Below are 140,724 nucleotides of genomic sequence, written 5' to 3'. Positions count from 1 at the left end.
TCCGCTGGATATAAGGACTACGCTAATATTTAACTTTAGAAGTTAATTATTTTAGTAAAACTCACTTAGCTGTCATCTCCTTTGAACTTCCACTTCAATTCAGATTTTAGAGCCATGGCCTACCAAACAGGCCCTACATTTTCCAGATAGGTTCCATTGCTCAATGTTTTTTTGGCTCAAATTTCTTAATCTCATCGTTGGCAGGAGCCTTTGGCATGTTCTCAGATTTGGTTTGTTATCAACTGTGTATTGTAGGCAATTTTGGTCATAGCAACACTGGGTACAAACTTGTACTCAAGCAAGAGTTACAATTGACAACATGAGTACATTGACTAGGGCGTGCAGTTTTTTTAGATGGTTAGGGCATGCAGTTGCCACTGGTGCAACGTAATAGTTGGAGTCTCCTTTGTAAATAGAGGATACGAGATTCTGAATTTTTGTAGCAAATAGTCAATGATTTTTTCACCCTTGTGTAGATGAGTGGCATTCGCATGTTCTGTATTCTTGAGGATAAATTTCAACGGTTTTCTTCTGAAATGCAGAATATGTGGTCTTGTTGGTAAACTGTTGTCTTGGACTAGTCCATGCTATGCAATTTTGAGCAATTCGCATCTGGTTGTAAACCGATATATTCTATGGGTTGTGTTTACGAACGTGACTATTGTTGAGATAATATGATGTCATTATCTTTGTTTATCTTCTGTGGTTCGAACCAAACATTACTAACAGAACTACTCCGTGATATGTTATTTGTGAAAGCAATATTCATAGTTGCAAACATAAGCTAGTGAGATGCACAGTAACTAGTTATCAAAACGAAAAAGAGGCTAGCTGACTCTGCTCGTCATGCATGATATGTATGAATTTTTGTAGGTTACTACTGATATCAGTTCATCGATGCTGCATCATGCATGAACTGCAGGTTACTACTGATATTGTTTTGGGCATTAGCAGGTTTCAGAATTGAACTTTCGACTGTTGCTGCGCGCACACAAAATAACCTTCACTGCAAAAATTTAGTATGACGTATTTGCAACTACTGGTAAACTCATATTGTCACGTTAGCATTATCCGAGACAAATCTATGCTTTTCAGGTTAATAAGCTAAATATTTCAGAAAACGTATAATAATAACAGTTACTCCGGTGATTTTGGAAATTTGACTACGGTGACGACTTGTTATCTTGATCGAAATGAGCGCCGTATGAATCCCTTCTTCGGACTTTTGAGTTTACAGAGCAGCTGCTGATGGAAGCAAACCTGAGGTAAATACTGAGGAGCTTTGCTCTATTGGGGATTTGGGGGTGGGGTACATATCCAAGGAGGTCCAGACAACTGGATTTGATCTATTTCTCCTAAAATATACTCTCTCCGGTTCCATATTAATTGATGTTTTGGACAAGGTTGAGGTCAAATTTTTATAACTTAGACTATCAATAACTTTAGAAATATTTAGTTTAAAGAAACTATAACAACATATATAGATTTGTCTTTTAAAATATTATAATAAAAGTAAACATAGATTTATTTATTATATATATTATAATAGAAAAATAAGGTCAAAGATGTATCTTGTAGACCGTGTCATTGTCCAAAACGTCAATTAAAATGAAACCGGAGGGAGTAAGTTGTTTGTGCTTTTATTATTATTATTTTTAAGAAAAAGAAGAAAATTTATGCTAGCCATGGATTTCAGTCTCCTTGCTGGATAGGATAATTGCCAGTGGCTGAAATTACCCAGTCAGAAAGAAAATAACTTACCTTATCTTGTATTGTCACAGGCTCAGAATTTATCTATTTCCCCCCTTGATAGTAATAATAATACCATCTTTGGCAGAGAAACCCAGATTCTTACCTTCTGAAGTCCCCTCATTCCTGATTTGGAGTAAATATTTGAGTAGCATCTGAATGTGATGCCCTAGCTAGTGACCATATATTAACATTCAGTTCTTTTAGATAATGGATTAAAACCTGGCCTCTATATCCAAACTCGGATGTACATGGCCAAATTAACATCCAGTTCTTCATCCACCTTCATATCAGAACATTCCAGAATACAGATTGCAATGGCATCCATTGGCACCACATGTTTTGACTGATTCTTTCACTGTTTCTTGATATATTTGTTGATTTTTAATGGTAAATAGCTCATCTGTCCAATCCTGGCACCACATAATTTCCCCTGTTAAAACAGTGCCAACACAAATTTACTCATGTCCACTGAAAATCCCCAGAGGATAACGTTCTGGCACTGCCATATCAGGACCGGACCATACGCGGCGCGCCACGTGGCGCGCCGGCGGTCACACCTGTGCTGGTGCACCCTGGCATTATCCCCATCCACCATCCTGTGGGTGACTGGCCACCAAAGGTTTTTGGCGCCACAATTATATTGAGCTGCCATTGCTTCTCACCTCTGCTTTGCATCCATCCATCCATCAGAGATCAGGTAGAACAGTGAGAGTGAGGTGCAGAAAAATTTGAGCTGAAGCTGAGGATGGCAACATCCATGATCACCTCGCCGCTGGTGGCGCCGGCCCGGGCCAAGGGCCTTCCGTCCATCTCCCGCCGGGGATCCTCCTTCGCCATCGTCTGCAGCGGTGGGAAGAAGATCAAGACCGACAAGCCCTACGGTCTGAAACTGAAACTTTCTTCAGAATTCAGACTTCGGAATGTTTTGCTGATTATTGTTGAGTGGGTTTCAGTGGCTGAATTTGTGTGGTTTATCATTTTTCTTTTTTTTTTTTTATCTTTGCAGGGATTGGAGGTGGCATGTCAGTCGATATTGATGCATCTGGCAGGAAGAGCACGGTCAGGACTTGTCCCCAGCTCCTAAATTTCTCAATGTCAGTCGAAGTTTTTGCTAGTTATTCTTCATGGTGGTGGCTAGATTTTAAAAAGAAAGCACCATAGGTTTCAAACTTTAAAACTTGCAAGAATAATTGCCCCATATTTGTCCAAGTTTCAGTGACAATTTCGCAGGTTTTGTTCATTCAAAGATTCCATCTGTCAGACTATGCACTGAATAAACTGACAGATTTTTGTGATGGATGCAGGGGAAGGGTGTGTACCAATTCGTTGACAAGTACGGCGCAAACGTCGACGGCTACAGGTAACCAAGATGAGATATAAAATTAATATTAAAAGAGTACTTTTACGGTGGTATCTACTTGTTTTAGCAAAAATTGTTTGGCTCAATCTGACAAACTCCTCGACGATTTGCAGCCCAATCTACTCGCCGGAGGAATGGTCTCCCACCGGTGACACCTACGTTGGTGGTAAGTAAACCATTCTTTTACAGTCCATTTACTATATATATGAAATACTACTATCATACCAGCAAAGAAGTCTTGGAATAATTTTTAGAAAAAGGAGAGAAACAATAAGAGGTATGCTGTAAGTTAGAATAACCAAATCTAATAGATATATATATATATATATATATATATATATATATATATATATATATATATATATATATATATATATATATATATATATATATATATATATATATATATATATATATATATATATATATATATATATATATATGCATATGTTGAGTTAGTCCATCGTAGTTAACTACTTCATCTATTCTAAAATATAACGATTTCTAGCATCCAGAATTTGTCTCAAAATAAAACAACTCTTCACTAACATTATCTTTCCATCCAATCACAATCCTCCACCATTCACCACAACTTGCACCATTTAATTATATATACTTTCTTAATAATTGTGTCTTAACTCTAAAACTTCTTATATTCTGGGACGGAAATAGTAGTAGGTACAAAATCTGATAGGGTCTTGTCAGCAACCTGTGATGTGATGGAGAGTTCTTACACCCTAGAAATCATAAAGGCAAAATCTTATCTTGATCAATATTATTAAGAAACTTATAATTCTTTTGTATGGTCAATCTTATCTGCCTATATGCTTGTACGGTTAATTAATTATATATCTCTGTATTGTGGTAATTAATCTGCAGGAACCACCGGGCTTCTGATCTGGGCCGTGACCCTCGCCGGGCTCCTCGGCGGCGGCGCCCTCCTCGTCTACAACACCAGCGCCCTCGCCGGCTAAATTTCACCCAAATCCAGTCTATGTATGTAACACCAAGCTGGGTGTCTGCATATTCATCTGTAATCTAAGATAGCCTTCCTCTGAATGCGATGTGATGATGCCCACTGCTTAATCAAACTGCATTGTGATTAATCTATGTAACACTGTACTTGCATGATGATGATATACTACACTTGATACTTGAATTTGGAGATTAATTGTTGATACTAAATACATAGATTACATAAGGTTATCTTGCATTATTGGGCCTTCTCTCTAGTGCATATAGTTAGCTCAATGAACATGCAAATTAAAGTGAGAAGAGTAAAATATCCAATAGCTAGTTGACTCTCTTACTTATTACGGATCCCAATTTAAAGCTAAGGACTGAATTTATTTGGATTGGTTTATGTATGGTCCAGTCAAGTACTCCTACTTCACTCCAGATATGCCAAGGGACAATACAGGCATACAGTGTGTGGTTCAGTCTATGTCTAGCTATCTTAGGTGAAAACGATACTACTACCACATGAAATTCTACCAGCAGAGGCCGTAGTACAGAGCTGACGAAAATATGTGGACCTTCTTGTCCCGTGAATAGTTGGATATTTACGTGGACGGACAACCCCTGTCAAAACAGTTTTCACAGGCAAAGTGAGATAAAAGATTGCCTCCAAGTCTACATGTCGGTGAGAGATGAATATTTTTGAGACAACATATAGTTGAAATCATGGGCTATATTACATAAAAGTTAACCATAGATTTTCAGCACAAAAGATAACAACCAAAAGTAATAATTAACTAGTTGGGCCTACTACAACAAAAATTAGCAATTAGCTACCTATAAAAAACTACTTCCGATGAATCTAAGTGTTTTCATGGGGTCTTAAGATGCCCGACTAGGTAAATATTCATCCCCAGGCGCTGTTCTTAATTGCCTGCGTGTGACTTGTTTATTGTCTGCTCATTCCACTACTTCCACTACATGTAGTTCTATCATGATCATGCGGGCTCCTCTAAAGTCCAACCGCTGGACTCTAGTCACGTTCTCCATTACCACGCCGTGCCTCATCATATCTCACTCTCCATCTATTTTCCAGTAAAAAGAGGGCAATGTGGGTTTTCTTAGCACTCTTCCTCTCTCTGCATTCTCCTTTATCTCTGACCATGTTGGGCTCGCCACGCCAACCGCAGTACATGACCATTGGCGAAGAGGAAAAGGTCATGTTGAACACCGACGAGGAGCAAATCTCCTCAACGCCGCCACCGTCACTTAGTAATGTGTAGGATAGAGATGATGAGTGGTGGTAGAACGGGTCGTCGCTAAAGGTGGATTCTCCTTAGCTATCATGCTGGTAGCTGGCAAAGCTACAGAGAACACGCTAGTGGTGCCTCTTCTAGATCTCTGTCTTTGCCTCTAGCTCCGATGGTGCCTCCTCTGTGTTGTCCGCCAGCTCAACCTCCGCCAAGTCACTTGCCTCTCGTTTATCCATGCTAGGGGCCAGGTACCTTCTCCGTGTTAGCCATCGGCTCGGCCTCTGCTACAACCGCGCTAGCCACCACCACGACTACACCGACTACTATTGCTGCCACGCCGACCGCCTTTGATTCCCCCATTGTCGTCCTTGTCTTCAGCCTCATCACCACTATTCTCCCCCTCCTTCTCGGACGACGGGTCCTCATCAAAATCCACCTTCAATGATGACCCGTTCTACCACCACTCATTATCTCTACCCAACTCGTTGCCTGGTGATGATGGCGGTGTTAAGGAGAGTTGCTTCTTGTCGGTGTTCAATGGCCTTCTCCTCCTCTTCGACAGTGGTCATGTACTATGGTTGGCGCGGCGAGCCCAACATGGCCAAAGATAAAGCAGAACGCAAAGAGAGGAAGAGTGCAGTGATAAAACCCACATTACCTACTTTTTACTGGAAAATAGATGGAGAGTGAGAGGTGATGAGGCGCAGTGTGGCCAGAGGATGTAACCGGAGTCCGGCGCTTAGACTTCAGAGGAGCCCGCATGATCACCAAAGGAACTACAGGTAGTGGAAGTAGTGACACAATGAAGATGAAGAGATAAGTCATAGGCAAGCAATTAAGAGCTCTACCTCGGAGATGCACATTTACCCAGACGGGCTTAACGCCACCGAATGTGAAAATACTTCAATTTTCTTAGATGTTACCTTATGTGGTCCGCCTATATTGTTAGACATTAATGCGGGCAATTGCCTAAGACGAGTGCTTGTGTAAATCATTGTATTTATGTAGGCGGCCATCATATCCCGCCGCCTATGATAATTGGTTTACACAAACCCGTGACCCTCTCTCCCCTTGGTAGATATAATGCATAGAGAGAGAGATAGAGAGTGAGAGAGAGAGAGAGAGATCTACAATACTAAGCTTCAATCTTCTCCTATATCCTTACTTCAAACTTCCTCTATCCTTGTGCAGCAACAACCTTTAAATCGCTAGTCTAAGTAGAATCTTTTGATGTTAATTTTTTTTACCAGGAAATGGTTATATGCTGCTTTGACCTTATTTATTCTCCAGAATGCTAGCAAGTCTAATAGTCTCCATTTGTTCTTCTTAATTTAAGAATGATGACCACCATACTTCTTATTCAATAACCCTTTGTTTGAGGAGGGCATACATCCCTGAGGAGGGGAGTGTGGCCGAGCGGTCAAAAGCGACATGCCGTAAATCTGGTGAAGATTTTATACGCAGGTTCAAATCATGCCTATCCCACTTGTTGTAGACTTAAGAGTTAAGAGAAGAGAAATAGGAAGAAGCCCAGGAGGGCCAATCAAGCGAGGTTTTTTCTCCCTTTTTTTCCCGTGCCATGAAGTGTAATTTTATTATATGCGTTTTAGAGAGGTTTGTCAAAAAAGATGATCTATAAAGATTCCTCATCTATATTTGATCATGAATAGTCCACTTGTATTGTGTGAATCATTTACAAAGTTTTATGAGATCTGAACTAATAGAGAACTCCTTTCAATTGATAGAATTTATAAGAATTTTTTGGAGGATTCTCTATAACTCTTGAAATTAGTTTAATCTATTTTCATACTTCAAAAATAGGACAACACTTCAATGGATCTCCAGATATTAATAGGAAGCTTGTTTTAAATTTTTAAATATGACATTTATGATTAATTCTAGTAGTCTCATTCGTCACTTTTGCTCCCGATCATTTTTCATGCTAAGTTAGAAAGACAAGTAAAAAACGTACATAAAATTATTCTCAAAATTCAAAAATTTTTTGACTACACTGGTACAGAAAATATTTTATAGGCGGTATTAGCTTGTTTACAAAGGCATTTTTTGAACCACTTGCAACTAAGGCCCTGTAGAAATCTAGGTTTTGTGCATGCACATTTGCATAACCACCTGCAAAAATCAATTTTCACAGGTGGCTCTCTTAAGGAACTGCTTGTGAAAATGGATTTCCAATTTTTTGATTTTGTACCTGTAGAAAAACCCATAAAAAGTATTTTAGTAGGCAACTTAAAGAAAATCGTGCGCGAAAATCAATTTTTTAGACTTCCCCTTATTAGAACTGCCTATATTACCTAGCTAGCCATAATCTGTTACTACATCCGTACCAAAATATATCAACTTTTAGCTATAAATCTAGAGAGATATATACAAATCAGACGCTCAATTTTCTCAAAAAAAAACTAAGCAGTTAAATATTGTTAAAAAATATCAGTGATTGAAATATTTAAAAATTTTGTGAAATACACTAAAGGTATATGTTGAAATATGGCTATCACGTATAAAACATTGAGTTTTAAAGATTTTGAAACATATGTTTTTCTTTTTTTAAATATATAATCATGTGATATCTTGTTGGAAAGATTTAATTACAATGAATAAAACATTGTAATTGGATCGTACATCGGATAAATATTTTATAAAAATATTTAAAGTGATAAGAGATAAAGAAAGAAGCTAGCTTGCCGCATCCTTAACCGTACTATTATGCAGTAGTGGTAGTTGTCCGATTTTTTTTTTATCCCGAGAACTCGAGCCTAAGTATTCTCCTGAATCTGAATATATATTTGTACAGGTTTATGGCTAAAACTTTTTATAGTTTAGGATTAGGGAGTACGTAGAAACTTGTGTAGTTTCATTTATGGTACTCAACTAAGGTACGAGATCAGAAAAGGATACATATGCAGTATGGAGTATGAATAATGTGCATGTATGAGTATTAATTCCATACTTCTGCTAGCTGGTGAATGGTACAGTGTGTCCACGTACTCCAGTACACAACAGCACACGTCCTCGCGTACGTATAGTACAATAGCTCATGCCAGCACACGCCGGTGTAAATACTGTACAGGGCTACAGCCTATTGCGAGTTATTACCCCTCCTCATCACACGCTTGTATGTGTGCACCAGCTGCTTCTGAACGTACTACTACCTCCCCATCCAGAAGGATCTGTCTGCAATATATATATATATATATATATATATATATATATATATATATATATATATATATATATATATATATATATATATATATATATATATATATATATATATATATATATATATATATATATATATAGGACACTCATATGGGGCACCATGGTGTCCGGGCACCATGGTTTCAAATGCACAAAATCACTCAAATTTTTCAAATTTTTCAAATTGTGAGTATATACCTAGTTATAAGAATTCGATTCATACCTATACCTATCAACAAAACAACTCAAATTTAACTTTATTTCACAATCCATGATTACATACCTAACTAATTATATGTATGGATGCTATATACCTAGAATCAAAATATAACAAAAACAAGTTCAAATTCAGTTCAAACTTGCTTTCAACTAGTTAGTAAAGTAGTTAATATTAATACCTAAATAATTAAAAAAGTTTCATGCTCATTTGAATTGGGTATATACTCAATTTCAACAATGGTGCCCCGGCACCATGGAGCACCAAAAAAATTTACTATATATATATATATATATATATATATATATATATATATATATATATATATAGTATTGGTCTTATTATGTTCAGGGATGCAGATATGTTATTAATTTACTCCATTCGTTTCAAAATATAATCAGTTCTGAGAGTTCTGTAGAAATTAAAATTGAGATGAGAAAATGTGTTGTGATTAGTTGAGATCGATGAGGAAATAGGTAATTTAAAGAAATTAAATTAGAAATGGTTTTAATTGGTTGTGATGAGAAAGCAGACGGAGAGAAATGCTTATACATATTATGGTAAAAAATTATGTATAATACAAGAAATTATCTAATGTTTATACTTTGGAATGCTTATATTTTGGGACGGGCCAGGTGGGGTAATTAGATTTATGAATCATATCAGATATAACAAGCTTATTAAATTGAAAAACAGAACTTTCATGGCCAAAATTAGAATAATTAAGCTGTTGAAATTGTGATCAACACTTTAATTTGTCATGGTCAACTGGGAACCCTTACCAAGCCATTGCATCTATTTGGATAGATATTTCTTGCAAACAAGGAAATTAAGATGATTAATTAGGACCCTTACCAGGCCATTGCATCATCAAAATTTGGAGTGATAATTTTTGCAAAGTAGGAAATTAAGGTGATCATGACTTGGGGACATTGCTTTGCAATGAAGGATATTTTTTCCACTAATGCATGTATACATGGAGAATTGTCCAAGAAAAGAACAACCTTTTCCATCAGAATTCATTGTTTCGCCTTCCTATATTTCAAGGTTAAGCCATGCCCTTGTCAATTGCATTATGACAGTGCAACTTTTCAATTCTGATATCAAACCACAAAACCGGGGAGAAAAATTTCCATGAGAGCAGTTTCAGTATTCCACCTTAACTAGATTGATAGAGAGCAGCCTTACAGTACTCCGTACATCCTAAAATAAACCAACATTTAGTAGCAGATTGGTTTTTTTTTTTTTAGATGGAAGTAGTCTGAGTCACCTAGCTAGGTGGGGAAGAAAAGGTCTGGATGACAACAATGTTTTGACTTTGGATATGATCCACTTAGACCGTATATCTTGTGCTAATATTAGTACACACTTGGCACAAATACCTATCTTGATTTTTAAGTTCACAGATTTAACCCATACAGTATGTAATGCATTGCTTTCCCTCACTCTCTGCAGCACTGTTTAACTCAGTGACTTTGTTTTTGTTTCTCATTAGATGAGCCTAGCATGTTCGGGGTTATATAGATTATTATTAGTACGTTCGAGATCCTAGCTAAATAGTACTACTATTTCTGAAGAAACGTTTTTCACCGGCTATTTTTAGAAAACCATTTTAAATCATCTGGTTTACTTTCTAGTGTTCAATTCATTTGTTTATGTCATCTGATAATTGTTGTAAATTCATCCATAATACACATAATCCATATCAACTTTAGGGACAGTTTCTTTTTGTGGTTTTCACAAGCACCACCTAATCTAAAGAAGGTTTGGGTTGATTAATGCGATAAATTTATAGGAGTAAATGCCCCTTAGTGGGTACCAACTATATATATGATGAATAAGTAGCTTCTTTATCCAACGGTTGTTATCTTTGTACTAATATGATTTGATGGTTTAAAATTGTTGATGATGTGGTTTCTTGCATGTCTTACTTTATAGAAGTAAATGTCTTTTAGTGGGTACCAGCTATATAGGAAGATAAATTCAATAACTCGAATGCACAATATTATTTCGTGGTTTCATATGCTACACATATCATTTAATTATTGAATGGTCTTGTGAAAGTATTTGGTCACGGTGGGGTTTCATTCCCTTTTTGAGGCATATGATAAAAATGATTTAGTCACAGTTGGATTTCATTCTATTTTCAAGACATAGGTAAGTGTATAAACCAATTTTTTTCTAGATGTAACTTATTTCTTATATATTTATTAATATGTCATCAATTTAATGAAAATGAAACCTTTATAAAACTTATACCGGGAATGGCCTAAGATCAGTCAACAAAATAGGCTTGATTTTTTTTTCTCAGTTTTCTTCCTGTCATGATCTTTTGAATAGTTCAGGTTCCATGATACCAAACGATGTGCATTTATGATTTATGGGCAGTCATGGTATGATTCATGAGTATCATGAGTACCCATGACCCAAATCCTTAATCCTCTACAGTATAATCAATGCAAAGTTTTGTTCCACTGTACGGCACTGTTCCTATGCGTGATATTAATTGCTTCTCAACAGGAGAGCCGCCTGACAACGTTAGGCTTGAAAAATTTTGTCAGTTTTCTTCTATTTCTATAAAACATTTGTCAAATATGAGTACAACAAAATTACGGTGTATTTACATTATAGTCTGCATGCAGCAAGTGCAATATAACTTGTATGTAAATTTTACGTAATTTCGAAACGTTAGGTTAATTTGCTCCAAATTTGTACAATTGGGAAAGGAAAAAATCACAGCGTGTACATGGGTGAAAGTATTTGGTCCTGCGACCTGTGATTCACAAAAATAATGTGTTATAGCATGATTTTTAAAGTTTATTGTATTTTTTTTTCTAGAAACACGTATAGACGCAGATACCCACAACACGTGCACACAAAAAAAGTTATTGTATTGTAGTTACATATATAAGTGTAATTACACTATAATTTGTATAGTATTTATATCTGATATAGAGAAAAATTATCGATAAAAGTATAGATAATCCCTCTTTTCTATCTTATGCTACTCTATATGTTTATTTTGAACAATATACTTTAGTGGTATAGAAAAAAAAATACTATTATCACCTTCTCGTATGATGATCACTCCAATAAATACAATTGCTGATATTTCTGGATGAGCAGTAGGCTAGTAGGTTTCAGGCGGACCATAAATAGCTGCATCTGAAAAAACCGGTTCCCTAGGTGTCCAATATGACTAGATTTTATGTGTGGATGGTTTATTTATAATGAATTAAAGAGGAGACAAATATGGTAGTTAATTATATGTATGTATGTGCGTCTTATATTATAAAATAATAAAAATAGTGATTGTGACTTATCTTCTCTTACTTTAAAGTTAGAGCCTACTAAATTCTAAAGCTTAACATGTAAAGATACCACATTATCATCCACTAACAATTACTCCCTCTATTTCAGATTATAAGACGTTTTGACTTTAGTCAAAGTCAAACTACTCTAAATTTGACTAACTCTATAGAAAAATGTAGTAATATTTACAGCACCAGCATAATTTCATTAAATCTATAATTGAATAGATTTTTATAATATACTTTTCTTGAGTTAAAAATATTACTACTTTTTTTTCTATAAAATTGGTCAAACTTAGAGTAGTTTGACATTGACCAAAGTTAAAACGTCTTATAACTTAAAACGGATAGAGTATTACATTTAAACATCGTGCAAGCATGTTATATTATTTATAATAATTTTAAATTTACTAAATTTTATAGCTTTTCGAATGCAAGAATATTAAATCATCATCTCACATAATTCACATAATATTTCAATATGTCTCTTTATCATTTTTTATAATATCTTATGTATCTATATTGTTCATTCTAACTCCTAATTTAGTTAAAATGTGATCTCTCTTCTCTCATTAAGCCAAATCACATCAATTGTTTTGTTATTAGATAATTATCTATGATCCAAATTATCTCCCTCCTTTTTCTTATTAAGTCATATCACCTCCATTTTTTATCCCTTAGATGATTAATCTATGATCCAAACTATCTCTCTTATTTTCTTTTCTCATAAAGTCACGTCAACTTACTTTTACATTTCAATAATCATTTTATATACTATTTAAATTTAAATTATCATAAACCACATCAACTTACGTGAGTGTGTGTGTGTATACACATACATACAGGACACTCATATGAGGCACCATGGTGCCGGTGCCCGGGCACCATGGAATGAAATACACAAATTCGCCCAAATATTTTAAAATTTTTAAATTGTGAGCATATACCTAGTTATAAGTATTCGATTCATACCTATACCTAGCAACAAAACAACTCAAATTTAACTTTATTTCACAATCCAATATTACATACCTAACTAATTATATGTTTGGATGCTATATACCTAGAATTAAAATCTGACAAAAACATGTTTAAATTCAGTTCAAACTTGTTTTGAACTAGTTAGTAAATGTTATACCTAAACATTTAAAAAAATTTCATACTCATTTGAATTGAGTATATACTCAATTTAAATCATGGAGCCCGAGCACCATGAAACACCAAACAAATTTACCATACATACATACATACATACATACATACATACATACATACATACATACATACATACATACACATATATACATATATATATATATATATATATATATATATATATATATATATATGTATATATATATAATAATACATATATATATATATATATATATATATATATATATGTATATATATATAATAATACATATATATATATATATATATATATATATATATATATATATATATATATATATATATATATATATATATATATATATATATATATATTACTCATTATTTTTACTTAGTACTGCTAAATTTCTACGACAACGCGTGGAGTAGTATTTTTGGATGGAGGAGTATCGTAGTGGAGTACTATTTTTCATTGAAATCATTCAAGGTCCAATCAGGATCTCGAAATTAATTCTTCATGCCCATGAAGACATCAGCTGGCATCAATGTGACAACGTGCCCATTGCAGCTGGCGTACTACCCATGCTTGTACATTGGGATCGAAGATTAGGCTGCAGAATTGATGAATGTACAGGTCAAACAACTCAACTAGTGGCTGTACAAGTATTAATTAAAAATCTTATTCACACACACGAGCTAGCTTCACAACTTGTAACCACTTTATTTATTTATTTTTTTATTCACAATAATCACGATCCCACGTTTTAGACTGCATAATATATTACTTCTAACTCTCCCTCCATTTCATATTAATTTATTACCTCCGTAAATAAAAGGAATCCTTTGCATTTTGGATGTACGAAAAGTACTATCTAGTATTATTTTAGCAAATCTCACATAAAAAATAAGGAGCAGTGTCAAATTACATCGTTAATTAAGTACCCACATGAAGTACATCACTTTTTTTTTTCAAACTAGCCGTTAACTTTGATTAACACAGTTATACATGCACCGGTGGAGAAGTGTTTTTTAGTCCTGGTTCGTAACCCTTTGTATTCCCGGTTTTCCAACCGGGACTACGAATCCAAGATTAAAGATCGCTATCTTTAGTCCCGGTGAATTAACCGGGAGTAAAAATAGATTTTTAGTCCTAGTTGCTGTTACCAACCGGGACTAAAGATAGAGAATTTTTATTCCCGGTTGGTAACACAAACCGGGATTAAAGATAGAGCTAGTCTAGCTAGATCCGGTTGCTCCATTATTTTTTTTCTTCATTGTTTTTAATATATTGATTTCACTCAGTCCCCATCCCAAAATCCCAAATAAATTATCCCCAAATCCTCAAATCCCCAAATCGATCATATCCAAATACATCACAAAATCTTAAAAAAAATTGCATCACAACTTCTACAAAATTTATCACATATTCACATCACACACAAATCAAATATACAGATCCGAATCACAAATTCTCAAAAAAAAAGGAAAAAAAGCTCGCTGTGGCTACCGCTGCCGCGCCACCCGCCACGTGGCCGCCCGGCCCTCCGCCCTCCGCCCGCCGCCGCGCTGCCCGCCATCACGCTGCCGTGCCGCCGCGCCGCTGCGAGGCCGCGAGGCCGCCGGCCGCCCGGGCCTTCGCGCTGCAGATCATAAGTGGGGATGATGGGGGAGGGAGGAAGGAGGAGAGGAGTTAAAGGAGAGGAGGAGGAGGAAGAGGAAGAGATAAGGTCAGGGAGAAGGAGATAGAATTTATTAACTGATCCCGTCTCCTCCTCCTCGATCTCGTGCACGCCTCGTACTCTCCGCCGCGCATGCCGATCTTTTATTCCGGTTGGTGTTACCAACCGGGACTAGAAATAGATCTGGACTAAAGATAAAAAAGTAGCTCTAATCTTTTGAATCTTTAGTCCTGGTTTTTATTGCAACCGGGACTATTGTGGATTTTAGCCGACCGACCAAAGATGGTTTCTCCACCGGTGATGGCTACATTTGACAAAGTACAAAAATATTAGTGATTAATGCGCCCAAATCGTTTGTATTGCCATCTCTACTGGAAATTTGGAACAGTAACTAACAATACTTAATTTGCTAGACAACTAGACATCCTTGTTGGAGCCTTCTTGACCAATAGTTTATTCATAAACAACTCCATATGCATATCAGTCTGCAACTACTCAAATAATACACCTTTTCACACAAAGCAGTGTTTAAGTTAGTGTTGCTCCAACGTACTCCCTCCGTCCCATAAAAAATCAACATAGTATCCGATGTGACATATCCTAATACTACGAATCTAAACATATATTAGAATATGTTACATCCGGTACTAGATTCGTTTTTTATGGGATAGAGGGAGTAATAAACTAGTAGGCCCTCTCCCTTCCATCCAATATATAACCCTGTTTGTGAAGCTTAAGATTCTAAACATAGCTTGTAAGTATGTAGCTATAGTTATTAACAATTTGGAAAAACTGAGCTTCAACTTTTAGTTTCGAGTTTATTTTCTCAATAGTATAACTACAGTTCTTCAAATTTAGGCAATAATCTAAACTGTTTGCAGGAGCGGGCCCATAATTTAGTTGTGTATTAAAAAATGTGGTAGGGTAATTTAAAAAAACCCTAATATTTAGCAGTTATAATACCACAAAGTACTGATGGTATAATAATATATAGCATGCATATTATGTGTTGAATGTAGCATCTTTTTTATATTTTTCGTATACATACGCATTACACATTGTATATACATATTACTTTTACTAAAAATTATGGATATTCATATGGATACCTATGAACTGAGCCGGGCCTGCCACTGATTATTTGGGAAGATGAAAATTCTGAAATAAGTTGTACGACCCCAGCTTATTCGTGGAATAAGCCAAACAATATATTTGCAAATGAAAAATAATTTATAAATAAAAATTTTATATATGTGTTCTTAGTGATCTAAAATCAATGTTTGAAAAATAAATTTTGATGAAAAAACTCTAAATTTAAGGTTGAAAATTTAAATTTTAGCTGAAAAATATAATCATAAGCGAAAAGATAAGACCAGTAGTTTTCAGATACCTCCTGCAAACACAACCTAGGCAAAGCTTCTTGTTGTCTCCAACCATGCTAATGGTGCTTTCGGCGCTTTCCTTCACTCTCTCTCTCTCTCAAATCACGGGGTTCCACATCTTTAATGCCACATATTGTGGTCTTTGATCTGTACTGCCACGGCCATACTCAAGGACCCCCCCAGCTAGAATATCTGATCAATGAGGATCAGCATCAAAATAATATCACCTTCGCCTCCATAATGTGGGCACGGTTTCTGTAGCAATAATTTTATGCGACTAGATCTTCCTGTTTGTCATCTCTGTGCCAAGATTTGTTTGTCACAGGTAGATAAGTCATGGGGACTGAATAATAATTAGTTTTTTTTAAAAAAGATGGCATGCATGTTTTACGTTCTCAAGTCAACCTCTAGAGATTCTACTCACGTGATTATACCGTGAAAACATTATTAAACATCTGTCACGAAAGATTTAGCTCCTCTTTAAAAAAGATACAGACTTGTAAATTATATATACTATTTCTTTAGAAAGTAAATAATTTTATGAGTAAACAACATAAAAGGCAAACTACTAACTTTGTTCTTTTTCGTTATTTTTTCTAATAATATATTTATAGAAATCGTTGAAAATGTAACTATATGAAGCATTTTTAATGAAAAATCTACTCATATATCATTTTTACATATCAAACCATAATAATGGTTTGCATTATTCTCATTCATCCTACATGTATACATGAGAATATCTCTACCATCTTTAAATTCAGAGTTGTGCTCCTTCCATCTGCTCCTCCCACCGTGCGTAGCACTTTCGTACGTTTCGCACAAGTAACCACTGGATCCAATATTTTATCCTCGATCACGTACATCTCTTCTAATTATATGGTTCTGACCTATTAAAACATATAAACATATTACTATTCATATCTAAAAGAATGAAACCATACCCTTACGTACACTTAGGCATTGAATTCCAGAAAATAAGAACATTTATTTTTAATTTCTCCAAATATAGAAAGATTTTCATAAGACCCATTGTGTCCTGAATAAAAATCTGGTAAGAGAGCCACCATTCGATAAAATCTAGGGCTTACATTTTTTATGAAAACCAATAAAAAAACAATGAAATTTTGATATTTCGATCGATGCGGGACGAAATTAGATTCTAACTGAAATTTTCGAATAGTTTTCAATAGTTCAAATTTGAAATAGTAAAATTTAACCCAAATTTGTCAAATTGAAAAATATGGATAAATTTCTCCTCAGGCTCTCCATCCCATCCCTGCATCCCATTACTCCTCAGGGAAGAGCAGTAACATGGATAAATTTTTTTAAAGGAACACAGATATTTTTGAGATGCCATGTAAATGATCATAGCATTTCTTTTAGGACCCACACAAAATTCTGTTTCAGCATGCAGTTACTCCTCTATGACACCCTATCCACCTCTCTGCCATTTCTTCTTCAGCAGACCAATGAACATGTATCTCTCTTTCTCTCTCTCCCAATGTACACAGAAATGACTCAGAACAACATTAAACTGAACATGCATTGGCCGATATTTTTCATGAGATAGCATTGAACATGCAGTCGCCGATATTTTCACGAGCATTCAGGTGGCATGCATAGCTGCTCACACAACTGTTTCCCTAAAATTAAGCTGTGATTTTATTGCCCCTGCCTGCCTGCCTACTGCTGCTGCTGTGTTTCTGCAGCCCTGCGCCTGCGTATCAATGTACTCCCTTGGTTCCTAAATTGAGAAAAATCACGTCTAACAATGCTGCTACCAACAGTAGCGGATCCAGGAATAAAAAAAATTGAGGGGGCTCATTTACACAGTTTCTTCAATATCTAGCCATTTAGGGACCTTTAGTTTATCATTCATGGTGAAAAAATTGAAAGGGGTGTTTCGGGGGTATCCATAGGTCTTGTGGGTGTAGAGGGGACTTGAGTCTCCCTGCACCCACGTTGGATCCGCCCATGGCTACTAGTAAATACTAAATATATATAATGATTGAATGAATTGAAAATATAGTACTAGAGTCCATTTATTCATTTATATTTATGGACAGTGGGAGTCAGCAACTATACTCCATGCATTATATCCCGAAATAAACAAACCCAGGATGAGATGAGAGATAATCTAGTACAACGAGTGTTCAAATTTATTGTAATGATTATATAACATTATATTTTAGATTTGTTTATTTTGATTTATTTAGATTCGTTGTATTAGGTTATATCCTATGTTTGTTTTAGATTTATTTATTTTGGAGTACGTCTATGCGACATGTTCTACTGAAGCTACATCCACCGGTTGATTGCAAATTCATTGCCTTGCAGTAGCTGGCCGGGCCTGAATGACTGCTACATGCTGTATTGCTGTCAGAGAATTCATTGCGAAACAAACTCGTCAGATGTGTCTGTAGTAAACTTACGATGTGTTTGGTTAATTTTGTGGTAATGTTAGGGCACGTCTCGAGCAACTGGTCTAAATATCGTCACTTTTGACTGCACATGTAGCATTTATGACTGATTTTTTGGTAGTAACACATGGCTAAACAGAGATAGGCCGGGGAACCAATATCTCTGAAGGACCAAGATTCAGTTGGAACAGTGTCAATTATTCGGGAAAAAAAGGAAGATTTATTACGTTTAGCAGCTATACGATCATTCAGATATGGAAAATACAACTCAACAATTCATGTAAATTAACGCTAAATTTCGGCCACGAAAAATATATATGGCGTGCCACGCTTTCTAAGGAAAAAAAAAGTTTGTCATGTTTGCAACTCTCTACGAGCCTGCAAATTATGCTCATTGTGAAGCAAGCTCAGAATTTTGATGTGGTAACTCTTATAACCTCATCTCACATCCTATGGGGAAGGATTTATCTTCTGATCAATGAACTCTTTTGTCCCTTGCAAACAAAAAAAAAATTCTCTATCACTTATTTATGCTATCTTTAGAATTGCATTCCGAAAGTCAAGGATACTACAATGATATCTCTGACTTTAAAGGATTTTATCGATATATTGTCAAAATCCATTTTGAGACTGAGGTAGTATATGATTCTTTAATGTATCATTGATTTATACTTCCTTAAAAGGACTCTAATGATGTTGGCAGTGAATCTGCCAGCCCACATGTTACTATTACAGTTTTTAAATATTATCTCTTAAACTTATTAATATGACATACTCTCTTCATGCTAAAATATAAGGCACGACTAACGTGTTGAAAGTGGATGAATTGATTGGAGCGAGAGAGATTGAGCGAGAGAGAGAATTGAACACAATAGAGCGAATGGATGATTTTCTCATTGATCAACAGTACATTTATACAATGTGAAGCGGTGCCAACCGCAGGGGATGCGATGTTTGGGAACATCGCATCGGTTGTCGAGAGGGACGCCAAAGGGAGAGAGAGGGGCGATCTCCTCTTCTCTATCGGTTAGATTAGCAACCGTTGGTCCTATTTCCTTGGGTGGATGAGATCACCCGTAGTTTCTTAATAGTTTTATAATATAAGGCGTGTATACATGCATGGAATTAATTAGTACTTTCCTCTTTCTTAAATTCGGTTTTTAAATATCCTCCACCCTCAACATCTCCAATTCCATTGGATGCATACATTGTATCTATTGAGTGATTGAAACAAGTAAGTGGTAATAATTATTTCTTAATCCTTATGTTAATGATGTTTGTGCCTTATATTTTAGGATATATTGAATAATAATTAAATCCAAATGGACAACTACATATAAAATTAAACAAAAGTGAGTATTCTCTATAATAAAAAGGTAGGAAACATATTTTAGGAAAAGATATGATTTTATTTATTTTAGATAATAATATGATTTTTTTAGCCACAACAAAGCACAAGCATTTAGCTAGTTTCACTTAAAAGTCTTCTCAGTATCCATTATAAAAAAAGTATTGTTGGGTATCAGGGATGAATCACGAGTAACAACGTACATCAAAGAGTATCTCTTAATTAAATCTAAAAATCTACCGTACATTCAATTTTTTTTCAGTAATATTTAGGATGCAAATTTTTTTTGCACAAATATATCGTCGATCTCGCATAACCGTTGCACAAAAATGATGTGGGCGTGACATCGTGGGCGGTATCGCACTGGGAAAGTGCAAGACCGTGCGCTATCTCGTGGAACGGAAGAGCGAAACCGAATGGTCTCATTGAGCCAGAGAGCGATACTGGATTTCAAAATGGTTAATTAGTTATTAATTATTGATTAATTAATAATCGCTAATCAAGATAATTAATCACTATTTATTATTAGTTAATAGTTAATTAGGTAATTAATCACTAATCAAATGAAGCCGTTGGGACGGTGTCGCTGATTGGTTACCGTTCGGTCTCCCTCTTCCATTCCACGAGATCGCGTGGTCTCATGCCGTTGCCGCGCGGTCTCGCACTTTCTTCGCGCGATATCGCCCATGACATCATGTTTTTTTTGCGCAACGGTTACGCGAGATTGACAATATATTTCTTAAAAAAAATTTACATCCCGAATATTTCAAAAAAAATTGAATGAACAGTATATTTTTAAATTTAATTCGAGTATCTCTAAGGTACTACAATTAGACCTCAAGATATCATGCATGTAAGCTATTTCTATCCATCATCGATATCATATAAAAATGTAGGAGTATCATTGAGTATCATGGGCGAATCACGAGTATCAACATTATGTTTCTATATGGTGCTTGATTAATACAGCTTTTCAATTTTAAGCTGGGTGATAATCTATACCGTTTTGCACCTGGTTGGTTCAACGTGGCATGGTTTTTTTTCCCTAGCTAAAAGTTATTTTTGGTTGCTTAATTAATTGAGTCATGCACATGTCTCTTTAATTTGGCTTATAGTACACACTAAATAAAAAAAAAGCTCGAATAAGACGTACGCCAAGGATTTGACCCGGTTGATTAATTTGACGTCGATGCTACTAATAGTTAACCTTCTTGGAAAACCTTAATTTGGATGGTAACCTTAACCCCACGTTTCCAAATGTTAGCCGAGCATCCTAGCTCCCGAAACGGAAGAAAAATATAACCTGAACTTTCAACACTAGAATTCCCTACCTAAAAAATTGCAGCTTTACTTTAAAATTTCATTGCTAAAATAGTGTAGTTTTAGAGTAGTCGACGGTACGTATACTTTTCCAATATTATTGTATTTTTTCCTCATTTTTGGTAATTGAATAAATACTTTCTTCTGTTCCTTAAGGAAGGGCATAATATTCTTTTAACATATTTGTAATCTAAATTTGATTTAGTTAATACTATACTTATTTAAGGTACAGATTCTGCATGCAAAAACGGTCATCGCACGATACCGCGAGCCAGGCATGCAGTCAGCTAGCTAGCAGCCACCAACCAATTAAAACATTTTAATTAAGCAACAGTATATATAATTAATTAATTAATCAAATTAACACAAGCTCTACACACATCGATCGTAGCATATATATACCCACACGTACATCTGCAAGGGTAGCTCGCTAAGTAGTCGCATCCACTCATATTCCAAGCCTTCTCGCCGCCGCCGCCGCCGCCGCCGCCGTCGCCATCGCCGTCGTCTTCCTCCCTCCTCCGATCAGATCCACGTACTGCTCGATCATGGCGGCATCGGCAACGACCTCCACCTTAGCAGTAACCATGTTTGGGTATCCAAACCGCAACTGTCACCTCAAGCCGCCGGCAACTGCCACTCTCCGATTCTGGTAAGCTTTTAACCGCCACTGGTCGCTGAGCTCTCTGTACGTGTGCTGACGTGGCAGTGTCGGTGCAGGCGGAGCGCGGCGGCGGCGGCGGTGGCGACGTCACGGCGGGAGGCGGAGGCGGAGGAGGCGGACGAGGTGAGGAGGTGCCTGGCGCCGGCGAGGCTTGAGGTGCTGGAGCAGATGGAGCCGTGGGTGGAGGCGCACGTGCTGCCGCTGCTGAAGCCGGCGGAGGAGGCGTGGCAGCCGGCGGACCTGGTGCCCGACGCGGCGGCGCTCGGCGCCGACGGGTTCCACGCGGCGTGCGTCGAGCTCCGGGGGCGCGCCGCCGGCGTGCCCGACGCGCACCTGGTGTGCCTGGTGGGGAACATGGTGACGGAGGAGGCGCTCCCCACGTACCAGAGCATGGCGAACCGGTTCGAGTCGGCGCGCGACGTCACCGGCGCCGACGCGACGGCGTGGGCGCGGTGGATCCGCGGGTGGTCCGCCGAGGAGAACCGCCACGGCGACGTGCTCAACCGCTACATGTACCTCTCCGGCCGCCTCGACATGCGCCAGGTGGAGCGCACGGTGCACCGGCTGATCGGCTCCGGCATGGCGATGCACGCGCCGGCGAGCCCCTACCACGGCTTCATCTACGTCGCGTTCCAGGAGCGCGCCACCGCCATCTCCCACGGCAACACGGCGCGCAACGTCCGCGCCCACGGCGACGACGCGCTCGCCCGCATCTGCGGCGCCATCGCCTCCGACGAGAAGCGTCATGAGGCCGCCTACACCCGCGTCGTCGAGAGGCTCCTCGAGGCCGACCCGGACACCACCGTGCGCGCGCTGGCGTACATGATGCGCCGCCGGATCACCATGCCCGCCGCGCTCATGGACGACGGCCGCGACGCCGACCTGTTCGCCCACTACGCCGCGGCGGCGCAGCAGGCCGGGACGTACACCGCGTCGGACTACCGGGGAATCCTCGAGCACCTGATACGGCGGTGGCGCGTGGCGGAGCTGGAGGCGGGGCTCTCCGGCGAGGGGCGGCGCGCGCGGGACTACGTGTGCGCGCTGCCGCAGAAGATCCGGAGGATGGAGGAGAAGGCCCATGACAGAGCGGCCCAGATGAGGAAAAGGCCCACGGCCATTCCATTTAGCTGGATCTTTGATAAGCCCGTGGATCTCATGCTGCCCTAATTAATTACTTTGTTTTGTGCTAATTATATGGTGGGTATTGAGCTTCTGGTTGTAGTGGTTTGGTGTGTGTTACCCAAAGTTGTGTTCATTGTATTTATCTACCTCAAACTAAATAAAATCAAATGATGTAATGTTCCTAGTAAGGTTGTTCATCTACTGTTTTTTTTTTTAAAGTTTGATGAAATCGTGTTCCAAATGTTCACAACTGTATTTATCTATATGGATTGTTAGCAATCTTACATGGATGCTAACCATAGTACTTGTGTTGCTGTAGTTTTATTGGTGCCTTCGAGGACAGTTTAATTATTACCTTCGTCCCATAATATTAGTTTTTAAGTAGCATTCAACTATCAATAAATTGTATAGCGCTTCTGTAAGTACATGAATTACATACATACTAACTTAATATTTGAATGGCAAAATAGCCACAGTTGGAGCAAATGGTGAAGTCGTGGATGGGTGCATTACTTTACCCATCAGTATTTACTCAAAAACACTATATACACACGTAAATGGGTTTTCAATCGGAATTGTAAGCATGTGTTAGCGTACGTACTCACGGGTGAGTGAGTGTGGTGTGCATGTGTAGAAGTGTGCCCACGTATGTGCTTACCGTGTAATAAAAAAATCTCTTAAAATGTGAAATAATAAACAGTTCGGTGTGGAAGAAAATATATAGTAATGTTTAATTAATTTAAATTAAGCTCATGGTATACATGAACTAAGAGTGGATGCAAGTTGCTTATTCCGTACCTGGGCCCAAACTATCCATGCAAGCAGAAAAAAAAAAACTACCCGTGCAAGCAAAACCAATCTATAATGTTATCGAAGATTATACCTGACAACGATATTAGTAGAGTATTAGGATCAAATTGGTATTAAAGTATACACGAGGTTATAGTAAGAAGAAAAGGGACAAGGGATCATTCGTTGAGATTTTTTTTTAAAAAAAGCTATTTTTATAATAAGATATTTTAAACTGTATTGCTTTTTCTTTTGTCTATATCTCAGAAACATACTAAAAGTAATAATTACATATTTTGTCACTGAAAAATTTGATGGTTAATAATAATTATACATCAGTGTGTGCCATGCCATGTTAGATAATTTTTTCCTGCATGGAAGGTTTTGACAAAAGTTCGCACGTACTAGCCAAGTTATTGTACTAGTGTATGACTAGTAATTTATCCGTACTAACGTTACAGTAGTATTTAGTAATGATATTAAACAATAAGGACAATATGTATGTTTTGGCAACCAAAACAGGATATTAAAAAGAGAATGATCGAGTAAGTTATAATACTGTTAATTTCATAGCCACGTGAGTCTTTTGAAACATGTAAGACTCCAAATGTACAACTTCGCAATCAGCGAGTAGACATCCAAGCCATCCATCATCATCTAATGTTCGATGTATATCTTGTTTACATTAGAAGTCATTATCTGCTATCATAAGTTTCCTTTTTTTTTCTTATAAACCATAAAAGTTAGCTATTTCTGTATACCTGCTGCCAAACATAATTTTTCTTCTAATTTATCCCATTCACATGTCTCAGTCAACGTTGGGAGTAGCAACACTGTTATTCTTTTGGCGCCGTCCAGTGAGGAGCTGGGTGGTGCGCCGCCCTATGGCCTTGGACGGAGCAAGCTCATTTGTTGTAGTTCCCTCTCCTCCTTCCCTATGGCGCACGGCACCGCGAGCCTGTAGAGCTCGATGGATAGCACCGGCGTTTTCTTAGAGTCCAACTGGAGATCCACCTACGACGATGACAATGCGCGCCATGCGGTGGCTTGGAGCACGCGAGAGAGGGGCTTCTGCAGGGGGAGCGAATTGGAGAGGAGAAGGGGGAAGTGGGGGTGGTTCATGGCAGCAAGAGAGCAGATGCCGAGAGAAGCTCATCAAGAGCCCTAGCACTCGCCAACAGCAGTGCTAGTAGTGGTCAAGATGCTCTAAGCCCAGGCGCTGTCCCAAATTAAAGGTGTGGTCGAGTTACTTGAAGTTCTGCCGTAGAAGCTCGCCGGTGATGCCTCAGCGCTGCCTGCTCAGCTCGGGCCTATCTTGGCAGTTGCCAGCCACACGGTGTGTCACCGCTACCAACCACCTCAGCCCAAGACACTACCACCGCTAGCTCACCCTCGTCGCTTAGGTGCTAGCGAGGCCTTCTATTTTTTCTATGAGATTTACATGTGGGTCCCATGTTGGATAAATACTAGCCAAGTTATCATATAAGCCAAACCGCTTTCTAAATTACCGAGGCGTATAGTTTGCACCGGTTTTGATTGTTGTGGGAGTCAACATATCCAGTTTTACGTTAAAGTGTACGAATTAGATTTGATCAATAGTTGAGGAGTCAAAGTATACATTTTCCTAAATTCTATGGGGCCCCGTGTACAGTTAGGTATATACACGCCATGCCAACATGTTCAATTAGCTAGGTGAGCTTCATCGATATCACCCTGATAGATTTCGTGGATAGTGTTTGGTTTGTCGTCTCGATCGATCCAGTTGCCGCTTTATTAATTGCCCCCTATAATGCTAACACATTCTACATTCATGTCCACTGCTTGCTAAATAATCATCGCGTGTGCCAATGCGCTCTAATCCCTCTCGGACTTTGCCCCCCGAGGGTTATTGGTTTAGACTTTTAAGTCAATTTATTAGCTTGTATGATTTATAAGTCGGTGGATTTAATATTTTAAGTTTAGTGATGAAGTCATATATCTTCTTTACATAAGACAAAAAAAGCTTCTTTGATCTAGTTTTCGGCTTATTATTGTTATAGTGACTTATATATGACTTAAAAAAGAAAAGAAAAAGTTGTTTGGTTGTTTAGAATTAGACTTTTCGACTTATAAGTTGTGTCGCAATCCAGCACAGATCAAAGCATGGCACACCATACACGCCATTGCCCATCAAGCATTCTACCAAGCCCATCTTTTCAATAATTATTCTTGTCTACCAATTTTGTTTTGCAGTCCAATATCTACTGAATTAATTTTCAATTGAACATTTTGTCACATAAATTTAAGGCTCGCACATGGTCTCCGAATTTCTAGGGACAGAACATAACCAACGTAAAATGTACATGCATGCATCACTAGTACAGATCCTCTCATCTATGACGGCCCCTCACATGCCTGGGTTTTACAGTCCGTCACAACAAAGTCATCTCAAACGGATCTAAAAAGAGGCTGATAAAAATATACTCGCACAGACATATTAGATGTGCATAAAAATCGAGCTCATCACGAATGACACCTATCAGTAACGGGCCCTAACTTCAGGCCCAACAAAGATAACCGATGATATCTTGACCGAGCCCTAACAGAAACCTGTCACCGATGTCCATCATCCGTGACGAGCTCCAACTTGAGACCTGATTGAGATAACTATTAGGCCCGTCACCGATGAATGTTGTTGGTGGCGGGTTTTCACTTAGGCCCGACAAAGATAACGTCATCCCTATCAATCCGGAGCGGAGAGACGACCCATGGCATTGACTGAACGATAAACATCGGTGACGGTGTGTAGGCAACGACGGCATAGTAGGGAGGCCAGGTACAACAGGAGGCGCGGCTGCGGTGGTGGGCGTGTTGGCCAACAGGTGGGCGGCATAGCACGTGCTGCTGCTGGCAGCGAGCTGAGCGCATAGCCATGAGGCTAAGAAGCTCGCCGTTGAAGCCATTGCAGCTACAATCTATATCGTTCGATGATTTATACTGCTAGTATATACTTACAGTATATTGTACCAAAAAGTTCTCATTTTTTTCCTTCGCAATCGGTTCTCTCAATTTCTCAACAGGACACCACATCACTTCCTTTTCTTTCTTTCCATTCACTGTATGATTTCTTTCTGATTTTTTTAGAGTGAAATCAATTCTAGATTGGAGTGCAGTGAGCTTGATCCGATATATAGCCCAAAACATTTATTCTACTAAGGCTACTCTTTACAATATGAAAAATATAATTTTTTTATCAACATCAAGTACTAAAAAAATAAGAGAAAATCCCTTATATACCCCTAAAATTTTAGCTAATCCCTTATATGTCCCTGAATTTTACTTACTTCCTTGTATACCCCCTAAATATGATTCGGATCCCTTCCTTATCTCTCTCGTCAGTTGACCATCTAATTTCTATAAAAATGACCATTTTACTCCTTGGATGAACATATAAATTTATGAACTACATTATTAAAAATATAAAAGTTTATTGCATGAGACTATTATAGTTATGAGTTTGTTATGTGATGCATTATCTACCACAAAATTTATCTTTAGATAATGAAATAAAAAAATGTATTTATTTTTTAAAAAAATTCATAAAAAATTAGGAGCATCCATACAAAGATATGACTACCAATGCTGAAAATAATTTTTTTTGAATGCTCCCGATAAAAAAAATCCATTGTCCTATTAAAATTTCAAATAAATTTTTTTAATTTATTACATTTGTTTTATTTTCAAAATTTATGTCAAAATTTTCTGCACTAATTATTTAGTCTTATTAGTTTCATAAAATGCACATACTGTGCACTCAAACAAAATTTTCAATTATTTTTCAAGCTTATATTCAAACTTAAAGCATCAAAGGCAAAAAGACATTTGCAACCAAATGTAATAGTGAAATGAAAGAAAATATAACGGTAGGGGCATGGAATGAATCATGTTGAAATTTCAGGAGTATAGAAGGAATCGGGTAAATTTCGGGGGTATGAAAGAGTTGAGTGAGTTTTTAGGGGTACATAGGGAATTTACTCAAAAAATAACCATGCATTGCAATCGACTCTAATAATACATGACAAAAGTACATATTATGGTTTCAAACTTTAGTCTGTAATACATAATTTCATTTTAAGGTGGTATTAATAGTTTTCTTATAATCACCCATGCCAATGGATTTAGAGAAAAAATAATTACATCATGTGAGCGTCTTTCTTACACCGGGAAGATTCTATTTGCTTATAAGGAACTCAATTAAACTTGGTGGCTTTATACTCCCCACACACTCACTACTACTCTTTTTGGCTTCACTCAATGCAAGGCACATGCATTTTGGTAGTATACCTTTAAATTTGGATCACTTCTCTCTTTTGCAAAAGGGAAGAAAAAAAAACTCAAAGCGCAATTAACTGCCTGGGTTTCTAGGTGGGCCTTGTGGTACTGGGCTTAACGCATTCCCTCACGGCCCTCATTTTTCGATATATATGGTCCTCTCGTATTGGAAAAATCCCGTTCAGAGTGGCGTGTTTCTTTCCGTGGAAAAGAAAGTTGTCGCCCTTTTTTCCATGAAAAATAGAGAGATACTCCCTCCGTCTCATAATATAAGATTTTGAGTTTTTTACTTACACTGTTTGACCACTCGTCTTATTAAAAAAAATAGAATTATTATTTATTTATTTTGACTTACTTTATTATCCAAAATACTTTAAGCACAACTTTTCGTTTTTTATATATGTACAAATTTTTTGAATAAGACGAGTGATCAAACAATGTAAACAAAACTCAAAATCCTTATATTATGGAAGAGAGGGAGTAATAAAGGACGTATATAAAGAGATGTACTGATGTTTACTTCAAGTTTGATCAAGTAAAATAGTAATATTTTCGACCTAAGATAAATTTATAATAAAAATATATTTAATTATTAATTTAATTAAACTAATTTGGTAATATAAATATTATTATATTTGTCTATAAACTTAGTTAAATTTGAAGCAGTTTGACTTTGACCAAAAATTAAAACATCTTACGTGAAACGAAGGAAGTATATATTTGAGAGAGATCGAGTATGGTTGCTGGTGTGCAGCTAGCTGGCTGCTGCATTATCCAGCCATCCTGGGCTAAAAAAAGCAAAGCGAGCAACCAATCACAGTTGGCTCGCCTCTAGCTCTCTCCTCACTCACTGCAGGATGGTAGCAGAGGGCCAGAGGTGGAGCACTACTTGGTTGCGATCAAATAGGAGATGATTGGAACGGTAAAAATAGGTTCAGAAAAAGTAACATATGGGGCTTGGGCTGCAGTCACTGCGACATAATTGGTTTGTAGAGGCACTTTTTTTTTCTTGCGCTAGTTAGCTATAGAGACACTATCTAAATTGCCTCAATGATTATAATGGCAATATGTAAAATGTCTCTACAAGATATGTGGTATTATATTTCCATAGAGGCACTGCAATTTGTCTAAAGAAATGTAGGGGCACTATTTTGATGCAATTACAATATGTATCTATAGGTGTAGAGGCGTTTTATAATGAACTAGTAACATGTCTCTAGACATGTAGATAATAAATGTCTTAAGATTCTATTTATTTGATAGTTTATTAAATACCTCTAATGAATGCCGTTAGACTCCACTCAAGTGGTTTTTCGAGGCATAGTACATGATACCTAAACCAAAGTGTCTTTACAAGACACTTTTACACTTTTATTGTAGTGAGTTGGAATTTGGAAAGGAAAGGATAGCATGTGATTATGGGAACGGGAATATATGATATCTAGGAGACTCTGACAGTGGTGGTGGCTCGCGGGAGGCCATGGTGGCATCGGCGCCACTCGTAGTAGGAGGCCGCACGACAGCAGCGGTGCTCGCGAGAGGAGGAGGCCCCGGCGACAGTGGCGGCATCATCTCGCGGCCAGAATTAGCGACGCTCAATGCAGGTGCCCTCATTCCCTATCCATGCATCCATGGCGGCAAGCAACTACGTTGGAGAGAGAAATTAAGGAGAGTCGTCTATGGGAATAGAGATGAACACTGCATGTTTTGTTGCTTGTGTGGTTGGTCTTTATTGTTGATATATAGTAGCTCATCCAAAAGACATATATAATTAATTAAGGACCATCTTCATTCATAATGTATATGTATCTTAGAGGGCTTAAGAATCCATTGTGGGTGCCCTACCGAAGAGCACAAGCTAGCTAACAAGGACTGAAAAGCACACAGTTCAGTCCTTGCATTGTAATAAGTTGTATAACACACGATAGACATGGCTCGTTCAGCTGCAGTCTCGTCGTCTTCGCACTAGTAGATCAAGATGATGCTGGCCATCAGCTGCGCAGTGCGCACCAGTGGCATCGGCAGCGACAGGAGGTAAAAATACGGCAGCCTGTTGCTGCAGAAAGAATTGGCGTTACTTGATCCATCATCTTTGGGCCATCCCTAACAATTTAAGTCCATTTCCGAAATATAAAATAAAATCCTATCTTTTTGAAAATACTGACAATATGACAGATCAGGGTTATATATAATTTATATTGCATTAGGACGGGTCTCTAATACCACTACATTTTTCTTAATCTTTTTTGCCTTCCAACTATGCAATGGAAGTACGCAACAATCTAATACTTCTTTCTTTAGTTATGTTATGTTATCTAACAAGTAAAAACCCGTTCGCAACTAACGACAACTTAGAGCTATACTATTAAATAAGCTCACCAACATATGTAGTGACATTGTGAATAAGTAGAATAAGAATCATTGCAACAATTCATTTTCTTCTAACCAAATAAAAAAAATAGAATCATACCACCTAGATTGCATACTCGCTTCGTTATAACGTAATACAGATCTTGGATGTAGTTATAATTGCCATCGAACACTTGTCGGAGTTGAGAAAAAATAATTTGTTCAACCCGATTAAGTGAAGCAGAAATAGTAAATTTTTTTTTTGGGGAAGGGGGGATCTGATCTAGATATCATGTCTCGATAAAAGCCAACCTCGTACTAAGATGTCTCTATGTTTAAATTTATTGTAGTAGTGACACGTCCTAGTGCGAGTTTGGTTTTTTCTAGGATAGAGGGAGCAATTTCTAGGCTCCTAACTTCTTCTTCTTCCTTATTTTTCATAAGTCGCAGAGCTCACACATGGACGGTCCTGTTTCTGGTCCTGATCACCAAGCTAGATTGCCTGGTTGAAGCAGTCATGACCTGCTTTAAGGTAGCGTGCTGGTCTTTCTCCGGCCCTTACCAACTGCCTTGTGCTTCCTCACATAAGTGCTGGATAACATTGGCTTCTAACAGTGAATTGATATATAATTACTTCTACTTATCATATCTTAGTGTAAAGTTGACATCCACTAACTCTTAAAACTCAATATATAAGTGTGTTGCATCATCACTCCCTAGAAATTATTATCTAGAGTATTTTAAATCACATACAAGTGTGTCACATCATCACTCACTAACAACTATTATCTAGAGTATTTTTAAATATTATGCAAATATGCCATATCATTTATAATTTTGTTGTATTTTAAGAAATCAATATGCAAAAAGTGTCAAATCATTATCTCCATATTATTTTCACATTATTAAAATATATACATCTACCATTTCTATATTGTATAACATGCATTCATTCACATATCTTGCAACAAAGTGCGAGGTATCAACTAGTAGTTACTTATATATACAAACGAGCAGAAACAACGAGTAGAATGAGAGGTGGAGTAAGGGGTGTCTACTGCACAGGTACACTATGAAAGTGAAAAAGAAATGTAAGGGGTCTTTTGCCCCCCTTCGGTGTAGGGCCAAGGCCCCCATTCAGATCCACCCTTGTGTCCCTTGTAAGCCACACGGCGAGAGTGTAACAGCCCAATGTATCCCCCACGTTGTATCAAACTCCTCTACATTGATCGTTGCCGGTCGGCGTCCGTAGTTTTTTTCCGCAAGGGTTTTCCACGTAAAATTTGTGTTTCCGTTGTGCATCTATTTTCGTAACATTTTATAATATTTTTTCTTAGTGTAATTACTTGTAAATTAAGTTGGTCCCCTCATACTTAGATCTGACTTCACCATTGTCCGTCATTCCAAAACTTGATGCTAGATCTTCCTGGCACATCTCGGATGATAATAAACTAGGACCTATAATATATTATAGGTGTCGATTCTTTTAAAAAACTGATACTTGTCGAACCGGCACATGTGTCTTCAGCAAGGTGCCAGTTCAGGCCGATGGTGTCCCATGGATGCGCGTTTGGAGCGGGAAAAGCATTATAGGTACCGGTTTAGTATTTCCAACACCGATAGTGCCAAACTGTAGATATGTTTATTTTAGTAGTGGTGGAAACTGAAAGTTAACACTGATCATGTGAAGAAAACTCCTTTAAAGATCCGTATATATATAGATGACATTATTTAGATGCATATGCGTGCACATGTATATTCATGGAAGCTAAGTGAAGTGATTAATTTGCATGTAGGTACGTACAGCGCAGCTACACAGACATATTCACATATATTGATTAATTCTCTTACTTGCTGTGCAATTCTTTTATTGGTCACATGCATGCATGTGGATGCATGAGGAGGATAAAGTACCAGTTAACAACGGATGCATGCTATCTCCGAAAGAAAGAGAGAGACAGAGCGAGAGATTATTATTAATTAGATGCATATATATATATATATATATATATATATATATATATATATATATATATATAGACACACACATGCGCACACGCACAAGCATTATTCATGGAATCTATATATATAGCTAGCTAGGTGATTAATTAGTTAATTTGCATGTACGTAGGTACAGCTTGATATCGACCGGTTGATGGATCGATCAATAGTTAACGCGCACGATCGAGTCAGCTAGCTTATGCACGCAAGCATATGCATAATATCTCTATATACTATTGGCGGCCCGCGCGTTGCCACGGGCAAGAGAGTTAACTGGGTCAAAAAGTGACATTAGCTATCAGCAAATAAAATAGATGTATCATCAGCTTTAAAAAAAAACATAGTACAAATAAAAACAGAGCTTAAAAGTGGCATTCGCCGCCAGTGGCGGAGCCAAGATTTTAAAGTTGGGTATTTCTGTCTAAGTGCTAAACCGCTGGCCATCCCTGCCCCTCGTGGCCGCCGGCCACCCAACCAGCCTGACCGCCTGAGCTTGGCAGAGTGTCGGGTGCTGGCCTCCAGCGGCGGCGGCAATGGTCTCCCCCTCCATGGTAGCACGGTCTAGCTCCCGCCGCCGGTTGCCACCTAGCCTCGCCGCGCCGCCGCCTAGGGTTTGCAAATGGGGAGCGGCGCGAGGGAGCCGAGCCAGGGAGGGATAGGTCACGGAGGGAGAGCGAGAGGGCGTCGTCTGGAAGAGTGGTGGCTAAGTAGGTCAACTGATGTCTGATGGGTCATGACGGAGTGGATCAGGTTGGTAGGAGGCAATGCAAGAGGCCAGTTGGGCCGTGTTTGGATCGAAGAGTTGAGGATTTAGGTGCACTAATATGTGTACATGTGTATATATTAAAAGTATACTTATTTTTTGATAAAAAAATTTTAGGTATTCCCGGGAATACCCAGGAACCAAGGTACCTCCGCCCCTGTTCGCCGCCCCGCGAGTCACCGCCGCCGCATCTGCCGCCCCGCGAGTCGCCGTCGCCGGTGCTCCGCCCGTCGACCAAGCCACTGTGCGCCATGAGCTTCGTCGTCGCAGCTCCCAAGGCCTGGCCAGCGGCCGGATGGAGAGTCATAGAAAGGAGGGAGAACGGTGGGTGGAGGCGGAGAGAGGAGGGAGAGAGGCGGAGAAGCACGTGGAATATATTGGTGGGCGCGGATTTTAATAGGTGGGCGGTGGATTTTTCGCCGTGGTGCTCTTTAATCTGATTTTCGGTGGCGGCATCAGGGAAAATAGCAACATCTTCGCTAGTGGCCCGCTTAACTCGGCCGCCAGCAAAAATCTGTTTTCACTGGCGGTCCGTAGCCCTCCACCTCTTGTTACGTTTTTGCTAGCAGTTTTCTCGTATGACCGTCAGCGAAAATGATAGAATAACGCTATGAAAAATCTTTTTTCTAGTAGTAAATACCCAAATCTACATACCAGAACAGGCGAACAGCTCTTCAAATGAATTCTGTTCAAATTGAAGTCACGTACTCGGGCTTTGATAAACTCTTGAGCTACTCACACATGCGTGCACGTACATCATATCAAATCCTTAGTTTTTTAACCAGTCCGCCGATGAATCTCAGCGCGTCTTGGGTTGCTACAGGGCAACAGTTCCTGTTTGCTTCTGCGCCGCTCGATCTGCTCCTCTCGATTGGATCCATCCGTCCGTCGTCTCCTTGTGGCGGGCGAAGCCGCGATGCTTCCTTCCTCTATCGTATGCGTCGCTTCGCTGGCCCCACATCCCACCAAACAGATCGATGGATCCCATCCCGCACGGCTGCGCAATTCCCCCACGCATCGCTGCATTGGGGCGAGAGGGGAACCGAGCTAGGGTTTCACCTCCCCCGCCCGCCTCCTCCTCCTTACCGCGCGAACCGACCCGACCCCCGCTTCGCCGCTGCCGCAGCCGTGATGGGGACGGAGCGGAAGCGCATGGTGAGCCTCTTCGACGTGGTCGATGAGAGCTCCGTCTCTACCAAGCTCGGCCACGCCGGCACCACCAACAGCACCGCCACCGCCGCGGCCAACCCGTCCATCAATTGGTGGACGGGGAGGCCCTACTCGGCAAGGTACCTCGAGATCCTCTAGAAGCACCGCACGCTCCCCGTGTGGCAGCAGAAGGACGATTTCCTCGCCGTCCTCCGTGACAACCAGACCCTCATCCTCGTCGGAGAAACCGGAAGCAGCAAGACCACTCAGGTATTGAATTTGCACCACCTTTTCCTGTACATCTCCACGTTGAACTGTAAATGTATTTTAGGTTAGCCGTTATTGGTTGTTTGTTAGGGGATTTTTTTCTCTTCTAGATGGAATACCACCACAGTACATTGACCCCCAAATCCATCGATTCGCCGTGGTCAGTACAGGGGAGCGGTGCTCCGGTAGGCCTCTCATCGAGTTGTCTGAATTCCCGGGCCTCCGCTCATCCGCCACCACGCGTGTTCCATGGAGCATGAGCTCCTCTTTAGGGTTTCAGTACGGAGTAGAGTAAGTGTGTTCCGGCCACTGCCGTCATTGCCTTCCACGGGACAGTCAGCTCCAGCAAGCGGATATAGGTAAGCTTCTATGCCTCTGTTATCTTCTCTCTGGATTAGGCCATAAATGTTGATTCCGATGCGTGCCTGCACTATTCCAACTGCTCCCTGTCCAGGATAAAGTTTTGCCACTTCTCTGCTGCTGAAGCATCATTAATTTTAGGCATTAATATCTAATATTTGATTCTTTTCCTTGCAGATCTGCATTTTCATCCGCAACAGCGCTTTATCTGGTCTGACTCTATTCATTTTGTTGTCAATTGGTTGGTTTCGCCATCGTTTACTCTACAACAGATGATTTCCATGGCCATTGTTTCATCCACAGGAAAATTCATGGACGGTTTACAATGTAAATTTAATGTTGGGTGGTGTCTTATCTTGACCAAAGTATGTCAGATTCACTGGCCTGCTGCTGCGTTGTATAACTTGAAAGCTATTTTTCTTATAGCCATGCCATAAGCTTAGATGCACCTTCTACTCCATTGCAGCTGTGTTTTGATATATATGGTGCAGTGACTTTGTGAGCAGCTCAGTTTAATAGAACCAAGGTACGTTGTGCTCTTCTCCTTTTGTTTAATTATATTTGCAGATTTTCAGAATTCTTCAGTAGCTTCATTTGATTTTCTTTACAGTCTTATAGGTAAGATGGTTGATCTCAATCATTGTTTCAAATTGATTGCCTACAACTCTTTGAAATAGAAGGTAAATTAACCATACACTCGTCTACTATATATGTTTGTGTATGTCATATACTTGATGAAATGCTTGATGGACTTAGCCCGTCGGTATGCATTATTAGTTAAGTACTCAAAACTACACACTGCTGTCACTTAATTTTAGATTTCTCATCACGTTCAGTTACATAAGAGTCAGGCCTTAAAGGATATGGCAGCTATTAACTGTATAATATTTTGTCCCAAATGGTTCAGTTCTAGAGCACTTAAAGATGGCTATTGCAGGTATTATAGGCCAGCACAAAGTTTGTTGGTGTTATCTCTTTGTTGCTTGCAGTATACTCATATCACATTGAAGCCAAGTTATGCTATGTATTACGTTGATTTGGTCATGAAATTTTTCTCTCAATTCAGGAAGCATTTTTATCCAACGATGTATGCACCTTCTCTGCTAAACAACTATGCAGTGGATGTGTTCATGATTGTTTTCTTCTGATCCTAGCACATTCCCTGAGATATCCTTCAAGAATGATGACTTCAAATTCATCGCGTGCCTTTTTTCCTCTCTCATATTTACATTGTTATGCCTAGGACAATAGCTTCAGTTTAACAGTGTACCTCGCTGCTTGATAATTGCGATGGGTAAGATACTATCAGTAAAATGTGAATCTATTATGTCCTTGAGATTCTTCATATGGTTATCCTCAACTGCTAACTTCTACTCCCTCCGTCCCACAATATAAGGGATTTTGAGTTTTTGCTTGTAACATTTGATCACTCGTCTTATTCAATTTTTTTTTACAAATATAAAAAACGAAAAGTTGTGCTTATAGTACTGTAGATAATAAAGTAAGTCACAATTAAAATAAATAATAATTTCAAAAAATTTTAAATAAGACGAGTGGTTAAACATTATAAGAAAAACTCAAAATCCCTTATATTATGGGACGGAGGGAGTATGATTTAATCTGTGCGCTGCTGCTTTTCATGTCTCTGCAAATGCAGATGTATTGATGTGACCTTCAATCTCCATGCAGAGTATCATATCATGACACACAAGGATCTTTCGTTGGGTGCTGTGTACAATTATTGTTACCGAGGCCTTTGAAGGTATTACAGTAATATATTGTTACATCTCCTTCACCGGGCTTCTATACTAGAGATCCTCCTATTACTATTTTAGTTCTTTTTAAACCAGACAACCTGATTAGTTATTCTTACTTATCTTTTTATACAAGATTTTTTTTGACAAAATTATATTTGCACCATCAGATGTAAAATGCCAACTTTGTTCAAGCTCCCCTGAGCCATATACCATATATTCATGTTTTGCTTGATTTCTATTCTGTAGTTGAGCAAAATTCTGTGTATAATAATACTTATGCATCTTGCATTGCATTTGAGCTTAATTTTTTGTAGAGGCCACCCTGTGCAGCTTTCTCAATTTCATCCATAACAAAACAACTCTTAGTTAATTGCTTGGGTACATTGTATTTTGATAGCCTTCAGGTCTACTATTTGAACTCACCAATGCTTCGTTTGTATAAACAATTATAGGTCATGTACATGGAACAATTGATACATTTTTTTTAACTATATTATAATGATAAAGAATATTTCATTGATTAGCAAAAGAATCGTATAACTTTTGATTTGATTATTCAATATGTCCGCGGCAATGCGCGGGTCCCAGCTAGTTTTATATATGTTGGTTATGTTCTGTCCCGAGAAATTCGGAGACCATGTGCGCGCGAGCCTTAAATTTATGTGACAGAATGTTCGATTAATAGTTAATTCAGTAGATATTGGAATGCAAAACAAAATTGGGAGACAAGACAGACAACTAAGAATAATTGTTGGAAAGATCGGCTTGGTCGAATGCTTGATGGCCAATTGCGTGTATGGTGTGCCATGCTTGATCTGTGCTGGTTGCGACGCATCGTAATACTCCCTCCGTAATGTATGACGCCGTCGATTTTTTATCAATATTTCACCATTCATCTTATTCAAAACTTTTGTACAAATATAAAAATAGGGACTGTCTATATGACAAACGGCTGAAATTTTTTTGGGTTTTCAGCCTTTTTTATGCCGTGCGATCAATACACGTGTCGCTCATACCACCCCTCCCCCGTGCGCACAAAAATAACAACGCGCGTAGCATGCTCTCAGAAACAGAACCGACTATCCATTCGTTGGGTGATTTCTAGCAAAAAAAAAAAAATCACCCAGATTTTTTCTACCCTTAGATTTACATCTAACAGACTAGAAAAGAAAATAATAAATACATATTTACTTACATGGTATTTTTTTTTTATCAAAATTAAAGTGTACTTACATATCATATCAACTGAATTTACAAATATAATTTTAGCTATATAGGATTGTAATTTTATATTTTAAAGAAAATAACAAATACATATTTACTTACACAATATTTTTATCAAAATTACAGTGCATTTACATGTCATATCGACTAAATTTACAAAATATAATTTTAGTTATATAGGACTGTAATTTTATATTTTAATTAAAATAACAAATACATATTTACTTACACATCATTTTTATCAAAATTACAGTGTACTTACATGTCATATCAACTGAATTTGTATATGTAATTTTAGTTAAATAGTAATGTAATATTATATATTATATTTTATTTTAGATATATAGGATATTTACACATAGCTAGGATGTATCTTTCAAAAGCACTATTTCTCGTTATCAGCGGCAAACGTGGGACCCACGAGAGGCCTCATCTCCATCTCGCGGCAACATTGACGCAGAATCGTGCACTGATCTTGGCGCATGATCGTAGGGGCAAAAAACGGTCAAATAGCAACCAAAAAATATCACCCGTGTGATGTTTAGCAAATTTGTTCAGAAACAAATCCCACTCATTTTTTTTGTATGGGCTTAGGTTTGTCATCTGTATGAGCTTAAATTTATCTCTTCACAGCCCATAGAAAAAAATATAAGAGCCCATGACGATTTATCTTTGTGAAACAAGCCCAGACTTGCAAGGAGAGAAAGCAAGAAAAAAAAAGCCCATATACACGTGTTTTGTCCAAAAAAAAATACCAGGAAAAAGAAAGACACACAGATCACGCCTACCGTCTGCCAGCATCACCCACCATCATCACCCATCCACCACCTTGCGATCCAAGAAAGAAAAAAAAAGAGGAGGTCAGCTCAATCGGGAAAGAGAGAATAGTGTGTGCAAAGAAAAAAATCTGCATGCATGCATCGTTTTTTTTTTTTTGGAAACCCCACGGGGTAGTTGTATTATAGTAGAGGGAAACACTGTATAATAGCCATGCAGGCTAGGAGACTACAAAGAAAAAGAGAAAAAAAAAGAAAGCGGTAACGGAGGGTGTAACCACAAAAAGGAGGTGTACGGGTTGTTGGTTATGTTGATCTACACGCTGTCATTTGCACTTCCATAGTTGTTCGCCGTCAGGCACTGGATGCCCTTTGCCCCTCCCGCGCACCATAGCCAGATCTCGTCGGTCACTTTATCAATGATTCTGTGCGGCGGAGTCTCTAGGTTTCCGAAAACCCTGCTGTTTCTCTCCTTCCAAATCTCCCAGGAGAGTAGGATTAGAATCGATTTGACCCCCTTCCTTTTCTCCTTAGCCGTTGCCTGAACTGTTTGGACCCACCAGTCCTCCAGGATTGCCGTCAGGGGCCAATTCTGTGGCCATTGCTGAGGGATGCCTAGCCTTGTCACTATGGCGTCCCAGATTGTCCTTGTAATTGGGCATTCATAGAAGAGGTGTGTGTTGTCTCAAGGTTTCTGAAGCATAGCTGACAGAAGTAGTTGTTTGGCCACTCCCTCTGCAGTAGCCTATCAGCCGTCCAAATTCTGTTTTGGAGGAAAAGCCAAGTGAAGAATTTGCATTTTGACGACGCCCAGCATTTCCATATCATGTTTGCCGATATGGACGGTATGCTACCCAAGAACTGCATTTGGTAGGCTGACTTTGTTGTGTAAGCTCCGCTTGTTGTCCATTTACAACAGATGTTGTCTTCAACGCCTTGGGTTAATGTGATACCTGATGTCCAAAGCAGTTCGAAGACCTTGAAAAATTCAGCGACAAGGACAGTTGTCAAGTTGTATCTGATATTATCAATCCAGGTATTGTCCTGTAGAGCTTCTGCAACTGTCCTCTTTTTCCTTTCTGGCGTGGTGGTAGAGGTTGGAGCCATTGCCTTTAGGGAGGAATTGCATGCATGCATCGTTGAAGATGAAGAGAGATGAGAAGGGGGGTCATTCAATGCTGAATATTTGGGAAGCCCTATGTATGTGCAGAAATAGATGAAAAACTCTAGATTCAAGTACTTACCTCCCTGATTCTGAGCTAATTTGAAACCAATGAACTTCTTCTGTTTAACTATCAGATTTGGAATATTTCAAAATCACTCTTTGTGTTGCTTTCATAACAGTATTTATTTGTGGTGCTTCACCTTGTCTTGATGCATGAACCATGTTTGATAAAACACACTTGGTTCAGAATAAAAACCGAAAAATATTCAGAAAACTGTCCATAGATAAAGTTGCATCATGTAACTAATTAAAAAAAGTTGCATATCCATAGTACAAAGATCAAGACACAAACTAGTTCTTAGAGCCTCTGAGATGTTCAGTTCTCAATGAAAACAACTGAAAATTGCAAACTATCTAATTCCATTAGTTGTCTGGAGAGCAAAGTGTCACATGAGTTGGATTGTTCTTTCTACAGGTCATGTTAGTTTCAGATTTTCAGTAGCTTAATAGGAGTTTGTAACAGAAGTTGATTATCGATAATTAGTTCAATGACACTTAAAAAAAATAAAACAAACAATTAACCCTTATATTATCACTATCATCATCACAAGCATATCATCATAACCCTTGTACATGTACTACAGACTGAAAGAAGAGATCCAGAGATAAAAGTGCAAGAAAAAAATTTTAGGTTTTAGCGGGGGAAGAATCTCACTAGCGAGACTGTAGTCGGTAGCGATATAAGCTATGGGCAGCAGCAGTGGCGCACATAGGGCTTGGAGAGCGCGGGGCTGGGAGAGCAGTTGTGAGCAAATTGCCCACAGCTGGCTATAGCCAAGAATTATTTAAATTTTTTAACAAAATTTACAAAACTGAAAAAAAATTGACAAAACAAATACAAAAACACACCATTTCTAAAACTATGCTCATTTCTGAAACACCAATGTGCATTAACTGATATTTGTAGCATCTGGCAGAACTACAAATTCATTTATCTACCTAATTATGGGTTGAACTCTACTACTACTACTTGCATGACAACTCTTAGATGCTCAAAGCTTTAGCTGTTACACCCTAGCTAATGGAAAAGAGCTGCATTATTATGTGGGAGATGATATAAATTTAACTGCATAACAGAGTTGCATCTTTATTAATTCAATGTTTCACTTTAGTCTAACAAAGCAGAGTTACACTCCTGCATTTTGAGAAAGTTTTGGTTTCTGAACATCTACCATCGTACAGTGTTCAGTTAAGTTTGATAGTGCCAAGACTAACCTGTTGACTAAAAAAATGCAGGGACCATAGCATCCCTTTGAATCCATGATCTGGGCCACGGAGTCATTGAACTATAGCATGAAACTCATAAGGCCCTTTGAATCCATGAATTGAACCAAGGAGCCATTGAATAATACTGCTAGCTGAAATGTATTAAGTACTTGAAGTGCCTAATCAAACATTGCTACCTGAAAATTTCACAAAACTAAGAAATTGGCTTGATTAATATTAAATTTAAAAAAGGGACAAAGACGAACACAAAGACAAATAAGACAAAAATACAAAAACAAACTGACAAAAAACTTTAAGTCCAGTAAACTTTAATTAGTTAGGTACTAGAAGCTTGATTAATATTAAATTTAAAGAACAGACAAAAGACAAAGACAAAAATAAAAAACAAACTCAGAGAGTGTGAACAAAACTGGCACGACATAACTTCTTCACACAAAACATTTCTAGAAATATTACATGACATGATTTCTTGAGACAAAACTGATAAATTACAACAAATCACAAATATTACATGTTGTGGTTTTCAGGTTGGGTGAAAGACTCACATAAAGAAGATTATTAGTAATACCTGCTCAAATGGTGGATATGTATGATCAGCAGTCCTTAATGAGACTTCAGCGGGTAAAAATGGTTCTTCCTTGCATTTCTCCCTATTGTACCTGACAAATCTTAATGAAAAATATCATCTCTTGTCAGGTTCAAAACAATTGTGATCAGAGTTTACATCAATTTGCACTGACAAAGCTGCAACTAGAATTCAAACAAAACTGACTACCGGCAAATATCCATGTATCCAGTGACAAATAAACATGCATAATGGGGGCGAACTTGCTTGCCTCGTGTGTTAAACCAACACATAAGAAAATATCGCACCCTTGATAACTGATACGCCAAACTCAAGGGCCACATCCGCAGCAAGAATTGCCTACAAGTTTTTCATGAGTGACGTATAGCGGAGATCCCAAAAATGTATGGGAGAATTGCAAATATACCACTGTTTTCATCCTCTAACTCGGAATAGCCATTACAAAAGCACGAATTGCAAAATTGCCACTAAAGTCAGTCCAGCTTGCTTCCGTTTGCCATCCCGTCTGAATTGGAGGAATTAAGGGCATAGAAATAATTCAAGAAAACAAGAAATCAATGGTAAGTCGGTTTTGCCCTTGGCTAGATTCAATCCCCTCCATGCCCGACTGCCCGTCTCCCAATCTGACCACACGCGAGAAGAGAAGAACCAATCCCCCACTCTCTCTAGGAACCCTAGATCCCAAATACTCTCGTCCTTCGAATCGGGAGCAAATCAGTTAGAAATCGGTCGCGATGAAGTAGCTGGTGATAGTAAAAAAGCTCATGGAGATGGATTTTGATGATTATGGCATCAAGGCGAGCATGCTGCTTGGCGACGGGAGCTGCGGCAGTCCAATTTGAAGAAGCGTCTTGGGCAGCAGCTGGCAGCAACAAGCTGCTTGGGCGACAACAGCATTATGCGGCGGCGGCGGACCGGTAGCAACAGCAACAAGCAGCTTGGGGCGGCGGCGGCTGCAGCAACAGGGGCAGACTACACCAACAACAGCAGCAGAGGAAGTTGTTATGGTATTTCCTTGATATTTGAGTTGTTAGTCTAGAATTTGATTTTGGTAGTATATATGTCCAATAAACATTTGCTCATTTAGAAAAGATTCTGGATATTAATAACATTAGAACGACAATTTCATTCTGAAGCCCTGATTTTCATTTTCTTATAGGATCGATTCTCCACCTGTAAAACCTTTTACAGCAGTTCCACATGCTTCGTTGCAATGTTTGTTCCACTGTTGTTTGTTTTCTTATGCTGCACGATTTTATTAGGTTGTATGCTCCAGTGGTAGGATTGCAATTTCCTGTGGAGGGGCATCCTTGTCCTCACTTTCATGAAAACCAAACTTCTAACGGTGTTAGTCTATGTTGTGAGTTTGATGGTAGGTATGCTGGGTTCCAATCATTTTTGGTGGTAAATATGCAATTATGTTTTTTGTAATGGCAAATTCACAATACCGATTCAAAGTAGTGGCAAATATGCAATTGGCCCAAAATGTATACTACAAAAATCCAAAAGATACACCACAAAGCATGACAAGTTATAGTTCCACGATGATCATGCTACAAAACATTTGCATATAACAACAAATTATGGTCACATGTACTGATGAATACCATACAGGCCACCATGTACTGAATTATACTGAAATACTTTCTAGAGCTAGCATAAACTTCCACACGTGCAAGGGTAGAAAAAAATACTTCACATATGCTATAAACAGAAACTGAAATACTTACAACTTGAGAATATCACACCACATGCTTAATTTTTTTGTCAGACAACACTAAGCGCAACTATTTTGCGCTAAGCACAACACTAAGCACAAATCAAATACAGCTTAGATTTTGCACTGGGGCGATCGAGATCAGTTAGCCACATTAACAGATCTGACTCGCAGATGAATGTTTCCGAAAACAAATTAAAAAAAATTAACACAAATTACAACAAATGAAAAGCCTTGAAAAAATGAAAAAAAAGGTATACTCGCTCACCTTGGTGGTCGATTTGCCCTCATGGCTTACTACAAGTTTGTTGGTATTTCTTAATGTCACAGATAAAATCTGCAAGCGCACGGAAGATACCGATGTAGCACTCCACCCAGTAGTATTCCAAGGTATCGAATCCACAGGGAACGTGTGTGCTCAACTCCTCGTCAGGTTCATCCAAGGACACGAAGCTAAGGATAGGCAAAGGATAGAGAGGATTTACCGTTTAGAAACAGTATCTACGGAAAGCTTAGTTTAATCTTAACATGATACTTCGGGCACTAGCCAGCCCACTGCTCCCAGATATCGCTCTACTGCGTGCCCGGACATGGAGGACTTAAGTGATCTTGAGGGCTATCACCACCTTTACACCCACCTCAAACCTATTGTGGGATACGGAGCAAACACCGGAAATCAACTACCTAGACACCGCGTTTAAGCAATTAATAACTACTATAGTATTTATAACTCACTAAAGCAATCACTATATTTTACTAAATTATAGTGAACGATGATCCCGCACGCTGATTAGGATCTAACCAAAAGGTAATTCTCACCAAGCAAAACTAAATTACCCAAAAGATATTTATATTATAATCAGAGTAATTAACAGAGCAGAAAAAAATAAGAAGAGTATTACGGACAACTCCGGAACTAATCCGACTTCTTCTACTCTACTCTATCTCTAATCTAGTACAATAGAGCCTCTTATAATTCAGCTTAAGCTTTTATGTGTGTTGGAATGAAAGATGAGAGTGGTATTTATAGTGTGAGCTTGCTTGGGAGTGTGGAGATGCTAAGAAATATTCTCCATGGAATCTAAAGAGCATCTTCCTTCTCCCTTTGCCATGTGTCCCTTTTGATGACAGTTTCCATCGGTATTAACGGCCACAACCGTCATAGGATGAGGGTTACAACCGCCATACCGAAGTTGGGCTAGATTAGGCTAGCTGCTGATTCGGCCGAACCCTGGCTGGCCCATCCAGCCCAGCCTTTTCTCTGGTGTTCTAACATGTGAGTCCCACTACATTTTCTACTAGAGATTGGCCAAAATAAATCTATCTTATTGGGTTTGTGGGCTCAAAACTCCATAGGGTTGGATATGGAAGTTATATTCTTCATGTACATTTCATCTCAACGTTGGTGGGTTGCATTTACATATAAATATACACCAACACTCGTGGAAATAGTTAGAAATAAATCCTACCACTATGTTGGATGTTTTACTTTTATGGTTTTATGCAGATATTGACGGCGAGAATTTTGTACTTAACAGCCGTCAACAGAGTTCAACCTGAGTTCATGGATCAGAGGTCCATCTGCGAGATCCCCCACATGGTTGGTCCCCTCGCCCGTTGGAGAGATGGTTGGTCACCTTACGGTCCTTACCCACCAGAGAGAGAGAACCACCATAGCCGAATCAGTGCCACGCCCGAAGTACTTCGTCGGGTGCTCGCTGACGGAAGTGGCTACCTTGCGGACAAACTTGAGAGCAGCCATCTCCCGTCGCCGACCCCGAGAAATTCACCGCTTCACTGGCTGCCGGGGTTGCCCCGTCCCGCTTTCACCCCTCCCCCTCGGCAGCAGCTGAGACGCGCGAGAAAAGCTTGGGAGAGCTGGCTGCCAAGGGGATCTTTCGCGGCGGTGGAGCAGCGCTGACGCGGCGAAGCTGCGGTGATAGCGCCGAGAACTCCGCTTCTGCCTCTCTTCTCGAATGAGCGGATGAGAACGGAGGAGAAAAAGATGTGGATTCTTTTTTGAAAGGAAAAAGTACACCGAAGGTCCCTGAACTTGTCATCGAGTTAGAAAAACGTCCTCAAACCACAAAACCAGATATCTGGCGTCCCTTAACTAATCAAAACCGGTCACAATAGGTCCTTCAGTGGTTTTGATCCCGGTTTTACCCTATGTGGCGGCTGAGTCAGCGTGGGACCTCACGTAGGCCCCACATGTCAGGGTGCACATCATATCTCTCTCTCCCTTCCTCTCTCTCTTTTCTCCTCGTTCACTCGCTGCAGGGCGGCTGGTAGGCGCGCGCGGCCGCCGGGCGGCCGGGGGGCGGCGAGCGGCGGCTGTGGGAACCGCCCTTCGACGCGTCCTTGCCGGCGCCGCCCATCTCCTACCCCATCACCACACTCGCGGTGCTCGCATCCCGCGCCTACCTCTCCGAGGACGGCAACTTCCACCTCCCCTTCAACCGCGCCTCCGTGCCGGCCCTCGCCTCCTCGCGCCGGGCCGCGCCGCTCCCGCCCCGGCGCCACATCCTCGCGTGCCACGACTTCCGGGGCGGGTACCGTGACGACGCGGCGCCGCAGGGGGGCGACGACCCGGGCGCCTACGCGCTCTGGCACTGGCACCTCATCGACGTCTTCGTCTACTTCTCGCACTACCTCTGTCACGCTCCCGCTGCCGTGCTGGGTCAACGCCGCCCTCCTCCACGGCGTCAAGGTGTCCCCCCCCAAACAAAATATCCAGCTTCATGGGAGTTCTTGCTTCGATTGAGTGGATCGGGATAGGTTCTTGCATCCGCTCGATTGACGTTTGTTTCTGCTTGGCGTCTGTGAGCGAAGGTTTTGGGGCATTCATCACAGAGTGGGATAAAGTGGTAGAAATCTGCGAGGAGATGCTTGCTACAGAGGCTTCTACCCAAATGTATGCTGAAAGGCTAACAGAGCTGGCTGGTAATTACTTTCTTGATGTCTTGAGTTTGATATTGTATTCTAAATGATACTTTTTGAGGAAAATATGCAATCTACCAACTGAAAAGATGATTCACGTTCATTAAATGAGATTTTGTGGATGGTGGGAGGAGGCGGAGAGGTCGGCGTCCGTGATGAGGCGGCGGAGCTGGGACTCAGTAGGGGGAGTGGGACATCCGGCAGGCCAGTGCGGCGGGCGCAACTGCCGCCGTCGCTCCGCCCTCCTCCTCGCGCCTCGGCCCGATGACCTCCTCCCGCGTGGTCGCCGCCGTGTCGTTGCCACCGAGGGAGGCCGGCGAGCTTCGTGGTGGGATTTTTCGTCGGGACACCTTCTCCCGCGTCGCCTCTGCCGTCCCCATCCGCTCCCGCCGCTCCTTCTATGGTGCCCGCGACGGTGCCAGTTCCAGGAGGTTGTCGCCGATGGCGGCGGTGGCGGCAACGACGGAGACGCACGGACGCACTACAGCCGCCGCCGCAGCCGACGGAGCCGCTCCTGGGCAGACGAGCTACGGCCGCCGCCGCCGTCGCGCGGACGCGCTACCGCCGCCGCCGTCGACGGAGCCGAACGACTCATCTGGGTGTGTGTAGCAGTGTAGGAGAGAGGAAGAGAGGAGGAAGGGAGAGGAGGGGGAAGAGGGGAGGCTGACGTGGATAGTCTGACATGGGAGGCCCACGTGGGTCCTACGCTGACTCAGCCGCCATGTCAGACAAAACCGGGGTCAAAACCACCAAGGGACCTAAAGTGAACGGTTTTGTTAGTTGAGGGACGTCTGGTATCTGGTTTTGCGATTTAGGGACGATTTTGTATCTCGATGACAAGTTGAGGGACCTTGGGTGTACTTTTTCCTTTTTGAAACAGTGCACGGGGCGCGTGTGTAGCTGTCGGAATGACACATGTTGTGGGTTGGGCTAGGTATACTGTGCTGCGTGGGCCACGGGGAACAGCCCACAGAGAGACAGATGGGTCGGGCCAAAATGTGCGGCGTTGGACACGTGAAAGAGATGGGTTGGTTGCATGCATCTTGGGCAGAAATCGAACGGACCAAAATTCAGCTGACAACAAAAAAAAATTTTAGTAGGCTGCCGTCTAGCAATTCCCTAAAAATATCAATGTCATGCTTAAAAAATGTCATGCTTAAAAATATTTGATGATAAATCAAGACACAATAAAATAAATAATAATTACATAATTTTTTAAATAATATAAATGGTTAAACGTTGGTAAAAAAAATTAATGGTGTCATATATTAAAATACGGACGAAGAAATAAACTCTAGATAAAGTCTGCCCCCACGCCGTTTTCTCATGCCAGCACGGTCCAACCATCCAAGGGTTTTCAACTGATATACAAATTACAATTTTACCTCTCATTCTATATATTTTTATTGATGATTAAATCCTCTCACGTTTCTACTACCGTTAATAAAGGTGACAGTATAAATTAATCTTGTCCTTTAGATGAAAAATGGTCAATGGCTTAGATTAATTTATACTATACAAGTAGAGAGTACCGGAGTGGAGCTCTAAATTTATGTGACAGAGTGTTCAATTAATAATTATTGTAGTAGATATTGGAATTCAAAACAAAATTGGGAGACAATTAAGAATAATTATTGAAAAGATGGGCTTGGTCGAATGCTTTGATGGGCAATGGCGTGTATGGTGTGCCATGCTTTGATATCTCTATCGATCTGTGCTGGTCTGCGACACAACGTAATAATAACACTGGACTTTATAGGGATTAGAGCGCGTTGGTACGATGATAATTTAGCAAAGCAGAGGACATGAGTGTAGAATGTGTTAGCATTATGGGGCGCAATTAATCAAGCGGCGACAGGATCGATCGAGACGACAAACCAAACACTATCCACGAAATCTATCTAGGTAATGAAGCCCATGCCACCTAGCTAATTGAACATGTTGGCATGGGTCTGTGTATACCTACTGTACACGGCCCCCCCTAAAATTTAGGAAAATGTACTTCGACTCCTCAACTATTGATCGAATCTAATTCGTGCACTTCAATCGTAAAACTGGGTATATCGACTCCCACAACTATCAAAACCGGTGCAAACTATACCCCCTCGGTGATTTAGAAAGCGTTTTAGCTAACTTGACAACTTGGCTAGTCTTTATCCAACATGGGACTCACATGTAAATCTCATAGAAAAAATAGAAGGCCTCACTAGCACCTAAGCGGCAAGGGTGAGCTGGTGGTGGTAGTGTCTTGGGCCGAGGTTGTCGGTAGTGGTGACGCATCGTGCGGCTGGTGACAGCAGAGATAGGGCCGAGCTGAGCAGGGCAGCGCGGACGCATCACCGATGAGCTTCTGCAGCGCAACAACAAGTAACTCAACTGCACCTTTAATTTGGAGAACTTTTATGGTACAATATACTACAAGTATATATACTAGTAGTATAAATGATCGAACGACATAGATTGTAGCTGCAAATGGCTTCAACTGCGAGCTTCTTAGCCTCATGGTTATGCGCTCTGCTTGCTGCCAGCAGCAGTACGTGGCACGTGCTATGCCGCCCACCTGTTGGCCAACACGCCCACCACCGCAGCCGCGCCTCCCGCTGTACCTGGCCTCCCCACCGTCCCGTCGTTGCCTACACACCGCCGCCGATGTTTGTCGTTCGGTCAATGCCATGGGTCGTCTCTCCGCTCCAGATCGATAGGCATCTAAGATCGATTTGACGATTGGAATGAAGAGGAATCACGAATTACTAAATACCCCTTTAAATTTGGTAGCGAATTCCAAATGTGCCCTCATTTATAATGTTAATATATATTACTAGTATATTGTACCGTAAAAATTCTCTTAATTTGGGAGAGCACCAGGGCTCAGAGCACCTTGAGGTGACCACTGCTAGCACCGCTGTTGGAGAGTGCTAGGGCTCCTGACAAGCTTCTCTCGGCATCCTGCTCCTTTGTTGCCATAAACCACTCCCACTTCCACCTTCTCTCAAATTCGCTTCCCTACCCTGCAGAGGCCCCTCTCTTGTGTGCTCCAAGCCACCGCATGGCGTGCGTTGTCGCCGTCGTAGGTGGATATCCAGTTGGACTCTAAGAAAACGCCGATGCTATCCGCGGAGCTCTACAGGCTCGCGGCACCATCCTTACTGCCTACATGGAATGAAGAGAGGGAGCCCACAACAAACGAGCTTGCTCCGTCCAAGGCCATAGGGCCGCGCGCCACCCAGCTCCACACGGACGGCGCCACAAAGGACGGCACAATGGTAGGAGGGACTCGCAGAGGAGATGTCCCCGGATATTATATATTACTAGAGTATATTGTACCGTAAAAATTCTAAAGAAAAAAAAATAGGTGCATAAGAAATTGAGAACCGAACGCGGAGTAAAAAAATCTTGATGTCTTGCGTTGCGTAGGAAACATGATTCAATTTGTTGGTGATTACATGTTTCTTTTTTTACAATACAGTGACTTGTGGGGGTAGATTTTGGATGGACCAATAATGTAAAAAAATACAATGCGATTTGTGAGAGTAGTTTTTTGATGGGCCAATGATGTCAAGGAGCAAAAGGAGGATGTCATTGTTTTTTACTTTCTTTTAACTATAAAATTGCATAATCTTTTCTTCGATCCCTGGTTTGCACGAATAATAAACGGTATTATTTGTGCTACAGTACCGTGACACGTTGGTACAGTGTCGTGCAGTACTGGGCTGCTGCTCCTTTGCTCTGTGAGCTGGCTGCTGGGCTACCGCTGCATTGGCTAGGCTGCTAGCTAGCTTCCTCCTTTTTTTTTGTTTTCCGTTTTATTTGCGGGACGTCATAATTCGCGTCATGTGTCCGGATTTAATTTGTATCACGCGAATCAGCAACAATTAGGAATTGAAGCCAGAAACCGAGGGATGAAAAAACTTTATTCTCTACTATTATAAAAATTAAAGATGTTTTTGCCGGGATTTTGATAGTCATGAGTTGGTTTTTATTTTTATCTTTATATCATTTTTGTCCGTTTCTTTTTTTCACTGCTTTTCTTATTCCGATTCGTTTTTTCTTTTCTTTTCTTTTTTGCTTTTTTTCACCCGGTTTCTTTTCTCCATTTATTTAGGTGCTTTTTTTCATTGTTTTTTCCATACCCTTTTTTAGCCAATTATTTTATCTCATTAGATCCATTGGACGTTGCTGCCACCGCCTAACCAAACCTTAGTGCCGTCGCCACTTCAATATGTATTCTCATGCGTTTTTTGTTCCAAGTGATTGCAAAAGTTGATTCCCCATTCCTCCCTCATCATTTTTTTCTCACAATTTTCCTTTTAATTCGGCTTTAATTCACTAGATTTAGTCTTAGTCGCTGATGATAGCCGGCCAGCCTTTTGTTCTGATTTCGGGAAAACGGAAGAAGGAGATCGAGTGGATCAAAAACCCTCAACCGATTTATTAAAAAAAAATCGGCCAGAGGATTTGATGGGGAGGATCGGCTCGGCATATTGGCACAAGACTACGACAGTCGAATGTGCGAGCTGGGCCTATAGCTCTACTTGAGGGCTTGGGTCGGAGAGAGTCAGGGCAGTCGGCTAGATCGGAGAGAGTCAGTGCAGTTGGCTGTGCGAGCTGGACCTGTAGCTCCACTGTGGGCTGGATCGGAGAGAGTCAAATGAGAGGGAGGTAGCGGACTAGGTTGGGACTGAAAAGAAAGGAAAGAAGGGTTTTCGGCCCAAACTCAGGAACATTTTTTATTAACTTTTCCAATTATAATGTACATATAATGATCCTAACATTTCAATTTATCGCTTAGTTCCTAATAGCGGTTGTATCAATGAAAAAAGATATTTTTAGCCGTTGCAATGCACGGGAGTTTTTTCTAGTTAGGTATAGAAATGTAAAATGCGTGCGTCGGTAACTCAGACTTTACCAAAATGTGTGCGGCAGTATATGTAGTACGTGTGAATAAAATTCATATGAAGAACTGTTCGGATCCATTAGATATTCAATGGGTTGAATCTGTTGAATTGTTAGGTAGGGTAGGAGTAAACACAGTACTACAGCCGTAGATGCAACTAACGCATGCATTGATGATTCATTCAGCGAGTTATCAAATTTACTGCTGCAAAAGATACTCCCTCCTCACAAAACTCTATTTTTCAGATTTTAGAAACAACATTTAATTATTTATCTTATTTTATAAAATTTATGATTAGTATTTTTCTTATATTAGATGATAAAACATGATAAAAATTTATGTGTGATTTTTTTAACTTTTTTTATAAAATTTTCAAATAACACGGTCGATTAAACGTTGGTCACAGAAATATAAAAATAAAGTCTTTTGTGGGACGAAAGGAGCAGTACTACTACTAGCAAAACAAGGCTTGCTAGCTATTGCTGATCCGAGGCCTGATCTAGTTCCCAACTTTTTCTTCAAATTTCTAACTTTTCCATCACATCAAAACTTTCCTACACACATAAATTTCTAATTTTTTTCATCACATCATTCTAATTTCAATCAAACTTCTAATTTTAACGTGAACTAAACACGCACCCCGAGTAACGTGCTTGATACCAGTGCATGATCAGATCCACGGACTGTACGTGCCTACAACACATGCATCCATGCAGACGTATATATATATTGATCGATCGAATTGAATGGATTACACAAGAAACACTTCTGACATGTGTCATATGTGGATGTCCCAGCCAACGACGGACACCGATGTAAAGATTGTTCCAGTTCATTCAACGCATGCAGTAAAGAGAAGGAAAGTTGGTTGTCTGCTCGTCAGAGAACTCAAAAATTTAAATCAATAATATATGTAAAAATATTATAATTTAATATAGGAAAATAATATTAGTAGATTTATTATGAAAAATGATTTCATATAACTATATATTTTCAATAACTTTATAAACATAAAGTTATAAAAAATTTAATTATGGAACATATGTACATTTAAGTTCGTCGCGATGATCAAAACATCAAGCAAACGAGATCCAGAGGAAGTAATTTATTAATTGCAAGGAGGATACGATCTCATCAACTTCATTTCTTTGTGAAATTAGCAAATTATATTATACTATGAATTAAGCAAGCTTTGACTGTGTGCATCTAAATTTATGCAGATCAGCCTGAGTGTGCAGTTGTATCACCTTTAATTACCTACAGTAATTGACTAAATTTAATAAAAGCTTCAATTATCTTAAAAAATAATTAAGCAAGCTATCTCGCTCTCTGCATTGTGCTACATAGCTAGGTGAAATCAATCATAAGTAAATTATATCAGCATTTTAGGCTCAAATCAACAATTAAAGTACGGTTACACTTTAATTACTCAATCAGAAAAGAACCGAGATCTGCCTAGCTTTGTCGTGGTATTGGTGAACTAATTATTAATATGAATTATATATCGTCATGTCATCTCCTGCCATCTCTGTTCACTTTAGCTAGCACGTGCGAACATATGCTCCTTGAATGCAGCCATATGCAGCATGCATGTACTTGCATTGGCGTGGGTCTCTATTCGATGACACGACTCATCAATCCAACTATATACTGTACAGTTGATGTAAGTATGATTGTACGTACGTATATATGGCACGGTTGCTGCACTGGTTGAAGCGTTTCACGTGGTCATATATATGGATGTATACATTATAATTCATGCATACTACAGTATAGTACCAGTAACAGTATGTGGCTAGATAAGCTATAAACGAAGCATGTATTATTGCACGATTAATTAAATATTTACTATTTTTTAAAAAAATGGATTGATATGATTTTTTAAAACAACTTTCGTATAGAATTTTTTTAAAAAAAACACACCGTTTAGCAGTTTAAAAAGCATACCCACGGAAAACGAGAGAGATGAGTTAGGAAAACTGGGATAAGAACTTAGCCGTAGCATTGCATGCCCGTCGCACCGCCCTCCATAATTAGGGTTAAGTTTGATTTACCTCTCTCAATTATCACAAAAGTACGATTTGCCCTCCTAAAACTTTAGTGCTAGATATTTTACATGCCCCAACTTCTCAAACCGTATGAATATCCCCTAAGCTAGTATTTTTAATTAGTTGTAGTGGGGCCCAGCTGTCAGCCACCATCTTCTTCATCGCACGCCTCCATACTAGTTCTAGAGACCGAGGGTAGGCAAAGAGGAGCACCTCGTAGGCCGCATTGACATCCGCGCGCCCAAGCAGCGAATAGCTTCACATGATGGTGGCAATGGCGGCCATTCCGTCCTGAAGCCACAAATCTTGCCTTGTTTCCTATGATCGGATCGATCTGTTCACTGCTGCGGAATCTAGAGGGGAAGGTGGGGCCGGGGGAGGCACAACATTGAGGAAGAAGGGGAGCGGGGTGCAGCGGCGACAAGGAGGAGGCCATAAGTAGCACGAAGAGCTTGAGCTCGATCACTCCATTGGCAAGGTCAAGCTCCATCTCCACAACAAAGTTGCCCAATCCACCTCGTCCTCGCCCATTTTATTTATCACCGTCGTCATCCCCAGGCCGACGTGGCCATTGCAGCCTTCATCGTGGCGAAGAGAGACGAGGTCCATGGACGGAGGGAAGCACAGTGCAGCAATGCACCTTGGTGAGGAAGGAGGGTATCGGGCCAACCACATCACTACAACAGCCATGGTGCTCGGAGACTGCCTCCTCTCTTTCCTCATAGCTCTGGTGACCTACCCTCGCTATTTTTTATATACAATTTGTATTGTTTTTACCTATATACAGACACATATATAATACCTCTATTTTTAAATATATAATGATATTGATTTTTGAATATAGTTTGATCATTTGTCTTGTTTAAAAATTAGTGCAAATATAACAAAAATATAAGTCATTCTTAAAGTATATAATATAAGTTAGTGATAAAACAAGTCAAAACAGAATAAATAAAATTTACATATATTTTTTTAATAAGACGAAGGGTAAACATATCTAAAACACGGAGGGTATATACAAACTTTATTGTGTATTAAATTACAGCACAATATATAGTGAACGTATGTATTATGTAAGATACCAAGATCATGATAATATACTCCCTCATTTCCAAAATAAATAGGATAGGATGTGACCTATCATGAAACGACGAATATGGACGAGAGTTTGTCCAGATCCGTTGTTTTAGAATATTATTGTCTACATCCTATCCTCCTAGGTTGAGTTACTTCGGGGCAATAGTAGAACGTTGTTGGTTCTTTTTTTCCTTCACCATCTCCAAATTTAAACTAAATTGTGAATTTTTTTCGATATTAAATCTTGTTCAGCTATTTTGTCTCAAATTTACCATAGAAGTGTGATAGTAATAAAATTCAACAATTTCTTTGGGTGAAACAATGGCCTGAACCCTAGCTAGACCCTGCATGCGTGAAGAAGTATACCTAGGTGGACGTACCATGTGTTATCCAGCAATATATGCCAATGGGTCTAGTGAGCTGGAAGCCGCCTATATTGTGCAAGACAAGTGGCACTTCTACACAAAATCACTTCTGTGCCGATTAGAAACCGGCCGTAGATACTGAATATTTTAACCGGCACTCAACAGGTGGCACCTCCTCAAAGGTGCCGGTTCCAACCAACACCTTTATGGTTCGAGGAATAAAAAAAACAGGCTCAATGCATCAGCTCGAATCAAGCCAATGCATCGAGCAGCAGAGAAACCCAACGTCCAAGCCTCAAATTGTTCTCAATCAGTCATAAATTGCTTTTCAACATCAAAATCACTAAGTGAATCACAAATTTTATCACAAAGGATCATCTACTACCCAAGCACTAGATACCCATTTCAGCATAAAAGGGATAACCAATATCGTTTTTACAACCAATATCAACAAGTAAGAAATCAACAAAGAAAGCCATAAAAATCCTCTTGCCACGCACGGGAAGGAGCCACGACGCTGCTGGTGGTCGCCTTCATCATCATGACACGTGGATCTAGTAGTCGGTGCCTCCGCCATAGTAGGGATGGCAGGATCCAACTCCGAGCTCACGGTGGCCAACGGGCCATAGCAAGGTGAAGACCAAGAGGGAGCAACAGAGGGTGTAGATCTGGCCATCCCCAAACTCGTGGAGGCGTTGGATATGGCAACGGAAAGGAGGAGGCCGCGCACCGTTGGTGGGAGGCCGGGGGAGAGGGAAAGGAGGCGATGGGCGGAGAGAAGGAGAGACACCATTGGCCGCCGAGTGCCATCGAGGGGGACGCCACCTGTGGAGCGCCACTGATCCCTGGCCGGCCGTGGCGCATGGGAGAGGGAGAAAGGATGATGCAGGGAGACCGATAGAGGAGAGAAGATAAGGGGTAGAGAAGGGGTAATAAAAAGGGGAAGAGAGAGAGCCAGTGGGTTTGGCTCGGTTTTTTAATAGGTGAAAACCGTCACCTATAATATAAGTATAGGTATTGGTTTTTATAGAAAAACCAGCACTAATACTACTGGTATTGGTTTTAGTTAGAACCGGCACTTATGTTTCACAAATGTGTCGGTTCTTGCCTTGGGCACCTCGCGGAGGTGCACCTTAGGCGGAAAAAGAACTATAGATGCCGGTCTTAGTTGTTCTGATATCTATTTTGCTGTTCTTTTTTGTTTTGCGTGTTTCTGTAGTGGGTGGCACTGCAACATTATTAATTTAACTTATATATCCGTAATAGGTTGATTTAGTAGTATCGGGACTAACCGAATTTAAGGTGTTTGATAACTTTTATTGAACTTCCTCTATGAAGCAAGAGGACGAAAGACTGAAAGAGGGAGGTGATTAATTAGTTTAGTTTTTTTTTATTTTTGTTACCATTTATTGGAATTGAATATTTAAACTTACATGTTTAATGTTTGTACAATGATATATATTACATATTAATCTATATTATCAATTCTTTTAAAAATATCATAACCGTTTAGTCGACATGATGTAGGACATAAGGTGGACTTTAGTCCAAAAATCAACCATATACATTATGAGAAATATCGCAAGTGACATTAAGCTTGAGGTTTGGGCGCCATCGGGAAAAAACAAACCGTTTGTATTTGACTCTCTTCCCTCAGACTCTCTCACCAGAAAAAAGCAGTAGTACTAGTTATGATATAGTAAGATTTTTTTTAAAATTGTGTGCAACCCAACTTAATATCTTTCTTTTTTTTTTGCCATATACATTGTAACAATTACCATATAGCTAATTTAGGCCCAGCTTATGATCCAATGAGACTTATACATTGAAGATGCCCTAAACAAGTAACAATGAACGTCCTCTGGGTGATTAAAATCTCTCTCCGTCTCATTCATCACTAATCTATCTAAACTAAAGCCGATGGCTTATTAAAAAAATACCTGGAAAACTATTTTTATATAAAACTTTGTTCTTAGCAATTTATTTACAATAATATAAAAAAACTCCAAAATCAAGTCAAAATAAGTTTTAAAATTTGAAATTTGGGAGTGGTACATTTGTTTTTAATGCAATGCGCATAATTGAGCTCGATCTGACACGAAGGCACGTGGCCAACTAAGGTGCCAAGGAAAGTGGAAGAAGTCATATAATTGCAACAAATATACTCCTAGCTCGCTCTCTATATAACAACGCAGCACCAGGCTTCGACCAGCTGAAACTAAACCTATCACAACTCAAGACACAATAGTTCAACTCGATCCATAGACGATCATCATCTTCTTCTTCTTCTCCTCCAGCATGGCTGCAACAGCAACAATGGCGATGCCTTTAGCTAATAGGCTTCGTTGCAAACCAAACACCAACTCTTCTTCACCATCAAGAACACTATTTGGTAGACGAGTCACCATGATCAGTAGCAGCCGCTGGTATGTTTTTGTTTTTTTTTTTACTAGACATACTTCCAATGTTATATATAAATAACGTTCATTAGTTCATTTTTAACTAACCAACGTCACATTAAAAATGATGAAGAAAGTATAACCCTTTAGAAAATATATTAAAACTCGATCTCTGCATCGAAGAACAAATGTGCACTCCCTTACTTGACATATTGTTTGCAAACTTACCAAAAATTTCATCGATTTGATCAAAGCATAAATTTATTTTCAGCTGGTTGAGAAAGAAATAAATTACCAGTTGCAACTTGCAAGTTGTCGTGCTCATGCATGCAGGATGTGCAGGGGTAGTGCTGTCAGTGGCAGCGCGATCATGTCGGCGGCGGCCGACGTCGCCGCCGCCGTGCGGCGGGAGGAAGACGAGGAGATGAGGAGCTACCTGTCGCCGGAGAAGCTAGAGGTGCTGACGCAGATGGAGCCGTGGGTGGAGGAGCACGTGCTGCCGCTGCTGAAGCCGGTGGAGGCGGCGTGGCAGCCGTCGGACCTGCTCCCGGACCCGGCGGTGCTCGGCGGCGAGGGGTTCCACGCGGCGTGCGCCGAGCTGCGGGAGCGCGCCGCCGGCGTGCCGGACCTGCTCCTGGTGTGCCTCGTGGCGAACATGGTGACGGAGGAGGCGCTGCCCACGTACCAGAGCTCGCTGAACCGCGTCCGCGCCGTCGGCGACCTCACCGGCGCCGACGCCACGGCGTGGGCGCGGTGGATCCGCGGGTGGTCCGCCGAGGAGAACCGCCACGGCGACGTGCTCAACCGGTACATGTACCTCTCCGGCCGCTTCGACATGGCCGAGGTGGAGCGCGCCGTGCACCGCCTCATCCGCTCCGGCATGGCCGTCGACCCGCCGTGCAGCCCGTACCACGCCTTCGTCTACACGGCGTTCCAGGAGCGCGCCACGGCGGTCGCCCACGGCAACACGGCGCGGCTGGTCGGCGCGCGAGGGCACGGCGACGCCGCCCTCGCCCGCGTCTGCGGCACCGTCGCCGCCGACGAGAAGCGGCACGAGGCCGCCTACACCCGCATCGTCTCCAGGCTCCTCGAGGCCGACCCGGACGCCGGCGTGCGCGCGGTGGCGCGCATGCTACGGCGAGGGGTCGCCATGCCGACCTCGCCCATCTCCGACGGCCGCCGCGACGACCTCTACGCCTGCGTCGTGTCCCTCGCCGAGCAGGCCGGGACGTACACGGTGTCGGACTACTGCTCCATCGTCGAGCACCTGGTGCGGGAGTGGCGCGTGGAGGAGCTCGCGGCGGGGCTCTCCGGCGAAGGGCGGCGCGCGCGGGACTACGTGTGCGAGCTGCCGCAGAAGATCCGGAGGATGAAGGAGAAGGCCCATGAGAGGGCGGTCAAGGCCCAGAAGAAGCCCATCAGCATCCCGATTAATTGGATATTTGATAGGCACGTCAGTGTCATGCTGCCCTAATTTAATTAAGTTGATTTAATTACCCACTGGAAGGGTAATTAATTATGCTATGCTCGTGTTCATATTTCATAAACGGGCCGTTACCAGAAGTAGAGGTCCGCTAGATTTGAGCAGTAATTCGTAGGGTTATCTTGCTCTGGTAATTGTATGCGTGGTAAGACTTGCTATTCCAGTTAATTGTTAATTTGTGTCTGTTTATGCATGGCTTAAAAATAGAATTGCAGAAATCAGCTGTACGTGGAAGGCTCTAATTTTACCGTGGGGAAAGAACCACATTTGACTGCATGACAGCGAGTTGTCCAAACATGCACGGCAGTTATCCATTAATATTACAGATGTAGACCCAGGCAAGACAAACATGCCAAGAATGCTTGTATTGCAAAACCGTACACTTTTTCTTCAATGATTTAAAGCCTCATCATACAATCCTTGGATAATTTTATAGCCTCATGGTACAAAATATCGAATCATAACTTGTTTATTGCTACAGAGCTAAGTGTAGAAGTTTAAAGTAAAATGCACCACTCTGTCGGAACGCTATCACCTTCAAACATTGACTCACTTCTTTCCACCTCCAGACACGTTAAATTTAAAGAAGATGATATCCCCGTCCTGTACCACGTAGGTCTTCCCTTCCTGCCTGTATTTTCCAGCAGCCTACAATTCGCAATAATGGGCGTTTTCATTAAGTATATATCGAAAAGAGGCACTTGAACAATATCAACTTTGTTAGGTGCCTTGCATACCTTCACAGCAGATTCACTACCCAGTTCTTTTAGATCGTCGAACTTCATTACCTAATCCCAGAAAAATGTATTTCACATAAGTTTCAAATGTGCATAAAGCTAAAAAGAACAATGCTACTGGACAGACAAGCCCAACCAAATATATAAAACAAAGAGAATAATTATTACAAATAAAAGAACTATATCAAACTAGAAAAGTCGCATCAGAAAACATCTAAATCAATGTGTCCATTGAGTACTGCGGAGTTGGGGATAACTGTACAAAATGAGGTAGTATAACTAGTGAATTAGACCAGCTACTTAACAGTGACATGAGATCAATTGTTTGCAATAATATCTAACCACATTAGCATGCATATACTAACTACTCATATGAAGCCTGAGTATATCGCATGAGTACCTCAGCGCATATGAAGCCTCTCTCAAAATCAGTGTGAATTGTACCAGCAGCTTGAGGTGCTTTAGTTTGACGTCTGATCTGCCAACACTTTACCTGAACAGAAAATCCATCTATGTCACTAATCCAGCAAAATGTATTTCAAACATATATTTAAACAAGAATGTATAAAACTAAAATTTTCACATCGCTTGCATTTGAACTATTAAGAACATAAAAAATAAGAACTAAAGAAAGTACTCCATCCACAAGAATTAGACCTATTTCATATTTTAGTTTTCCCAAATAAGTTGTTCCTATTTGTAGTGTGTATGCATCCAAGATTTAAATGGATAGGTAAATTAAATGTTTGATCAAAACCCGAGGAGCCATCTTAATACTCATTGGTTGCATGCGTGCATACACTCCTTATCTTTGTTACATGCAAGATGAGTTTAATTTCTCCTTGGTCATGGTGGTAAAAGTAATATGTATAACTTTTGTAGGAGGGAGTACTGCGTATTACTTAAAACAAAGTGCAGCAAATTGCACAACACAATTGTTAAAGGGCAATGCTACTGTCATATAGCAACATGGGAAGTAAAAGATGGATTATATTAAAATCAACAAGTAATAGTGTAAGATAAGCATAATATGACCAGAAAAAATATACCTCGTCAGGGCCAGCAGTGAAAAAGTATATAAGATGGATTGCTGCAAAACCAGTCTTGATAATTTTTGGGATCACACTGCAGCAAAAAATAGAGAATGCTTAAGGACAAGCAACTAATGACAGATCAGAAATTTTGAATCATATAAAAAAGAAGCTACAATATATGGTAAACAACATGCAACTAAAAAGACTCTTGCTGGTTTGATAGTTCTATTGGTGTTTATAGAATCATAGTCATATAATGTATCTTATAGAAAGTATGACCAAATGGAATTCACCTCAAAGACACGTAGTGACCCAACCAAAAAATAGGCATCACTATTGCGTCACTCAGGAAATAAAATCCAAGTAAAAGGACTCATATATGAGTGTGACAGTATTGCTTGATTTGCTTGATTCCAAATCAAGCAATTTACCTTTGGTTTTTTTGGAACTAAGCTAAACACATAAAGAACATTTAATGGTATATGAGTGTGACATGGCTTGCCTTGCAATCTGGTTTTCAGCACAATATTTAGCAGCTTCATCCGGGGGCATATCCGCTAGCAACCTTTCAAAAGCACAGCTAAAAGGAATAATAGTTTCACCACCATGTTCCTGAACCCTGAAAATAAAAAACAACAGTTTGCCTTATTTTCCATTACACCTTAATCCCTTCAAGAAATAGTTACTATATACTAGAGAACAATACCAGGCATGTATCTTAGGTAGGAACTTGTTCTTTTTCCTCTGGTAGTCCTTCTCACTCATGTTCACCTGCAAAAACAAAACAGTCATTAAACAATATATAGCTCTACTTTTATTAAAAAAAAATTACCATATGCAAGGAAAGGTAACATACTAGCATCTCCCTTTCAATTTCTGACAGGTCAACTAAAATATCCATGTTAGGTTAGGTGGGTATACAGCTAATTACACGATTAGTGACTATTTGGGTTATAGTTGATTGTGTGCTCTGAAAATGATATATAGGTAGAGTTCCCATACATAAAACAAGAAAGTATTATTCACTGCTTCAGAATATTGCTTGATGCCTCAAAATAAACATTACATAATAGGAGGAAGACTGAAACAGACAAACAGGGCACAACAGAAAGTCCACAGGATAAGTTTTGCACTATTCCAAGTTTATCTTGCTAATAGAAAACAATATGCGCTATTCATGGGCACTATTGTATAAATTCAAAAGCATGTATAGCCATGAATCAACGTACTGACATTATTACTGAGTCTCTAAATGCAGAAGCACGAAAATAACAAAACTGAAATCTCACAAAGAACAACTGAACACCTCATCATGAAAACTACTTTATAACATCTCAAATAAACTGGCATACAGATGACAAAAATACGTACCAAATAGACAACTGGCTTAGCTGTAAGTAGCTGGAAGGTATTCAAGATCTCAATGTCAGCACTTTTCCAATCTCCAAAGCGGACATCCTTTCCATCTTCAAGATGGGCTTTGACCTGTTAGGAAGAGAAGCCAAAAGTAAGCTTCCACTCACTCAAGAAAATAACAATTTGAAATTATGCAAGGCTGCTAACAGACAAATTTAGCAACACAGAGGTTGGCTGTAACAGGTGCCCCACCTTCTCACATAATTCATGCTCGAGTTTCAGCTGCTTATCATTGCTTCTCTTCATTGATTTCTCAAGGTCATCAATTTTGTTCTGCACAAACTCAATGTCCTGCAAAAGAAAGTGCGATAGGATTTAAAAGAAGGTTTAACCAAAGCATTTACTGACGTGCAAATCAAGCATCCCTATAAAAACCTTGAGTCTCAGCTCTTCACCAATAGTTTCCAAATCTCTAACAGGATCCACTGAATCATCAATATGAGTAACTTCTTTGTCTTCAAATGCTCCTGATAAACATAAGCAGCATTCATGAAGTGCATGACCTTGTGATTACTGGTTAAACAAAAAAGCAAAGAAAATTGATTCGAATCTGAGCACCAATGCTTTCACTAGAACAATCACAACGTTTACTTTGCTTCACACTGAAACAATAGCACAAGTCCATGACTACACACTCAATATGCAAGATCCAATCAAAATGATAAGTAACAGGAACATACTCAATACATGAAAAATTCCATCAACAGCGCGTATATGGGATAGGAAGGCATTGCCCAAACCCTCCCCAGCATGGGCTCCTCTAACAAGCCCGGCTATGTCATTGATTTCTAGATATGCAGACACCTGCAAAGAAATTCAGAAGACATGATATGTCTTGAAACATAAGAAAAGAAGTTGCACATTATAGTGTAGGAAAGAAACAAACCTCACTCTTTGGCTTGTAAAGTTGACAAAGCCAATCAAATCTCTCATCTGGAACATATACCCGTGCCTCATTTGGGTCGATGGTACAGAAAGGGAAGTTCTCAGCTGGGATAGACAGCTTTGTTACTATGTTAAAGAAAGTGGATTTGCCAACATTTGGTAACCCAACCTGCAGAGAAAATAAATACAAAGAAATTCATAAGTCTTTATAACTGATGAGAAAACTAGGATAAATCAAAAGGGTAAAAATGGGATTATTGGTAATTATATGCTTCGCTGTAAAGTTGGAAAAGCATCTCTGCACAGAATAACTAATGATCAAATCATTTGCTGATCCAAATATTGATGAAACAATGAACAAATCCAATAACAAATATTGCATTATGAACCCGTGATGGTATACAAGTTAAAAGCAAATGCTTATACATAATCATTCATCAGTAGCAGGTGTGTTGAGCAATATGACAATATCATACTATCACTATTAGCACCACCAAAGGCGATCAATTGGGAAGAACTAATGAATAGGAATGTACAGGTATCTACCATGGGCTATCATGCTTCCAGCAGGAAAAAAGTACACAAAGGTAACAGGAGATCGTCTAAACATTCATGCATAAAGATATGGCGTAGATCGTTCTTATATAGAATGCTTCGCCAAATTAAGAACACCGGGTTACCCACTAAAGTTAGATTCAAATCACATCCACATAAGCACAAAGCAGCGGAACATGAATCAAAAACCTAAGCACCAACCAAACCCCACACTGACCACCAAGGGGACAAAACCCTACTAAAATCACGGCCTCGAGCTGGGCGCACGCTCCGTTCTACTACCCCGAAAACCAAAGCACATATCTCCCCCAACCCCAAGCACTAAGCTCCGATGTATCCACCGTAGTAGCTGCTGCACACGCGAATCCTGCACAAACTACAATCAATCTACTATCCACATCGCATGACAGCAAAGCCGCGAGATCCACTGGCCCCCGGGCAGGCACCCGCGGTCGTCGCGTCGACGGCGAAGCAAAGGAGAGTAGAGATATAGCGGTGGGGAATTAAGGGGCGCGTACGATCCCGATCTTGAGGTGGGAGGAGAAGCGGCCGAGGATGGGGCGCTCGGCGGGGGCGGCGTCCTTCTTGGACGCCTTGGGCGGCATCGTCGCCGGCTACTCTGGGCTCGGGGCGGCGCGGCGGCGATGAATCTGGAAGAGGAGGGGGAGGCTAGGGTTTTTGGTGGGAAAAGGGGGTGAGGGAAGAAGAAGGGGACGATGCGTATAGGCCGCGGGGAGTTTATCAGGTTGAGTTGGACTCCCTCCGTGTTAAAAAAAATCTTATGTCCAGCTTTAATCATCTGTTTTATTTTTAAAAAAAAAATTATAGAACATAAATCACGCATAAAGTATTATTCATATTTATAATCTAATAATAATAAAATATTAATTATTAAAAAAATTCATATAAGACGGACGATCAAAATTGGACACGGAAACTTATAGATGCGTTTAGTTTAGGATGGAGGAAGTACTAGCCTAGAGCCGGTGTTTTGCAATGGAAAATAAATTTAGTTTGTACTCCCATGTTCCATATTATAAGGGCATGTTTAGATCACACCTTAAAATTTTACACCCCGTTGCATCGAACGTTTGAACATCTATATGAAATATTATATATAGGCTAAAAAAACTAATTGCATAGATTACGACTACTTTGCGAGACGAATCTTTTAAGCCTGATTGCTTCATGATTTGACAATGCGGTGCTACAGTAAACATGTGCTAATGACGGATTAATTAGGCTTAATAAATTTGTGTCGTGGTTTACTGACAGTTACTGTAATTAGTTTTTTTATTAGTGCCCGAACACCCCATGCGACACCATATATAATACCTGATATGACACGCCAAAACTTGATACCCCTAGATCTAAACACCCCCTAAGTCGTTTGATCTTTTTTAGTTAAATTTGGCTAAGTTTGGTCATGTTTGTTGAAAAAATTTAACAACATCTAAAATATGAAATTAGTTTCATTAAATCTAACATTAAATGATAATATATATTTTTTTGCTAAAAATATTATTATATTTTTTTTTCATAAATTTGGTTGAACTTACAAAAGTTTGAATAGGAAAAAAGTCAAACGACTTATAATACGAAACGGAGGGACTAGTTTATTAAATCAAATAATAAGCGCTTATTAAGCATAAGTAATACTATGATTTTCTGTGTTAGTATAAGTAGTACTATGAAAAATGATTTTTCTTATTGAACACAGTTAGGTGATTTTGAAATTTAGGGGAGCCAATAGTGCAATAGGGTATGACTTATTGAAAGGTGATATAATAGTATATAGGGGCAATTGCAAATTTACCACTACTTTGAATCGTTATTGCAAAACTGCCACTAGAAAATTGCAAAAATGCCATTAGAACTGTCATTCGAGTGGCATCCTTGCAATATTGAAAAAACCGGTGGCAAATTTGCAAATGCCCCTAGTATATATTGTGAGATCCGGCTGTTAGTGACAGAGGTGGTGTGGGAATGAATACAAAAATACTAACATTTTAAGTATTATAGATATTTTGGTGAAGAAGTCTAGGTTTCTCTGCTTTATTCCACTTTGATCACTATATAAAAAAGTAAAAATTCTAAATTGATAATCATATAATTATATAATTATGCTCCCTTCATTTAACGTGAACCGTTATTGCATCTAAACATGTAAATTGGGTCTGCATACGTACATACTTTAGTGGTAATTAAAGGCTCAATGTGGGAAGTTAAAGTCTGCATGTTTCTTGATTCTTCCCCTACCAAATACTCACATTAAATGAAATATATACTCCGTAATAGTTAAGTCTTTCTTGGTCTTGAGAGCAAGGCTAATAATACAATCCACCTATTAGCTATAAGTTTCTTTGTAACCTTCTCTCAGCCTACCCATATAATAATTAGCTCTTTACAATTAATACATGGTCTACTTATATCTCTCACAAGGTTTCTTGGTTCTTGTGTCCAAGCCGGATGTAAGTTTACAGCCTGCTTCTCATCTCTCTCCTCTCTTTCCTCCTCCACCTCAGCATTTAGCCGGCTTATAGCCTGCTATTATATTTGCTCTGATGAAAACTTATATGATGATCACTATGGAATGGAAAGAGAAATACTATATTATGATTGTCCTCAAAATTATTTTGGAATAAATAAACCATTTTATCACTAAAATTGGGTGAAAGTTACATATTTGCATGCATACATATGTGTACTCGTACCACACGGATATAAGGGATTTTGGTCAAATATAACATATTATAATACTACGAACTAATTTGGATAGGAAACATGTCCAGGATTGTAATATTAATCCTCTATATTTTGGGACGGAGGGAGTACCTCCTAACATGTCCTCGAAGTCAAAGGGAGGCGGCTAGCAGTAGTTTCCATGCATTTTATTTCATTGTAATTTTTGGCTTTATAATGTTATTTGTAGGGCCAGCAGAGAATCATAATTGGGCATCAAAGATTAATCATTCACTACAGTCCTCTATGTTGTAATCCCCAAATTATTTTCGAACAAGTCCTTTTTACTATCAAGGATAGGGTAAAATTGTTTTGTTTTATGATTCATTTCCCTTAGTAATTGTACCCCCTCCGTTTCAAAATGTTTAACACCGTTAACTTTTTAGCATGTTTGACCGTTCGTCTTATTAAAAAAATTTGTGAAATATGTAAAACTATATGTGTACATGAAAATATATTTAATAATGAATCAAATGATATGAAAAGAATAAATAATTACTTAAATTTTTTTGAATAAGATGAATGGTCAAACACGTACTAAAAAGTCAACGGTGTCAAATATTTTGAAACGGATGGAGTAATATATAAAGTCCTTCTAGGCTAGCTAAATACAGCAAGCACTACTCATAGCAAATAGGAATGCACCTTCCTAGATTATAACTTCTTAGACTATGTGTCCATGTTTTAGACCAACAAACTAACCATTTCTTCGGAATTCATTGAGAAATTATCCAGGAGGATTGAGAACTAGGAGTTCTACAATGAATCTAGGTATTAGTTCCAATCGGAAAGGGAGGCATCGAGAATTAGGACAGATGAAAACATTGAGGAATTTGGATTTCCTCAAACTTTATGGTTAGAGGATGAATACATGCCAGTTCTTCAACTTTCCTTGCAGCAGCCTTGATATGATCATTCCCGAATCCCGAAGCTTTCTCATCGAGCTCAGAACTATCATCTAGGAATGAGTGGTCTTTGATGATCTACTTGTTAGATTCATTCGGTTAATCTAAACTATCTATTTCGCTTTCTCTCCGCATATCAATTATTCTCGGGCTGGCTGATTCCTGACCAGCCTATTGGTTCACGTATCACCTTAATCTTTGAAGATAAAACTGAAATATCTACGAGAAAAAAAATGCAGAGAAGAAAAAAAAACTATTTGAAAAAAAAAAACAGTCCGAAATAAAGCCGAGGCTTCTCGAAAAGCTCCTGCGGTCCTGCCCCATGGGTAATGGTGCGAGAAGCCTCGGTTATATGGCATCGCTCACCCATGATAAATAGAAGGCAGCATCATAGAATCATATATAAAAATATAACTCATAAGTTATTTCTTTTAGCGATAAGAGTTAACTATGACACTGCTAGATTTTTATAACCAGAACATTGGAGGTTTTCGGCTCATGCTTGACACTTAACATATGTCTAAAATAATTAAACTAATTTCTAAAGAACCCACAGCATATGTCTAAAATAACAGCATTTAACATGATTCACTGTATAAAATTTTGTTATTGGCGCGTTCATTTTCTAGTATTGTTTTCATGCTAATCGGTTATGTTCATTACCCATTATCTAGAAACAAGCTAAGGCCATGTTCTTTTCAGCTACTTTATTATGTTGTTGTTGTGGATTATCTGCTCTACAACTCTAAAAATATGTTTTTCCAAAAAAAATTGGTGAGTTCTACCGCATTGCTTAGTTCCTTTGTTCCAAATTATTTTTTAAGTTTATTTATGAAAATATCTTACTACATATGTCCCAAAATATAATCATTTCAACCAGATTCATAGCTTGGGATGTATCGTAGGGAGTAATTTATATCAATAATCATGTAAATAATTTACTAGAATATTCCGACTAATTATTTGTTCCAAATTGGGCCAGAGAACAGCCTTTTCTAACACATAAGTAAATCACAAGTAGGAGGATACATATGTTACTACTCCTAGCTTATGTGTATCCAATGTACATGGGTAGGATATGGTAGGTACTCCCTCCATCCAAAATATAACTATTTCTAGCTACGAATCTAGACAATTGTGTGTTCAGATTCATAGCTAAAAGTTGTTATATTTTGGAACGGAGGTAGTAATAAATCTTGTTAAAATTTTCAATAGGTGCCAAATTGAAGTCTTTTTTAGATTATGGAAATCATCATAGTCTTTTCTTCAAAGAAGTTAAAGCCGATTACTACAAAGTGTGCAGGCCGAACAACCATGAATTACAAATCATAGCTTCATGGATAGCAAGAAAACTAATTGAACACTAGCTTAAAGACAGCAATAACACCATCAATACATGATTGGTGAAAATCGGCATAACCATTGTTCTTGAGCTGTGGCCTATGAGTTGTACATAGTCGCTCTCCTCAAACCTGGCAAACAAATCTTCTATGTGAGCGGCCGACCATTGTGCCGATCAGATCTTGCACACATTACCATCGGCAACTAACGTAAAATTTAAGTAGAATATATCATCGAATAGTGATTGAAGCATCTCACCCATTTCATATAACCACAGCGGACATCGAAGGCGATGCGGTGGGGGCATCCTTGGTGCAGTTGACACCAGGCCCAACATCCCCATCATCGATGACAATGAAGACCTTGAAACGATGCCATACACGAAATGACAAGGGTTGGGCACGTACAGGAGGAAGGGAGGAATAAGAATTCATGTATTTAAGCTCTATGGTGACATCTTAGCAGGAATTTTTCACTCTTTCCGGGAGGCGAAAAAGGAACACCTAACATGCATGATTCTCTTCTCAACCTAAGAACTTTAGTTAAAAGATTAGTATCTTCAAACAATTATAGATGGCATATGCAAAATTGATGGAAGATGGTTAACCAAATCGGTTGTTCATTATTGACTTGATGGCATATTTGCATATACAATTATGTTGTATGCAAAATCCTTCATGCTTCACTGCCTGTTAGGTAGCCACTACCAAATAAAGGTTACACTTATTGATTGCCAGGATTGCAGCAAAAAGGAAAAATTGAAAATTTTATGACAAGTTTCTATTTACAGTCTATGGATTTTACCACCAACAATCACTAGCATCTACTCCCTCCGTTTTAAGTTACAAGACGTTGTGACTTTGGTCAAAAGTCAAATTGCTTTAACATTGACCATTGTAGAGAAAAATAGTAACATTTTCAACCTAAGACAAATTTATTATGAAAATATATTTAATTATAGATTTGATGAAACTAATTTAGTATTATAAATATTACTATATTTGTCTATAAATTTAGTCAAACTTAAAACAATTTGATTTTAATTAAAGTTAAAACATCTTATAACCTGAAACGGAGGGAGTATTAGTTTGTCCGCAAAAATTTCTCTCAGCACTTTTATGTATATAATTTACATATATGTTAGAAATATCATGAAACTGGTTTTATGGCTATAAAAAGTGTTATTGTAGTGTATTGACTTACAAGTGACTTGACTCTATAGCTCCAAAGCCTTTCAGATGGTGGGTGTCCTACTAGTACTTAATTACCTTACTTAGTTACTTTACATGCCATACATTGCAAGTATGCATCACCTGCAATGTCTGCAACCATGATAAAAAGGAGACAGGGTCATAGCATCTATCTTGTAAGGCCGGACAATGGAAGCGAACGAAAGACATGATAGAGAATGGCAAGTTTTTATTTATACCCTCATCAAGACAGTAAAAGATCAGTAGGAATGACAGGCAATGGGAATTCAAGTTCAAGATAGATAGCACAAAATAGAGCAAGGTTTCCCTCATCGTTCTCCTGCAGAGAACATGAAATAGCACCCAAGACAACACTACGGTTCAATCGCATTACACCAGATGCTTTCCGATGAAGCTGAAGAGCTAGCTTTGTGCTTGTAGGGTCGAACAATAACAAATAAGCCAACGCAACCAGAGGGTAGGGGGAGGGTGAATGGTTGTAGTATCCAAAAACCAAAACTTTTAGCGGAATTAAAAGTTACCCTCAAATCGATGATCTACGGTCTAACCGAAGATGATCGGCCGGTCCGACCGCCTGGAAGTCGTCGGTCTAACCGGAGTAGATCATCCGGTCTAACTGCCCCGAAGAAGCTGTAGTCACCTGAAGCCGTCGCCGGTCTGACCGCCATTGTCCCGCCAGTCTGACCGCTGCGTTGCTGCCGATCTGATCGTTGGTGTCTCACCGGTTAGACCGCCGAACCCGAACAAACATGATCGAAAAACTCTCAAAGTAGATGACAACTTTTTATTTCTTTTTGTGTTTACAAAGTGCAACAACAGCACTCCTCATGAAAATCTCGACTAAACTCGAAACTCTTACTATTCTCTCAACTCAATGCTCTCTTAAACGATACCGGGAGGCCTCACCCTCCCTCTCTATCTATACATGAGGTATGCAGCCTAAAGCCACGAACCAAACTCATACAAGAAGTCCTAATACACCTAGTAAACCTTCCCGTATAAGAAACCAACTTTACAAACTCCAATTGTACTAAATTTGGACTCCCTCCAAATTCGACTCCGCATCCCATACACACACAATATCTCCATCGTATGCCATATGGAATCTTCACCAACCACGTGCATTGATCTTTAGCCTAAGTATCCCGCATGATATCTGACCGTCCGAACGCCACCTTATCTCCAAGTTGACTCTCGATCCATCATCAGCAATACTCTCCCGAGGCATCAAGACACCTACACATGAATCAAACAAAGAAACCATATTCCGAGATCAAGCTATCTCCAATTTGACTCATTGTTAGCAAACAACAGTATTACATACGCATAGTATATCCATCTAGAAGTGTCGGCCGAAACAACCCGAAACCAACACAATGTCGTCTGGTCAGACCGCGGGCTGGCCAGTCTGACCGCACGATACACACCGGTCTAACCGGCAACACCTGCCCAGTCTAACCGGACCCGACAAAACAGCAGTTCCTGTTCATCACCTACAAATCCAATCATCTCTAAAAACACTTCGCCAATAATCTCCAAATATCAAAACCAATAATCTCATATGCCAATTGTTCATCACAGAATAAGAATCAAACGCACTTTGATTTTACAGTAATGTATCCTTGTTCTTCTCGATATGGTGGGAAAGCTTCAGATGCAATCTCAGCCAAAGCCATTTATGGCTATGATCGCATGGCACTCCTTTGCTTTTTTTTTCTTTTTTGACATAAAGCGCATGACACACCATACCCACTATAAAATAGTTGGTGACAAAGATTTTTTTTATTATAGGACTACGTAAATGCATCTTTTTATTGAGAAAGAAAACTTCATAGAAACAGGGATCCAGTTATCCAGACAAGACCAAAACTAGAAACAAAAAAAAAAGGAGGCTGCGACCAAAGGAGGACAGAAAGAAAATCGAAGAAGAGTATCAACACTTGGTCGATAAAACGGGAAAGGAAAAGGAAAGATGAATCCTCTATATCAACTGCAAGATCAATCATTCTGTAGCACTAACTGAAAGCTGCTTGTAATTATATGCAGTCTAGCGGCAATATCATAATATTCCGAAAGGTATTCACGGTTTCATCGTACCCAAAGGAGCATGAGAGACGTTCTGAGCCACCAGAGCCAACAGGGAAAGGGAGGCATCAGGGAAGGATATGGATGATGCATAACAATCTGGATTTTCTCAAATGTTTTGGTCAGAGGATGAAGATCAACTAGTTCTTGAAGCTTCATGGCCAACGGTTTCATGCTAGCTAGAGCATTGCACAGAACCATCAAGCATAGAACCATCAATCTTTGAGGAGAACATTGTGGACAAAATCGCTAAAAAAAAACTTAGCCGCATTCCACAAAGACAAACTGCCCATTTAGAAAGGGGTGGTTTTTTTAGTTAGATTCATTCAGTTGTTCAGGATCATTTGATTCAGCTGAGATCTACATCCATTGTTTTCCGACTGATTGTCTTCTGTTAGCGAGTAACTAAATAATAGGACTATGCAAAGTTGATGCAATAGAGCTTGAAATAATTAATTAACCAGGAATGCTCACCATTTACTTGATCACATATTTGCATGTATAATTATGCTACTTATTCGCTGTTAGGCACCTGCTCCTAAGGCCTTGTTTAGTTCCCAAAAACTTTTTCCCAAAAACATCATATCGAATCTTTAGACACATATATGGAGCATTAAATATATATAAAAAGAAAAACTAATTACACAGTTTGCATGTAAATCGCGAGACGAATCTTTTGAGCCTAATTAGGCCATGATTAGCCATAAGTGCTAAAGTAACCCACATGTGCTAATGATGGCTTAATTAGGCTCAAAAGATTCGTCTCGCGGTTTCCAAGTGAGTTATGAAATTAGTTTTTTCATTCGTGCCCGAAAACCCCTTCCGACATCTGGTCAAACGTCCGATGTAACACCTAAAAATTTTTATTTCACCAACTAAACAGGCCCTAACAAAAAATGATATGTTGCAACTATCCCCATCGCGGTGATTAGGACTGGAACAATGAAGTGAAGAAAGAAAGGATGAAAAATAAATGGAAGTTTGTATGACAATTTTCTGTCTAAGAGTGTCTATGGATTTTACCCCCAACCTCACTAGCTTCTCTTACTTTGTCCGTAGAAATTTCTTTCAGCACCTACATGCTACTTGGATGTGTTGAAACATCACAAGGCTGGTTATTTATGGCTATAAAAACAGTGTTGTTGTATAGTCAATACTGAATTACTTCCTCCGTTTCACAATGTAAGTCATTTATTTCCTACATTTATATTGATGTTAATGAATCTAGACAAATATTTATCCAGATTCATTAACATCAATATAAATGTGAGAAATGCTAGAATGACTTGACTCTAACTCCATAGCTTCCAGATGGTTGCGGTATGCTACTTTTACATACAATTGCACGTGTTGAGCGCTCACCCATGATAAATAGATCGGCAGGATCATGGCATCATACTTGTAAGCCAAGAAGATGGAAGCAAATGAAAGACAATGGAAGCAAGGGTGCTCTCACTAGACAGTAAAAAGGTCGATCAGTAGGAATGACGGGCAATGGGAATTCATGTTCAGTTTAGACCGGCCAAAATATAGCAGGCTTTCTTTCATCATTCAGCTAGCAATAGCACGATATGACAGATTCAGACCCTGTTTAGATGGGACTAAAACTTTTAAGTCCCTATCACATCGGATGTTTGAAAATTAATTATAAATATTAAACGTAGACTATTAATAAAACCCATCTATAATCTTGGACTAATTCACGAGACGAATCTATTGAGTCTAATTAATCCATGATTAGCCTATGTGATGCTACAGTAAACATTCTCTAATTATAGATTAATTAGGCTTAAAAAAATTATCACGCGAATTAGCTTTCATTTATGTAATTAGTTTTGTAAGTAGTCTATATTTAATACTCTAAATTAGTGTCTAAATACAGGGACTAAAGTTAAGTCCCTGCATCCAAACACCACCTCATTTGGTTCCTCTCCTGAGCTAGGCTAGTTGCTAAGGTGCTAAGCTAGCCCAACTAGCCCAGCCCACAGGGGCATTGCCATGCTTTCTTTAGCACGCTAGCTGTTTGGCTAATTTACTTTGGCGAGGCAATATTTTAGTTTGGCACACAATCCTGTTTTTTCATGAACTCATGTCCACCCAGTTCATGGCTTCACGCGCGCAGCGATCTTTCCATTGAAGGCGAGCCAATTCATCTCTCCTCCCTGGACGACGATTTTCTAGCTCACCAGGCTAGTTTATTTTGACGATACCAAACACCTAACGTAGCCCAGCAAGGTAGAAATGTTATTTTTTTTACCGGAGATCCAAATAATTGCATCGGTGCGGATGTTTTTCCTAGAGTGGTAGTCCTTCAACTTACTAGCTTTGTGATGGATCTTTATTCACTTCTGGTGGGCGGAGGAATGAATGGGTGGCAAGGCGGCAGCGTTGGAGCCGCATGGTCGACAACGGGGCAAAGCAAAGTGAGAGGATAGGATGCAATGGCCGATGCTGGCGGATCTGATGGCGAGGAGCTACCGGAGAGGGGGGCAAGACCGTGGGGGCAGGAGCACCTCACCGCTGCTAGCTTGAGGAGAAGGAGAGGTGGGGAGGGGGAAGGGGGATGTCTAGTGGACCTCCCTGATGTGGCTGGGGGGCAGCGCGGGGGACATGCATTGGACTAGACAAGGAAAGGGAACGGAGGAAGATGGGGTGGCGCACGAATCTCAAAGTGATTCAACGGTCCAGTATTTGTATGATTTTGGGGGTCTTATCTTATAGATGGGTAATAGACCGTCCCTTGTAATTAGGTAAAAATCCGTCAATCAGCTCTATTTGACAAAGATTTTGAAGATCACAGTTGGTCATCAAAGATTCATAATTTGTCTATAACCCTTTCTACCGTAAAATTATCATGGAAATGTCCTTTTAGGTAAATTCTCTTCTTCGTCTTTGCATGTTGATGAGGATCATGATTAGTCATGGGAGATTATCATTATATCTTATCCAATGTTCTCCATATAGATATATTATTCTAGGAATAAGTTCATCCGAGGTCCCTGAACTTGTCAACGAATCCAATTTTCATCCTTTAACCCCAAAACCAGATATAATGGGTCTCTCAACTATTAAAACCGGTGCACATAAGGTCCCTCGGCGGTTTAGATGGCGGTTTTAACTGACGTGGCGCCTACGTGGCTATTTTTACTCGGTCTTCATCGGATGTGGCACTGACGTGGCGCTTACGTGGCAATTCATCCAAGAAAAATAATAAAACCCGTGGGACCCACATGTCAGTTACACAAAATAATAATTAGAAAATGGTGGGCCCACGTGGGCCCCACATGTCATCCTCTCCCTACCCTTCTTCATCCCTTCTCCTCTCTCTCCAGGCGCCACGGGACGGGGAAGTTCGGCGGCCGGCGACGGCGGCTGGCGACGCGGCGGTGACGGCGGCAGCGGCGGACGGATCTGCTCATTCAAGAAATGCATGCAATCACCAAAACCAATACATCAAAAGACGCTTTTTTCACATTGTTCTAATTTGTAATCCAACATAAGAGAACAGGTCGATAAATCACCATGGTGCTGAGGCCGTGGTGCGGGGACGAGGACATGCACCGGCGGAGGCCGCTTGTCCCCAGATCAAATCATGGGGGACATCCAATCCATCAATCAATCAATCGTTACCTGCGGTTAGATGCGAGGGAAGGCTGGCCGGAGGAGCCCCCGCCGCCCCGAAATCCAATCCGAAAGCAAAAAACCAAAAACAACACCACAGAACCCTAATCCCGCGGCGTCTCCCCGCGCCCTCGCCCGAGGGGATGGACGAGCGACCCCTTCACCCAGCGCTCCCGCCGCCGCCTCCTTGCTGCCGCAGTCGTTGTCGTCGTCGTCCAGGTCGTCGCCGCCCTTGAGGAACCCGGCCGGCCGCCCCTTCTCTTGCGCCCTCCCCTTCTCTTGCGCCGCCGCCGCCGCCGCCGCTGTGCCGCCGGCCGCCAAACCTTCCCGTCCCATGGCGCCTGGAGAGAGAGGAGAGGGGAGAGAGATGAAGAGAGAGAGGGGAGGAAGAAGGGTAGGGTGAGGATGACATGGGGCCCACGTGGGCCTCACCATTTTTTAATTATTTTTTTGTAACTGACACGTGGGTCCCACGGATTTATTATTTTTCTAGATCGAATTGCCACGTAAGCGCCACGTCTGATAAAGACTGAGTCAAAATAGCCACGTAGGCGCCACGTCAGCCAAAACCGCCATATAAACCGCTAAGGGACCTTATCTACACTGGTTTTGATAGTTGAGGGACCTATTGTATCTGGTTTTGGGGTTCAAGGATGAAAATCGGATTCGTTGACAAGTTCAGGGACCTCGGATGAACTTATTCCATTATTCTAAGATGTGTTTACCTCCTTGGGGTGGATGGGGCTTTGGGCCTAGACTATGGGCTGGTTTAGGGAAGCTTCTAGCTGCTCCAGCTTCTCCCAAAATCAGAAGCCATTTTTTTTCCTCTCCTCTCTAGTGTAGAGGAGAGATGTACAACCTTTTTTATATTTTTATTTTTTTTTTGATATTTTTTCATACTTAGGAGCCCATAAGGACCAACCATAGAAAAGTTAAACTCAAATGGATGAAATATGTGACCTGTAAAATTTTCCAAAGCTCTTGAAAATACAATCTTGCAAGCGGAATTTAGAGGTACAATCTTGCAAGCGGAATTTAGAGGTTCTAATTTCTCCGAACCCGACGAAGCGGGGGGGGGGGGGGGGGGGGGGATCGGATGTAACTTTTTCTGTACATATCCGTGGATATATAATTTGCCTGATTCCGAGTCCGTATGAGAAAGTTATACCTGTTTTAAGGACACTCGAATGTAAAAGAAAAAAACTCAACAAACCCTTATTTTTTTATAGGATGTAAAAAAAAAAAGCAATGTACTATTTTTTTTTGGTTTTTTTGGACTATAGGAAAAAAAACAATATAGGAAAAAAAACAACGAAGAACATGAAGTCTCTTACCGATATAATCTCGAGTGAATTTGAGGAGAGGGGAGGGAGAACTCGGGACCAGGGGGAGGGGGGCACCACCCTCTCTGGCGCGCTCCTCTTACCACGTCAGTATCTGGCCGCCACGGGACGACGCCAGCTACTCTGGCGCCCCAAAAAGGACCATTTCTCGGATAAGTTTTTTCAGAGGTCTATTTGCAAAATAAGTTTTTCAAAATGACCAAATTGTGAAAAATCCAGTAGCCCGCAATGTGAAAACTTGATTAAACGCAAGGTAATTAGGTTCATATATTAATTTCACTTTCTATTTTGTTTTCTTACTATCCGGTATTCACTCTTTCCAGGATGCAAAAAAGGTGCACCCAACAATCCAACATGCATGATGCTCATCTGAAGCTGGAATTTTATTTGAAAGATTAATGTCTTCAAACAATTGTGGCTTTTTGTTTTTGCGGGGATTCAAACAATTATAGTTGGGTGCATACACCGCAAAGAATCGTGATTCAGGTGTAACCATATAATTTGTGCAAGATTAAATCAAACATGACAGACTCATGACACAGGAGTATATGACTATATGCGAAGATGACGAAATAGAGCTGAAACAGTTAACCAGGAGTATTCATCATTGACTTAGATCACATATTTGGATGTACAAGTGTGTGGTGTGCTCCTGCTTAGCTGGTGGTTAGGCAACTGCTACCAACAAAAAAAAATAAATTTTGCAATTATCTCTTATTAGGATTGGAACAACAAAGTGAAGAAAGGAAGAAAAATAACTGGAAGTTTGTATCACAATTTTCTGTTTAGAGTCTGGATTTTACCACCAACCACTAACTAGTTTCTCTTAGTTTGTCCAGAAATCACTCTGAACTACCTTTACTTGGATCTGTCAGAAATATCATGAACCATCTGGTTATTTATGGCTATAAATACAATGTTGTTATAGTAAGTATTGAATTACATTTTACAAGTGACTTTACTCTACCTCCAAACCCTTTCAGATGGTTGGTGTGCTACTTCACATTTTTGACGACATACCATACATTGCACGTACCCATCGGCCATCGCTCACCCATGATATATAGAATGCAGGATCATGGAAGCAAATGAAAGACAGTGTAAGGAACCATGATCTAACTAGGCAGTAAAAAAAAATCAGTAGGAATGACAGGCAATGGGAATTCATGTTCAATTTAGGCTGGCCAAAATAGAGCAGGTTTTCTTTTACCGTTCAACTGGAGATAACAAAGTAGGACATGTGATTCTGTTGCAGCAGATGCTTGGTGGTGGACCGATAGTGCATGAACTAGCTTTGTGATCTTTGTTCAGCTCTGGTGGCCAAACTCCCAACACAATCTTAGCAAGAGCCATCTAATATTTACTCCATGGCTATGATCACCAGCTTGACACTTCATTCATTGTAAATGCTATATAATTTGATGGTTCTGCATAGTTCAGGGGAATACATAATAAAAGGTCCCCACATCTATTTATTTAGAAAGAGAACTTGATAGAAACAGGATATTGGGAAAAAAAAACTAAGTGGTTGTGATCAAGAAGAACAGGAGGTGATGAATTAGCGGAGTATGTGCTATCAACATTCAAGAGGGCCATCTCTTCAGCAATGTTCTCAGAAAGCTTTCTTCGGGATAGGCTAGCTTGATTGAGAGCTGAAGTTTATATTGTGCTACTATTTAGATATATTTAAGAATGTTCATCAGGGAGATTGAATGAATATTGTGATTGCTTACCGTTCCTATAATTTTTAGTTGGAAAAGATGACGAGCTCAATTAATTGATGAAATCGCTATCTCGAACATTATCCATTTGGTATAAGTAAAAACTGAAAGTTGCATAAAGAACTCCCTAGTTAGGCACTCCGTACAAACAATCTAATAATAATAACCTCAGTTATAAACCTAATCTCTTTCCCCCTCCCCTCAGCTATAATATACTGCCCAGTTTCATTAACAAATATACACAAGAAAAACAATCAGAGCAAAGAAGAACAGACTTTTCCAATCTATACTTGTTGACAGAGTGAAACTAGAAACAAAGAAAACTTTAATAATAGCCTACCAACTAACACTGTAACATCCGTGTTTCGGACCTGCTCATCAGCAGATGCCATACAGTACATGATGAAGCTCATTTCAGGTGAAACCAATCTAGGGATGTTACGCAAACAATGCAAGCTCAAGCATGACACACAAGTAAAACCAACCATTCTGTAGCACTGCCTGAAGCTAGCTGCTTACAATTGGCAGTCACGGTTTCATCATGCCCAGAGGAGCATGAGAAACTTCTGACTAAAACAAACTTTGTTCAAGCATCAGCACACAGCACAACACATGCCCATCAAAGGTTGATGCCCAAGTGGAAGAAATGTGCAGATCGAGGAAAGAAACTAAAATTTACCTAAATAATCGCATAGTTATTTTGTAACATTTCTTGGGCCGAGGTAAGCTCGATCACAACTTTGGACGAGTAATCAGTGTGCTTGAAGTCTAACTTTGTTGGCCATCAGGTCCTTAGAATCTATTAAGAAAAATGTTTTGCAGTCATCAGAAAGCATTTTAACAAAAAGTAAAAGACAAGTAATTTTGTTGCTTACGTAGTGTTTATAGATTTAACAGCTGGAACCACCTAGCTTTTCGCAGCTCATCCCTGGCAATTTTTCTCATTTTTTTCATGTTACGAAGGTCTGCAAGAAACATGTAAAAGCCAACGGCTTATGTTTTAGATTGTCACAACAAGGAACAGATATATAGAGATGGAATAACATAGCACATTTATTTATTTCTTTTTTCAACACACATAGCACATTTATTAGAGCAAAGAAAATTTTGAGATTTAAGTTCTTGCTTGTATCTACCAATTTAAGCATAATTACAACATCGAAACAAGGCCATTTTCTTTTTAGCTTGTAAGGAACATAATATCTTAGATCTAGAAGACTGTAATCGAGTAACATAAAGACTGCAAATACATGGGTAAAAAGGAACATAAGGACATCAGAAAGAATTACTCACAGGTGCTGCCTGTTCGGCGAACAAAAATCTTCTCAAGAGGTAACCCATTAGCACCAAAGAGTTCTGCTAACATATGGACTCTTCCATCATCTTTAGAGCATCTAATATTCACCACTTCAAGATTTTTGCAGGCAAATGATCTTTCCTTTAGTTTGACACCAATATTTACTGCCTCCTTGTTATCGTAGTTCTTTTTTTGCATAAGAACATATTTGTTACCAAACATGTTAAAACTAACCCCCAAAAGAACAATCAAGAAACATCCACCACGTGAATATACGTACCAATTCAAGCTTAAGAAAAAGCCTCTCCAAATTAGGTGTCTCCTGAAGTAAGAAAATTAATCCATCAAACTCAGCAGCCATACACCACTCACCAAGGGATAAGGTCTTCAAGTTGCCAAATGTTGAGCACCTTCTCAGTTCCCTAACCATGACCACCTTCGCAGTGTACACACAAGCAAACTATTTAATACTCTAAATAAATGGAATAATATAAACAACAAATAACCAAATGATATACTGCAAGGATCTAGTTCTTTTCAGTTGCAAATATGTATATTGAACTGTCTTAAGAGTATCACTAAAAATAAACTCCATGCTAATGCATACAGTATCCACTTGAAAATGATGTGTAAAGTACATATTCCAGAAGTTAGAAAGTCTAGGAACCTGTTTATTCACCTACAACATTTAACAATGGACAACAGAAAATCAGAAATTATTCACTTGTTCTGAAATGGTTTGTTTTTCCCAAGTGACTAATAATCCTCGAAGGTTTTCACAATATAATTATAGATCATAAAAAGAGGAATATTTCATATGTCCAGAAATTTAGCTTATTGTATAATATAAATCACGATTATTGATTTCAATGTCATATAAGAGTATTATTTTGTAAGCCGCGCTACTATCCCAGAACTCAGGAACAAATCATTCAATATTGAGATGAAAAGCTTCCCGTGCACACTCCGTGCACACCAACTAGCAAATGTCACAAAAAATTATACAAAAAATTGGGTATTTACTCCTATTAATATTACACATATATACAAAGTATCATATTCAAATTCATTATATTTTAGTCATAACAAAAAAGTGAAAAATCTCCATCAAAAAAAAGTGAAAAATCTGAAAATCTGACAGTTTTAAGGGTAAAAAATGTCAGAATTTTGTCTTTTTTTATTACGGCTAAAATATAATGAATTTGAAGATAAAATTTCACATGTAGGTGTAGTGCTATTCGAAGTAAGTGTACAATTTTTTGTATAATTTTTCGTGACATTTGCTAGTTGGTGTGCACGGAGTGTGCACGGGAAACTAGTGTGCATAGGATATGTTCCCTACTTATAAATATTTGCAGAGTACATAGGCAGTACAAAGGCAAGAGTGAAACAAACCCATTAGCAGAACCATTTCATTTTTTTTATTAGCAAGAATCTTCCCCATTCTGTTCAGTAAGATAGCAAACAGGGATGCAACATTGGCAGGCACACACAATTCTTTGTGATTTTGAGTGCCATCTTTTGAATTGATAAGACGAATAGTACCAAGAAAAGAAACAAGTTTGTTCTACATGTGCTATTTATCATAATCATAACTATTATAATGCAAGTACAGGAAACAAGACTTGATACAAATTTATCAGAAGAAAAAGGTCCTGAAATACCTCCCCTGAATGAGCTAGTAACTCCAAGCTTCTGGCATTCGAAAGGCTGCAAAGCAAATCCTGGCCACTGAAAGAATTGGCAAGCTTGCAAGTGTCATGATAACTACTGCAGCATTCACTGTCATGGCAGTGGCTATACTTTCCATCTCTACATTCATTTGCTATCTGACTATATTCATATATATCGTCATCACTGTCAATATCAGAGCCATAATTGTATTCATCAACCAAATTACCATCACCACATGCATCACTATTAGTAACCATTTTATCATAATGATCTGATATAGTCTTATTGTCATCCTCATCATCGCTGCTTCCCCTTTCATCCTCATGGAGGAAATCGTCACGGCACAAGAAAGAGTCATCAAGTACGATAGTGGCGGCAACCAGTGAGCTCAGGTTTTTGAACAAGGGAACACGATGGTATGGGGTGATGCAGCATAGCAACTCAAGGTTTGGAGCACAGATCGAGAGGTCCACAGTGATCAAGCATTTGACCATCCTCAGTTTCTTCAGTGAGACGGACGAAATCTCGCCGCCATTAACCGGGCAATTGTTAAGCTCTAGCTCTGTAAGGGAAGTGCACCGAGAAGAGAGCTGTCTGGGGATCTTCCAATCAAGATTGACGTTCGACAGCTTCAAGATCTTGAGGCGTTGAGAGACAAAGGCAGTGTGCTCCAACACCAGGTCGTCGTCCTCGCGGTGCCCGTTAAGGTGAATGACTCGAGCATTGCGTTTGATCGCAGAAGAGATCCACATGTTGACATCATCATTGTCATACATCTCGGCATATTCCTCCCCGTTGCTCGACCGCAGCCGGAGCGTGTCAACCGGTGCGGAAACCTCCCGCGCCAGCAACAGGCGGTACACGAACCTGCCGAAGTCCTCCGGCGGGTCGCTGTCGCGGCCGGGACCCCGCTCGCGGCGAGAGCTCGGAGCGCGGATGTCAACGCACGGCGCGGAGGCCCAGGTGTGGCGCCAGCGGCGCGAGAGCACGCAGGTGCGCACCACCTCCCACGCCTTGAGGAACGACATGACGTGGTGCAGGAGCGCGTCCGGGAGGGCGCTGAGTCGGTCGACGGTGGCGGCGCCGCGGGGCTTCCCCTTGTGCACTTGGTGGCGCCGCACCCACCGCGCGGTGGTGGTGGTCCTCCTCCGAGGCATTTGGCCGAACGCGTGGGCGGCACGGACCGGCGCGCTGGGCCCTGGCTTCCCCGTCGGCTCCGCCCCGCCACGAGGCACCGGCCACCCGGTGGTGTTTCTCCGGGACATTCCGTCGAGCGGGTGGCCTGCACGAACGAGACAGCCAAGAAAAGCGAGACGAGATCAAGATTTCTCTGCAGCGGGGCAAGAGACCGACCAGTGGCGCGCTGCGATGATCGGAGCGGAGGAGATGACCTACCGGAGGAGATCGCCGGCGCGGCGGCGGAGTGGTCCGAGGCTTTGAGCTGCGACCTCAGTCCGAGGCTTGCTTCTTCCGGTGGATGGGCATTCCCCTCCACCAAAAAGTAGACAGCCTTTGGTAAAGGAAATGTGACCACAGTACCACACCTGGTTTAGTTCTAAACTTTTTCTTCGAACTTCCGACTTTTCCATCACATTAAAATTTTCCTACACATATAAACTTTCAACGTTTCCATCATATCGTTCCAATTTCAACCAAACTTTTAATTTTGGCGTGAACTAAACACACACCCTTCTGTGTTCTGTACTCGATGTTCTCAACTTCACCTATTAGTTTTTCGGATACACGCTTACCAAACTGCAATTTGACAAAAATAAATTCTATAGAATTATTTTTTAAAAAAAAACATATTAATCTATTTTTTTACAAAAATAATACTTAATTGATAATGTACTAATGAGTCACTCTATTTTATGCACGTGAGGGATTTGTTCCTAACTTTGTTTGCCGAACAAAGCCCCTTAGGTTGTGTTTGGCTCCATGAGTTGAGAACTAATCTTTCGCGCATGTAAAACAGAGTTATTTATTAACACGTGATTAATTAAGTGCTAGCTATTTTAAAAAAGGATTAATATGATTTTTAAAGTAACTTTTATATAGAAAAAATTTATAAAAAACACACCTAGCAGTTAAGGAAACATGCGCGTCAAAAGTGAGAACGCAAAGGTTAGAAAAGCTGATAACAGAACACAACCTAAGATAGTAGAGAAAAACGGTGATGTTGCAGGCAGTATTTGAATTGCAAGCGACCTGAATCTAGCTTCAAAGCCATTCATATGGTTGGTGTGTTATTATACTTTTCCTTTACATGCCATATATTGTACGTCCACATTATTGCATCACAAAAAATAGAAGGCCAGATCTCGTAATAAGTCACACTGGTGGAGAAGTACTTTTTAGTCCCGGTTCATAACCCCCTGTAGTCCCGGTTTTCAAACCGGAACTACCAATCCGGGACTAAAGATCGCTATCTTTAGTCCCTGTCCCGGGTGAAAAACCAGGGACTAAAGATCGATCTTTAGTCCCTGTTGATAACACCAACTGGGACTAAAGAAGAGAGGGTAGCGGCAGTCCAGCTGGTCTTTTTTTTCTTTTTTATTTTGTCCCGAATCGAGTGGTATGCATATCGTCAAATCAAACCCCAAATCCACATCACAACTCCACAACACGATTCACAGATTCATCACAAATTCATTCATAATATCCATTCACATATTCATTCACAACATCACAAATATATTCACAATATTGATTCACAGGTTCATTGACAACATCGAGCCACATACTCATTCACAACATCACAGATTCATTCACAATATCGATTCATAGATTCATTCACAGATCAAAACATCTAAACCACAAATAAAAAAAATAAAAAAAATCGACTCACCGGCCTGTTAACGACCAAATTTGGTAATTTCAGTATCAGAGATGAAGATAAAACCGAAGCGGAATCCAAGGATGGATCGTTCCGGAAACAGAGCAATAATCGGCTAAAACCCGAATCGGCTACGACCAGAATCGGCAGAGTTCGAGTCGGACAAGGTTAGCCGATTAAGCCGATTCCGACAATATGACTCGATACACGACATCGGGTTAGGTTGAAGTGCTTCGTATGGATTGCCATGCACGGATTGAGTCCTGGAAAGGCAATTGTATCTATTAATTAGGATATTTTATGTAATTTCGCTAGAGATAAGCTTGGGCAAAAGTCTGTCGCAAAGACTTATGGTATCTTAGAGTTTGTTAGAGATAAGAGTCGTGTCTGACAAGGACATATTTTGTATTTCGGTTATAAATATGACCCGAACCCATGTAATTAAACAACAGATGTTCAATACAATCTCGGCGCATCGCCACCCTTTTACTTTCGTTTACTTTCGACGAGTTCTTGCTTTCGGGTTGAGCTGTATCAGTTTCGATCTTCAACTAGAGGTAAAACTTGTTATGGCGGCTTGCGTTCTCGGGATTAGTGCTTCCATCTTTATGATACTCTAATCTTGTTTATGTAATTCGTCGAGTTATCATATATCCTATATAATCTTTGACAATATCGTTATTTAACCTTCAATCGACTAACATCTATCATTGGAAGGCAGCCGATTAGGTTAAATCCCAACGTTGACTTAGATTATATAGAGTATCCACCACTCTATGAAACAACCAGCGGCTTGATTGTCTAGATATTGTCATTCTTTTCATACTTATAGCTGCATCAGTTAAGTTTGATCTTATAAGTCGTGATTAGAATCTCAACCTCTAGCCTGCTTTCTGGTTGCCGATTAGGGTAGTATCGGGGTTTCAGCCGATCTTACATGATTTAACTCCTTTATGTATTATATGCTCGATTGACATGTTAAATCCGCCCTTTATATTAATATCTTGTCACGTTTAGGTATATTAAGCTTTCTGTTTGATATATTTTGCTTGCTTTAATATCTTAATATAAAGTGGTATCGGAGTATTAGCCGATACATGCTAGATCTATCTGATCGGCTATGCTATGAATGGTTATAATCTCCTTGTTAATATATATTTCGATCTAAGTGATTTATACTGTCTCGGCATGGCGACCGATCTATCCCAATCACTTGATTTAAGTATATATCGACAGAAGCATTATATGCTATTAATATCTTCAGCCGATCGAATAAATTTAGTTCTTTCTTACTTATTTATGACTGCCGATTGAATCAAACATGACATCGGCTTAAAGATAAATGATACGTCATCGGCGACTGGCCGATTGGCTATCGTTTATGGATTTAACCGCTATTTTCCTGTCTTTATTTCTTGTTGATTGCAGGATCAAATCAACTGGCATGCTCACGAACCTAAAGGCAAGATTTTTGGACCTGCACTAAAGTTAAGCAGATCTTCCAGGCCTTATGTTTTTCGCATCAACATGGCCGGCCTCCCATCCCGCCGCCGGCCAGCCACCCATCCCGCCGCTTCCCCTCCGGCCGGATCTGGGGGAGGGGAGGGTGAGGCCGCCGGCGACCGGCCTCCATCCCGCCGGCCCGCGCCCGACCTCCATCCCGCCGCCGCCGGCTGCCTCTGCAAAGGGAGGAGGGGGAGCGGAGGAGGAGAGGGGGTGAGAGAAGAGCAAGGGGAGAGGATGGAAGGAGAAGGATGGAGAGGATGGAGATAAGGAAGGAGAAGAAAAAGAGATAAGGATGGGAGATGGAGAGAGAGAGGCTACGCATGCGCTTGTGCGCGGGCTGGTGCATGCGCTTTCTTCCCGGTTGATGTTATCAACCGGGATTAAAGATCCCCGGGATCTTTAGTCCGGTTGGTGTTACCAACCAGGACTAAAGATCAAATATGCCCGCTATAGCCACCAACCGGGACTATTGTGGATTTTCGGCCGACCGACCAAAGATGGTTTCTCCACCAGTGTCGGTACAATGGAAGCAAATGAAAGACAATGGAAGTAACAATGCTCCATATCTAGACAGCAAAAGGCTCAGTAGGAATGACAGGATAGGAGGAGAATTCATCATGTTCAGGATAGATCGACCTAGAAAGAGCAGAGGCTTTTGTTCAGAGTCTGCTGCGGATAACACAACACAACAAAGCACTACAGTTGCATCGTTACGGATGCTGGGTGGTACAGTTGGGAATCTTTAGATCGAGCTACTGCAGAGGAGTACTTCTCTGCATCACCTCGAATTATTGTCATTCCACAGCATTTAACGGGAAATTCCTTAATAATCTCCACCGGACACCTTCTCTGTCTCTCACTCACTCACTAACAAAAACTTGTACATTAAGATACAAAATTGGAGCGAAAGAATAACCTATTTCGTAGCTATTCTACTTGACAGAGTGCAACCACGCAACAATGAAAACTTTGAAACCAACCTATGGATTTTATGCAAACAGCCAGTTCACAGAAACGATTCTATGCCAACAACGCAAGCTCAAGCATGACACGCAAGGAGGATCAACCATTCTGTAGCACTAACTGAAGCTGTTTACTATTGGCAGTCTAGCCGCAGCATCAGAGATATTCCAAAAGCCATTCACGGTTTCATAATGCCCAAAGGATGATGGAGAAGCTTCTAAGCCAGAGTCAAGACAAACTTTGGTCAAGCATCAGCAAACACCACACATGCCCATCAAAAGTGGATGCTCAAGTGGAAGAATGTGCAGATCGAGGAGAATACTAAAATTTACCTAAATAATTACATAGTTACTCCTTTACTCAAAAATTCTTCGTCTCAACCTCTCAGGTAAGCTCGATCACAGCTTTGGATGAGTAAGCAGTATGCTTGTAGTCGAACTTTGTTTGCATCAGGCCCTTAGAATCTATAAAAAGAATTTTTTTTTTTGCACTCATCAGATTGATTTGAACAATTAATTGAATGTCTGCATAAATTCTCTGCTTCCATGGTGTTTATAGGCATTACAGAACGTACTCCCCAGCTTCTCATAGCTCATCCCTGGCCATTTCCCTTATAATTTTCATGCTACGGAGGTCTGTAAGAAATATCAAAGAGCCAATGGCTTATGATTTAAGATTATCACACGGAACAAAAATATAGAGGTAGAATAACAGAGCATGCTGACTGGAGGAAAGCTATAAGGCATTACTTGTTGCTTGTATTTGACCATTTAAACATAGTATTCAATAACAAGGTAATTTTTGGTTTAATTAGTAAAGAACAATTAGATCCGGAAGAATGTAATCAAATAACATAAATGTTGTGAACTGAGAGTACAAATTGATAGGCAAAAAATTACTCACAGGTGCTGCCTGTCCTGCGGACATAAATCTTCTCAATGGGTAACCCATTAGCAACAAAGATTTCTGCTAACATATGGACTCTTTCATCATCTTTAGAGCATCTGATATTCACCACTTCAAGATTTTTGCAGGCAAACGATCTTTCCTTTAGTTCGAAACCAATATTTATTGCCTCCTTGTTACTATAGCTCTTTTTGAAGAACAAAATATTTATTACTAAACATGTTAAAACTAACCCCAAAACAGGAATCAAGAAACATCCAGCAACTATATAAATATACATACCAATTCAAGCTTAAGAAAAAGCATCTCCAAATTAGGTGACTCCTGAAGTAAGAAAATTAATCCATCAAACTCAGCAGCCATACACCACTCTCCAAGGGATAAAGTCTTCAAGTTGCCAAATGTTGAGCACCTTCTCAGTTCCCTAACCATGACCACCTTCGCAGTGTACACGCAAGCAAAATATTTAATACTCTAAATAAATGGAATAATATAAACAACAAATAACCAAATGATATACTGCCAGGAATTAGTACCATTCAGTAGCAAATATGTACATTGAACTGTCTTACGAGTATCATTAAGATATGCAAAGAATAAACTCCATGCTAATGCATACAGTATCCACTTGAAAATAATATATAAAGTACATATTCCAGAAGTTACAAAGTCTAGGACCCAGGTTATTCACCTACAACATTTAGCAATGGACATCCGAAAATCTGAAATTATTCACTTGTTATGAAAAAGTTTGTTTTTCCCAAGTGAACCATAATCCTCAAAAGGTTTCTACAATATTATTAAAGTATCAAAGTGTCGAATTATAGACCTGGATGGAAAAGAGGAATAAATCGTATGTCAAGAAATTTAGCTTATTCCATACAAATAAAAATTATAATTATTGATTTCAATGTCATATAGGAGTATTATTTTGTAGGTATCCCAGAACTCAATATTGAGATTGAAAGCTTACTTACAAATATTTACAAAGTACAGGAGCAGTACAAAGGCAATATTAAATCAAATCCATTAGCAGGACCATTTTTTATTTTTATTAGCAAGAATCTTCCCCATTCTGTTCAGTAAGATAGCAAACAGGGATGCAACATGGCAGTCACACAATTATTTGTGATTTTGAGTGTCACCTTTTGAGTTGATAAGAGGAATAGTACTAAGAAAAAAAACAAGATAGTTCTACGTTTGCTATTTATCATAAGTATTAGAATGCAAATACAGAAGACAAGGACTAGATACAAATTTATCAGAAGAAAAAGGTTCTGAAATACCTCCCCTGAATGAGCTAATAACTCCAAGCTTCTAGCACTCGAAAGGCTGCGAAGTAAATACTTGCCACTGAAAGAATCAGCAAGCTTGCATGTCTCATAATAACTACCACGCCGTTTGCTGTCATGGCAGTAGCCATACCGTCCACCTCTACATTCATGTGCTATCTGACTATATTCATGTAGATCGTCATCGCTGTCAATATCAGAGCCATAATTGTAATCATCAACCAAATTACCATGACGGCTGTTCAGATATTCATCATATAGGATGTCATCGTTGTCATCATCATCATAGGCATCACTATCAGCATCCATTTTACTATCACAATGATCTGATGTAGTCTTATTGTCATCCTCATCATCACTGGTTTCCTCTTCAACCTCATAGAGGAATTCATCACGGCGTAAGAAAGAGTCATCAAGCATGATAGTGGCGGCAACCAGTGAGCTCAGGTTTTCGAACAAGGGAACATGATAATATGGGGTGATGCAGCATAGCAACTCAAGGTTTGGAGCACAGATCGAGAGGTCCATAGTGATCGAGCACTTGACCATCGTCAGTTTCTTCAGCGAGACAGACAGAATCTCACCACCATTAACTGGACAGTTGTTAAGCTCCAGGTCTTCCAGAGAAGTGCACTGAGAAGAGAGCTGCTTGAGGATCTTGCCATCAAGTTTGATGTGCGACAGCTTCAAGATCTTGAGGTGGTGAGAGACAAAAGCAGTGTGCTCCAGCACCAGTTCATCCTTGCGATGCCCATTAAGGTGAATGACTCGAACATTGCGTTTGATTGCAGAACATATCCAGATATTGACATCATCATTGTCATAGGTCTCGGCATATTCTTCCCCGTTGCTCGACCGTAGCCGGAGCGTATCCACAGGGGCCGACACCTCCCGCGCCAGCAACAGGCGGTACACGAACCTGCCGAAGTCCTCCGGTGGGGCGCCGTCGCGGCCGGAGCCCCGCAGGCGGATGTCGACGCACGGCGCGGAGGCCCAGAGGTCGCGCCAGCGGCGGGAGAGCACGCAGGTGCGCACCACCTCCCACGCCTTGAGGAACGACATGACGTGGTGCAGGAGCGTGTCCGGGAGGGCGCTGAGTCGGTCGACGGGGGCGGCGGCGTGGCCTGAGCCACCGGGCTCCCCCTTCTGCCCTTGTCGCGGCACCCACCGCGCGGTGGTGGTGGTGGTCCTCCTCCGAGGCATTTGGCCGAGCGCGTGGGATGCACGACCCGGCGCGCCGGTACCAGACCTCCCCGCCGGCTCCGGCCGGTCACGCGGCACCCACCGCGCGGTGGTGGTCCTCCGGGACATTCCGTCGAGCAGGTGGCCTGCACGAACGAGACAGCACAGAAAACCAAGCCGATGTCAAGATTTTCTGGAGCGGAAACCCAGCAAGAGAGCGAACCACTTGCGAATTGCGATCATCGGAGCGGAGGAGATGACCTTCCGGGAGAGACCGCGCGGCGCGGCTCGGCGCGGCGCGGCGGCGGAGTGGTTCTTGCTGCCTCAGTCTTACGGGAGGCGGCGGCCGCTCCCCCTCTCCGGCAGATGGGCATTTCCACACAAACCTTAATATGGGCGGGCCGCTACAGGTGGTGGGCCCTTTGCTCTGGGCTTGAAAGATTACTTGGGCCGTCCGTCACCGCGTGGCTCAAATACTCTAGCCTATATAGGAACGGATTTGCTTATAAACTTCTGCAAGTTTTTTTTCTCCCAAAACTTTCAGATTTGTGACTACCGGATCATCTCGAGATTTGTGCACGAAGGAAAAAAAATGCTGGAAAATTTTTTTCACACATGTCATGCGTAAGATCCCGGTACCAGCTAACCAAACCATAATTGAATGCAAGTTTTATATAAGTTAATTACAGTACAGTTTCAATGCAGTCATAGTGCAGTTACAATATAATTACATTTCAGTTATACTATAGTTACATTTGAAAATTTTTGACTCAAAAAACTTACGGCAGGCTTTTAGAAACTCCCATAGAGGAATAAGTCCGATTTAAGTCCCTCAAATATAGGTCTTAACCTCAACTAGTTTGAAACCCTCGGCTGTTTGGATGATTGTATTCGCTAACGTGGCTCTTTGATCTGATCAAACCAGCTGAGTCAGCAAGCGGGACCCATATATTATTGACTCTTCTTCTCCCCTCTTTATTTTCTCTTTGTTCTCCTCTCTCTTCCCAGCGGTGCGGGGTGGCCGACACACCCGTCACAAACAAGGCAACGGGTGGTGTAGCGACCATCAAGCCGTAGTTCCACTACCGTCTTGCACGTGCTACCATCACCCCTCACCTTCCTACTCCTCAACCCTTCCGCCATCCCGACCCTTGATTCCACGCCCTGTTCCCTCCACATGTCCTCCTCCTCCCCATCCACCACTACCTAAGGCTCCTCCTCCTCCCCATCCACCACTACCTAAGGCGACGCCACCTAGGAGAAGAAGGTGCCAGCCTCAGCATGCATTAGGCTCTACCAATGTTTTGGTATGTACTAAACCAAACAAGTCTTGGGTCTATTTTCCCTCCCTCATCTCTTACTCTGATTGAATCGTCTCTGTTATGTGCAAAACCAGGTATAACGTCTCCCCATCTTCAAAAAATGGTAAAAAATCACTGAAGTAGTCGATTTTCACCGGTTTTCAAAGAAGAGATAGTCATTATACCTGGTTTTAAGGTTGAGGTAGACGAACCAATCAGGAGCAGAAGATGAGGGAGGCAAAATAGACTCATTCCAATTGAGAGCGATCCAATCTGGGCTGTTCATAGTGGCCTCGAATGCTTAATCGGGCCATGTTCCACGGTGCCTATATAGTGCCCGCCGCCGGTTACCCCTGCCGAGCCCGGGCGCCGCCGCCGCCGCCGCCTCCTCCTCGCAGACAGAAATGGCGACTCCGCCGCCGCCTCGTACCGGAGACAGAAATGGCGACGCCTCCCCATGTTGGAAGTATCTATTCCTTCCTTTGGATCGTGTGCAGGTCAGCATCTTCCAAGCTCCTGTACCTACCTGGCTAGCTGGCTCCATCTCGGACTCGATCCAAACAGGGAGAAAGACAAGGGTTAAAGTGCGCAGATTCGCCGTGGGGGGACATGGCGCACTGTCACCGATAGCGCCAAATTTGGCCACTCACTTAGTCACTTGTATATGAACTGGGCGACGACTGACTCACCGCACCTTCCGCCCCGGCGGCTCGAGCGAGCAGGGCAGTGCGCTACCTCCACCCTGACCCTGACAAGACTTTAGTTGACTCCATAGAGATTGCTCGCCGTGTTGTTCCGATCTCTTGTTGGCGATCGCTGATTGCTTCGGATTTCTTGCAACCATAAATATTATAGGTAATTTGTTGATCAACTTTCTTTTCCCAATCGTTTTATCATCATCTTTGATTTCACATCAGTTTTTTTTTCTACACAACTGATTCATTTAGCAACCGACTTTTATCTTCCATATGAATTCATTTCCATAACTCTTAGTTTATTTAATAGATGCAATTACTATGACTCGACAATGAAAAATGCTTACAATGAGTCAAAATTCTAATTCGAACCACAATTTTGATTTAATAAAACCCATCTACTGCCAAAAATTACCTTCTTCTCTCTTTTTTTTAATTGTTCTATTCTTGTTCTTATATTGAAATGAAGTTTAATGTACCGTCCGGGCTCATCGATTATATATACGATAAGGATTGAAGATGTTATTTATCACAGTAATATTTTCCATAGTTAGATACTACCTCCATCCCAATATAACAGATCCCTGTCCAGATTTGTAGTATTGTCCTATCCGTTCAAAAGTCACTATATTTTGGGACGGTGGGAGTTTTTTTTTTAGTAAATAAAAAAGCTTTAGGTCCGTCGATTTTCTTTCTTTCTTTTTTTCTTTTGATAGGCCTTCATAAACTAGTTGATATATATAGTATAAGTTTGTGCATCAAATTCCATCTCATTTTAGTACGGCAGTATCTACATAAGATTTCCAATGCAATACTGGAAATGGTGATATCAATCTCTGTCTTTTTTCTACAGGGTTGCCTAGTTGGAAAGCAAATAGGATATGGAGAATCAATCAGGACAACCGCAGTACGCCATGGCTGACCAAGGATTCCACCCTTTCTCACCATTCATGTTGGCGCCTTCTACTACCATGCAGCAGCATGTGGGCTCCTCATCCAGCACGCCAGTAATTCAAGTGGCAGCTCTGCCGTCTCATGCATATTATGGTAACATAGATGTAGCTGATGATGGATTCCACTGGAGGATGTGTGGGCAGAGTACAATTCAGGGTGGATTGTGTCCAACGGTATTCTCCTATCAATGTGCCCTACCAAACTGCGGGGTCCGGAAATCGATAACACGCTCTGCAGATGGACAGACCATCGAAACAGTTTGCAAGGGCTGTCACAACCACCCACGACAGTCACTAAGGTGGCTCGGAGATGGTTCAGAGCGATTGGAGCCTATTTCTCAAGAAATTGTGCTACTTGAGGCATCAGATGCCTCAGGAGCTGCTGGTGGACCTTCAGTGCCTGGGACGGGAAATGGGCACGGCCAGTCGTCTGGTTCAAGTGATAGCTGCAGAGACGATGATGGTGATTTAGGAATTGATGGGAATGCTTCTGTTGGTGATGCCAATGCAGTGAAAAGGTAGTTTCTTTTCTTACTTCCTCAGTTTATTTTTTAAGCTATGATGTATAATTGTATAAATGGTACCTTGGGGACAGGGATCAAGGGGCTGTTTAGTTTGTTGCCAAACCAATCCCACCAAACATACTTTAGCATTAACAAATTTTGGTATTGTTGGGATGTTTTTGGTTTGAACACTTACCAAATTTTGATATAGTTTTTATGAGTAGAAACTTTTGGAGTACCAAAGTTTTGTAGGATACCAATGGTTAAAATATGTTTGATTTATTATCCTATTAAAATTTAGTAGGGTTAAAAGTGGCAACAAACCAACTTCCATAAAATTGAATATACATAGTTTGTCCTAAATATTTTTGCTTTTCTTATTGACATGTTGCACTTTTACTCAGCGGACAGGTCCCAGCTCCAGCCAAAGAGATCACTGTGCACTCTGCATGTGAGGTTGATATTTTGAATAACAGTGTTCGTCATGAAAACCCACAACCAAGGTAATCAATAATCACACTGTAAATTCTGCACATACATTCTCTCACAACCTCCTTTCCCCTTATTTTAACTCTCACCTATAGCGATGCGATTGAGTTCCCGCATGCCTTTCAAATAACTTCATGTCAAGTACTGTATCTTGCAGGGCTTTGCATGTTTTATTCTTTTAGTTAACTTATTATTCACAGGCCATTACTTCTTGATAGTGCTAGATGCATGACAGAAATATTACAAACAATCCTGTCTCCTAAGTGCAATCCTATCTTTGCGCACTAATTACCTTTTTTTAAAAAAATAAAAAAATAAATTCTATCGCGCGGCACTAATGATGTGTAGTGAAAAACATGACCAGTTTGATGCATTATAACTAATTTTGTATTTTTCATATGCAATGTATGTTTTGGTTTAAATAAAGAAATAATGATAAAGAGTACGTTGGAGCACAATTAGTTAGTAATGCTATATATATGTTGATGCCAGGAAAAAGGTGCGATCTAAGTCCACGGTGTGGGAGGAATTTGAAGTTGTGTTAATTGATGGAAAGGTTCAAACCGCTGAATGTAAGCATTGTAAAAAAGGCCTCAGTGCAAAAACTTCAGGAGGAACCAGCCACCTAATACGACACTTGAAGATCTGTCCTGCACAGCATGGAACCAGTAGGGTTCAGAAAAAATGTTCTTCACTGGCTGATCTACCTATTGTAAAGAGCTGGAAAGATGATCAAGAAAGTTCTCTTGACGAGATTATTAGGTCAATAGTCTCAAACCTTTGCCCCTTCTCTGCCATGTACAGTGCAAGCTTTGCACAGTTTCTAGCTGGTAGAAATCCGGTTCTTAACATGGTGCAGCAAGCTACCGTTGAGGAAAAGTTTCTTAGTGTTTTTCATAACGAAAAGATGAAGCTGAAGGAGAAAATAACAGCTACACCTGGGGGAGTTTTCCTGTCACTAGGCGAGTGGCAGCGGTTATTTTACATTCAAGTAAGAGTTGCTTGTTTAACTGTGCATTTTATAGATGAGGACTGGAAGATCAATAGAAAAACAATAAGATGTTCTCTTTCAGTATTTGGCAAGTCTGATATTTTAAGCTTGTACCCGCATTGGCAATCTGACATTGTTCTTGCTGAGAAGGTGTTAAAGGAAGTAGTTCAAGATTGGGGTCTTTTGGATAAGCTTTTAGGAGTGACACTACAGCGATCAGTGGATAAGAAAGCTCCATTACACTTGGAGGATGACATTACAGGAAGGAACTACCTTCTTTCCAAATGCAGGCTATTAAGTATCCCTTGTATGGTAGATGCCCTTCATGAACTTATGGACTCCACCGTTTTGGACATGGAATCGACATGGTCTCATTACATGACAAGCTCCCCAGAGCGTAAGCAGAAATATCAGGAAATTCTATCACAGCTGCATCTAGACCGTCCCTCTCTCGGATCAAAAGGCTGGTACTTCACATTCTATTTTTCTGAGGCTGCTTTGCAGTTCATCAAATCATTTCCACTTCCAGATGCTAAACCAAATTGCCAATCAGGTCCTTGGGAGCCATCTTTTGATGATCTCGAAGCAACAGAGAACTATTGCAAGATTGCAAGGTCAGCCTATCGTGTAATAAAAGTAGTTTCTGGTCCTCACAATATGACATTTAATTCATACTTCCATGTGATCTGGAGCTTGAGAGCAGCTATACAAGAACTGCCTAGTATAAAAAATATTGGAAGAGTTTTTGATGTGGCATATATGCAGAAGAAATTTGACAGAAATTGGAAGAAGTGGTACTTGTGGCTGTCGATAGCTGTGGTTCTAGATCCCAGATATAAACTCGGATTCATTGAACTTTGCTTCAGGCAAGCTTTTAGCCATGTTGCTGGAATGTATTTCTCCGAGGTGCGTGCAAAGCTTCATGAGCTATACATTCAATACTCTTATGTGAATGAGCAAAGTAAGGAGATATTGGATCACAAGAACAATTGTTCAGATATACAAATTAGTGCTCCATTACATAACAAGGGCCAGAATTCTACCACAGCCCAAGCTGCAGTTGAGGAATTCAAAGAGCTTTATGAATATCTTGGTGGGGGACTCTGTACTCAAGACGATTCTTTTGATATTCTGAAATGGTGGAGGGGTAACTCATCTGCATACCCAACTCTTGCTATGATGGCACGCGATATTTTAGCAATACCTGGATGTGCAGTTTCTACTGAATCTGCATTTGATCAGTGTGATCAACGGGCGGAGCTATTTGATGGAAAATTGCGACCTGAGACAACAGAAGCACTTATATGTGCCCAAAGCTGGATCAAATCATCTGGTACAACTTTGTATGCTTGGCTATATACTCTTCATATATTGCACTATGATGTGTCTAATTGAAATGATCTTGCACTATCAAATAGGAACAGCTGATGCGGATGATGGAAATAAGAACACTTCGTTTTAACCTGCAGTGACCTACGTTGGGTACATCCAGGTCTTTTTCCCCTTCTACACGCTGTTAAATTTTGCAATTTCATTAACCTAATGAGTAATGATCTAACACTTGTCTACTACCTAACTCTTTTTTCTGTCTTTTCATTCTCAAGCAGCTCCGTTGGTTTGTTACAGTTGTTCAGCTGGATTTCCTGTTTCCCATATATCTCTGCTTCTGCATGATCAATAACACCTGCAGCAGTTCTACTCTCTGCTTTTCACCGGGCCATGATTATGAGATCAGGTTTTACTGCACTCGCTGGAGAAATTAAAAGTCTTTTATCTATATAAGCAAAGGATTGTGTTTTGTTTGGAAAATACTCGTATATTTTCCTGAGCTGTTATTATCGTTCAATATTACCTTACAATGGTTTGTAATCATGATATGAGGAAGAATGTAAAACACAATGTCAGTATAATTTCAAATGGCTGTGCATGTTGAGCCAGTAATGTTTGTGAAGAAATTCATGCTTATAAATTGGGTTGGGCTGGCACGGTTTGCACTGGTACATGGATCATAAAGGAAAAAGTACACCGAAGGTCCCTCAACTTGTCAGCGAGATACAAAATCATCCTCGAACCGCAAAACCAGATATATGGGGTCCCTTAACTATACAAAACCGGTCACCCGAGGTCCCTCGGCGGTTTTGACGCCAGTTTTGTCCTACGTTGTGGCTGAGTCAGCGTGGGTCCTGCCACCTCATCTCTTTCCTCTTCTCCCTTTCTCTCGCTCACTTATCTCAGCCGGCGACGGGCAGCGCTGTGGGGAGGAGGCTGCCGGGGGAAGGGGAGAGGAGGAGGTCCGGCAGCCGGCGTCGCGCCGACGGAGGCAACGCCGTGGCCGTCAGCATCCTCGTTGCCGCCGCCGTGGCACAGCGCCGCTTGGCGGTCGCGGGGGGAGCAAGGCGACGGGGAGGAGAGCAAGGCGACGGCGGGAGGAGCAAGGCGGCGGGGAGGAGAGCAAGGCGGGGGGAGCATGATGGAGACGCGGCAGCTGCACCAAGTCCGCCGCTCTTCTCCCCGATGGCCGCCAGCGGAAGAGGAGGAAGCAGCGCGCGGCGGCGGCAGAGGAGGGAGCGGCGCCACCACTTTCACCAGCGCTACAGCGACAGCTTGCCGGCGCCGCTCGCCGCGGAGCACATGACCAACGGCGAGGGCGCCCTGTTGTGGCAAAACCCTCACACACGCGATCACTTGGATAAACACAAGAAAAACAAAAGTGTAGACGCGCGTGAAAGCAACGAACACAGATGAACACAAGAACACAGGTTTTGGTGCCGCGCAACGTCGGTTTTTCTATCTCATTTATTCTCCAACGATTACATGCATAACAAACTAACAGCTTCACCTGTTCAGCCGCTACAACCACTTCCTCCGCGCCATCCCACGAAGTGCTGATCAACGCTGCATTCTCGGCGAGCCACACGCACACGCACTCTCGGCCATGACGCGAACTCTGCGCGCCTCTGGCTCCTGCAACATGTAACAGAGAAACTAACTCGTGACAGAATCCAATGACCTGCCACGGATGCACAAACAAATGAATAACTAACCAGCTAAATGTGACAGGCTTAGTCTAACACGCCCCCGAGCCGAACATCGCCGAGGAGGAGACGGAGCAGGTCCCCGGCGCCGACCGCTACTTCGACGCCCTGGAAGGCCCCGAGCTGGAGACGCTGAGGGCGACGGAGACGACGGTGCTGCCCAAGGACGAGAAGTGGCCGTTCCTGCTGCGGTTCCCGATCAGCGCGTTCGGGATGTGCCTCGGGGTTCCTGCACGTCAGCCCGATGGTGAACCACGTGCTATGGTGGATCGCGCTGGCGCTGATGGGGCTCGTCTTCTTCATCTACCTGCTCAAGGTCGTGTTCTACTTCGAGTTCGAGGCGGTGCGGCGGGAGTTCTACCACCCGATCCGCGCCGACTTCTTCGCGCCGTGGATCGCCTGCCTCTTCCTCGTCCAGGGCGTGCCCCGGCCGGTGACGAAGGTGCACCACGGCGTCTGGTACGTGCTCATGACGCCATGGCGGAGGCGGCGGCATCGTGGTCGGGGAAGCGTGGGTGCCGCGACTGGGGGCGGAGGCAACGACGAAGTCGGAGTAGGCCGTGGGGTGCCGCCGGCCTCGACGGGGTTCTCGCGGCGGCTGCATCGCTCCCCCTGCCTCGTCCCCTTCAGCCGGCGACGAGGATGCTGACGGCCACGGCGTTGCCTCCGTCGGCGCGACGCCGGCTGCCGGACCTCCTCCTCTCCCCTTCCCCCGGCAGCCTCCTCCCCACAGCGCTGCCCGTCGCCGGCTGAGATAAGTGAGAGAGAGAAAGGGAGAAGAGAAAAGAGATGAGGTGGCACCCTGACATGTGGGGCCCACGTGGGTCCCACGCTGACTCAGCCACCACGTAGGACAAAACCGGCGTCAAAACCGCCGAGGGACCTCGGGTGACCGGTTTTGTATAGTTAAGGGACCCCATATATCTGGTTTTGCGGTTCGAGGATGATTTTGTATCTCGCTGACAAGTTGAGGGACCTTCGGTGTACTTTTTCCGATCATAAATTCGTAAGGAACAAGTCTGCTTGCCGTCCCTCAACTTTATGTCGAGTCTATATGACATCCCTAATCCCCAATACCAAAAATCTCTACCCCTCGAGTGTTTAAAACTGTGCAAAGTAGGTACTATATGGCAGTATGCATGAGTGATTTTCGCTGACGTGGCATCCTAGTCAGCAAAGAGAGAATAAAAAAATTAGGCTGAGGACGGCCTGGCCAGGGAGGCTGAGGCCGAGGATGGCATGGTCTACGAAGGGCGGCGGATGCATCCTCACTTCCCTCCGGCACTGCCACCACTGCTCCACGCGCGACGCCACCACCGCTGGCATGCCAAGCCATTCCCAACGGCATTCACCTCCATCTCCGCGGCATAGCAGACGTTGGCGAGGTCGATGGACGAATAGCGACCGGAGTGCGGCATCGACGTGGCGTGACGGCTCCCGTCTCTCAGGTGCGGCATCGGTTGGAGAGGGAAAGGGCGGCGGTCGGCCGCCTCGACTCCTCTCTCCTGAGTGGCATGGACGGTAGGAGAGAGGAGACGAAGCAAAGGCGGCAGCTGGTGGTGCAGACTAGCCGTCGTCCGCCTCAACCTCACCGGTTGTGCCGTTCTCATCCTCAGCTTCTCCCGTGCCCGCCTGCTCCCACACTCCCTTCTCCTCGTCCTTGTCATGGGCCGCGCCATCCTCGGCCTCCCCGTCGCTGACCATGCCGTCCTTAGCCTCCGCCTCTCTGTGCCCTGCTACCAAAGCTTGGATGGACAGAAAGGCGCATGTCACTGTCGTGTGCTTGGGGGAGAGGTGGGAGAGAAGTTTTTCTTTTATATTTTTAGTGTGACTTATATGTGGGCCCTAAATTTTTTTACTCTTATTGCTCATTAGAATGTCACGTCAGCGAAACCACCTATGCATACTGCCATGGGATCTACTTTACACGGTTTTAAATATTTGAGAGGTAAAGATTTCTGGTATTGGAAATTAGGATGTCATACGGACTCGATGAAATGTTAAGGGACGGCAGGTGTACTAATTGGTTATTTAACTTTTGTGATGGGCTTAGCGCAGTTGTAACGAAGCATAAATTTTGACAATCTAACCCTTTGCAAAAACTAATTTTATAAATGAACCACGGCCAAAACTTTTTTTCAGAAATGACATTTTTATTTAGCGCCAAATCGTATGACGCTGAACTTAGACACCTCATCGCCACATCAACTGACATTGAATGCCGTGCCACCGCAGATGGGAGGCTGAGTCGGCGTGCCAACTTGCATTCAGCGCCGTGCTATTTGGCGTTGGTTGTCTAAGTTCAGCGCCACAAGATTTGGCTCTAAACAAAAGGGTCATTTTTGAAATAAGTTTTGGCCATGGTTCTTTTGTATAATTAGCTTTTACAAAAGGTCAAATTGTTAAAATTTGTGGTAACGAAGATTCAATCTGGGCCGTCCATTCTCGGCCCAAATTTCTAACTGGGCCATGCTTCCCCATGCTTTCATTCATAGAGCTCGCCGCCGGTCAGGTCACCCATTCAGCCATTCTATTCCCCTTTACCGGTCAGGTCCCGGCCGCCGTCTCCTCCCGTCGCAAACCCCAAACAGAAATGGCGCCGCCGCCGCCGCCGCATCGCTTCCTTTGTCTCGTGTATAGCTCAGCATCTTCCAGGTCCGAGGCTTGCCTGCTCCTGGAGCTGCCGAGGAGGGGCAGGGCACCTCGACCTGGTTGGCTGGCTCGCTCGATCCAAGCAAGAAGAATCGCAAGGGTAAGATGGGTAGTTCACCGTGAGAAAATATTTTCTTCAGTCTCCTGATAGTGATGGCAATGTTTATGAGTTTATGTGTTGGTCATTCCTTTTTATAGGAACAGCAAGACGACTATTTCCCATAACCCCACCGCTCGGCCTGGCTCGAGCAAAAATCCACCTTGACTTTGAGTTTCAGATGTGTAGTTGACTCGGTTCCCTGGATGAATCGCCATGTTGTTGCGATCTCTTGTCGGCGATTGCTGCAATCTTCGGAATTTCTTGCAACTATAAACAGGTAATTTGTCGATTAGCTTTCTAACTGCAAGTCCCCAAGTTGTTACTATTTCTCTTCTTCAGAAACGGAGTAGAAAATACGGTTTTGCTATTTCACTTGCGACAGTTTTTCGGGTTCCTATCTTTCACGTTTTCGTCCATAGGATCTTGCATCAAGATTCAAATTCCATTTCATTTTAGCCTGCATTCTCTACAGCAGATTCCCAATATGACGTCGGAATGGTGCTGTCTATGTCTACTCTTTTCCGCAGCAATACCTATTTAGAAAGCAGTGAGTCTATAGCAAGAGCAGTAATTAAGCAGTTCTATTCATTTAGGAAATGGACAATCAATCAGGACAACCGCAGTACGGCATGGCTGATCATGGATTTCGCCCCTTCTCAGCCTCAATCTCGGCACCATCTACTGCACAGCAGCACACGGGTTCTTCGTCGAACACTGCAGTAATTCAGGTGGCAACCCCGCCATCCCACACAGATTATGGTAACATATACCTAGCTGATGATGGCTACCATTGGAGGATGTGTGGGCAGAACACAATTCAGGGTGAGCCATGCCAGACGATATTCTACTATCAGTGTGCCCAAGCAAACTGCATGGTCCAGAAATCGGTCGCACGCTCTGCAGACGGACAGACCACTCAAACATTTTCTATGGGCGTTCATAACCACCCACAGAGGTCAGTAAGGTGGCTCAGAGATGGTTCAGAAAGACTGGAGCCAATGTCTCAAGTTGGTGTGCTAGTTGGGGCATCAGATGCTGCAGGGGCTACTGTTGGACCTTCAGTGCCTGAGACAGGCCTGCGCAGCGGAGGCGCGTTGTCTCGCCGCTCAGTCCGCCGACCCCGCGTGGCTTCAGGGGGCCAACGCCGCCAAGAAGTCCCTCCGTCGACCCACCCGTGCCGTTCTCTTCGCCGTCATGCTCACCCCCTCGGTCGCCGGTTGAATGCGCGGAGCGTGGCTGCGCCTCTCTGTCGCCGGCGCGCGCAAACCCCCCTTCGGAGTTCGAGCATGTTCCACCTGGCGACCCGGAGCTCCGGGTAAACAGGGAGATCTGTGTGCTGCCGTTCTCGGCCGCGATGAGGGAGCGGGAGGCGCAGCTCCGGCGGGCGGTGGTGGCGGTGGTGGTTGGGGCGGCTCGTACGCCGTCCGCGGCCCAGGTGCACGACGAGCTATGCTCGGAGTTCTCTCTGTCTCCTCACAGCTTCTCGGTACGCCGTTTCTTCCCGGAGGATTTCCTCGTCACCTTCCAGTCCGACGAAATCTTCGACCGTGTTGCGCGCCGCCGCTCCATCCCTCTCGGTCAGTTCCGTCTCTTGGTCGCGCCTTGGTCGAGGCAGCTGCATGCGAGGGAGGGGTCGATGCTTTTCCGGGTGCGGCTGCACCTGGAAGGGATCCCCGGTCACGCCTGGGATGAGGCGACGGCGGCTGCGGTGCTCGGTTCTTCCTGCCGTATCATCTCCTGTGATCCGGTCAGTTCCTCAGCCAGTGACATGGCGGTCTTCAAGCTCTACGCTTGGACCTCCGACCCTGCCTCCATCCCGAAGGAGAAATGGCTGCGCATTGTCGAGGATGGTGGCCCGGTTGTCACGCCGCAGGGCACCTGTGAGCGCTACCTCGACTACGTCGTTCTCATCCACCTCACCGCCATGGAGGATCACATCTCGCCGCCGGAGCCGTACCTCCCTTTCGCGCCGTCCAGCGGTGATTCTGGTCGCCCTAGCTCGGACGACTCGGACGACGGCCCTCCTCGACGGCACTTCTTCCACACCTCCAGAGGTCGACGAGATGGTTCCCCCCCTCCGCCGCAGTCCGGTCAGGGCTCGACAGGCGGCGGTGGAGGCGGTGGGCACAGGGCCGCTCCGGTGGCGGTGATGCCGGCGGAGCTCTGTTCCGGCCGCCTTCTTCGGCGGGCTGGGGCGCTGGCGCCGGAGAAGCCTGTCCGGGCTGTGGCCGGCGCGGAGGCGGCCATGGCGCGGCGGAGGAGGCCTCGTGGTCGGCGACGTCAGCAAAAGGTGCTAAAGTGGAAAAGCAAGTTCTTAAAGCTTAGCCCTGTTCGCAGCTGTTGCAGGTGGCAGCCACGAAAAGGACAAGACACTTCTGAGCCGGTCTCGGTCGCAAAGGCAAAGGAGAGTTCTGCTCTGCAATCTCTGTCTCTTGGCTCTGTGGTGGGGCAGGAGGACAGGGAGTTTGTCTTGCCTGTGAGCGCGGCGTCTGAGGCTGATTCGGCAGTCTCTTCGAGGAGAGACATGGTCTGTCAGTCCCCACTACCCCCTGACGCCTCGTGGGAGTGCTGTTGGCGTACAGACTGGCGTACGGACTGCCCAGTTCCGGAGGCGCACGATCCGATGCTCGAGGAAGCTTCTCGACGACCCAGGTTGGGCTGGCCGCCTCTCCAGTTGGGTTGGAGGCCCAACAAGGCGGTTTGGTGCTATCGACTGTCGCTGGGCCGGCTGTTGAGTCAGCTGGGTCTCGGCCTGAGGTGCAGTCACAGCCCAGCCCGCTAGCAATGGAGGAGGCCCACCATGACGCTTCTACCTTCCTTCAAGGGTCTGTTTCAGCCCATGCAGACCCGTTCCTCTCGGTCGTTCTGGCAGCAAAGCCAAGCATGGCAATGGCAGCGCCGGGTGAGTCAGCGCTTCCGCCGCCTGACTCCGTGCCAGACGCGACACTTGGAGTGGAGGCTGTCTCTGCTCCTTTGGTGTGCCCAGAACAGCATTTGGCGGCGTCCTCGACGCCGTTATCACAAGTTTTCTCTCCGGTCTCGGCTTTGCCGACTGCCTCCGCGGTGGTCGTGGTAGCTGAGATCGGGGGGCCGTTTCCCGATGAGGTCGTTCCGGTAGATGAGATGGCCGCATCTCCGCCTGCTCCATCTACTGCCGTGTTCGCAGCGGCTGTGGAGGAGGCTTCAGCTCCGCCGCCGACGCTTATCACCTTCTCCAGGAGAGCCAAGAAAGCAATCCCCCCGGCACTGCTTCCCCCACCAGCCCCTCAGCAGCCGCCGCAACCAGCGCCGCTGCAGACGCCGCGTCGCAGTGTGCGTCAAGCGCTTCAAGCGACACATGGCGCCCCAACTTTCTCCCGCTGCCAGTCAGTGTTAGCTAAGAAGATGGGGGAGAAGGATACTGCTGTCCCAGCTGCGCCTGCACCGACTGTGTGTACTATCCAGCAGTACAACGAGCTGTTCGAGAAGGAGCTGTCTCAGGATCAGATGTTGGCGCTGGCCGACCTCTTTGGCATTTGTCTACCGCCTCCTGCCAGCGCGGTGGTCATCTCGCCATTGAAGGCGGCCTGAGCCACAGTCTCGCTGTTTTTTGGTCGCCCCCTTTTCTTTTTTATGTCGAACTGCAATTTTAATTTCCTTGTCTGGAATGTTCGGGGGCTAAATGATAGGGGTCGCAGGGATTCTGTGCGTACCGTGGTAGCCGATGCAAGGTGTTCGGTCGTTTGTCTCCAGGAAACCAAACTGGATGCTATCTCTGTACCGTTGGCTACCCAATTTTTGGGTCCTAATCTAGCAGACTTTTGCTACCTGCCCTCCATTCAGACAAGAGGAGGAGTGCTCTTGGCCTGGGATCGTAGCGTCGTTTCTTGCGATTCGCATTCTCTAGGAGAATTCTCTCTTACAGCGCGCCTCTCCTTTTGCGATGGGAATTCCTGTTGGATCACGGTCGTTTACGGTCCACAACCCGACGCAGATAAGGTGCGTTTTCTGCAGGAACTTAGGGACACCAGAAGCACCCGTGATGGGCCGTGGATGGTCGTTGGTGACTTCAACTTGATTTACCAAGATCAGGATAAAAATAACTCCAACCTGAACAGAAGGATGATGGGTCGCTTCCGGCGGGCGATCAATGACCTGGCGCTGAACGAACTTCATCTGAATGGACGCTCTTTCACGTGGTCGAATGGATGGGAACATCCAACGTTGGAGCGTCTTGACAGAATATTCGTTACTTCGGACCTAGAAGAGCTCTTCCCACAAAGTTTCCTCAAAGCTCTTCCTTCGGTGATTTCTGATCACTGTCCACTGCTTCTTTCAACACTGCCTTCTCTTCCGGCGAAAGGGAGGTTCCGGTTTGAGAATTTTTGGTGCAAATTGGAAGGTTTTGAGGAGGTCGTTCAGGAAGCATGGTCGGCTGATTGTAGACTGCAGGATCCAATCTCCCGGTTGGACTTCAAACTAAGATCAACTGGTCGTGCTCTCCAAAGCTGGAGTGACAAAAAGGTCGGCAATGTAAAGTTGCAATTGGAGATGGCCCGGGAACTCATCGGCAGGTTCGATCGCATGGAAGAATCGCGGGGCCTTTCCGGCCAAGAGCGTTTTCTTCATCGCGAATTGAAAAGGAAGTACCTTGCTCTTGCCTCCCTTGAGCGAACTATGGCAAGACAAAGGTCGCGCATCTCTTGGCTGCGAGAAGGCGATGCCAACACGAGATTTTTTCATCAACATGCTGCCTGGCGACGACGAAGAAATTTTGTGCAGCAACTGGAGCATGGCTCACAGGTCGCTACTGCCCCTGACGAGAAGGCTGCCCTTGCCCACGACTTCTTTGATGGAGTTCTTGGGTCAGTGAGCCACCGTAATTTCTCGGTGAACCTTGATTTCTTCGAATCTAGGGGACAGCATATCGAGGAGTTGGAAGATCCTTTCACCGAGGATGAGGTGCGGAAGGCAATTGCTGACAGCCCGCATGACAAGGCACCAGGCCCGGACGGCTTCTCGGGCATGTTCTACCACCGCTGCTGGGTCATCATCAAGGACGACGTTTTGGCGGCCTTGAACCAGCTCCATCGAATGGATGGATCCAGCCTTGCCTGGTACACAGCTTCGTGAAGCTTTTCACCAAAATTCTCTCACGCCGTCTCTCGCCGAAGCTAGACTCTTTGGTCGCCAAAAATCAGAGCGCTTTTATCAAGAAACGCTGCATTCAAGACAACTTTATGTTAGTGCGGCAATCAGCAAAATACCTGCATGATCGTAGAACTCCTTCGGTGCTGTTGAAGCTGGACATCGCTCAGGCCTTTGACTCCATCTCATGGCAGTTCATTCTCGAAGTGCTGGAGCATAAAGGTTTCGGCGTTCGATGGCGCTCGTGGATTGCTATGCTCTTTCGGACAGCCAGCTCGCGAGTGCTCATCAATGGTGAGCCGGGTTGCCCGATCATACACCGAAGAGGGGTTCGGCAGGGAGATCCCATCTCCCCGATGATGTTCATCCTAGCAATGGATGTGTTGAGTTCTATCCTTGCGAAGGCCGAGAATGTTGGCTTGCTGCGACCGTTGGGGATTCCTTTCCGGGTCTCGCTCTATGCGGACGACGTGGTCGCATTTATCCGTCCGGCAGTAGAGGAGATCCATGTGGCGACGGAGGTTCTCTCCATCTTCGGTGAAGCATCTGGCCTTCGAACAAACTTTGCTAAGTGTTCGGCTCTTCCAATCCAATGTAATGAGGCAGATCTTCAGATCCTCCATGACGAGTTACCATGCCAGGTCGCATCCTTCCCATGCACATATTTGGGGCTCCCTCTTTCCATCTTTCGTCTGAAAAAAGAGGATTTGCAACCGCTGATTGACAAAATCGGTCGTCGACTGCCTTTCTGGATGTCTCATTTGATGACTCCTATCGGTCGGACCACCATGGTGAAAGCAGTACTAAGTTCTATCCCCATCTACTTGCTCATGGCAATCAATGCGCCTAAGTGGGTAATTAAAGGAATTGATAAGATCCGTCGTGGTTTTCTTTGGGCCGGGAAGGCCACGGCAAACGGCGGTGTCTGTCGCGTTGCGTGGGCTCGAGTTTGCTCGCCCATAGAGTATGGTGGTCTAGGCATCCTCGATCTTGAGAGATTGGGTATAGCCTTGAGGTCGCGATGGCTCTGGCAACAAAGAACCTCGTCGGATAAGCCGTGGCAAGGACTTAACATCCCAGTTTCACAGAAGGAACGCAACCTTGTCTCGATTTCTTTGGTTTGCTCAGTGGGCGATGGGAAGCTGGTACGGTTCTGGGAGGATTGTTGGCTGCAGGGCTCTTCAATTCGGTCGCTGGCGCCCGCAGTCTACGCAGCTGTTCCCGCTCGGTTCCGGAACAGACGAACGGTAGCTGAGGCTTTGCAAGACAGGAGGTGGATTCGAGACATCTGTGCGGCACTGGGGATTCAGGCAATCCTGGAATATCTCAAGCTTTGGGACATTCTGCGATCGATTCAGCTAGGTGAGGAACCGGACACGATCTCTTGGCGTTGGGAAAGCTCGGGGTCCTACTCCGCTCGCTCGGCGTATCGTCTTCTCTTCGCGGGAAGAACCAGCCTTGAGCACAAGCCAATTTGGAAGTCTCTAGCGCCCCCGCGCTGTCGGTACTTTCTGTGGCTGGTCGCACTGAATCGTTGTTGGACAGCAGATCGTCTTCGGAGTCGAGGACTGTCACACCCGGCTCGCTGCCCTCTTTGTGATCAATGCGATGAGACGATTGATCACTTATTGGTTGCTTGCTCGGAGTCTCGCTAGCTATGGTGGATTGCTCTTTCAGCTATCGGTCATTCTGAATGTCTACCTCTCAATGAGCACTCTTTCCACTCCTGGCTATGTGACAGTCGCAAAAGAATGGCCAAGGAACATCGTCGAGGGTTCGACACCATTGCAACTTTGGTGGCGTGGACGATTTGGAAAGAAAGAAACAATCGGGTCTTCAACGAAAAGAGCAGGACATGGGCGGAAATTGCTAGGGCCATGACGGGCGAAGCGGACCTTTGGCGGTTGGCTAAAGCCACGATACCGGCCATGGCGACCCCTATGTCGGGTGGAAGGTCGCTACATTCATTGGGAGATTAGGCTTTTATTTTCTTCCTCCTCCCCCCTCCTGTATCTTGTCCCCTTCGTGTTTTTGATTTTTCGGCCCGCTCTGTAAATACTTTTATTCCTTCTTAATACAAAGATGCGCCCCTCGCGTATTCTCAAAAAAAGTGCCTGAGACAGGAAATGGAAATGATCAAACGTCTGGGTCAAGTGATAGCGATGAAGACAATGATAGTGATGTAGGAATTGACGGGGATGCTGCTGCTGCTGCTGCTGCTGCTGCTGCTGCTGATGCCAATGCATTACAAAGGTAGTTTTGTTTCTGTTACTTCCTCAATTTTTGTTTATGACACAATATATAAAGGGAAATGCCTAATTTATCATAATTATTCTTGGTTTTCTTCTTAACATAATTTACTTTTACTGCGAAGACATGTCGCAGCTCCAATCCAAGGGAATATTGCACGAACTGCAAGTGAGGTTGGTATTTTGGATCACCGTGCTCGTCATGAAAATTCTCACCCAAGGTAATCAATGATCACATTGTCGGTTCAGCGCGTACCTGCCTCATAACCTTCTTTCTCCTTGTTGCTACTTTTACTATGGTGATGTGTCCGAATTCCTGCATGACATTCAATTAGATCCATTCTGTAAAGTATCTTGCAGAGCTTTGCTTGTTTTGTTTATTTAATTAGCTATTTACTCACACAAAAGGCCACTACTTCTTGACAGTGCTAGATGACAGCCATGTTATAACTGATGCCTTCGTGCACAACAATCACCATATGCATGTGTTTGATGCATGATAACCTTGCCTCTTATATTTTCATATGCAACGTATGTTGTTGTTAAAATAAAGAAATAATGATAATTAATAAGTAGTTGGTAATACCATAAGTTGATGCCAGGAAAAAACGACGATTTAAGTCCAAGGTGTGGGAGGAATTTAAAGCTGTGTTAATTGATGGGAAGGTTCAAAGTGCCATATGTAATCATTGTAAAAACTGTCTCGTTGGAGAAACTACAAAAGGAACCAGCCACTTACGCCGACATCTAAAGAGCTGTCCTGCAAAGGCTGGAACCAGTAGGGTGCAGAAAAAACAAAGGATTTCAACTTTGCAGCCTGATTCATCTGTTTCGAAGGACTTGAAATATGGTCAAGTAAATCCTCTTGAAGAGTTTATGCGGGCTATAGTCTCAAAACTTTGCCCCTTCTCTGCCATGTACGGTGCAAGCTTTGCGCCATTTCTAGCTGGTAGAAATCCAGTTCTTAATATGGTGCCACAAGCTACTCTTGAAGAAAAGTTTCTTAGTGTCTATGAGAAAGAAAAACAGAAGCTGAAGGAGAAAATAATAGCCACACCTGGCGGAGTTTTCCTGTCACTTGATTCATGGTATTGGGACGCTGATGTTGAATTATATATTATTTGTATAACAGTGCATTTTATTGACGGAGACTGGAAGATCAACAGAAAAACAATAAGATGTTCTCCAAAACTTGTTGGCTCTTATATGTTAGGTTTGCTCCCTCGCTTGAAATCCAACATTGTTAATGTCAAGATGGTGTTAAAGGAAGTAGTTCAAGATTGGGGTCTTCAGGAGAAGCTTTTAGGAGTGACACTACAGCCATCAGAGGATAGTATTAAGGAAGCTTCATTACACTTGGAGGATGACCTTACAGGAAGGAAATACCTTGTTGCCAAATGCAAGCTATTAAATATCCCTTGCATGGTTACTGCCCTTCATGAACTTATTGAAGATTCCATAATGTGTGACATGACACCGGCCTGGTCTTGTTACATGACAAGCTCCCCAGAGCGGAAGCAGAAATACGAGCAGGTTCTATCACAGTTGCATCTAGACGGTGCCTCTTATGGATCTAAAAACTGGTACTCGCAATTCTGCTTGTACGAGGCTGCTTTGCAGTTCATCAAATCATTTCCACTTCCAGAGGATAGACGTCACCAAACAAACCCACTTAGGCCATCTTTTGATGATCTGGAAGCAATAGAGAGCTTCTGCAAGATTGCAAGGCCAATCTACATTGCAGTAAAAGCAATTTCTGGTCCTCATAATGTGATGTATAATTCATATTTTCATGTGATCTGGAGATTGGTAGCAGTCATACGAGAACTACCTAGCATGAATAATACCGAGAGAAATTTTCATGTGCCAGTAGTACAGAAGGAATTCGATAACAATTGGAGGAAGTGGTACTTGTGGCTCTCCATAGCTGTGGTTCTAGACCCCAGATATAAACTTGGTTTCATTGAACTTTGCTTCAGACAAGATTTTAGTCATGATGCTGGAATGTATATCTCTGAAGTTCGTGCCAAGCTTTATGAGCTATACATTCAATACTCTTATGACAATGGACAAAGTAACGAGATATTGAATAACAGGAACAGCGATTCAGGTACACAAATTAGTGCTCCATTAGATAACCAAATCCAGAATTACACCATAGCCCAAGCTGCAGTTGAGGAATTCAAAGAGCTTAATGAATATCTTGGAGGGGGACTCTGTCCTCAAAATGATTCTTTTGATATTCTGAAATGGTGGAGGGATAATTCATCAACATACCCAACTCTTGCTAAAATGGCACGTGATATTCTAGCAATACCTGGATGTGCAGTTTCCGCTGAATCTGCATTCGATTCTTGCGATCAGCGGGTAGAGGTATTCAAAGGCAAATTTCGCCCAGAGACAGCTGAAGCACTTGTCTGTGCTCAAAGTTGGATCAAATCATCTGGTACAACCTTTTACTTTCGATTATAAAAAAAAATAATGACACTTGCTTCATTTGGTGGACATTTGGGCTATGATATCTTACTGAACTGATCCCCGAATTATCAAAACAGGAACAGCTGGCGCAGATGATGGAAATAATATGCTGTTTTAACCTGCAGTGACCTACATTGGCTACTTCCAGGTATTATTCTCTTTCCACAATCCTCTTAGGCTCTGAACTTAGCAATTTTATGAACTTAATGATCTAACCCTTCTCTTCTCTTATTTTTTTCTTTTCATTTTCAAGCAGCTCCTTTGGTTTGTTCCAGTTCTTTCGGCTGGATTTCCTGTTCACCATGCATCTCAATGTGATCAACTACATCTGGAGCAGTGTTAATCCTTGCTTCATGTCGTTGGGCCATGATTATAATCCTAACCAAGATCAGTTTCTGCTGCTCTCGCTCCGAAAAAACATAACTCTTTTTTTCTTCCAATAAGGGTCATCTTTTAGTGAATGCTTGGTATTTGTTTGGAAAATACCGGTATATTTCACACGAACTGTTAGTACTGTTCAGTATCATCAAAGTACAATAGTTTGGAACTACTCCCTCCGTTTCATTTTATTTGACACCGTTGACTTTTTAACACATGTTTGACCGCTCGTCTTATTCAAAAAATTTAAATAATTATTAATTCTTTTCCTATCATTTGATTCATTGTTAAATATACTTTTATGCATACGTATAGTTTTACATATTTCACAAAAGTTTTTGAATAAGACGAACGATCAAACATGTGCTAAAAAGTCAACAGTGTCAAATAAAACGAAACGGAGGAAGTATATATGATTTGAGGGACATTTAACTACTTGCCACTTTTAAGATGTGGCAATTAGTTATTTGCTACTCATTGTCTATAACATGTGGGCCCTCATGTATCTATGACATGTGGGTCCAGTGGCAAATAATTTAGCACCACTCGTAAGAGTGGCAAATAGTTAATTATTCCATGATTTGAGCAAGAATATTACTGCAATGTGTTCTTCCTCATTTCCCAACTCACCTCCCTCTTTTTCCACGTGCACCTTTTTTTGGGAGTAGCTATACAACTGTCGACAGTTTTTAGGATGAAAAACTTAATTACATTGTAACTACTCTGTAAATACATTGTAACTAGTATGTAACTTGAGTGTAACTCAAAAAAGCAACTGGTTAGCTGGACAAACCTCCAAGTTGGATGTGTTGGGTTTGATCCCTGCTGCACGCGTCTGATTTTTTTCCCTTTTCCTTCACCAGCACAAATCTCAAAGCATATTAGACGGCTTTTTTCCGTTTTCCTTCACCATCACAAATCTCAGAGCATATTAGACGGCTTAAAATTTGAAAGTTTTCACACCTGTTAACTGTCGACAGTTGTATAGCAAATCCGTTTTTTTTTGTTAATTTGATCTATGCCATTGAAAATATGGCTATTTAGATAAATACCATTACAATTCGTGTATTTGTAGATGTGCCACTAAAATTTTATAAAATTGGAACCGTACCACTGCTGTCACTTTTTCCATCCTCTCTTTCCTTTTTCCGTCGTCTTCTTCTTCTCGCGTCTCGCGTCTTCTTCCTGGATCCATAGCTCGGCGTAGGGGTCGCCGCCGCCGGCTTCGGCGGAGATGCACACGACCAAGGTGGCCTCCCTGCGCCGCGTCTTCTTCTTCCATAGGGGTGCCTGCCTCGCTGCCTTCGGATGTTCCCACCGCCGCCGCCGCTCGTCATCCGAAGCCGAGCCGCGACGAGGGAGGAAGAAGCATATGGAGGTGCACGGACCTCACCTTCCTCCCATGGCGCCGCCGTTGGCCGCCGCCGCCGCCGCGGCCGTATACTCCTCTTCCCCTCTCTTCTCCTCCTCTTCGTCCTGCCCCCTCCCCCACTGCCATCTGCCCCCGAGCTCCATCTCCCTCCGGCCGTGGCGCCGCTCGACCACCGCAGCCTCCTCCTCCGCCGCTACCGAGTCCGCCGGGAGGCCCCTTCTTGAGGCGCGCGATCTCGTCGCCTGCGTGAAGGATTTAGGATCAAGAGAGATGGGGAAAAGAGGAGAGGATGGGAAAGAAGATGAATATGATATGTGGGTCCCACATGCAAATGAGGAAGAGGATAGAAAACGTGACGGCAGTGGCACGGTTCCAATTTCGCAAAATTTCAATGGCACATCTACGAATACACGAATTGTTAATGGTATTTGTCTAAATAGCCATATTTTCAATGGCATGGATCAAATTAACTATTTTTTTAAGGAAAGCGGCAAGAGTATTGCTGAATATATTAGAAGAAGATAAATTCAAGGTTTACACGATTACACGATTAAGGCGAAAAACAACTTATGAAGAGCCCAAAACCATAATGCCTGGTGTGATAGGGGAAAAACTACAATCATGGCGGTTAGAAATCAAATATGCTTTCTTGAATATCTTGGATGATCTGGTGTGCACCCTTTTTAAACTACTAAACGGTGTATTTTACAAAAGTTTTATATAGGAAAGATGCTTAAAAAAATCATATTAATCTATTTTTAAAAATATTTTATGCTAATACTTAATTTATCACGTGTTAACTCTCAAACTCAGCCTTATGGCTGAGAAGAAATTCATGCAAGTCATACTCTCACAGTATCTTTACTACTATACTATAAAAGATAATAATGGTGGTGGTGGTTCCGTCACCAGCCCACAACCACTTCTGATATTACATGTACTAGATGATGGGGCACGCCAATGGCGCGCCTCCTGTACACAACTCATCTTTTTTTTTCACATAGGAATAGTAATTCCAATACATAAAGGAGATAATAGTGTAGTGGTTTATATAAAAGGTATCTGTTGACAAAAGATGTGACAAAAGCTATAGTCAAACGCGACGATAAGGATAATGTGCACATCTTGTTCGTACTTTCTAATGTACATATGGTTGGTCATGTACAACAATGCTAGTATAATTAAACAGGCACATACATCGGATATAGCATAAGACAATTTCAAAATCAATACGACTACAGAGGCTGGTAGACTGTACATACACATTTGGTCGTGTACATTCGGTTGGATGTAGAGGCCAGGTTTATCTCATTTTCTAAAAAGATTGTATATACACATTGGTGGCAATAGTTCTACGCCAGACTATGGGCTCAACCGAGGCGCATTACCTGCACAGAAGTCGCAGATTGATCAGTGCATTTTTTTTAATAGTAGCACCATGCTTCTGGGAACACACAATTTATAGGAAGCAAAGTTATAAAGTATAGTAAGCAGATATTTGCTTTCCCTTTCCCACTGCAGGTTTGTCTTGCTAAGCAGAGGATAAAAATATACCAATGTTAAGTGAAGGGAAGAAGCGAAACATGAAGGTAAACAATAAGGAAGTAGCATCAAGTACTGGGACAACAGAGTTTACACATGATTCTTCTTTCTGTCTGCAATACAACCATCAAGTTTCGTACAATGAAAACCAAAGTTATAGGACAGGCTGAATATAAGTAACTGTTGACGGAAAAGAAACCTAAAATGCAGGAACGGTGCATCTCCTGAAATGTAAGTAGGGGTTAATTACATTGGATAGTTATTAATTGACATTTATATGATCCTTAGATATATTAGTGGAATAGTGCATGTCAAAGGTGAAAGTAGTAATTTTGAAATATTTAGTAGTATTACAGGTAAGCACTTGGTCATCAGCGAAAGCTTTTTTTATCAGATATCTCAGCTTGTGTGAAACCATTGCTGCAATTTTACGAAGTAGTGCATCTGATCTGGAATCAAACCTCATGATATCCATAACAGCACGGACAACAAACTGCTGAGGAATTTGACAAAAAACAGAATAAATTTTGCAGAAGTAGTGTGAATAGTACCTATTAGACAAAGATACTACCTATGGCATACGAGGAAATAATTAGAAAATAAGCATGTTAATCTAAACAGTAGAGGACTCTTAGGATCTTTGTATGGAAAAAAACTGGATTCTGGAATCATTCTAACAGAAGAACAACCTCTTGAGAACTTGTAGATAGATCCATAAGAACTTGTTTTATGACATCGAGAGCATGTTAAAGTCCATCACATTTAAGATGGGCTCAATTTAGCAATATTGACTGTCCATAAGTAAGATACCGGTCTTACAGAATGGCATGTGTAAGCAGGCAACAATGAGGTGCAGCAGTGGTGAAGCCAGTCAATAAAGATTAAAAAGGTTAATTCCCAAATTAAGAGAGGACACTATAGAGAGCGTGCAGAAGAAGCTAAGAATCAAGTACCCTCATCTGTTTTGCTCCAGCAGTACAAAAAGGCTCCATCACAGAGACATTGATAGGCGATCACAATATAGTTACTTAATGTCAGAGTGAGCTCTATGATCTCTATTTAAAATGAATACTGGACAAGAATATGCATTTTTGCTGTTGAGAATACACGTAGAGCATTCTTTTATTCTCTTAATGCAGGAATTTTCTTAATATTTATTTTCTTTGGCTTAATATATATAAGCAAAATTATTTAGACTTCATGTAACATTATACTTTTGGTGAATCTGACTTGTATCTTCATAAACCAATCTGTCCTTGTGTGAAGTTAACATTGGTTGTATTAACCTTCTTATATTTATAGAGGCACACAAAACTATATAGGAAGAAACATAACTATGGAGACCATAGTTATTCCATGAAAGGAAGTTTTGCAAAAGGCCTAGATGGTTATAAAGGAAATAAAACGCAAGACAACATCATATGGAATGGTAATAGGGAAAGGGGCAAAAATAAATTACCCATAATTGAAGTCTAGCCGCCTGAAAATTATGCAAGGAACCAAGTGGTAGCAAGCATTGTTTGGAATCACCGTTCTATTAGTATATAAACCTGCAATTTGAAATGCCACTTTTTCAGTGATATGACAACTAAAACATATTTTATCATCTCCATGGTAATAAAGGAATATGTTCTTTTATTAATTTTAATAGCGAACTTAAAAAACAGAACACATTAATGCCTTAATAGACTAATAAAGATGCATCCTAGAGGTTTTGTAAAATTATAGGTGTATAGAAACCGCGGCAGTAGATTCAATTGTACCTTACTGCTGAGAGGATAATTCTGACTATGTCAAGAACCAAGTCCTGACAGCCAATTGCGAGCATAATCACAGAACATTTTAGTGCAGCAGAATTTTCTAATATCAAAATCATTCTTGGAAGGTATAGACTGCTAGTTTCAGCAAGGTCTGCAAATACACTGATAAACAGCCTAAATATTTCCTGAGAAAAAGGAGTTGACAGAGCTTCACAAGAGTGTGGTTCCCAGTCAAAACTTTCCCTACCACTAAAATTGCAGGCATTTATATAGACAATGAACCAGTACCAAAACGGCCACACCAACAGCAAAAACAGATACCCACTGATCATAAAGAGAGCACATTTACCCTGCTATGAAGATAACAAATACTGGCAAAACCACCTTCATGAACAGCACCGCACAGCACGCCCAAACCAGCCAAAATAACCAGCCTCATACCCAAAATAATTTATAGGTAAAACCCGATGAACGGAGTATTATATAAAAAAAATATTCTCTCTAGATGGCCATTGACAAATAAATGTGCTCATCACTCCTAACAAAGTTCATTTTCATATGGCAAGTCAAACAAGAAAGAACATATCATCCTTAAAAAAAATTTGAAGCAAATAAAGAAAAATTATGCTGGATTGCCCATCGGTCCATCAGAAACAGTTCCTTTCTACTGCCCTTGTTGAGAACTCGCAGAAATTGTTCAGGTGGCTAGTTGAGAACTCGCAGAAACAATTCCTTTCTACGTTTACGACAACTCGCAGAAATTCATTTCAAGATCATGCCAAATTCAGGTGGCTAGTGGAGAACTCACCTGTTCTTGATGTCAGCCTCCCTACGTCCCAGCCACGGAGTGTCCACGGTCAGTGCAATCGCCTTGAACCCAGCTCTCTCGGCTCTTCTGACGAACTGCTCAACCACATTCCTGTACCTGTACGGCTGCATCTGTATGCAAGATCACAAAAGAGGTTGAGATACAGAAAAAAATAGGCAAGAGTGTATTGACAAAACCAGAGGGGTGTGATATGCTTACATATAGCTGGAAGAAACAGATTCAAGGCCCAGTTGAGGCGACCTCCTCAACACTTGAAGTAGCCCAAGATGACTGTCTGAAACATGAAGGCGATACCAAATTAACATTGGCATTCATACAAGTTTGAATTTCTGTTTTGGGTTGGTATCTTTATGCATCAAAGGAAATGTGGTTTGCTATTGAACATGTAGATAGCATTCGCTGCATACCATTATAGTTCCTCCTGCTGAAGCTGCCATGGCAGTTGCATACTCTCCTGAATACATATGGGATTTTAGTTAGCTCAATTCTATGCAAAGATCAATATAGATCATGTGCTAGCTTGTTACATGCTAACAACTTCAGTTTGTTTTCAGCTTTTCTAGTAGTAATGCTAATGCTGATGGATGAAATTACTTTTGGTTTTAAACGTGGGCTAAATGTAAGGCTGTACAACAACTAAGCAACATAATTGCAAAGCTAACATATATTGAAATGGCATATGTACCGTCAGGGTGAGCCATCTTCTGCATGGCACTGGGAGCAATCATTACGGGCATTGATATCTCGAACCCAAGAACAATTGCGGACATGTCGATCTTCGAGACATCGATCAGGATGCGGGGACAAAACCTAGCCAGAAAAGGTTACAGTCAGATTGAGGGTTGACAAATTAACAAATGTACAACCTAAGGTATGTGATTGAAAAATTGAAGTCATATGCTAAAGCAAACTTCAATATTCCAACTTGAAAATAAACAAGGAAAAAAAGAGGGAAATCACAGAAATGTGATTGAATTAGTTGGTGACTACAATCACAAGATAAACAATCTCAGGGCACAGAGTATACGGGACATATGCAAACATGTGAACATAGTAGTGGCTTTTGCTTACAGCTGCGGGACTCATCCACGAGGTCGAGGAGCTGTCAGAAGGTGAGGCGGCCATCGGCCTGGCACCGCGCGCGGACGGTGACGGTAGCACACTGCAGCTTGCGCATATGCTTAGTGAAGCAGTGCGCGGCCGCAAAGACGACCGCGTCCACCAGGGCAAGTGGCAGGATCAGCATCGTGCATGTGATCTGTGACTGAACCAGAGCACTTCTGTAAAATCTGTGACTGAATTTCACAAATAAAAAAATTACAACCAAGAGAATGGTCTGTAAGATCTATGACTGAATTTCACAGGGCAATTCTTCAATCATGAGTTTAATCACGAAGTTAGACTGACAGAAAGGCAACTAAACTATAGATTTGATCAATCAACAGGGAGCTAACAACGAACTTACGCATACCCATTTCAAAAAGAACAATTCAAAAATGTTAAAAAAAAAGATCACAGCAATTTCAGTATCACAGTAAACCAACAAACAACATGGTATCATGCAAAGAACCGATGCACTTGCAAAGGTAATGCACCTACTTATAACCTGATAAGAATTGCTCTTGGCCAGAAATCCTGTCTTTGGTCCCACACTTTGATTAGGTTTTACATCTCAGTTAAATTTTTTATAGTATCGGACCCATCAAGCCTCATTCTTATCAAAATACATCTACAATCCAAAATTTTAGAGTGATTTTGTAGCATGTTATATGCATTTGCAGAAGCGTAATTAGATCATTTGAATTTGAATTAGCTTTCAGTTGTGGTACTATAGATGTACAACAAAATGACATATGCATACTATAAAGCAGTGCTACCTCCACCATTTTAGCTTAATCTTTTCAAATTTAAGACTTATGCGAAAAGCAAGGGGAAACTATACAATATAATAATGGATGAAAAGCAAGGAGAAATGCAACGCTGACATACATGAGTTATGCTTTGCAGTAATCTAATGATAATACATAGGTAATAAGTTCGTTACGAATCAACTAAGCTGTATGTAGTCCCACACTCCATACTGTTAAGAGTTGACTGACTTGTCAACACCAAACAGGGATTAATTCGGAAGATGAACTGAGAAAGTAAATCAGTTCAAAATATCGGAAGAATTTAACTATACCTGGTTGAGTACCACAGCAAAGCCTACATCGCCGATGTGTTGGACTGACATCTAGACCGATAAGCGAAGCTCCTAATGATACATCCTCATTAGCATATTTGTGTGGAACAGGATTGAAATGTCACCCCTTCATGGTCAATGATGGGTAGATGTTAGATAAAAAATAAATTTATGGTGTAGTTAAACAGGCATTGTGTCTGAAGAAATTCCTTACTGATTGATTAATATGTAAGAAACCAAATCCTTCGAGATTGCATAGAATTGATCGATTGCATGATGTAAGTTTTTGTTCCCCCGTTCGCCAAATTCCCAATACTCAGCGTCAGGGTATCTTTAATTCTTACACTCCTAAGAATGGCTGACATTTGGTCAGCTATTTAAAATATCGGAGAAGACATGACAACAATAGGGGACTTACTTCTGAACCAGGATTGAACCAGCTTTCATGCAGCCAGGGTAAGCTCTTGCATTGACTGACGAGTACAATGATTCCAAGAGTCGCTACAATATTTTTCAATCTGATTATTATAGTATCGCTATAACTGAGATAGAAATTTAAATTTCAAGGTTTTTCAGCTTTAGCTCTCAAAGCAACATTTGTAAAGATTATAGCATATTTGATTTATCAACTTCGAGCATACAATTCGCATGTCAAATACTGAACAAAAATTTAACGCAAGTAAAATATCTGAATGGGACAAATTCTAAGAAGGGATATGGTGCTAGATTACTGGGCAGTACATATTTACATATGCATCGACATCCACTCTAATGTAGTAGTACTCTGCACCCTAGTTGGACAAGGCTGTCACAAAAATGGATTTTGTCTTTGCAACCGATTTCAGATATCCTTCAACATGATCCTAAGTAATCAACAAATATTCCAAGATATTTCACTTTTACACATAAATAAACAGACCACATTAATACTCCACCATGCTTGTTAAATAAAATTTATTTTGGACTAAATCCTATGTAATTACCAAACCCTTGAAGTCGACATGTTTCCTAGCTTCTGAATCTATAGCTCCATCGAGTATCCCGCTAGATGTTGCACTGTCAAATAAGATAAAAAAGTGAAAATTTCAGACTCACTGATCTCATGGTATTGTCATCAGATATCCATAATAGTAAATTGTTAACTCTCTAGTCTAGTAAGAGGAACTCTCCCTTTGATACTGTCCAGAACAGCTTGCCCAAAGAAGCTCTCCTTGATGCGACAACGTAGACGTGGCCGAACTGCAGCAGGGAAAGAATGAGGAAAAGAAGTTGCTTGCACGGCTCTCTTGCTCACCTGTGCACAAGAGAACAACAAAGAACAAAGAAGAAAAGAAAAAAAGGTCAAGGAAGGCAGGATCGAGTACAAACGAAAATCTCTGTGGAAGTGGTCACCATCTTGCGGCTTGGATGGTGTGGGGGTGGCGGCCGTGGAGAAGCAGAAGACATGGGCCGGTGACCATGTGCAGCCCGTTACGCTTCGGAACCTAGGGCGGCAAGCGAATCGGATCGGCGGCCCACACCCCCTCCCTCCACCGGGACGCCCCCGCGGCGCTCGCTCGCTCTCCCGCACGCACGGCCTGCGCGGCTAGGGTTAGGGTTCCCCCGCGGCCACGAAAATGGCTTGAGTTCCGAGCTCCAGCAGGAAGCGAGGACGAGATGGGAGAGAGAGAGAGAGAGAGCAGCGAGTGCAAGCGAGGAGGGAGGAGGAGGTGGACGCGGCGGCGGCGACGGCGGTGGACGTAGCCGCCGCGGCCGAGCTGGACGCTGCCGCGGCGGCGACGGTGGACACGGCGGCGCGAGGGGAGGCGGACGCGGTGGCGCGAGGGGCAAGCGACGGCGAGAGGCGGAGGCGGAGACGTCGGCGTGCGACGGAGGCCGGAGATGACGCAGCGGCGGCGCGAGGCGGAGGTGGGGACGGCGGCGCGGAGCGGTGGCGGTGGGAGAGGGAGAGGGAGAGGGAGGAGAGGGCGTGAGCGGCGGCGGCGCGAGCGGAAAGCGGAGGCGGAGGCGGCGGGGCGAGCGGGCGACGGCGGCGGAAGAGAGATAGGGAGAGGGAGAGACGAGAGCGAGAAGGGGCGGCGGCGGATAGGGTTTGGGGAGTTAGGTAGTGGCGTCATTTTTTGAAAACACCCCTATACTTTTCTCATTTTACATATAGGTCCTTATCCGCGATTCTTTCTCACAAACTTTGTTCGTGGGGGACATATTCGTAATTAGAAAAAATAGAGGGGTTTTTTTGAAAAAATACACCAAAGCACTTTAGTACTGTAGCGAATCGCTGACGTGGACACGCCGAGCGTCCGCCCAGCCCGCCACACTTAATATTTTCTAATTTCAGGTGTTTCTGTTGGGGAAGCACAGTTGGAACAATTGCACTAGTAGGCTTAGTAGCAGAAAGAATGAAGAAGGAATGAATTCATTCGAGGTCTTTTAACTTGACAACGAATCCGATTTTCATCCCTGAACCTAAAAACCAGATACAATCCGTCACCTAACTTACAAAACCGGTGCAACGAGGTCCTTCGGCGGTTTGGATGGAGGTTTTTGGCTTACGTGGTGCCTATGTGGTTGGTTTGACTTGGTCTTCATCCTACGTGATGGTGACGTGGCGCTTACGTAGCAATTTGATTCGAAAAAATAAATGGAGCAATATTAAAAATTGAAAAAAAATAATATGTGGGGTTCATATGTCAGTCAAACAAGAAGTAAAAAATAGTGGGCCCCACCACCTCCACCTCATCCTCTCTACCTCTTATCTCCTCTCTCCAATGGCAAGAGCACGCAGAGGGATGAGACGGGGAGGCCGGCGAGGTGGGTGGGGAGCGAGGAGGCAGGGAGGTTGGCGATGGTGGGTGCTCGACGGCGATGGGTGAAGGGAGAGGTGCGCAGTGGGCGGCGGCCATCGGAGAGAAGGGAGAAGAGTGGTGGCCAGCAAGGGTGGCGGTTGGCGACAGAGGCTCGTGGGCGGGTAGAGGCTCGCGGTGGCCCTTTCCTCTTCCCCTCATCACTATAGCCGCACGCTGCCGTCGGGCCATCTCGATCTTCGCGCGAATTTGAAGTTGAGGAGGATGATGACGCCACCACAGCGTCCCGATCCTCGGCATCTTCGACGCGGAGTGGGTCGAAGGCGGAGGCGGAGCAGTCGGGCTGCTATGGCTCGGAGGAGGCGGGGTCTGCCGCTCCTCTCCCCATCCGCAGCATCTTCCTCCACATAGCCGCCGCCATCCGCTGTCGTGTTCTTGTCCGCCGCCTCCAGAAGAGGAGGCGTGGAGTGGCGAGGCAGCTCGTGCTCCGTGGACAGGAAAGCGGTTTGCGGTGGAGGATCTCCGCGCGGCTCGTCGGCTTCGCAGGGAGACGGATGCGGCTAGGAGGAGGGAGAGGAGGGACGGGGGTGGCATGGCGAGTTTGTATGGCATCCTAATCCCTAGTACCAGAAATATTCACCCCTAATATATACAAAACCGTATAATTTCGGTCCCACGTCAGTATGGATCTTGTTTCGCTAACGTGACATCCTAGTCAGCAAAATAAAATATAAAAAAATATAAGGCCCAGATGTAAATGAGAAGAAAAAGAAATGTAGGATAAGCGCCTCTTCTTTATTCTCTTCTCTTCTCTTCTCTTCAGAGATACTGGGAGGCCGGCGGCGGCAGAAAGGGGAGAGACGGCTGGCGAGCCCGGCCGAGCTCCGCCGTCTCGAGCGCCTCACGATGGAAGGAGAGAAACGGGGAGAAGGGACGCAGTCGGCGGGAGATCCAATCTGGGCCACCGACTCAGCCACCAATTCCTTTTTAGCGATCCAATCTGGGCTGTCCGTTACAGGCTTGGGCCCAGTGATCCATCTGGGCCGTTCATCCTACTCCTAATAATGCTTAATTAGGCCGCTTCCCCGTGCTTACATCGACGGCGCCGCCGGTGGCTACCCATGAATTTTTCTACCCTCCTCGCCGACCTCCGGCCGCCGCCGCCGCCGCCGCCGCCGCATCCGATGCTGGCTTCTTTGGTTCGTGTTCACCTCTACATCTTCCAAATCCAAGGCTTGCCTGCTCCTGGAGCTCTGGCTGACTGGTTCCATGACATCTCCATCGCCATCGCCATCAAAGCAAAGCAATAAATTGGTCAGTTCGTCGTGAGCCCGTGAGGAAATATCGCGGCTAGTCTTGTGATAGCAATGCGTATGGCCACACCTCCACCTCCCCTCCATATCAACTGCCAGGCGAGGCGACGACTGACTTCCCAGTTCCAACCTTTCTGCCAGGCTCGAGAATCTTGACTTTGAGATGAGTGTGTGGTTGACTTGATCGATCGGTATATCTGAGGAATCGCCTGCTGCTGCGACTGCGATTGCTTCTCGCTTCTGATTTTTTGCAACCATAAACAGGTAATTTGTTTATCAACATTATTTTTCCCAATCCTTCTCTATTTGATTTCACATCAGTTTTTTTCTGCATAATCATGGAACCCCAAGCGGCTGCTTGGGCTTTTTAGCGAACATCAATTGATTTTTGCTGCTGTTGTTGTTGTTGTAGGTTTTTTCTTTCTCAAATATTGTTGTGAGGTATTTATCACAGCAAAACCTGCTATATAGGCATATAGTTAGATTTTTCCCGTCGTGAAAAGAAAATATTCTTAGTTCCGCCGACAGGATCGAAACTACTAGTGCCCAAAGTATCACTGCTTCTTTTCCAGAAACTTCTTACGGTATATGTGACTTCAACCATAATATTATAACAGAACAAGTTTCATAGAATCTGATAGGTTTAAGAGATTATGGAAGTGCTTTTTTAGGCTAATCTATACATACTTTTTTTTTAAAAAAAGTTTTAAAAAATTTAATCAGATCTTGTCCAATATATTAAATATTTATGACTGAAAGGATTAGTAGATATATAATTTATACATCCGAAGCTTGGCAATGATGACACATTGCAATCTCTTGATGTGTCACTTGCGTGGCAAACTCGCAACGGTAACATGTGTGGGTTGTTGTGTCGCCTCTATGGCATACTTGGTGCCGATGCCTTGTGTTGAGCTCCGTCGTGGTAGCTTACGTTAGGTTAGTTGTTGGTGTGTTGTTGTAGCTGTGGTTTTTGCTTAGTTTTCCCTAAGTAACTGGACACTATAAAGTTTGGTCCCTGTTTACTCCTTAAAATAGGACACCTCCTTCTTATAAAATATTGGCAACTGTTTGAGAAAAATAATTTATACATCAAATTCCATTTCATTTTATGACTGCAGTATCTACAGAAGATTCTCAATACAACATTGAGATGGTGCTATCTATACATTTTCCATAGGTCTTACTAGAAAACAGAAAGTTTTTAGAACAAGCAGTTCGCTTCATATAGGGTATGGAGAATCAATCGGGCCAACCGCAGTACACCATGGCTGATCAAGGATTCCGCCCCTTCTCAGCCTTGATGTCCGCGCCATCTACTGCGCAGCAGCATGTGGGTTCTTCATTCAGCACAGCAGTAGTTCAGGTGGCCGCAGCACAGCAGTCACACACAGATCATGGTAACATTTGCCTAGCTGATGATGATGGCTACTATTGGAGGATGACCGGACAGAGTACAACTCAGGGTGAGTCGTCTCCAACGATATTATCCCACTATCAATGTGCCCAAGCAAACTGTGTGGTCCAGAAAACAGTGGCATACACTGCAGATGTTGAAACATTTTACAGGGGCAGACACAATCATCTACGACAGTCAGATAGACTGGAGCCAATGTCTCAAGTTGGTGTGCTAGTTGAGGCATCAGATGCAGCAGGGGCTGCGGCTGGACCTTCGGTGCCTGAGACAGAAAATGGAGATGATCAATCGTCTGGTTCAAGTGATAGGAATGAAGACGATGCTGGTGATGTAGAAATGGACGAGGATGCAGCTGCTGGTGATCCCAATGCAATGCAAAGGTAATTTGCTTTTGTTACTTCCCCAACCTCCTTAAAATTGAAAAAAGATACAATATTTTCCCTAAATACTCTTGCTTTTCTTCTGTCTCCAAGCTTTTGTGCAAACTCAACATCCTTTGCACGCGTTGGAGAAGTATCTATCAACTTTTTTACCGTTTACAAATCCTGGATAAAAAATCCCCTGTTCCGTGAAACTGATAAAAAAAACTTGATTAGTTTGATTTATGATGACTCTGTTTGTGATTTTTCGTATGCACATATGTTGTGGTTTCAATAGAGAAATAATGATAAAGAGTAGTAATACCATATGTTGATTACAGGAGAAAACTTAAGTCCAAGGTGTGGAAGGAATTTAAACTTGTGTTTAAGGATGGAAAGCTCCATACTGCCATATGTAATCATTGTAAACTCAGGCTCGTTGCAGAGACTAGAAATGGAACCAGCCACCTACGCCGACATCTGAAGATCTGTCCTGAAAAGGCTGGAACCAGCAGGGTGCAGAAAAAGCGAAGGAGTTCAACTTCGCAGTCACAGCCTGATTTACCTGTTTCAGAGAACTTGGAAAATGGTCAAGAAAATCCTTCACAGAACTTGGAAAATGGTCAAGAAAATCCTCTTGAAGAGTTTATGAGGGCTACGGTCCTGAAACTTTGTCCCTTCCCTGCCATGTACCGTGCAAGCTTTGCGTCATTTCTGGCGGGTAGAAATCCAGCTCCGAATATGGTTCCACAAACTACAGTTGAGGACAAGTTTATTAGTGTTTACGAGAAGGAAAAATTGAAGCTGAAGGAGAAAATAATAGCTACACCTGGCGGAGTTTTCCTGTCAGTGAATAAGTGGTACTCTGGGAGTTATGAAACAGGAATTGTTTGTTTAACAGTGCACTTTATTGATGAAGAGTGGAAGATTAATAGAAAAACAATAAGATGTTGTCTTTCAGAATCGGATGGTTTAGACTTGAACTTGTTCCCACACTGGCAATCCGAAATTGCTAATTATGAGGATGATGACAAGATGGTGTTGAAGAAGGTAGTTCGAGATTGGTGTCTTGAGCCGAAGCTTTTAGGAGTGACATTGGAGGGATCAGTGGATAAGAAAGCCACAATATCCTTGGAGGATGACCTTACGACTGGAAAGAACTACCTTGTTGCCAAATGCAAGCTATTAACTATCCCTTGTATGGTAGATGGCCTCGATGATCTTATGCAATACACCGTTGGGAGAGAGGTGCGATCGATGTGGTCTCGTTACATGACAAACACTCCCGAGCGTAAGCTGAAATGTCAGGAAGTTGTATCACAGCTGCAGCTAGACCGTCCCTCTTTTGGATCAAAATACCGGTACTTAACATTCTATTGGTGTGAGGCTGCTTTGCAGTTCATCAAATCATTTCCACTTTCAAATGGCAGTGAACGTCCATCATTAGATGATCTGGAAGCAACAGAGAACTTTTGCAAGATTGCAAGGGCAATCTATCATGCAACGAAAGCTTTTTATGAACCTTATAACTTGACTTTTAATTCATATTTTCATGTGATATGGAGCTTAAGAGCAACCCTACAAGAATTACCTAGAATAAAAAACATAGAGAGGGTTATTAAAGTGAAGAATATGCAGGAGAAATTTGATAACCATTGGAAGAAGTGGTACTTGTGGTTGTCGATAGCTGTGGTTCTAGACCCCAGATATAAGCTCGCTTTCATTGAACTTCGTTTCAGAGAAGCTTTTAGTCAAGATGCTGGAACCTATATCTCTGAGGTGCGTGCAAAGTTTTATGAGCTCTATATTCAGTACTCTCATGTTAATGAGCAAAGTAATGAGATACTGAATCAAGGCAACAATGGTTCAGGTACACAAATTAGTGCTCCATTACATAAACAGAGAACGAATTACACCATAGCACAAGCTGCACTTGAGGAATTCAAAGAGCTTTTTGAGTATCTTGGAGGGGGGCTCTGTCCTCAAAACGATTCTTTTGATATTCTGAAATGGTGGAAGGATAATTCAGCAGCGTACCCATCTCTTGCTAAAATGGCACGGGATATTCTAGCAATACCTGGATGTGCAGTTTCCGCTGAATCTGCATTCAATGACGATAGTGATCATCGGGCAGAGCTATTTAACGGAAAATTGGGCCCTGAGACAACTGAAGCACTTATCTGTGCTCAAAGTTGGATTATTAAATCATCTGGTACAACCTTTTACTTTTGATTATGAAAATTGTAATGACAGATGGACCATTTATTTATTGGAGCATGATGCCTAACTGAAATGATCCCATGCTATTAAACAGGAACAGCTGATGCAGATAATGGAAATAATATCACATTATCTTAACCAACGGTGACCTATGTTGGCTACCTCCAGGTCTTCTTCCCTTTCCAGCTACATGCCATTTAGGTTCTAATTAAATTTGGCAACTTTATTAACGTAATAATCTAACCCTTCTTTTTTTTAATCATTTTCGAGCAGCTCCATTGGTTTGTTGCAATTCTTCAGCTGGATTTCCTATGTATCACACCTGCAGCCGTCCTACTCTTTACTTGTCGTTGGGCCATGGTTATGAACCTAACCAAGATCATGTCTTGCTTTACTATGTGTGAGAAGTTAAAACTTGTTTTCCCAGTAAGGTCAACTTGTTTTCCCAGTAAGGTCATAGATCATGTCTTGCTTTACTATGTGTGAGAAGTTAAAACTTGTTTTCCCAGTAAGGTCATTTTTGACGTAAATGGTTATGTTTGGGAATTTCTGCTATGAAGTTCACACGAACTGCCACTATTCAGTGTGAAATTAATTATAATGTGTTTGGAACTATGATTATTATAATGTGTTTGGAACTATGATTATTTGAACAAGAATGTAATGCAATGTCAGTATATTTTCAAAAGGTTGGATCCGTTGCTTACTACCTCTGTTTCATATTATAAGTTATTTTTACTTTTTTTTAAGTTAAACTTCCTTAACTTTGATCAAATTTATAAAAAAATATAGCAATATTTTTAACATAAAACAAAGAAGTTGTTAAAATATATTCAATGCTAAGTCTAATAAAACTAATTTAGTGTTATAAATATTACTATATTTTTATCAAACTTTTACAAAATTTTACTTTAGAAAAAGTCAAAACGGCTTATATTATGAAACGTGTGGGAAGTGTTAGGCACAGTTTGTACCAGCACGGGTCCATAGATAAATTCATAGTGGGCTGAAACTGTTTATGAGCTTAGCTGTTCATTACATACGAGATAACGCAACATCAGATGCAAGCAAATACTCCTACCTATACATAGCATTGCTATTAGTAATACCAAATGTTTGAGATTGGGACTAATCACCTCGGTGATTAATTCAGCTCTTCCTTCCACGCACAGCCCTGAGGAGATCATTCATCACCAGCGGCGAGCTCGCCATGAGATGCTTGTAACCCTCGGTCGCCATGACGGCGTCGAGGTTCGCGGCGACGACCTCGACGCACCTCGCCTTGAGCCGCGGGCACCCATGCTGCTCCGCCAGCGCCAGCGTCGTCGCCGCCGTCTCCACGGTGGCGCCAGCGATGAGCTTCTCCTCGCACATGATCTTCAGCCCGTCGAGCCCGCACATGTCCGCCGCCGCCAGCAGGTGCTGCGCGACGACGACGCCGTCTTGTTGATCGAGCTCCGGCACCGAGTCGGTGTAGATGAAGCCGAGCATTGCTCCGAACACCTGTGGCTCGATGTCCCTGATCTCGACGCTCCGGGAGCTCTTCTCCTTCATGTCGCCGAACAAGGAGGCCATGAACACCGGCGACCTCGACGCGAGTATTGCCCTGTGCGCCGGGAAGCACTTGCCGGACACCACCAGCGTGACGTCCGCCCCCGTCCCGCGGCGCAGGAGCTCGCCGAGGTGATGGCTCAAGGACAGACCACGGCCGGAGAACGGGGGCAGAACATTCGCCGGCGCTGCCGGCGCCGCCGCAGCGACATTGTCAGGTATCTCCGTGATCACCGTGATGGTGCACTCGACGGTGAAGGCGTCGTCGACGATGGCCCCCGACGCCTCCAGGGCGCTCCGGCGAAGGATCAGGACCCACGCGGAGCTCTCGCCGGCGCGCTTGAACGCGTGCGACACGTGGCCGTCGACGGCGGCAGAGGTGGTGGCACTATTGCTGATGAGGCGGCATCGGAGCGCGGCCTTGACGTCGGCGCGGCGAGGAGGACGAGCTTGAGGGCGACCCAGTGGTTGGAGTCGGCGATGAGGCTGGCGGTGTAGCGGAGCTCCCAGTGGTAGCCGCCGACGGGGAGGCGCCTGGACGGGAGGGAGTCCGTCCTCGCCATGGCTCTGGTGGCGGAGTAGCCATTGATCTTGAACATGTGCACGGCGCGCGCGGCGTCGGTGAGGTTCGACGAGAATGACGCCCCCATGGATGTACGGATCTTAAGTATAGGAAGATCGAGGAATTGGGGATAAATTAATAGCAAGATTACATCAAAGTTAAGTTACTGTAGTAGATAAACAGTCTCAGGAGCTACCTAATGAATGAATGTGCAATCGCTATTACAAATTGTAATGTCGAGGCGATTAGATGGATGTGAAAAATGAATCCTCTCCATCCCATGTCGATCTGAGAACTATTTCAACTTCAGCGGGAAGTTCAAAAGGAAGTTTCAAGTAGAGATTCAAAATCCGATAAGTCGATCGAACTAGAACAATTTTTGAGTTTATCTAAGGAACTAGAACAATCGATTGAACTCCAAAAGGAGAGTGTTACCTCTGTGTCTCGCTCAGGCTCTCAGTCGCAAGAGGCGAGCGCCGATGGTTTGGTCGATCTGGTCGTCGTGCTCGTCAACTCTCGTCAATTTGGATGGCGGGGAAAGGGGAAAGGAGGCCGCGACGCGATGGAAACAAAGAATATTTTATTCGGGGAGGCGGACGCCGATGGCCGACGCGTGGACGAGCTACCGCTCTCGGCTCGCCGCCGCTAGTGCCCAGGAAGCCAAACGCCGCCGCCAAGCTCCCCTTCGTCTCCCGCGCCGCCTCCGGCCCCATCTTGCTAAAACCGAGAAATCTGGTAATTTAACTTTCTTTTTACAACCTACTCCGTATATATATTCATATTAATACTAGCTTTGAACATTACAGAGTTTTTAACCAAGAGATATAACCCATTTTAAATAAAAAGACAAACAAAACTGCTGTAAAATCTAATTTTGTGTACTATAGCTGAGTGTAAGTACAATGTACTTGAATTATACACGAACACAAACCTTGACGGAAGATCCTATGGATGAAAATTTGAATTATAGAAACCCAAATATCTGTCGCAAGTGAAATAACAAAACTGTTCTTTTATTCGGAACAGCTAAATAGTTGGCGAAAGGTTTCTGAGACCAAAATCATGCAGATTATTGACCTGGGATTTGTTTTGTGATTTGTCCTCTGATGACCTCAGCTCTTCTCCTTCAGCTCCGGCGACGCCTTCTTCTCCAACTCTGGAGACCCCGCCGAAGGCATTGGAACTAGGGTTTAGGGTCCCGGCATCCCGGGTTTGGATAGGGTGTGAGGCAGAGGGAAGGTAGGGGGAAGTATAAGAAGGAGGATCGCCAGGCTTAGAGGGATTGCCGTGGAAGGCGACGGTGCTGAAGCCACGGGGATGAAGGCCAATGGGTCAGCATTGGTGACGGAGACAAACCGAAACTTGTGGTTAGGAGGCGGCGACTGGTGGTGGCGGATCCACCGGCATGGAGCCACCGAAGAGGAAGACGGAGGGACAAGGGCACTTGCGCCGTTAATTAGGGAAGAAGGAGGGGGGGAGGCCGGCTAGGTGGTCTCGTTGACCCCTTCCGGTGCGAGGCCGGGCACGGCAGCGAGAGGTGGCGACGACGCTGGAACGACGAGGGGAGGGTTGGGGTTAGAAATATCACACACGAATTTTAAAGCAATTCAACGGTCTAGAATTTGAATGATTTATAAGGTGTTTTTTTTGTCAAATACCATCTAGATAGTCTTTTATTGTAAAACCGACATTTATAAGGATATGTGGTTCGCGGGATATGGTATTTGCGGCATGTCAACATTTGGAGAAGGTGGTTAAGGAGTTTTTTACCCAGGGATATGGGTGGTGATCTAGTTTTAGAATTGGTGGCGCTTAAAGCTCTGTGCTTTTGGAGGAGATGGCCAAGGAGTTATTCATGAGTGACAATTTAGTCTTTGGATTAATGGTCCTCAATACTCCATGTCATTCTTTTTTCCTTTCGAGTGTGGTTTTGTATGTTTGGCTACGTGCATCTTAGTTATGCAGAGGCTGAAAGTGTTATCAGGATAATTGTATCATCTCGATGTAATTGACTGAATTTATTAATAAAAGTTTTCATTATCTAAAAAAAATACGTGTAGCATCCGAGTGAATAAAAGTGGACTAAAATGTCAAGTTATCAAACCTCTTGCTAAAACCCGTGGACTAAAATGTCAAGATATCAAATGGAAAAAGTACACCGAAGGTCCCGCGGGTGAGTAGGGATGCAGCTCCGTGGACCGCTCGTCGGGCTCAACTTTTATCGAGTTACAACATCGGCCCCCAACCGCAAAACCAGATACCGGACGTCTCTCAACTAACAAAACCGTTCACTTTAGATCCTCCGGTGTTTTGACCCCGGTTTTGTCTGAGGTGGTGGCCGAGTCAGCGTGAGACCCATGTGGGCCCCACATGTCAGAATGCCAGGTCATCTCTTCCTCTTCTTCTCTCCCTTCCTCGTCTCTCCCTCTCACTTCTCTCCTCTCTGCAGGGCGGCTGGCGGGTGGGGAGGAGGTCCGGCAGCCGGTGGCGGCGCGTGCGACCTCGGGGTCGGACCCTCGGAGAGGCCCGGGAGGCGGCTGCGGCGGCGGCGACGACGACGACGACACGAGATAAGGGAGGCGGCGGCGGCGGCGACGCTTGAGAAGGGAGAGGCGGCCGGTGGCGCCGGCGCGGGAAGAAGCTGTCTTCGGCGTCGTGCCCGCTCTGCCCTCCACCGCCTGCTTTGCCCGCCGCTGCCCCGCGCTCACACACTCCCGCCGGCGACGCCGCTGACGGCGCGGGCGTGAGAACTGCGGCCATGGACGACGACGGCGTCGACATCCTCGCTCCCCCCGTCCCCCTCCCCGTCGGCGCCATCTTCCTCTCCCGCAGCGCGCCTGCCCGCCGCTCGTCTGCTCCGTCGGCCGGCCGTTCCCCGCGCAGTCGGCGGTGGCGAAGGTGACCATGCCGGCGTCGAGGTCGTAGCCGACGTGGATGTTCTGCTGCGCCAGGTTCCCGAGGATGGACACCGACTGCTGCTTCGTCGTCGCCACCATTGCCAGGCACAACGTCCCCTCCTGCACCGTCACGGACGCGTTCTCCGGCTTCAGCGCCACCGCCGCACGGCCGCCGCCGCCGCCGAACTCCAGCGTCAAGTCCGGAATCGCTTGTTCGGTTTGCTTCCTGCTGGATGTACACATGAGGTCATTCAAGATCAGTAACTCATACTCTATTCTAGCAAGCTGGCTGTTGGTGAGAATTCTGAATTCTCATTGCATCGCCTAACGAAGATAGAAGATCGGAGTGTTATACATCAATTAGTTTCTTAGCTGGGAGTGTTACTCTTGCATTGCTCTACAATTTATGGGTCATGTAATTTGATCTCTCACAGAATCTATAGCGAGGTAAGAAAGCAAAACCGGCGCCACAAAATATCTTGAAAAACCGGCGCCACAAAATATCTTGAAATTCTGCTTGTTCATATACTGTTCTTCTGATTAAAGAACAACTTAGCTTGACATTGTTCTGTTCACTTGCAATTTGCAGGAGTAACAAAGCTTATTTTTGCATTGCCGGAGTCCACGGTGATGCGGGAGCTCGCCGCCAAAGCCACCGTCTTGTTGCCGACCTTGACGAAGTCGAGGACCACGGTGTAGTACGTGTCCACGTCCCCGGCGACGAGCGGCGTGCTCGCTGCGCCGAGCTCGGTGACGTTGGCGAGGGTGCCGAAGTTGAGCGCCGACGATGTGTTGACGGAGTGCGGGACGAGGCAGTAGGAGAATCTCCGGTCGAGCGACGCCTCGCCGCCGAGCTGCGTCACGTGGGAGACCGCGTCGCCGCTGAGCCCGACCAGCCCGTCGGCCGGGAACGAGCCGGCCGTCGTGGTGGAGCAGCCGAACTTGACGCTGCACACGCCGCCTCGTGGTCGTGGGCCTCGTGGGTGGCGGCCGACGGGGGAGCCCGCGCGCCGCTCCTACCCCCGCCGCCCCTTCACCACTGCCCGCCCGCAGGTCCTACCACCACCGCAGCCGCGTCGCCCGTCGCCGCCACCACCGCAGCCGCGTCGCCATCGAATCGGGGAGAAGTCAGATAGACATGAGGAAAGGAGAGAAGAGGGGAGGAGAGAGATGACCTGGCATTATAACATATGGGGCCCACGTGGGTCCCACGCTGACTCAACCGTCACGTCACACAAAATCGGGATCAAAACCACCGGAGGATCTAAAGTGAACGGTTTTGTTAGTTGAGGGACGTCCTGTATCTGGTTTTGTGGTTGGGAGACGATTTTGTAACTCGATGATAAGTTGAGGGACCTTCGGTGTACTTTTTCCTTATTATCAAATCTCTCGCTAAAACCCTCCCCCCAAACACCCACACACCCCGACAGGTACCCCAAGCCCACCGACATAGCCCATCGACAGTTACAGGCTGACAGCCCACAAATGCCAAATGGATTAACTGGACCATCCATTCTGGGCTCAGGTGATTAACTAGGCCGTTCTTCACCGCGCGGCCCAAAATTTTCGGCCCAAATGGTGTCGTACCGAGTACACCACCTCCCGCCGAATTCATTCATGTTGGCGGCGGTGACGATGGTGCCGGGGCAGTGGAGCGCGCCCTCGGCGGTTCTTCCGCCGCTGCAATATTTTCTTTTCTGAGCCACATATTGACTGAATCCAGCAACCACAGCATCATTTATTCATTCCGCATATTTTGTTCTAGCAATTTTTTTGGGTCTGAAAGGGGAAATCGATCAGTTGCGACCATCCAATTTCTAGCAAAGAGCACTGGTGACTAAGGATACAAGTAGGTTAACCCACGAATCTATTTATATATCAAATAAGTGCATAAACCACGGATTTCTGTATCGTGGCCTGACTTATCACACCTAGAGATATAAATGGGTCAATCCACAAATCCTCATATAGGTCAGATTAGTAGATAATCCACGGGTTACCCACTAGTTTTGATTTGGGTTCATGGATCGACCCACTGTATTTTTACTAGTGGCCGTGGTGGTGGATCCATCAGCATCTGTTTGCGTTTAAAAACTTTGTGAAACCGAGTGCCAATCAATATTAAATCCTGCCATCCTATGCCTTCAAAAAGAAGGAGAAGGAATCTTGCCATTTTATATGAACCGCCACCATATTACCTACTCTAGTAAAATACGAATCCTAAACCTTGACTTGACAGGACTCAATGTCGATGGCTTGAAGAAGGTGATCCAAGTCTTGCGATCTCTTGTGCCGATTTCTGCTTCGCGATTACAAGTAAGTTGTTCATTAGCTCTCTTTCCCCAGCCTTTCTCTTGATATTTCAACTTGGTTTTTACACCTTTTCTTTAAAAAATAAATTATGCATAGGATCCATTTTCCTTCTGTATTACAGTCCGTACAGCAGATTACCTTGGATCTGTTCATGCCGTGTACCCCGTGTATGACTGAAACGGCAGACAATCTATTTGGAATGGCATGGTTGATTTCATAGGATATCACAAGAATTGTTCAGTTCCCAGTTTCCTCTAGCAATCTTGATTAAAAAATCTCTCATTCCAACCGGACCGAAAAAGAAATGGAGAATAATCAGTCAGGTCAAGCTCAGGACGGCATGGCCGATCAAAGATTTCGCAGCTGGCTAACAGAACAACTTAATATGCAGCAGCAGAATGCCGGTTGTTCTTCCAACCCAGCACCAGCAGTAATGCAGATGCCAGCTCTGCCATCTCACACAGATTATGGTGGCATATATCCCAACCCAACTGAATATGATGGCTACAACTGGAGGATGTGTGGGCAGAAATTAGTTCAGGGTGGGTGCCATCAGAAATTCTACTATGAATGTTCTCAAGCAAACTGCGGTGCCGAGAAATCCGTGACGCGCTCCGCAGATGGACAGATCAAGAAAACAGTATGTAAGGGCAGTCACAACCATCCACGCTCATCAGAAAGGGTGTTTGGAGATGGTTCAGCTACTCTGGATGCAATCCTTGTAGGTGAGATATTACAAGCAGCAGGGGTTATCAGGCCTTCAGTTGCAATGCCTAGGAATGAGGAGGAAGATGGGCTACAATCTGGTTCGAGTGACAGCGGGGATGATGATGCTAGTGAAGCAAGAGCTGCTGGTGATGACAATGCAATAAGGTGTTACTGAACTTTTGTTACTTACTCATTATGAATTTTGCAAGGTTCAGAACTTAAGTGCATAATTTATTTTGCTGGACAGACATGTTCCTGCAGCTGCAGCTCAAGATACCACCGCGCATAACACAATTGACGTTGATGTTCTGGGTAACAGCTCTCAGCAGCGTAAGAATTATCACCGAAGGTAATCCCAGTGACAATTGTGAATAAACATTCTGCTCTCTGCGACTATCTTCTTTCCCTTTTTTTTCATACTTCCACTCTTGAGCATAAACGGAAGTGTTTATCAAAGAATATAGTGATGTCAGGAGACTGATAAACCATCAGACCGATAGCTATCAGGATTTGCTTTATTACTGTAGTCTGTGTGCTTGAATGTTTCCATTAAAGATAGAAACCTGAGTAATTTGCATACCATAAATGACACCTCTTAAAAGACAATGTCTAATTGAGATTTTTGATAATTGATACCTTTCTTTCAGTGATGGGGTCGTTTTTGACAGCCTCACAACCACTCGACAGCTTCCTGTCGAGGTAACTAACCATGTACATTTGCAATACTTCTGTCCCTTAATGAAATTTGGTCGCCCTCTCTTTGGCCGGCTGGCAAAAAAAAAAAAAAAGATGAAATATTTGTAGGGCTTGTGAGCAATCCGGTATTCTCTATGTTTGAATCGCATATATGTCTCAATGAATGTTGGTTCCTATTTGAATATTGAAGCTCATAGATCTGGCAAAATATTATATTCTTTACTTACAATCTTTGGAATGTTCTTAAAGTTATTCACCTGAAAACTAAAATTAGAACTCTTTATATGGACAACTGGTGAGTTTAGTGAGCCGCAGATCCGCAACATCTCTCTTTTGGTCTTCTGTCGCTGCCTCACTGGTTAGTTTCAGTCCTGCCTTCTCACTTTGTTTTGGCCTGAAAGCATGGGACCTTCTCTGTTTGTGGTCTAAGAAACTCTCCCTTCTTAATGGAATGACTTGCATGTTTTTACTTAGAGCAATTTTACAGTCCTTAAGGAGTTACCACGTTTTCTATTGTAAATTTGGTACCTCTTGATACCTAGGTACTATGAGGTACCAAATTTTACACTAAATTTTTAGTACCTCATGGTATCTCCTCAAGGACCGTAAGATTGTTTTTTTACTTATACTTTTGATAAGGAGAAATTCTGCGGTCCTTACAAAAGTATCTGTAGGTACCATAATTTACGCCAAAAGTTTTCGTATCCGTAAATATGGTATCTGTAAGAAAATTTTACACTAGAAAATGTGGTATCTCCCGGTACCTTCTCAATCTCAAGAATTATAAAATCACCCTTTGATAATGATCTCTGATTCCAGTGAAAAAAGAAAATCCAAATCCAAGGTATGGGAAGACTTCACTGCTGTGTTCAGTGGTGGAAAAGTTCAAAGTGCAGAATGTAAACATTGTAAAAAATGCCTCAGTGGAAAAACTTCAGGAGGAACAAGCCATCTGCGCCGACATCTCAAGATATGTCCTGCACAATTTAGAACGACTAGACTGCAGCAAGAAGGGTCATCTTCAATACTTGATTCATCTGCTGCAAATAACAGGAAATTTGATCAAGAAACATCTCTTGAATTGCTTATTAGGGGTTTAGTCTCCAACCATTGCTCATATTTAGTGCCAAGCAGTGCAAATTTTAGGCAGTTTTTGGTTGCCATCTGTCCTGATTATAATATGGTGCCGCAGGCTGCTTTTGAAGAGAAGTTCCTCAGCTTTTTTCATAATGAAAAGATGAAGCTAAAAGAGAAAATAGAACTTACACCTGGAGGAGTTTTCCTGTCGGTAACAAAGCAGTACGTCGAGTTTAAAACCTTCGTCTGTATCACAGTACATTTTATTGACAACGAGTGGAAGATGAATAGAAAAATCATTAGCTACGGCTATGGCGGATACCCTGATGGTGCTGATTACTATGTGGGTATTCTGACCAACTGGAAATCCTACTTGGATATAAGAGATTCGTTAGACTATAATTTTGAGGAAATTGATAGTTCTCTAATAAAAGAAGCAGTCCAAGATTGGAATCTTGAGCATAAACTTTTAGGACTTGCATTGCACAAGAATTTCCGTAATAATGTTACATCTGACTTGGAGGAGTGTATGGCAGGAGAAGTACAGAATTATCTTCTTGCTAAATATAAGTTATTAACTGTGCCTTGTATGATAGATGCGCTTCACGACTTTTTTGGTTACGATGTCGGAAATTTTGTCAAGGAAATAAGTAAGGAATGGTTTGAGTACATGACATGCTCTGCACTTTGTCTGGAAAAATACAAGGAGATTCTTTCGCGGATGCACCTAAACAAACCGTCTCTTGGTTCACAGAAATGGCACTTGACTTTCTACTTATTTGAGGCTGCTTTGCAGTTTAATAAAGAGTTCCCAAACCCTGAAGAGATGGACTCGCAAATGGATATACGGAAACCGTCTCCTCAAAGACTAGAAGCAACGAAAAACTTTTGTGATCTTGTAAGGCCAATTTACCATGCAATTGATCTACTTTCCAGACAATACGTGACTTCCAACTCACATTTTCATGCACTTTGGAGGGTGGGTATAGCTCTTGGAGAATCATCCAGAAAATTAAACATGAAATGCATCATTAATGTTGATTATATGAAGAAAAGATTTGACATCCTTTGGAGAAAATGCTACGTGTGGTTGTCTCTGGCTGTTTTTCTAGATCCCAGGTTCAAACTAAGGTATCTTGAGCAGTGCTTCACACAAGTTTCCAGTAGTGGTTGTGCCAAATTGTTCGTCCTTGAAGTTCGTGCAAAGATTTATGAGCTCTTTCTTCAATACTCCTGTAATGTTGATTGGCAAACTGGTGAGCTACTTAATCACAGGAGTAATGATCTACAGATGGATAGACACGGTAATGATTCATTACATGGAACAGATAAGAATGACATTGAGCAAGGATCAAATGGAGAATTCAGAGAACTAACTTCGTACATTGAGGGGGAACTTTATCCTCAGAATGACCAATTTGATATCCTGAAATGGTGGAAGGATAATGCGTCAACGTATCCAACTCTTGCTAGGCTTGCACGCGACATTTTAGCAATACCTGGAAGTGCAGTTTCTGCTGAATATGCTTTTAACAAAACTGGTGAAAGGGTGATACTTTTCAATCAAAAGATGAGTCCCGAGATAGTGGAAGCCCTCATCTGCACTCAGGATTGGATAAAATCATCAGGTACAGTACAGCTTTATACTTCAAATCATTCAACATGTAGTGAACCTATTATTTTGTATTTGCTGACTGTAACTGTGATGTTTCTTGACTTTTTTTTGAAACTAAATGTTTCTTGACTGTTGGTTCTTGACTGTTGGTTTAACAGAGACAGGTGATAAAAATGGTGGAAGCTGAAATAGTCCTATGATTAGTTTGCTATCTTCATTTCTGCATACTCTCTGGAGATTTTGCTGTCAATTGAGCCTTCCACTTGGATGATTTGGAAGGAACGAAGTGCGCGGATCTTTGAAAATATGAGCCGGCCACTGGTATTGCTCTTTTCAGCTACATACTTCTATACTTGGTTTTGAGCCAAGAACTATGTAATAAGGGGCTTTAGCTTGTGTGTTGAAGCAAAGGCCAGATTTTATCCATTGTCTAAGAAAAAAGAACTGTGGGTGTGGCGTGTCATGAAGCTGCATTCTCCCTCCTAGCTTGAGCCTTGGTATCTTTTGTCGGATTTGTAACAGTTTGGTCGTAGAGTTGCCGTGACCGTACGTAGTAGTCAATGGCTACAATAAACTTTGTTGTACCGTGGTTTCCATGTTATGGGCTCTTTCTCTTAATAAAATTTTATCGGCCGGTTTTATCTTCGCCGGACCAGGGAAAAAGAAGTATTTACTTCAATTCGGAACAACGATTACTGCTGATTATATAGCATCGAATGCAATATATGAAAGCTAGTAAGCTACTGTTGCATGTATTACCATTTTTTTTTCCAGAGAGAACTGTGTTCGCATGCACCTTTTCCCATCACCTCTCCCTCGTTTTCCGCGTGCACGCTTTTCAAACTGCTAAACGGTGCATTTTTTGTAAAAAGTTTCTATACGAAAGTTGCTTAAAAAAATCAAATTAATCCATTTTTGAAAAAAAATTAGCTAATACTTAATTAATCATGTGTTAATGGACTGCTCCGTTTTCCGTGCGCAGAAGTTGGGTTCCCATCTCCCCCATCCGAACTCAGCCTAATTGACTTGTTGCATCCACTAGGGGTTTTCCATCCATATATAGATTCTTCATATGCTCGTTGGTAATGGCTCGTCGCTGTACAACGTTTTTCTTTGTCATAAGTACTAACCGAATCCAGCAACCACAGCGTTTTTACCACACATAGAAGACTGAACATATTGCACTTTCAGTTATAACATGCAAGCAAAGAGAACTCGTCAAATCGTTCGAGGAAGAAGCCAAACTCAAGCTAGAGGGAAATAACTAAAATCATTCCACTAGATCAGATCATTCTCGCGTTCTCACATGCTGTACTACCAGCATGATGAGTGCAGATTCTTGCACTTCAGAACTCTGCTAAATACAATGTTGAATAAAATCATAAGATATTATTGGTCCCACCACCGGTGCAGCTCCTTAAAGACAGCCTCCCTCTAGCTTAACGTTACCGTGCTCTGGTGCCTGGTGGGAAGCCCCGGAGGACATGACATAAACATCAGTTTATGGTTTTTAATCAAGCACCACAAGAACATCAAGTAAACAAAATGCCTTCCATCAAACAAAAGAAGTACTCCCTCCATCCCAAAATGTTTGACGCCGTTGACTTTTTTAAAAATATTTGACCGTTCGTCTTATTCAAAAAATTTAAGTAATTATTAATTCTTTTCCTATCATTTGATTTATTGTTAAATATAATTTTATGTATACATATAGTTTTACACATTTCACAAAAGTTTTTGAATAAGACGAACGGTCAAACATATTTAAAAAAGTCAACGGCGTCAAACATTTATGGAAGAAGGGAGTAGTTAACAATGTACGATGGGAACTGCACTCGACGACGAGCGAAGACGGAGCGAAGACTCCTCTTCTCCCCCGCGCAGCGCTCATCTCCGACGCCGATCTCGCACACTCCGATCCATGACTGACACTGACAGCGACCTCTCTGCGTGTTGGATCTCAGTGAGTGCGACGACCTCTCCCTCTCCGCCGGCGCGACACTCCCGCCGAAGAACGCCCTTCTCTCTCTCCGTCGCCCACGGCCAGCCGCCGGATGTCATCCAGGAGAAGAAGCAAGAGAAGACAAAAAAAAAAGAAAAAGAGAAGGATAGAGAGAAGAAGGGAGTAGTAAGGTATGGCCACATTGGCCTCACCATTTTTTATTATTCGTGTATAACTGACATGTGGATCCCAAGGATTTTATTATTTTTTTTCGCGTCGAATTGTCACGTAAGCGCTATGTCAATGCCACGTGAGATGAAGAGGTAGTTAAAGGAGGCACCACGTTAATCAAAACCGGGATCAATACCGTCGGGGATCTCATTTGCATTGTTTTGTAAGCTAAAGGATGGGTTGTATCTGGTTTTTCGACGGAGAACGACAGATTGAGGGACCAAGAGTGAACTTGTGGCACATGCGTCGCTACGCTTCCTCCAGCGCCGGCCCAAACAATTAG

General features: G+C 42.3%; 12 protein-coding genes, 5 long non-coding RNA genes and 1 pseudogene across 41 annotated transcripts in view; 10 read left to right on the top strand and 8 right to left on the bottom strand.

Annotated features, from left to right (window-relative positions):
* The window catches only part of LOC4344900 (KH domain-containing protein At4g18375), a 5,947-nt gene extending 5,383 nt beyond the window's left edge, over nt 1-564 (top strand). For all 4 annotated transcript variants that reach the window (XM_015794293.3, XM_015794294.3, XM_015794291.3 and 1 more), the window contains exon 8: nt 1-564. This exon is cut by the window's left edge. The gene's annotated coding sequence lies outside the window, so the exon portion shown is untranslated.
* Nucleotides 565-1,907: 1,343 nt separating this feature from the next.
* On the top strand, nt 1,908-4,283 carry LOC4344899 (photosystem II 10 kDa polypeptide, chloroplastic). 2 transcript variants are annotated; one of them, XM_015794299.2, is made up of 5 exons: nt 1,908-2,633; nt 2,759-2,811; nt 3,057-3,112; nt 3,226-3,278; nt 3,992-4,283. In XM_015794299.2, the coding sequence occupies exons 1-5, from the start codon at nt 2,498-2,500 to the stop codon at nt 4,084-4,086; spliced, it is 393 nt and encodes a 130-aa protein (XP_015649785.1). In that variant the 5' UTR covers nt 1,908-2,497; the 3' UTR covers nt 4,087-4,283. The 2 variants fall into 2 exon arrangements, with proteins under 2 accessions (XP_015649785.1, XP_015649786.1); XM_015794300.2 differs by having other exon boundaries at nt 2,230-2,633; nt 2,759-2,846.
* Nucleotides 4,284-21,782: 17,499 nt separating this feature from the next.
* LOC4344897 (acyl-[acyl-carrier-protein] desaturase 7, chloroplastic-like) lies at nt 21,783-23,391 on the top strand. Its single transcript, NM_001422498.1, has 2 exons — nt 21,783-22,007; nt 22,076-23,391. Exons 1-2 carry the CDS (start codon nt 21,904-21,906, stop codon nt 23,184-23,186), a joined length of 1,215 nt encoding a protein of 404 aa, NP_001409427.1. The 5' UTR covers nt 21,783-21,903; the 3' UTR covers nt 23,187-23,391.
* Nucleotides 23,392-34,322: 10,931 nt separating this feature from the next.
* LOC9269405 (uncharacterized) lies at nt 34,323-37,200 on the top strand. 2 transcript variants are annotated; one of them, XR_010734545.1, is made up of 8 exons: nt 34,323-34,773; nt 34,936-35,129; nt 35,308-35,341; nt 35,434-35,495; nt 35,597-35,656; nt 35,741-35,810; nt 36,197-36,424; nt 36,820-37,200. It is a non-coding gene; the product is annotated as an uncharacterized lncRNA (long non-coding RNA). The 2 variants fall into 2 exon arrangements; XR_010734546.1 differs by lacking the exon at nt 36,197-36,424 and having other exon boundaries at nt 34,371-34,773.
* Nucleotides 37,201-57,155: 19,955 nt separating this feature from the next.
* LOC4344895 (acyl-[acyl-carrier-protein] desaturase 6, chloroplastic-like) lies at nt 57,156-59,061 on the top strand. 2 transcript variants are annotated; one of them, XM_026027614.2, is made up of 2 exons: nt 57,156-57,392; nt 57,699-59,035. In XM_026027614.2, exons 1-2 carry the CDS (start codon nt 57,265-57,267, stop codon nt 58,837-58,839), a joined length of 1,269 nt encoding a protein of 422 aa, XP_025883399.1. In that variant the 5' UTR covers nt 57,156-57,264; the 3' UTR covers nt 58,840-59,035. The 2 variants fall into 2 exon arrangements, with proteins under 2 accessions (XP_025883399.1, NP_001409426.1); NM_001422497.1 differs by having other exon boundaries at nt 57,183-57,392; nt 57,708-59,061.
* A 73-nt stretch (nt 59,062-59,134) lies between these two features.
* On the bottom strand, nt 59,135-64,184 carry LOC4344894 (obg-like ATPase 1). Its single transcript, NM_001403524.1, has 12 exons — nt 63,994-64,184; nt 62,922-63,089; nt 62,716-62,839; nt 62,411-62,502; nt 62,228-62,326; nt 61,991-62,104; nt 61,326-61,390; nt 61,122-61,238; nt 60,635-60,710; nt 59,986-60,078; nt 59,586-59,636; nt 59,135-59,496 (listed from the first exon to the last, which is right to left on the bottom strand). Exons 1-12 carry the CDS (start codon nt 64,078-64,080, stop codon nt 59,398-59,400), a joined length of 1,185 nt encoding a protein of 394 aa, NP_001390453.1. The 5' UTR covers nt 64,081-64,184; the 3' UTR covers nt 59,135-59,397.
* A 10,757-nt stretch (nt 64,185-74,941) lies between these two features.
* On the bottom strand, nt 74,942-75,740 carry LOC112936163 (uncharacterized). The gene is made up of 2 exons (XR_003238285.2): nt 75,281-75,740; nt 74,942-75,170 (listed from the first exon to the last, which is right to left on the bottom strand). It is a non-coding gene; the product is annotated as an uncharacterized lncRNA (long non-coding RNA).
* Nucleotides 75,741-77,302: 1,562 nt separating this feature from the next.
* LOC4344892 (putative F-box/LRR-repeat protein At3g59170) lies at nt 77,303-82,908 on the bottom strand. Of its 2 annotated transcripts, XR_001547909.3 has the most exons (8): nt 82,811-82,908; nt 81,406-82,697; nt 80,022-80,177; nt 79,738-79,927; nt 79,320-79,409; nt 79,124-79,243; nt 77,691-78,150; nt 77,303-77,591 (listed from the first exon to the last, which is right to left on the bottom strand). XR_001547909.3 is itself a non-coding variant. In XM_015792837.3 (6 exons), exons 2-5 carry the CDS (start codon nt 82,678-82,680, stop codon nt 79,327-79,329), a joined length of 1,704 nt encoding a protein of 567 aa, XP_015648323.1. In that variant the 5' UTR covers nt 82,681-82,697; nt 82,811-82,908; the 3' UTR covers nt 78,753-79,243; nt 79,320-79,326. The 2 variants fall into 2 exon arrangements, 1 of the variants encoding a protein (XP_015648323.1); XM_015792837.3 differs by lacking the exons at nt 77,303-77,591; nt 77,691-78,150 and having other exon boundaries at nt 78,753-79,243.
* A 3,977-nt stretch (nt 82,909-86,885) lies between these two features.
* On the bottom strand, nt 86,886-90,464 carry LOC9266587 (uncharacterized). The gene is made up of 5 exons (XM_015792912.3): nt 90,362-90,464; nt 88,913-90,246; nt 87,909-88,064; nt 87,624-87,813; nt 86,886-87,355 (listed from the first exon to the last, which is right to left on the bottom strand). The coding sequence occupies exons 2-5, from the start codon at nt 90,227-90,229 to the stop codon at nt 87,306-87,308; spliced, it is 1,713 nt and encodes a 570-aa protein (XP_015648398.1). The 5' UTR covers nt 90,230-90,246; nt 90,362-90,464; the 3' UTR covers nt 86,886-87,305.
* A 1,301-nt stretch (nt 90,465-91,765) lies between these two features.
* Nucleotides 91,766-96,969, top strand: LOC4344890 (zinc finger BED domain-containing protein RICESLEEPER 2-like). Of its 2 annotated transcripts, none has more exons than XM_015792671.3 (6): nt 91,766-92,256; nt 92,950-93,567; nt 93,957-94,055; nt 94,534-96,365; nt 96,451-96,524; nt 96,640-96,969. In XM_015792671.3, exons 2-5 carry the CDS (start codon nt 92,978-92,980, stop codon nt 96,492-96,494), a joined length of 2,565 nt encoding a protein of 854 aa, XP_015648157.1. In that variant the 5' UTR covers nt 91,766-92,256; nt 92,950-92,977; the 3' UTR covers nt 96,495-96,524; nt 96,640-96,969. The 2 variants fall into 2 exon arrangements, with proteins under 2 accessions (XP_015648157.1, XP_015648158.1); XM_015792672.3 differs by having other exon boundaries at nt 91,772-92,256; nt 96,457-96,524.
* A 4,582-nt stretch (nt 96,970-101,551) lies between these two features.
* Nucleotides 101,552-104,625, top strand: LOC136351075 (uncharacterized). Its single transcript, XM_015793598.3, has one exon. It carries the CDS (start codon nt 102,174-102,176, stop codon nt 103,599-103,601), a length of 1,428 nt encoding a protein of 475 aa, XP_015649084.1. The 5' UTR covers nt 101,552-102,173; the 3' UTR covers nt 103,602-104,625.
* LOC107281901 (uncharacterized) lies at nt 103,604-104,389 on the top strand. Its single transcript, XM_015793725.1, has one exon. The coding sequence runs from the start codon at nt 103,604-103,606 to the stop codon at nt 104,387-104,389; it is 786 nt and encodes a 261-aa protein (XP_015649211.1).
* A 3,249-nt stretch (nt 104,626-107,874) lies between the features above and the next one.
* LOC107277758 (zinc finger BED domain-containing protein RICESLEEPER 2-like) lies at nt 107,875-110,801 on the top strand. Its single transcript, XM_066303516.1, has 5 exons — nt 107,875-107,900; nt 108,029-108,199; nt 108,321-108,369; nt 109,012-110,610; nt 110,751-110,801. Exons 1-5 carry the CDS (start codon nt 107,875-107,877, stop codon nt 110,799-110,801), a joined length of 1,896 nt encoding a protein of 631 aa, XP_066159613.1.
* Nucleotides 110,802-111,576: 775 nt separating this feature from the next.
* On the bottom strand, nt 111,577-111,974 carry LOC136351312 (uncharacterized). The gene is made up of 2 exons (XR_010734318.1): nt 111,845-111,974; nt 111,577-111,727 (listed from the first exon to the last, which is right to left on the bottom strand). It is a non-coding gene; the product is annotated as an uncharacterized lncRNA (long non-coding RNA).
* A 1,527-nt stretch (nt 111,975-113,501) lies between these two features.
* Nucleotides 113,502-120,798, bottom strand: LOC9266434 (uncharacterized). Of its 14 annotated transcripts, none has more exons than XR_010734307.1 (12): nt 120,129-120,798; nt 119,720-120,030; nt 119,155-119,237; nt 118,951-119,084; nt 118,737-118,863; nt 117,626-117,849; nt 117,240-117,364; nt 116,962-117,008; nt 116,753-116,828; nt 116,534-116,664; nt 115,425-115,515; nt 113,502-113,811 (listed from the first exon to the last, which is right to left on the bottom strand). It is a non-coding gene; the product is annotated as an uncharacterized lncRNA (long non-coding RNA). The 14 variants fall into 14 exon arrangements; XR_001548231.3 differs by having other exon boundaries at nt 117,626-117,818; nt 120,129-120,797; XR_010734310.1 differs by having other exon boundaries at nt 119,720-119,975; nt 120,129-120,795.
* Nucleotides 114,042-114,461, bottom strand: LOC136351311 (uncharacterized). The gene is made up of 2 exons (XR_010734317.1): nt 114,320-114,461; nt 114,042-114,189 (listed from the first exon to the last, which is right to left on the bottom strand). It is a non-coding gene; the product is annotated as an uncharacterized lncRNA (long non-coding RNA).
* Nucleotides 120,799-122,913: 2,115 nt separating the features above from the next.
* Nucleotides 122,914-127,537, top strand: LOC107277882 (zinc finger BED domain-containing protein RICESLEEPER 2-like). Of its 4 annotated transcripts, XR_010734306.1 has the most exons (6): nt 122,914-123,117; nt 123,975-124,650; nt 124,971-126,408; nt 126,500-126,841; nt 126,944-127,017; nt 127,123-127,537. XR_010734306.1 is itself a non-coding variant. In XM_015794422.3 (5 exons), the coding sequence occupies exons 2-4, from the start codon at nt 124,088-124,090 to the stop codon at nt 126,985-126,987; spliced, it is 2,478 nt and encodes an 825-aa protein (XP_015649908.1). In that variant the 5' UTR covers nt 122,914-123,117; nt 123,975-124,087; the 3' UTR covers nt 126,988-127,017; nt 127,123-127,537. The 4 variants fall into 4 exon arrangements, 3 of the variants coding, with proteins under 3 accessions (XP_015649908.1, XP_015649911.1, XP_015649910.1); XM_015794422.3 differs by having other exon boundaries at nt 124,971-126,841; XM_015794425.3 differs by having other exon boundaries at nt 122,951-123,117; nt 124,085-124,650; nt 124,971-126,841.
* Nucleotides 127,538-127,816: 279 nt separating this feature from the next.
* Nucleotides 127,817-129,516, bottom strand: LOC9270538 (BTB/POZ and MATH domain-containing protein 1-like; annotated as a pseudogene).
* Nucleotides 129,517-140,724: the final 11,208 nt, after the last annotated feature.

The sequence above is a fragment of the Oryza sativa genome, chromosome 8 (genome assembly GCF_034140825.1).
Source record: "Oryza sativa Japonica Group chromosome 8, ASM3414082v1".
In the NCBI taxonomy this organism is placed as follows: Eukaryota; Viridiplantae; Streptophyta; class Magnoliopsida; order Poales; family Poaceae; genus Oryza; species Oryza sativa.
This window is presented reverse-complemented; position numbering and strand designations above follow the sequence as displayed.

Excerpts from the sequence above, each read along its gene's own strand:
- LOC4344899 (XM_015794299.2), top strand. The coding sequence starts at position 2,498 with ATGGCAACATCCATGATCACCTCGCCGCTGGTGGCGCCGGCCCGGGCC. Across the intron at positions 3,113-3,225 it reads GCAAACGTCGACGGCTACAG|CCCAATCTACTCGCCGGAGG; the intron begins GTAACCAAGATG and ends GACGATTTGCAG. Across the intron at positions 3,279-3,991 it reads CGGTGACACCTACGTTGGTG|GAACCACCGGGCTTCTGATC; the intron begins GTAAGTAAACCA and ends ATTAATCTGCAG.
- LOC4344897 (NM_001422498.1), top strand. The coding sequence starts at position 21,904 with ATGGCGGCATCGGCAACGACCTCCACCTTAGCAGTAACCATGTTTGGG. Across the intron at positions 22,008-22,075 it reads ACTGCCACTCTCCGATTCTG|GCGGAGCGCGGCGGCGGCGG; the intron begins GTAAGCTTTTAA and ends GTGTCGGTGCAG.
- LOC4344895 (XM_026027614.2), top strand. The coding sequence starts at position 57,265 with ATGGCTGCAACAGCAACAATGGCGATGCCTTTAGCTAATAGGCTTCGT. Across the intron at positions 57,393-57,698 it reads ATGATCAGTAGCAGCCGCTG|GATGTGCAGGGGTAGTGCTG; the intron begins GTATGTTTTTGT and ends TCATGCATGCAG.
- LOC4344894 (NM_001403524.1), bottom strand. The coding sequence starts at position 64,080 with ATGCCGCCCAAGGCGTCCAAGAAGGACGCCGCCCCCGCCGAGCGCCCC. Across the intron at positions 62,840-62,921 it reads TTTACAAGCCAAAGAGTGAG|GTGTCTGCATATCTAGAAAT; the intron begins GTTTGTTTCTTT and ends ATTTCTTTGCAG. Across the intron at positions 59,637-59,985 it reads GAGGCTTCATATGCGCTGAG|GTAATGAAGTTCGACGATCT; the intron begins GTACTCATGCGA and ends TTCTGGGATTAG.
- LOC4344892 (XM_015792837.3), bottom strand. The coding sequence starts at position 82,680 with ATGTCCCGGAGAAACACCACCGGGTGGCCGGTGCCTCGTGGCGGGGCG. Across the intron at positions 79,928-80,021 it reads TTTTTCTTAAGCTTGAATTG|AACTACGATAACAAGGAGGC; the intron begins GTACGTATATTC and ends ATGCAAAAAAAG. Across the intron at positions 79,410-79,737 it reads TCGCCGAACAGGCAGCACCT|ACCTTCGTAACATGAAAAAA; the intron begins GTGAGTAATTCT and ends TGTTTCTTGCAG.
- LOC9266587 (XM_015792912.3), bottom strand. The coding sequence starts at position 90,229 with ATGTCCCGGAGGACCACCACCGCGCGGTGGGTGCCGCGTGACCGGCCG. Across the intron at positions 87,814-87,908 it reads TTTTTCTTAAGCTTGAATTG|AGCTATAGTAACAAGGAGGC; the intron begins GTATGTATATTT and ends TTCTTCAAAAAG. Across the intron at positions 87,356-87,623 it reads CCGCAGGACAGGCAGCACCT|ACCTCCGTAGCATGAAAATT; the intron begins GTGAGTAATTTT and ends TATTTCTTACAG.
- LOC4344890 (XM_015792671.3), top strand. The coding sequence starts at position 92,978 with ATGGAGAATCAATCAGGACAACCGCAGTACGCCATGGCTGACCAAGGA. Across the intron at positions 94,056-94,533 it reads CATGAAAACCCACAACCAAG|GAAAAAGGTGCGATCTAAGT; the intron begins GTAATCAATAAT and ends TGTTGATGCCAG. Across the intron at positions 96,366-96,450 it reads AAGCTGGATCAAATCATCTG|GAACAGCTGATGCGGATGAT; the intron begins GTACAACTTTGT and ends ACTATCAAATAG.
- LOC136351075 (XM_015793598.3), top strand. The coding sequence starts at position 102,174 with ATGAGGGAGCGGGAGGCGCAGCTCCGGCGGGCGGTGGTGGCGGTGGTG.
- LOC107281901 (XM_015793725.1), top strand. The coding sequence starts at position 103,604 with ATGGAGGAGGCCCACCATGACGCTTCTACCTTCCTTCAAGGGTCTGTT.
- LOC107277758 (XM_066303516.1), top strand. The coding sequence starts at position 107,875 with ATGGCGACCCCTATGTCGGGTGGAAG. Across the intron at positions 107,901-108,028 it reads ACCCCTATGTCGGGTGGAAG|ATGCGCCCCTCGCGTATTCT; the intron begins GTCGCTACATTC and ends CTTAATACAAAG. Across the intron at positions 108,200-108,320 it reads GATGCCAATGCATTACAAAG|ACATGTCGCAGCTCCAATCC; the intron begins GTAGTTTTGTTT and ends TTTACTGCGAAG.
- LOC107277882 (XM_015794422.3), top strand. The coding sequence starts at position 124,088 with ATGGAGAATCAATCGGGCCAACCGCAGTACACCATGGCTGATCAAGGA. Across the intron at positions 124,651-124,970 it reads GATCCCAATGCAATGCAAAG|GAGAAAACTTAAGTCCAAGG; the intron begins GTAATTTGCTTT and ends TGTTGATTACAG. Across the intron at positions 126,842-126,943 it reads TTGGATTATTAAATCATCTG|GAACAGCTGATGCAGATAAT; the intron begins GTACAACCTTTT and ends GCTATTAAACAG.